The following is a 121189-nucleotide window of genomic DNA, read 5'->3' on the forward strand; positions in this document are numbered from 1 at the left end:
CTGCAAGAAGATGGGGTCCCTCGCCTTGACTTTGCCTTGGGGGCGCCCCCCACCCACTCTAGTCTGGCTGGTTCCCGCGCACATCTGGAGCGCTCGCTCTCTCTTTTCTCCCCCCCTCCCCCGTTCCCTTTTTTCCTTCCCCTTTCCCTTTCTCTCCTTCTTTCCCTCCCGCGCCGGCGCGCGCGCGCGCCTTCGCTCCCCCCCTCGCGCCTCTGGCCAGATGTGCAGGCAGGAGCCGGCGGAAGGGTCTGGGGGAGGAAGAGGAGGTGCGAAGGCAGGCGGGGGGCTGGATCTACTTTCTCCCAACCAGCAGCCGGGAGAGCCAGAGCGGGGCGAAGGGGGGGGGGAGGCTGGGGGGGGGGAGGAGGAGGGAAAGCGGGGGAGAGCGCCGGGCTGCGACTCATTGTGCGAGCGGGAGGGGAAAGGAGCTGGTGGTGGCGGCGGCGGCAAGAGGAGGAGGAAGAGGAGAAGAAGAGGAAGAGGGAGGAAGAAGGGGAGGAGAGAAGAAGAGAGAGGAAGAAGAGGAGGGAGGAGGAGGAGAGAGGCAGAGGAGGAGGAAGAAGAGGAGAAAGAAGAGAAGGAGGGAGGAAGAGGAGGAGGAGGGAGGAAGAAGGGGGCAGCGCTCGCAAGCAACCCTCGTCCGCAACTTTTTTTTCTTTTTGTTTGTTTGCGCTTCAAGGACCCCGCCCGCCTCGAAACGGGGGTGTGAGTGGGGGGCAGAACTCGGATTCCGCCCCCCGCCTCGGAGTGGCGACCTCCCCCTTTGCCCAAGTTCCTGCATCTCTGCAAAGGGCAAAGAGCGAGGCTGATTTAGGACTGGGGAGGGGAGCGCTTAAGCAGACTTCCAAAGGGAAGCCCCTTCCCCAGTTTTTAAGGTCTCTCTCTCTCTCTCTTCTCTCTTTTAAAAAGATCCCCCATTCTGTTTTTCCAGTCTTTTTAGAGAAAGCATCCGGGGTCCTTCTTGGCGACGCCCCCTCCTTCCCCCTCCCCTGATCTCCCCTCCCCCAGGGGAGCTCAGCGCCCCCCCCCCGAGGCTTCCCCCCCACCTCTTCTCGCTCCGCCTGCGCCCGGTCCGGGGAAGTTTACCGTAACTTTGGAAGGCGGCTGCGGCGGCGGGGAGGGTGGGTAGAGTGGGAATCCCACGCGAGAAGGGAGGGGGAAAGCGCTGCGCCGGGCGGAGGGGGGCAAGGAGCAGCTGAGCCTGGCCGGGCCTTCTGGGTTGGGGAGTCCGCCCAACTTCGCCTTAACCCCCTCCTTTCCGCCGAGCGATGGTCGAGCGGCTCTCGCGGCTTTGAATTGGGGGAAAGTCGGGGTGGGGGTGGGAGCGGCGGGCGAGCGGGCAGCCAGGCTCCGTCTCCCTCTCCCGGAGCGAAGATGCCTTCCGTCATGGAAAAATCGGGGATCCTCTCCAGGAGCCGGGCCAAGTCGGCCACCAATGGGACCCACCCCAATTCCGAGGATGAGAGCAGCGAGGAGGAGCAGTCGCACGGTGAGCCAAGGGCTGGGTGGGGGGCTTGGGGAGGGGGCTTAAGGGGGAGGGAGGGAAGGGGGAGCAGGATCGGGTCCCCCAGGGGCCCAGCCGTCCCGCCCCCCCCAAAGTCTCCCGGGGGTGATGGAGTGATGAAACTGGGAGCTGCCTAGAACCTCCTCGCCCTGCGCTGCGCTCTTTCCCCGCGAGGCCATCTGCCTTGGGGGGGGGGGACGGACACGGCGGGTGATGGGGGGGGCTGATCTGGGATCCCCCCCCCGGCGCTGGGAAGGGCCCCTGATGGCGAGAAAGAGCGTGCACACCTTCCCAAGCACAACAATAACAATAAGGCGGTGGAGATGGGCAGCGTGGGATTGGGGGGGGGGGGGAGGCAGAAGGGCCAGGAGTTTTTGTGTGGGGAGGGTTAGGGAGTAGGAGAAGGGGAGGCCAGAGGTCTGGGGTCGCGGGGGAGGGGTTAGCCTTGTAGCAGCCCCCACCAGCGTCCAGGGTTGGGGGCTGCCTCGGTGAGACAATGCACCGCCCCCCCTCCCGGGGGTTGCCCTTTAGGCGATCTCCTTGCCCCCCCCCCCAAAAAGAAGGATGCTTCAGGTGGCTGGCCACTTCATCTTCTTTCCCCCCTCCCCACCCACCTCCAAAAGCCTAAAATTGGGAAGTTCGCTTTGAGAGCGCTCCCTTGAGTGTGTCCCCCCCCCTCTCCCGTTCTCAGCTCTTGCTCCCCTTTAGGCATGGCGGGGGGAGGGGGGAGGGCTGAGCTTCCTGCACCGCCGCCTCCCCCCCCCCACTACGCTGGCTTTGTTTAGCATCTCTTGGGGAGAGGATGTGGAAGGAGCCTCCCCATGTGCCTGGGGGGGGGGGCGGTCAGCGGTCTGTTCCTCAAGCTTCTCGGATGGGGGGGGGAGAAAGACCCCCAACGAGCGCTGGGACGGGCCCCCAGGATGCAAGCAGCCTTGTTTTAATGGGTGAATGGAGCAACCCCTGCTATGGCTTAGTCTGGCCAGGGGACCTGTGCTTTCTCAAGGCCCCTTTGAGGGGGGGGGTGCTTCTGGCCAACCTTTGCTAATTCCAACCCCCCCCTCCCACCCAATTACTACTTCCATGTTGGAGGGGGTGGGGAAGCCCATCTCAAGCCATCTGTCTCTGCCCAGTCATCTTCGCCCCACTGAAATCAACCCTACCCTTGGGTTTCCCCCCCCCAGGAAGGTATTGTGTGTGTGTGGGGGAGGGGAACAGGTTGCGTGAGCCCCTCCCCCCCAGAAGTCACAAGGGAGCTCTACCTGTTTGGAAGTTGAAATCCCCCCCCCCTCATCCTGGAAAAAGAGGCTGGGGGTTAGAGGTTTGTTACCCTAATGGGAGCCTTCTCAGATGCGCAACCCCCCCCCCTCCGCCTCCCCATGTGTTCCTGAGACCTTGTGCTAGGAAGGGAAAGCTTGGGTGCTTCTTGGCAGGTCATTGGCTAAATGTTTCCAGATCTTTTAAGGAGAGGGAGGGAGGGAAGGAAGGGAGGAAGGAAAGAAGGGGCAGACGGAGTAATGAAGGAAAGGGAAGGAAGGACAAGGAAAAGAAGAAGAAGGAGGAAGGGGGACACAGAGTAATAAAGGAGAGGGAAAGGAAGGGGAAGGAGGGAAAGAGGGAGGGAAAGAGAGTAATGAAGGAGAGGGAAGGGAAGGAAGAAAGGCAGGCAGGAGTAACAAAGGGAAGGGGGGGGGAAGGAAGGGACAGAAGGGGAGGAAAGGAAGGAGGAAAGAAGGAGATGAAGGGGAGGGGAAGGGAAGGGGGAGGGAGGAAGGAAACAAGCAAGCAAGGAAGGGGGAGACAGAGTAATGAAGGGGAAGGAAAAGAAGAAGGAAGGGGGACACAGAGTAATTAAGGGGAGGGAAAGAGAAGGAAGAGGGAGGGAGAGGGAGTAATGAAGGAAAGGGAAGGAGAAGGGGAAAAAAGCAGGCAGGAGTAACAAAGGGAAGCGGGGCGGGGGGAAAGGAAGGGACAGAAGGGGAGGGAAGGAAGGAGGAAAGAAGGAGATGAAGGGGAGGGGGGAAGGGAAGGAAGGAAGGAAGGAGTAACAAAGGGGAGGAAAAGGGAAGGAAGGGACAGAAGGGGGAGGGAGGGAAGGAAGGAAGAGGGAGACAGAGTAATGCAGGGGAAGGGAAGAAAGGAAGGAAGGGAAAGGAAAAAGAAAGCAGGAGTAACAAAGGGGAGGGGAAGGGGAGGGAGGGAAGGAAGAGGGAGTAATGAAGGGGAAGGGAAGGGAAGAAAGGAAGGGAAAGAAAAGAAGAAGGAAGGAAGGAGTGACAAAGGAGAGGAAAGGGGAAGGAAGGGACAGAAGGGGAAGGGAGGGAGGAGGAAGGAAGGAAGGACAAATCAAAAGGACAGCAGATGGTGGGGGAGGCAGGAATAGGCAGCGGGGATTCAAACTTTAATCACAGAGGGAGCCTTGGCAAGTTTCTCTGTTATTCTCCTTTTGATCTTTTCTGGGGTGGGGGCTGGGGGGTGGGTGGGATCCCAAGGGGCCTTGATTCTCCAGTGACCCCAAAGTTTTGGCCTTCAGGGACGGTGTGTCCGGAATGCTAAGACAGCAAGCAAGGACTAAGAAGAAGGGGGGCTCCATCCTCAAGGGACCCTTCCCCAACTCACTCAGAGCTTCGATTGGGGGGGAGGGGAGGGGAGGCGAGAAGACTCCCTTGGGCCCCAAAGTGGCCTCTGCCCAGCCCTCTCCCCACTGCCCATCAGCAGCAGCTGGCCAAGGAAGCAAAAATGAGGAGGGGGGGGGCGGTATCTTCCTTTCTCCAAACAAGCCACCTTCCAGGGGGAAAAGTGGGGTGGGGGCTGCCCCTGCTGCCGGCCATTCAGGTGAGGGCTTTGGCCATGCTGCCGGCAGCGGGGGGGGGGTGGGTGGGAGGTGCCATTGTTTTAACACACCTGCAAATCTTCCCTCCCTCCCCCAGTCCCTTTTAGCCAAAGCTTTTATTTCCTGGGGGGGGGGGGTTTGCCTGAAGATGCCCGCAGATGTTGGGCAAAAGCCAACTGTTTTGGAGCGCACTGGGCAAATCAAAGTGGGCTTCTAGGCTCCCCCCTGGCCACTCAGCATTTTCAGGAAGCCAGCTGTCCCCCCCCCTCCCCACAACCCTTCCTCCTCCTCCTCGCGTTAATTTGAGAAGAAGCCCGAGTTTCGCCCCCCCCCCTCTCTTGTTCCTTTTGCAGATAGCATGATCCGAGTGGGAGCAGATTACCAGGCTGTCATTCCAGAGTGCAAACCAGGTAAAAAAAAAAGGAAGGAAGGAAAGAAAAAAGAAAGAAAGGAGGAGGGGGCTAACAGGGAAGGAATAACCCCCTCCCCCACATCCCCTTTGGCCAGACTGCAGGCAACTGGGAAAGCTGCTTTCCCCCCCCACACACACCCTCTCTTTTATTTAAACTAAATTTGTATATCAGGGATGACAAGAGACTGGCATTAGAGGTCAATATGCTAAATAAATAAATGCAATCCTTGGGGATTCGGGTGGGGTGGCCCTTGGCCGCCTTCCTGGCAGTTTCCCCCCACCCACTTTCCTCTCCCCCTCCCCCCCAGTCTGAAAGGGGGGGGGCTTCTCTTGAAACACCCCTTGGTCTCTTCTCCATCCTTGCAGTCCCGCCCCCCTCCCCCCTCTTTAATTAACCCCTTTCAAGCCGTTGGCTCTTAGTTAGGGGGTCTGCGGTGGAGGTCAAGACCCTTCTTTGCATGTGTGTGTGTGTGTGTGTGTGTTTGCATGTGTTGGGAGGAATGCCCCGTTTGTCTAATTAATAAATAAATAAATAAATAAAAAAGACCCAAGCAGAAGGATGGCCTTTTCAACGAAGCAGGAAAGGATGCTTGTGTGAGGGGGTCTCTCCCTTCCTGGCTTCTTTATATCCCCCTCCCCTCCGTTCTCCTCTTCCCCCTCCTTTGGGGGGGGGGAGAGGGATTTGGCTTGTGTGTGTGTGTGTGTGCTCTAATGGCCCCTTTCCTCTTTTGTCTGCCCAGAAAGTCCCGCTCGCTACAGCAATAAGGAGTTGAAAGGAATGCTGGTTTGGTCCCCCAACCACTGTGTTTCGGACGCTAAACGTGAGTGGGGGGGAAAAGAGCAGGAAGATCAATGGCCTTTGCCTTATTATGACCCCCCCCTTCTACGTCTCCGCCCCCCTTATTCTTCCAAGCTATTTTGATCTTTGCATGAATTATTGGGGGGGGGTTCTTCTTCTCTCTCTCTGTCTCTCTCTTCCCTCCCTCCCCACTTCCAGAAGCAACCTTGCCCTAGGTTTTCTAGTGGGGGGTGGGGGGGATTTCATCTATTCCACCCTCAGCTGGTAGCACAGACTTTGATTGGCAGGTCTGCCTCCCCTCCCTCTCTCCAAAAGCAATTATTATGCCGTTCATGTGCTCCCAGGTTTTTTTTTTCTTTTTTTCTTTTAATCTGGCTGATACAGGAAGCTGGGGGTGGAGGGCTTGGTAGCAGGGGAGGCCGTCCAGCCCTTTGCTGAATTGGGGGGGCTGGGGGGGGTCAGCGTTAGGGTTTGGTGGTCCCAAGGGGTGCTTTGGGGGAGCTCCTGTGAAACGCATTGGGCCTTGGAGAGCTAAGCAGAAAGAAGGGAGGAGCAGAAGGGCTGCAGCTCAAATATTTTGCAGCATTGTTCTGAGGTTTTTTTCCCAGGTGGGAATGAGGGAGGGGTCAAATGCAGCAGGTCCTCGACTTACAACCATTCGTTTAGTGACCACCGGGAGTTACGACAGCACGGAAAAACGTGACTTGCGGCTGTTTTTTCACACTTAAGGACCGTTGCGGTATCTCTCTGATCACAATTCACACACTCTGACGTATTGGTCGCAGTGTCCCAGGGTTACGTGATACCCTTTCTGACAATAGCTGTCGGACTTATAGAGGTAGCCCTCGGCTTATGGCCACGATGGAGCCCAACGTTTATGTCGCTAAGTGAGTTTTGCCCCGTTTTACGGCTTTTCTTGCCACAGTTGTTAAGGGAATCACTGCAGTTGATAAGTTAGTAACCCTGTTGTTAAGCGAATCTGGCTTCCCCCTTGGCTTGGCTTAAGGTCGCAAAAGGGGATCACGTGACCTTGGGACCCAGCAACGGTCGTAAGTATGAACCGGTGGCGAAGCATCTAAGTTTTGGTCACACGATCGTGGGGATGCTACTGCGAGAGATGGTCCTAAGTCGTTTTTTTCGGTGACGTCGTAACTTTGGACTGTCGCTAAAGGAACTGCTGTAAGTCGAGGACTAACTGGATACCGCTTTAAAATATTTTAACGCCCTCTCTGAGCAGCTTACAGAAGCAGCATATTGCCAAAAACCTGGGTCCCTTTACAAGGGCACTGAAAAAAAGTGACTAAAAAGTCACTAAACGAACCGTCGTAAATCAAGGACGACCTGTCTTATTTATTCTGGCTATTGCTCCGCCCCCTTTCTGGAGTATGACTGCTCTCTTTCTCCCCCTAGTGGACAAATACATCGCCATGGCCAAGGAAAAACACGGCTACAACATTGAACAGGTAAACAAAGAAATAGCATTATAAAAGCCCAGTCAAACTTCCCAGTTTCGGGGCCCATCTTATCCTTTTCAAGTTCAGCTTCCCCACAGAGACTAGAAACTTATTTTTAAAGGGACTCTCACCTCTTCAGGCTTTGGAGAAACAGATTTTTTTTTCTCAATCTTTTTCTTTCTTTCTTCCTATCACAAAATAGGCTTTGGGAATGCTACTGTGGCATAAACACGATGTGGAGAAGTCGCTGGCCGATTTAGCCAATTTTACGCCGTTCCCCGATGAATGGACGGTGGAGGACAAAGTTCTGTTCGAACAAGCCTTCAGCTTCCACGGCAAAAGTTTTGCTCGCATCCAGCAGATGGTAAATAAAGGCTCTGTTTGGCCTCACCCGGCGGTTTTGGTGCTGCTGTGGTGGGACGGGGTTTAAACAACGCTATTCTCTCTTTCTTATCCGCCAGCCAATGAAGTTGATTGACATAATGTGACATAACTGTAGCCAATGAAATTGATTGACATAACTTGACATAATGATAGCCAATGAAGTTGATTGGCATGATAGCCAATGAAGTTGATTGAAATAACGTGACCTAACTATAGTCAATGAAGTTGATTGGCATGATAGCCAATGAAGTTGATTGACATAATGTGACATAACGATAGCCAATGAAGTTGATTGAAATAACTTGACATAACTATAGTCAATGAAGTTGATTGACATGATAGCCAATGAAGTTGATTGACATGATAGCCAATGAAGTTGATTGGCATGATAGCCAATGAAGTTGATTGACATAATGTGACATAACGATAGCCAATGAAGTTGATTGAAATAACTTGACATAACTATAGTCAATGAAGTTGATTGACATGATAGCCAATGAAGTTGATTGACATGATAGCCAATGAAGTTGATTGGCATGATAGCCAATGAAGTTGATTAACATAATGTGACATAACTGTAGCCAATGAAGTTGATTGAAATAACTTGACATAACTAGTCAATGAAGTTGATTGACATGATAGCCAATGAAGTTGATTGACATAACGTGACATAACGATAGCCAATGAAGTTGACTGAAATAACTTGACATAACTATAGTCAATGAAGTTGATTGACATGATAGCCAATGAAGTTGATTGACATAACGTGACATAACGATAGCCAATGAAGTTGATTGAAATAACTTGACATAACTATAGTCAATGAAGTTGATTGGCATGATAGCCAATGAAGTTGATTGACATAATAGCCAATGAAGTTGATTGACATGATAGCCAAGGAAGTTGATTGACATAACTTGACATAATGATAGCCAATGAAGTCGATTGACATAACGCGATATGATAGCCAAGGAAGTTGATTGACATAACTTGACATAATGATAGCCAATGAAGTCGATTGACATAACGCGACATAATGATAGCCAAGGAAGTTGATTGACATAACGTGACATAATGATAGCCAATGAAGTCGATTGACATAACGCGACATGATAGCCAAGGAAGTTGATTGACATAACGTGACATAATGATAGCCAATGAAGTCGATTGACATAACGCGACATAATGATAGCCAAGGAAGTTGATTGACATAACTTGACATGATAGCCAATGAAGTCGATTGACATAACGCGACATAATGATAGCCAAGGAAGTTGATTGACATAACGCGACATAATGATAGCCAAGGAAGTTGATTGACATAACGTGACATAATGATAGCCAATGAAGTCGATTGACATAACGCGACATGATAGCCAAGGAAGTTGATTGACATAACTTGACATAATGATAGCCAATGAAGTTGATTGACATGATAGCCAATGAAGTTGATTGACATAACTTGACATAACTATAGCCAATGAAGTTGATTGACATAACTTGACATAACGATAGCCAATGAAGTTGATTGACGTGATAGCCAATGAAATTGATTGACATAACGTGACATAAATCTAGCCAATGAAGTTGATTTTACATAACTTGATTCTAAAAAGAAAAAAAGCAAAGGAAAAAAAATAGCGGCAAAAATGAACGAACGAACAAGATGTTTTCAATTGTAGATAGTCCTCGACTTACAAACAGTTCATTTAGTGACCGTTCAAAGTTACAACGGCACTGAAAAAAGGGACTTATGACCGTCTTTCACACTTAACGACCATGGTAGCATCCCTGGTGTCAATTGATCAAAATCCAGATGCTTGGCAACTGAAATAGTTTTAATAGGGTTTGTGTGAAGCCAAACCCACAAAGTTGGCACAGAGAGAGGATCCAGTCAGCCCTTTACTGAGGGTCAATCATTACACAAAAGCTTAGAAGCTGGATTCCTTGACCGTAAACACCCTCAGGATAAGGCTGACCGGATCATCGCGTTATGCCAACCGATGCACCAATTTCTCTCTCTCTTCTCTCTCCATCCATCCATCTGGTGCAGCTTCCTGACAAGTTAATCCCCAGCCTGGTGAAATATTACTACTCTTGGAAGAAGACCAGAAGTCGGACAAGTGTGATGGATCGGCAAGCCCGCAAGTTGCTCAGCAGGAAGGAAAAGGATGACAGGTGATCCAGTAAAGGGATCTGGTCTGACTCAGGGCACAGGAAGGCGCTCGTTTTGGGGCTTTGTAGAAGGTTATGCCAAACACCTCCCCACCCCCCACCAAAAAAAGGTCTCCGGAACCTGTTTGAGGCCAAATGCAGCTCTTCCTCTGTGTGTGTGTGTGTGTGTGTGTGTGTGTGTGTAAGAGAGAGAGAGAGAGAGAGAGAGAGAGAGAGAGAGAGAGAGAGAGAGAGAGAGGGAGAGAGGGAGGGAGGGAGAAAATGAAAGTGAGAAAGAAAAGGAGAGAGGGAGAGAAAGAGAGAGAGAAAGAAAGTGAGAGAGGGAGAGTAAGAGAGAAAGTGAGAAAAAAGAGTGAGAAAGGGAGTATGTGCATGTGTGACAGACAGAGAGAGGAGTAAGAGAGTGAGAGTAGGTGAGAGAGCAAAAGATTTTGTGTGTGTGTGTGAGAGAGAGAGAAAATGAAAGTGAGAAAGGAGAGGGAGAGAAAGAAAGTGAGAGAAAGAAAGTGAGAGAAAGAGAGAAAGAAGAGTGAGAAAGGGAGTATGTGCATGTGTGACAGACTGAGAGAGGAGTAAGAGAGTGAGCGAGAGTGAGAGTAGGTGAGAGAGCGAAAGATTTTGTGTGTGTGTGTGTGAGAGAGAGAGAGAGAGAGAAAGGGTCAAACAGAAAGAAAGGGAGAGAGTGTGTATTTGTGTGAGAGAAAGTGAAAGTGAGAGAGAAAGAATGAGGAGGAGAAAGAGAAAGAATGAGGGAGTGTGAGAGAAAAGTAAGAAAAGTGAGCGAAAAAAGTTGCATGTGTGAGAGAGGAGTGAGTTTGTGTGAGAGCGCGAAAGTGTGGGAGTGCACCTCTCCTCCCCATGCCCCCCCGTCCCCCTCGCATGTGTGCGTGCCCCCCTCCCCCCTGTGCATGCATCTCCCGCATGCTCCCCGCCCCAGCGGGAGGCGCACGCACAATCAGCGGTGGGGCTGAGCTGAGGCGATGGTTCGCTTGCCCACGGAGAGGGCTCCGGGTGCCGTAGGCTCTCGATCACGGAACTAGGATAAACTCCCAATTACATGGAAACGGGATTTAGGATAGGCAGGTTTGGGGTGGCTGGAGAAGACTCCCCTCAAACTGCCGCGTTTTCCCCACAGCAATGATGAATTAGAAGAGTCCCGCCACCCCAGCGAAGGAGAATTTGACGCCATGGATGCCAAGAAAGAGGTAAGGGACGGGGAAGTCTCGGCCATGCAGCCGGGGGTCCAGCAGGGTACCAATACAGGCAGTTCTCGACTTCACAACCTTCCGTTTTAACAACGGTAGGGAGTTACAATGGCACTGACGAAACTGACCCTCTTTCACAAACCTCGCAGCATCTCCCGCGGTCACCTGGTCAAAATTGGCAACCGACTGGTATTTATGATGGTCGGAGTGCCGGTTTCTCCCCCCTCCTGGGGGGGTGGGTGTCATGTCATCCCCTTTTGCGACCTTCCGACCAGCAAGTGGGAAGCCGGATTCACTTAACCAGCGGGTTGCCAACTTAACAAATGACCTAACCGTCGCGGCGAGAACGGTTGTAAAAATGGAGCAAAACTCGCTTCGCGGAGGACTTGCTTAGTGATGGAATTTTGGTCGTCAGTCGCAGACTACCTGTACTGGATCACGACCCAGGGGTGGTCCAGGAAAGAGAAGCTCTACCTGGCATCCTCACATGGGGGTGCATTGACCCGGGTTATATGAGCTGTTCAGAAGCGCATGGACGTCAATTCGTCACAGCCGGAATGGTTTGAGGGGGGATTCCCGGGGGGACCCCTACTCGGTTTCATCCCTCGCTCCTCTCTCTCCACCCCCCCAGCCTAGTTATCCGAAGCCCCCCAGCAGTAAACCTGGGCCGATGAAGAAGGAGGTGCAGCTGCCCCAATATCGGCACCACCCTCTCCGTGCTCGCCGGCGCCCTCCAAAGGGCATGTACCTGAGCCAAGAAGGTATCACCGGGCTGTCGACCAGCCCCGACATAGCCATGCTCACCTTGCGCCATCTGGACTCTCAGCTGGTTTCGCTCAAACGTCAGGTACCGAGTCCAATCCATCAAGTCCAATCCAAAATCTTGTGTTTTTTTTGTTTTATTTATTTATTTACGGTAATCTGAACAGGTAATCTTATTTGAAAGGTGTCTTTGGCGGCCAAGGACTGCTTAAATTCATAGTGGGGCAGGATAGAAGCCGTGTTTAAGTGTTGGGACTTCCTTCCACTTGTTTGAGAAGTGGGGAATGGAATGGAATGAGAATAAGTACTTTCAGTGTTGGGAGAATTCACAAATTCTGGAGCCAAGGAGGTTCCATGGATTAATTGACCTGTCGGGAAATCTCTTCTTAGTTCTAGGTTGTAGTAGTTTTCTCTCCAGCTCCTTTGGGGTCTCCTCCTCCATCCTTTTAAGCTTGTGGGGTGCTTCCCGCCCCAAACCTGGAAACCTCCGTTCTGAGACTCCCAATCCTTTCCGTGCTAGGTGCAGAGCATCAAACAGATCAACAGCAGTATGAAGCAGGCGCTAGGCGACGGGATACACAAACTGCGTCCAACTGAGGTGCGTTGGGAGGGGAGAACAACGGATTGTGCTCCCCCAAAATAGTGTCAGGTGGAATGTTACTTGTATTTATTTAAGAGTTAACGGAGCCGTTTTGGTCTAGCCTGGTTAAGGCTCCAGACAAGAAACTAGGTGGCGGGAGTTCTAGTCCCGCCTTAGGCATGAAAGTCGACTGGGAACTTTGGGCCAATCACCAGGAGGCAATGTGTTCTAGTCCCGCCTTAGGCATGAAAGCTGACTGGGAGACTTTGGGCCAATCACCAGGGGATGGTGAATTCTAGTCTCACTTTAGGCATGAAAGTCAACTGGGAACTTTGGGCCAATCACCAGGAGACAGTGAGTTCAAGTCCCGCCTTGGACGTGAAAGACAACTGGGAGACTTTGGGCCAATCACCAGGAGGCAACAAGCTCTAGTCCCGCCTTAGGCATGAAAGACTGGGAACTCTGGGCAATCACGAGAAGACTTTTAAGTTCTAGTCCCGCCTTAAGCATGACAGCCGACTGGGGGCAGCGCCTTCCTGGTTTTGGCGTTCCAAAGCACTCTGGGATTCAATGCAAACCTGTAATTTTGCAGACTAACATCAAGTTCAACTCCCGCTGGACGACCGATGAGCAGCTGCTGGCAGTGCAGGGTGAGTTTTCTCCATTTCCATCAGGAGGAAGGAAGATCGGGGGAGGGGGGACCTCTAGTCCAGCTGTCACCAACTGGTGGTCTGGGAGAAAAGTTCGGTGGTCCGCAGAAAAATCATTTGCCTTTTTTATATTGCACTCCATCAGGGGTCCTCAAACTACGGCCCCCGGGACGGATACGTGCAATGGACGCTTGTGTTGCTGCAGAGAGTCTCCCCCTTTCGGGGTCTTTTTGTGTGGGTCGGAGGAGGGCAGAAATTCCGACTTGGGGTCTGCTTCAGCCTCCTGGTGGGGGGCTTTGGGCGAAGGCTGGAGGGAAGCGCCGCTGGTGGGGAAGAGCCGGAGGGCCTCGTTCCAGTGGGACTGCATCATGGCCTGGAACTAGCTGACCATCTCAGCCCGCTGAGCCTCCAGGCGCTGGTAACTGGCCTTGCACTCCCGCAAGTCTTCCCTCTGCTTGGAAAGCCCATGCTCCTAGTCCTCAGTGAGGTGCCTCTGCTGAGCCTCCTTCTCGGTCAGATCCAATGTGAACTGAGCTTTTGCCAACTATTTCTCCCGGTGGATGCTTAGCTCCAGCAACTGCTTCCTATTGGGGCCCTAAGGACCCTGGGCAGGCAGGAGAGGAATGGTGGGGAGGGACGAGTAGAGGCCAGTCAATGTGAGTGACATTGACTTGGCCACACCCACCCAGTCACATGATCACCTAGCTACTCCCACCTAGCCGGTCATTAGGCAGATCGTATTAGTGGTCCGCGGGATTTAAAATGATGAATTTAGTGGTCCCTGAGGTCCGAAGCTTTGGTGACCGCTGCTCTAGGCTACCATGTAGTGGGAGACCCCCACCCAGTAGGATCAAAAGGCAGCACTTTGCCCCTGGGGGCATCAGGGGCACTGCCCTCTTCAACGCAAGAGACAGGAAGCCATGCTCTGCTGGCCAAATGCGTGTGTCGCATGGCGCCACACAGGGACTCCTGTTCAACCTTGGCTTTTCTCTTCGTCCCTCCCCCCCCGCCAGCCATCCGGAAATACGGCAAAGACTTCCAAGCCATCGCCGAGGTGATCAGCAATAAGACGGTGGCGCAGGTGAAAACCTTCTTTGTCAGCTACCGCCGGCGGTTCAACCTGGAGGAGGTGCTGCAGGAGTGGGAGGCCGAACAGGAGGGGCTGAGACCAGCTCCTGCCCAAAGCGGCTCGCCCCCCCAGGAGCAGAAGAGCAGCAGCGAGGAAGAGGACGAGGTGAGAGGAAAGGGGGAGGTTTCGGGGTGCCAGGCACTGTTGGGGTGCACGCCACGGCGCTGACGGCGTTCCTTTGATTCCTGCAGGTCCAGATCACTGCTGTATCGCGATCTGTGCAGCTGCCTCCAAGCCAGCCTCCCCAGCCTCCCCCTGCGCTTCCCCCGCTCCCGGCCTCCCCTCGCCCTCCCCCCGTGGCGCTCTCCCAGCCTCCCCCCTTGCTGAGGCCCACCCTGCCCACCGCACCCATGCTGCACCGCCAGCCGCCACCCCTACAGCAAGGGCGTTTCCTCCAGCCCAGACTTTCGGTCAACCAGCTGCCACCTCCGCTTATCCGGCCCGCGGGGTCCCGCCAAGCCCCGTCACGGGGAGCCCAGCACCCCCCATCGCTGCTCAGCGGGACAGGAGAACCGCCCCCTCTGCCCTCCTTGGGGTCCCTCTGAAGGCGGGGGCATCTCTGCGCCAGCCTTGCTGCGGCCCTGGTAGGTGGGGTTCGCCTGGGAATGGTACGAGCCCCTCTTCACCCACCGGTGTGGGTTGGGGGCAGCGGGGAGGGGACGATGTCAGGTTGGCAGGAGAAAGGGTGGGCGTCTTTCCACTCCTGCCTTCCCCTCCATCGCCCAGACGGGCTCAAGTAGTAGCATTTGGAAAGCTGGCAGACTTGGATGGGGGGGGGGGGGAATGCTGGAATTGGGGCAGGGGGCTTGATGGGTTAACGAGAAAACAGTAGAAGACGTAGCTTGGAATAGGACTGGACTGAGTACATTTCCACGGCTTGAAAAGAAGGGGAGGAGGATGATGAATTGAGGGGGAGGGGAGAAAAAAATGGGGGGGGGGGCCTGTCTGCCCAATTTTGGGGTGGGGAAGAGGCCGGCTGCTCCAGAACCAGAAATCCCTGTTCCGAAGACCGAAGAAGGATGACGGAAAAAAAAAGATTGAAGATGGATCTGCTCGGTTACTCACCATTCTCCTGCCGGAAGCAGTGCGCGAGCATCGGAGGACAGCTGTGGGTCGCCTTAAGAGGGTGAACGTGCCCCCCCCAACTTTCTGATAACCTAGTAGCCCCCCTTCCCTCTGTCCCTTCACTGGCAGCTCAGCGCCGCCGCCTTTTTAAGAGTCCGCGTGGCATTTTCAATAAAAGATATTTTGGTACAAGCTTCCGGATGGTACTTGACTGGAAGAGGGGCTAGGGGGAACGCCACCCCCAAAATCATTTTGGCCAATCCACAGCTTGGGGACATTTTCCAAGGAACACCCCCCCCCCCCCCCCCGGTTTCCCCAATATTTTGTAAAAACAGGCTTGGAGCATTTTTTTAAAATTTCTTTGGCTTTTAATAAGAAACCAGCTAGTGTCTCCTAGAGATGCGACAGGTTGTCTCGGCTTTGGATCGGGGCTGGAGCAGAAAGGAGTGTGCTGCCCCCCCCACCCCCACGTGAAAGGTTGCTGGTCCCAAGTCCTTGGGGGATGGGGATGGGACGACTGCCTAAGCTTCCGCCCCTCAGTGTCAGTGGGAGGGGAGCAAACGTGGAACCAAAAACAGGAATCTGAGGCCAGGTCGATGCTTTCTGGAAAGTTTTAATCTAGAACCTGTAAAACTACATCAAACGGCAGCATCCTTGAGAGAGAAAGAAAGAGAGAGAGAAAGAAAGAAAGGGGGGGAAGGATGGGAGGGGGAAGAGATGAAACCCCCTCCCCCTCCCCAAAAAGGACATGATCATCTTATTTTTTTTTAAAAAAAAAAAGGCAATGTTGTGATGAGAAATTAAAACGAAAAAAAAAATTATAACCACTCACAAAAAACCGAGGTATCAGTACAGTTATATACAAACCAGGCGTTGTGTATGTGTGTGTGTGTGTGTCAGAGAAGGCGAAAGGGGCTGCAGAGCCCCCTCCCCAGGACCAAAAATACATTCTCAAGAGGGAGGGGGGGCAATGTGACAACAAAAGAAACCCAGAGAGCGAGAGGCCGAAGAGAAGGCAAGGGGAGTGGGGGCTGCAACCAGTCTCTTTTTTTTTTCTTTTTTGCTCTTGTGCTTTGGAAAGGGAAATAAAAATTGGGGTGGGGGGAGGAACAGAAGCCTTGGGTCGTCCCGTCCCCCGTCCCCCCCCCCGTTTTCAGTAGAAGTCAACCCAAGCTCTCCAGAAAGCCGGGGGGCAGCGTACCTGTGACCGGGGATAAAACATCAGCAGGCCCAAAAGCACTTCAACCAACCCATCCTGAACATCCAAAGTGGAGAAGATTGGCCTCTGACGCACCCCACCTACCTCCCGCCATGTTTAGGGCCAACAGAGAGACATGCCAGGAAAGGGAAAGAGAAAGCTAACATCCCCCCCCCCCCGAATGCAGCATTCAAGACAGGAAACTGGACTCCACTGGACCGAGGGATGGTCCCGTTGGACGTTGTGTGTGTAAACAGGGCGCTGACCAGCCCAGAGAGTGGCCTTCTACCGCCATGCCTGCATAAAGGGGAGGGGACATGGGGAGGGGGGACAAAGGAGTGATGGATCAGGTGGCTGTGCCATCTCGGCGGCCCTTCCCGACCGACCCTCCCTTCCACTCAACCCCACCGGCGGCTCCCCCAATTAGCAAGGAAGAGCAAAAAAAAGAACCTCGGGAGGATGTCTGTCTGCGGTGTGTGTGTGTTTGGGGTAGGGGTCCAAGTCTGCAGGGACCAGGCAAGGGGTGGGGGAGGAGACACACACCTCGGAAGCAAGGAGGCACTTGGCTTCCATTGTTGGCTGGTGGGAACGCCAAAAAGAGCGAGATCCTTGGATCCCCGTTTCCCCGGCAAGGGGTCCCACTGGCTGCTTCCCCCCCCCCCCGCCATCCAAACCGCCTCCTGCCACAGCTGCTGCCTCCTCCTCTGCTGACCCGGATTTCGAACCTGGAGGCCAGGAGGGGGAGAGGGGGGAAAGGACTCCCCCTGCTCCCGAGGTGGGGAGGGGGGAAGAGAGTCCCTGCTTTTTCTGTTGCAGTTTGGTAACATGGCAAACCCTGTCTCATGTAGAAGAAGGAAAGGGGGGGGAAGAGGGAGGGGGAGAAGGAAAAAAAAAAGGAGGAAGAAAAAGTACCATGGTCGCCACGGAGACCAAAAGGGATGCTTCCTCATCCGACAGACAGCCCTTGGTACCCTCCCGTTCCTGTTGCCACGGAGACCAGCTAGGTGGCTTGCCAACCATAATCCCACGCACCCTGTCTCCATGGAGATCCATCAGTGGGAGAGGGGGGGCGTGGGGAGAGGGAGAGGCGTGAGGGGGGGAATAACCCCCCCACCTTCCCTCCTATGTTGCCCTACCCGCCCCTCCTTTGCCTGCATGGCCCGGCACCCGGGCCCCTCTCAAAAGTGAAGTTGCGGCTCTCTTCCTCCTGACAGCTCCCACTTCCCCCCTCCGTCGCGTGTGGAGGCCAGGCGCCTCCCCCACCCCTGCACCCCTCTTTCTCCCGTGAGGGTGGCCCGTTAAAGCTTGAGTTCGTTGGCGATTTTGGAGGCAATGTTCTTGAAGGCCATGGAAGTGCCGGATATCCGCTTGAAGCGGACGCCGTTGAGCGAGAGGCGGGGCAGTTTGCACACTTCCATCTCCCACTGCACGAAGGCTTCGTGGCCGGGCGCCCCGTGCATGCACAGGAGCATGTATTTCTCCTGCAACTCGCACTGGCAACTGTTCGCGTCCAGCACCTTCCGGATCTCTTTCATCATCTCGTTGGGCTCCATGGAGCTGGTGGTCTTCATGCTCCAGGTGAAGCGCAGCGATCGCGGCTTGGCGTCCCGGTTCTCGTCCCGGTCTTTCTCGCCGCCGCCACTACCCATCATGTGAGGCCTGCCAGGGGGGAGGAGAAAGGGAAAGGGTGAGGAGGGAGGAGGAATCCATCCCCCACTGCCCCTACGACGGGCACCAGCGTGCTGCCCAGTCCGATCCGTAACCCAGAAGAGCTGAGGGGGGGAGAGATGGAAAGAGAAAGAATTAGGAGGAGGAGACGGAAGACTGTGAGGTCCTTGGTGCTCTCTTGAGCGCGGCTGTTTTCTTTCAGACATTTAATTACCAGGCTAGGTAACATCATCAGTGTTAAACTAGAGGTGGGAGGAGGAGGTGTTGGTGGTGTTGGAGGAGGAGGAGGCAGAGGAGAACTGTGAGGTCCTTGGTGCTCTCTGAGCGTCGTTTTCTTGCAGCCGTTTCATTACCAGACTAAGTAACATCATCAGTGCTAAACTAGAGGTGAAAGGAGGTGGTGTGATGGTGGTAGTGATGATGGAGAAGGAGTAAGAGGAGACGGAGGGCTGTGGGATCCTTGGTGCTCTCTGAGCATCGTTGATTTCTTGCAGACATTTAATTACCAGACTAGGTAACATCATCAGTGTTAAACTAGAGGTGGGAGGAGGAGATGGTGGTGGAGGAGGAGGACTGTGAGGTCCTTGGTGCTCTCCAAGTGTGGTTGTTTTCTTGCAGACATTTAATTACCAGACTAGGTAATATCATCAGTGCTAGACAGGAGGACGAGGAGGAGGAAAAAAGAGAAGGAGGTCAGGGCAACGAAGAGGTGTAAGAATGGAGGTAGGTGCCAAGGAGCAGCCTGGCCCTGTGGGAGAAACAGTCCGAGTGGGCCCAGGGTGGGAAGCCCCTCCCAGCCCTGGCTGCGTCTCACCTGAGGGTCTCCACGCGGTCTTTGCTTTCGGGCTCATGCAGGTTCCTCAAAAAACAGAGCAGGAGACAAGCCATCAGCACCCTCCAGTTAGCATTTCCTGCCCCTGATTTTTGTTTTCTTTTTGCCCAAGCCGTGGGAATGGGGGGGGGGGGGGGGGCTTCAAGGCATTCGGAGGAGGGGGGAGGGGGGAGCTAAGGTGTGGTGGGGCACCCCAGGCAGAGCGGACAGCCCCTCTCAGTTGTTGTTCGGCATGCTGGGATCAGCCAAGGCAGCTTTTTGTGGGGAAAAGCTACAGGGGTCAGCCTTGGGTTCGTTTGTCTGGGTGCAAGCACCGTTTCTCTACTCCATTCCCAAACAGCAAAAGCCACAGACAAGCAAGGAACAAAGGAAGGAGGAGGAGGAGGAGGAGATGGAGCTCCTTGGAGTGGGGGAAAACAGGCTGAGCCACGGAATGAGGGAGCGGACTCCTGGTCTGGACACTAGGTCTGCCATGAACCCCACTGGGTGGTCTTCAAAAGAGCCAAGAGAACCCCCAGCCTCTCCTTAGAGGCCTCCGAAGGCGGCTGAATTATTTCTTTCGGGCACGACAGAAGTGGGAAACGGCAGCGTATGTGGGCAGCTCCCGTGTCAAACAAGTTTCATCTCTTTTCGCTTTTTGTTCGAACCCTCCCAGTTTTGGGGAATGCTCCTCCAAACCCAACATGACTCAGAGGCCTTCCTCCCTCTCTTTCTCTTTCATTTCTAACTCTTTCCTTTCTTCTCTTCCTTTTTCTTTTCCTTCTTTCCATTTCCCTTCCTTTCTCTTCCTTGTTACCTTCTTCCTTTTCTAACTCTTCTTTTTCTTTCTTTCTTTTCCTTCCTTCCTCTTCCTTTTGTTTCTCTTTTGTTTCCTCTCTTTTCTTCCCTTTTATTTTCCTTCTTTCCATTTCCCTTCCTTTCTCTTCCTTCCTTGTTTCCTTCTTCCTTCCTTTTCTTTCTTTATTTCTTTCTCTTTCCTTCCTCTTTCGTTTCCTTTCTTCTCTTCCTTTTTTCTTTTCCTTCTTTCCGTTTCCCTTCCTTCCATTTTACCTCCCCCTTGTTACTCCTTCCTTCCTTCTTCTCTCCCCTTTCCTTCCTTTCTTTCTCTCCATTCCTCCCTCCCTTTTCCTTCCTTTCTTTCTCTCCATTCCTCCCTCCCTCTTTTCTTCCTTCCTTTCTCTCTCCACTCCTCCCTTCCTTCTTCCCTCCTTTATTTCTTTCTCTCTTTCTCCATTCCTCCCTCCCTCTTTCCTTCCTTCTTCTCTCCCTTTTCCTTCCTTTCTCTCCATTCCTCCCTCCCTTTCCTTCCTTTTTCCCTCCCTTTTCCTTCCTTTCTCTCCATTCCTCCCTCCATCTTTCCTTCCTTTCTTCTTCCCTCCTTCCTTTTTCTCTCTCCACTCCTCCTTCCCTCTTTACTTCCTTCTTCCCTCCCCTTTTCCTTCTTTCTTTCCTTCTTTCTCTCACTCCTCCCTCCCTTTCCTTCCTTCTTCCCTCCCTTTTCCTTCCTTTCTCTTTCTCTCCACGCCTCCCTCCCTCTTTCCTTCTTCTCTCTTCTTTCTTTCTTTCTTTCTTTCTTTCTTTCTTTCTTTCTTTCTTTCTTTCTTTCTTTCTTTCTTTCTTTCTTTCTTTCTTTAAGTGCAAAGGGCTGTCAGGAAGCAGATATTGCTGAAGCAAAGGCTGGGTACTTGGAAACAAACCCCCCCCCCTTCCAATTCTGCTTATTTTCCGGAGTTTAAACCGGAGTTAATTCAAGGAGATGAAGCTGGCTCGATTCCATTTAGTTAAGACTGGCATCTCGCAGCTCACACGCGACTTTGTAGAAGTGACGGCTGAAAAGTGACAGCACGACGTCCTCCTGATTTGAGAGAGGAAGCATATGGCAACTGCAGCAGGAGACTTAGCTGATCGATAGCACCCTACACAGGCAGTTCTAGACTTACAAACAGTTCGTTTAGCGACCGTTCAAAGTTACAACGGCAGTGAAAAAAGTTAACTTTTTTCAAACTTATGACCGTTGCAGCATCCCCATAGTCACATGATCAAAATTCAGACACTTGACAGCTGACTCATGTTTACGACGGTTGTAATGTGCCCCCACCCGGTGTTTGTGTGTGTGTGTGTGTTGTCATGTGATCTGCTTTGGCGACCTTTTGACAAGCGAAGTCAATGGGCAAGCCAGAGTCACTTCACAGCCATGTGACTAACTTAACCACTGTGGCAAGCAAGGTCGCAAAACGGGGCAAAACTCACTGAACGAACACGTCTCAGGCTGTAGCCATCTCTTCTTTTGGATCTTTGGCCTGCCACACTTTCTATTATTGTACTATGCCTTTCCTATGGTGGGAAAATGGGAGGGGGGAATTGTACGGAGTTCGATGATATGTAGCCATAACAACATTCTTTCTAGGAAGCCAAGGTCATCCTTTGTCTCTGCACCTCTGCACCTGACCGGAACTGGATGGGCGGAAGCTGCCAGCATAGCAGTGGAAGATTGGACCATGGGATGGACTTGTGGGTGTGGGGGGAAAGATCTTGAACTTTCGACTGGGTGGGGAAAACCGGCAAGCTTTCAGATTCGGGTTTTCCCAGATGTGCCAACATGGCTCTCTTCATAAATTGGAACCTTGAGCAATACTTTGCCTCGGACTCTGATTTACTTTTGGATGCTATTTGGAACCCTGACACACTTAGCAACCGAAAGTTTGAGCTCAATTGCGGTCATATGACGCGGCCAGATTTCTCTCTTTATTTTGATCCCAGCTTTACTACTGTTTATTTTACTCAAGGTGGTGAACGTACCTATCCTTCCCCCGCTTATTTTCCCCACAACAATCACCCCGCGAGGTGGGTAGAGCGGAGAGAGGGAGAGAGAGACTGGCCCAAAGTCACCTGGCTGGTTCTTCACATCTAAGGCAGGACTAGGATTCTCAGGCACCTGGTTCCTAGCCCAGCACCTTAACCGCTAGGCCAAAGTGGCTCTCGTAAATTTACCATCTGTGATCTCTCCGTGTGTGTTTTTTTTTCTCCCTTGAAAAGAGATCATTGCAACCAGCACCACGAATAGCATCGTCCGCTTGGGGGGTGCAACCCCTCCCCAGGCCTCCATTTTTATCCCCGAGGAGGGCTGTGAAGTTCCCCTGGCCGGGCTCCCGTTTGCCACCTCCTGCAAGCTAAGCCTGAACCTTCAAGGCAGCGTCCCGCCGCAGAGCAAAGGAACAGCCCAGCTCCTCCTAACCATCACCATGCAGGGAGAGGAGGGGGATAAGCGTGGGGAAGGAGTGGGGAAGGAGGAAGGGGGTGGGAGGGAGGGGGAGATTCTGGTTAGAAAGAGCAGAGGCCCAGTCAAGGCAAAAACCACAAAGATGGAGAATCACCGTTAAAGAGACAGCTTTCTCGTACGCTAAACCAATTTATTTGGCAACCCAGATGGGACGGAACAGCCCCTCCCCACATCCCAGTGGGCTTCCCTTCCTGCAGGCCGAGAGCTAAAGAGACCCCTGCCCCAACTGTCCCTTTAAGGGTGCTCTCTGCGTTCACACACAGCCACCCTTGGCCACCACAGGTTGAGGGGACAGAGAGAGAGAGAGAGAGAGAGAGAGAGAGAGAGAAGCTGGCAGGGAGGAGGTGAGTGTTGCACGAGAGGAAGGAGAAGAGGAGGAGGAAAAAGAACAAATTCCAGAGTGACGAACGCCTACCTTCTGGCAAACCTGAAAGACAGATTTCTAGAAGGGGAGGGGGTAAAAAAAGGGAGGGGGGAGGAAAAAAACACGGTGGTGGGTGGATGAGCAAGCGTGAAAGTGTGAAATGAACAATCCACGGGTCCCTGGAATAGGCCGGGGACCCCATCTTCCCTCCCCAGATTGAGGGGGTGATCTTTAAGGAAAGGGAGGCTGATGCCAATGCTTCCCCCCTTCCCCCCCACCGGTGTCTTGTTCCTTCCATCCAATGCAGGAAGACAAGCAGCCTCCCCGTGTCTCAAACTGGGAGGGTGGGATTGAGGGGGGGGAGGGGGGGCTTCCCAAAAGCCCTGATCGCCTCTTTTTGGAAGACGAGAGGGAGTGGGGAATCCGGGCTCACGCCTCCTCTCTCTTCCGCCCCATAGCCCCCTTTGGCTGGAGGCTGCCCAGGGAAGGACCTACAGAAGGATGGGTTGGGTTGGGAGTGGGGGCAGGAAGGAAGGTAAAACATACAGCAAAAGAAAAGGGAGGGGGGGGCTGGAGACAGGAGGCGCTGGACTGCACAGAGGTGGGTCCCACCCCTCCCAATTCCCAAACTCCCTCCCCTCCTCTTGGGGTCTTGCGAAGAAGAAGAAGAAGAAAAAGAAGGAGGAAGGTTTACAAAACAGCCTCTCGGACAGACGGACGGACACACACACACACACACACACACACACACAGAGGTTTGTGGTTTGGGCTTGCAGACTTTCAATTGATTTCGGCCGTCCTTCTAATATTTAATAGGCCATCTTGGTTTTTTTTTTTTTTTTCAACCTTGAGGGGTTTTTTTTTTTTAAGATGGGCGGACTTCAACTCCCAGAATTCCCCCAGCCGGCAGAAGCAAAAGAGATGAGAACCGGCGGAGCAGAGCGACCCTGGCAAGGGAATTCTGGGAGTTGAAGTCCGCCCAGCTTAAAAGCGCCCCCAAGGTTGAGGAACGCTGGGCGGCCTTGGCTGAAAAAGTGGCAGGTGGGCAGTTAGGACTGGGGTAACCCCCCAACCCGGAAAATTTAAGGGGTGAGGTGGGGAGGCGGAGGACAATTTTGCCGCACACGGCTGAGATGGGGGAACTGGTGATTCCAAATTACAATCCCCCAGAACAGTGATGGCGAAAGTTTTCGGCACTGGGTGACCGAACCAGCTGGAAAGTTTTGGGGTGTTTTTTGGGCTGTTTTCAAGCCGTTTTTCGAGCCATTTTGAGCCCCCCCAAAACAGTGCAAAAACCGCCTTGAAAATGGCTCCCAAAAACGGTCTGTTTTTCGGGCCATTTTCCGGCACTCAGGCGCCCGCGAAGGCCAACTGGCCGCGCCGGAAACTGGAAGAGTAGCTGGCAACGGCACACGTGCCCAGAGAAAGGACCCTGCGTGCCACCTTCCTGCCGTAGGTTTACCATCACAGCCCCAGAAGAACCAAAGGCATCGAAGCCCCATTTGTCTGAAACGGTGTAAGCAGGGTGGGGGGATGGACTAGAAGACCTCCAAGGTCCCTTCCAACTCCTGTTATTCTTACTTCAGGGGTCCTGTTATCAGGAGCCATCATCCCACCCACCCCATCCCGGGCTTTGCAGTGACAATGATGGCTAAGCCATCCTGAACGATGGCTTGTTGCTCCCCAGCTGAGTTACTGCAAAGAAAGTCTCCTTTTTGGGTGGGTGGGTGGGAGGGAGAGGGATTTCTAGGCTGTTCTTTGCATCCCAGACCCACTTGGGTTGGTTGGCCTGCTGAGGGACCCCCTTCTGGACTTCGCCGTGCGTGGTTGGATTCTTGGGCACTGCCTGCAGAGCGTGTGATTCGAGCGTGGACAGATAGGGTGGACAGATAGCAAGAAGCACGAGCAGCGGGATAAAGCGGGATATAGACTTATATCCCACTTTACAGCCCTTTCTAAGCGTTTAAGAGTCAGCGTCTTGCAGGGGCCTCCCCCCCCTCAACAATCTGGGTCCTCATTTGACCGGCCTCGGAAGGACGGAAGGCTGAGTCAACCTCCAGCCTGGTGAGATTCGAACTGCCAAATTGCAGGCAGCCTGCAGTACCGCCCTCTCGCCACTGCGCCGCCACCAGCGGATGGCGGACAATGGGCTGTGACGTTGTGGCGGGGGACGTGGGAGGGAGGGGGGGAGAGGGTGGGCCAGCGAGGGATCCAACACACACAAAGAATCAGCCAACATGCGCCCCTCGGAGCCCCCGAGAACAGCTGGGACGTTTCCCATAGGGGAGCAGAAACGAAGGGGAGGGTCCCATCTCACTCCCACCCTGCCCCCCTCACCCCATCTCCATGCAGTCACGCCACCCAGGATGCACTGGGGGTCCCCTCCCCCACTTCGTTGCCTCCCCTCCCCGGCTCACCTGCGTACGAACTTGGAGGTGAACTTGCTGAAGAGGCTGCCCGACGCCCCTCTCCGCCCTTGGCTGTTGCCCGAAGGCGAGGCGGGCGTCAGGCCGTAGGAGAGGTTCTGTTGGTCCCGGACCGGCCGGAGCTGCCCAGCGTGGAAAGTGCTGCGGCTCTGGATGCCCCGCGGGAAGTTGGTGCGCTCGGGGAGGGCGCTGCTGATGTTGTGGGCGGAAGGGGAGGCCACGGGAGCCCGCTGGGGGGCCGTGCTGTGGGTAAGGAGAAGAAGGAGGTCAATCAGGGGAGGCCGGACCGGGAGACCCTCCACCCCTCTGCCTTGGGAGGTGTGGGCTGAGAAGAGAGAGAAGCCACGTTCTAACTACGAATGCTGGTTTGGGATCCCTGGGGAAGGAGTGAGCAGACAGCAGATCTGTTGGGTTGGACTTGGAGGCCATTTTTAGGTAGTATCTGGGGGCTCTTGGAGGAGGCTTCAACAGTGACGGTGGGGAAGCTGAATCACTTAACGACCGAGGCCGAAAAGATGGTGAAATCAGGGGTGGCCCGGTGCTGTTTCGCTTCACACCACCACCGCTTAGTGACTCGTGTTCACAAGTAGAGGACTACCTATCAAAACTTGATTTGCTTCGTCCTGGGCATGGAGTGGGGGGGAAGCACACCCAGTTGGAATCAGCAACACCGTCCTGGTTCCAAACAAGCCAGGATCGTAAGCTGACCCAGGGCTCTGAAGCGTTTGAGGGCACTTGAAGGATGCCATGAAACCATGTATCCCCCTTCCAGCCTGTAGGCCCAAGCGATCTTCGATGCTCTTAAGAAAAGCCCCCCGTTCATGATGAACTTCCACAAACCAAGATTCCTGGCTTGATGTGAGAAACCAGGGCTGCTGTTTTCCAAAGCCTGCTAGCAGGTAGAAATGAGCATCTAGGCAGAAGGGGAAGGCAGCCCTCGTTCTGCAGGGGGGGGGGGGGGCAGGCACCGAAGGAAAACCCCACGGCTGCCCCACAGGAGAAGGAGGGTTGCCCTCCACAGCTGCTGTGTTAAAGGAAGATCCCCTAAAATATAGGGGATGTCCCCCTCCCAGGTTTCTGGGCAGGACCCCCAAGCCTCTCCATTGTTCTGCCCCGATCCCCTCTAGGCAACCCCCGTGCGAGGGTCACAGCTCTGGGGCCAGGACAGGACGCAGAACAATGAAGCCGAGGGGGGCAGCTGGAGAGACCTGGAGGGAGAGAAGCAGGAGGGAGGGAGGGAGGGAAGGAAAGACTCCGGGGAGCACGCAGCTGCCCACTTGCCTAGGTCGCTGGGCCTCGCAGTGATTGTCGGTGGGGGGCAGCGTGGGCTTGGAGGGGTGCACCGAGGCGGACATGGATTTCTGGTGCTGTCGCGGGCGCGCGGAGCTCACGGCGGCGGAAGCGGAGGCGGTAGAGGCCCTGGAGCCCGGAGTGGTTAGGCTGGGGGGGAGGGGGAGAAAAAATAAAATCAAGCCAGGGAGAAGCCGAAGGTCCAAACCAAGGAGAGGAAATGGGGTGGGGGTGGGGAATTAGGGGGTGAAGCAGGTTGGCGGATGAAATCTGCAGGAGGCCCCCACCGACCGCCCCAGACTATCCGGTGATGTTGCCCCTCTGCAGCTGGTCATCGTGGAGGCTATGCCTTTCCTCTCCTCCCCTCCCTTCTTCTTTTACCCTCCTCTCCCCTCCTTATCTTTTCTTTCTCTTCCCTTACTCCTTCCCCTTTTCTTTTGTTTCCCTTCCCTGGTTTCAGCACATTTGTCTTCCTTTCCTTCTTTTTTTCTATCTCTCTTCTCTTCTTCTTTTACCTTCCTCTTCTCTCCTTTCCCCTTATCTTTTCTTTCTCTTCCCCTTTTCCTTAATGTTTCCCTTCCCTGATTTCTGCACATTTGTCTTCCTTCTTTCCTTTCTTCTATCGTCCTTCCTTTCTTCTTTTACCTTCCTCTCCTCTCCCCTTGTCCCTTACCTTTCCTTTCTCTTCCCGTTTTCCATTGTTTCCCTTCCCTGATTTCTGCACATTTCTCTTCCTTCCTCCCCTTTCCTTCTTTCCTTTCTTCTATCTTCCTTTCCTTTCCCTCCAATCTTTTCTTCCCTCCCCCTCCCTCCTTTTCATCCTGCCCATTCCTTCGTCCCATTCCATCACCAGCTAAAGGCGAGGGGGGGAGGTCCCCTCAACCAACCCTGCCACGCCAACAGACAAGAGCGCCAAAGGAATTCTGGGGAAAGCAAATATACAATACACAACCCAGTATATATGTATATGAAGTAAGCACATTCCACTCCCCCCCAGATGGAACGAGAGAAGGAGATGGAGGCGAATGGAGGCTCTCTGGAGTGGAGTGGGGTGGGTGTATGAATTGTTTGAAGCTTTGAAGGAACCAGGGGTTTGGGTCCGAAGAAAAACAGGCATGCAAGTTTGTGTGTGTGTGTGTGTGTGTGTGTGTGTGTGTGTGTGTGTGTGTGTGTGTGTGAATGTCACAGGAATGAAGGGATGAGGCTTGCTCCTTGCTAGCTAAGGGAAAAGTATCCCAAGAACGTGGGAAAGGACTTTCGGCCAGGAATTCAGGGGAGAGGGGCAGCCTGCAGGGGAAGTAAAGGAAGCCCCTCTCTCTCTCACCAAATGGAGATGAGAGGAGGTGTCCTCCATACACACACCCCCTTCCCCTTATCAGTCCAGGGGTAGCATCAATGGATACTTTAAAGCTAAGCGCCGGGGTGGGGAGGGGCATGGGGGCAAGGTGGGGGTCCTTTTAGCAACCCTTCTGCACCTCCAAGAGGTATCCCTTCCGCAGGGGTGGCTTGCAAGGCTGGGTCCAGGCCACACGTGGGACTTTTAAACGTGGGTCGATTTAGATCCAACTCGTTTTCAAAAAGGCGTTGAAGCGCTTTAGGGAAGGAGAGGGGAGGGGAAAATTATATGCCAATATCTACATCTATCTGTCCTCTATATCTGTCTGTCTGTCTATCTATTTTCTATCTATCATCTATCATCTATCTATCTATCTATCTATCTATCTATCATCTATCTATCATCTATCTATCTAACTATCTATCTATCATCTATCTATCTATCTATCTATCTATCTATCATCCGTCCGTCCGTCCGTCCGTCCGTCTATCTATCATCTATCTATCTATCTATCTATCTATCTATCTATCTATCTATCTATCATCTATCTATCTAACTATCTATCTATCATCTATCTATCTATCTATCATCCATCCGTCTGTCTGTCTATCTATCTATCTATCTATCATCTGTCTGTCTATTTATCTATCTATCTATCTATCTATCTATCTATCTATCTATTTATCTATCATCTGTCTAACTGTCTGTCTGTCTGTCTGTCTATCTATCTATCTATCTATCTATCTATCTATCTATCTATCTATCATCCATCCGTCTGTCTATCTATCATCTATCTATCTATCTATCTATCATCTATCTATCTAACTATCTATCATCTATCTATCTATCTATCTATCTATCTATCTATCTATCTATCTATCATCCGTCTGTCTGTCTATCTATCATCTGTCTGTCTGTCTATTTATCTATCTATCTATCTATCTATCTATCATCTGTCTATCTGTCTGTCTATCTATCTATCATCTATCTATCTATCTATCTATCTATCTATCTATCTATCTATCTATCTATCTATCTATCTATCTATCTATCATCTGTCTAACTGTCTGTCTATCTATCTATCTATCTATCTATCTATCTATCTATCTATCTATCTATCTATCTATCTATCTATCTATCCACACATATCAATACACTACATAGCACTGCAACTATATACCAATAAGAATAACAAAGAGTAAAAAAACTGTTATGTAAAAACTGTTAAAGGAACTGATGAAAGGCTATTTTTATATATAAAAGGTAAAGGTTCCCCTCGCAGAGATGTGCCGGTTGTTCCCGACTCTAGGGGGCGGTGATCATCTCCGTTTCAAAGCCGAAGAGCCAGCACTGTCCAAAGACGTCTCCGTGGTCATGTGGCCGGCATGACTCAACGCCGAAGGTGCACGGAATGCTGTTCCCTTCCCACCAAAGGTGGCTCCTATTTTTCTACTTGCATTTTTTATGCACTTTCGAACGGCTAGGTTGGCAGAAGCTGGGACAAGTCCCGGGAGCTCGCTCCATTACGCGGCACTAGGGGTTCGCACCGCCCGACTGCCGACCTTCCTGATAGACAAGCTCAGCGCCTTAGCCCCTGAGCCCTTCTATTTTTATGTATAAATAAGCATTATTATTACTACTACTATTATTATTATTGCTACTATTATTACCAGAACGATTATTATTCTTCTGTAAAAGTAAATGCACTCAGACCATACACCATTGACTAAGCAACTTGTGTTTATTAAAGGGGGGGAAAATGTGCAAATAAAAATTTAATAAAGAAAAATAATTTTTAAAACAAGTTTTAACTCAATACCCAGGTCTGCAAATCTTTAAAAAGTGGCGAAGGGAGGAGACCCCCTGCTTTAAATAGGAACTTTTGTTCCTGGGGTGGGGCAACCTCTGTGGTGGGCAGGCCGACTTCCCTCCTCCTCCTCCTCCTCCTCTTCTTCCTCCTTACCTATCTTTGCCGTTCTGTATCGAGTTCTGACCCAAGCTGGCGCGGTCCAGCATGGGTGAATTGCGGCTCCGGTTTGTGCTGGTTGAGAGGACGCTGTTCTGCAGAGGAAGAAAAATGCCCAGTGAGGGACGGGCACTGTGCCAGGGTGGGCACGCATGGCAGCAGCTTTCCAGCGCTTCTCATCGGGGAAAAAGGTAGTCCTCGACTTACAACACTTCGTTGAGTGGCGGTTCAACGTTCAAAAAGGGACTCGCGGCTGTTTTTCCGCACTTACGACCGCTGCAGCACTTGCGACCCGTGATCGTGGGATCAAAATTCAGATGCATGGTAAATCGGTTCGTATTTATGACGGGCGCAGCGTCCCTGGGGTCACTGATCCCTTTTTGCGACCTTCTCACTACGGGGAAGCCAGATTTGCTTCACGACCGCACGACTAACTTCACATTGAATGGTTCACTTAACAACAGCGGCAAGAAAAGTCGTAAAAGGAGGCACAACGCGCTCCGCCAATATTCCATTGAGCCACATAAACGTTGGGCTCAATTGTGGCCATTAAGTCGAGGACTACCTGTAGAACAGTACTTTATTCAGGTATAGCAATACAGGTAGTCCTCGACTTACGACCGGTTGCTTAGCAACCATTTGAAGCTACAACGAACACCCCCCAAAAAAGTATTTATAACTCAGTTCTGAAGTTCAACCCAAGTATATCCCCACTACTAATTAAATAACCATTTTTGGAGAACATGGCTGCTGATAGTTTGACTTGATTTATAGGAGGCTTTTTGATGGTTTCCGTACTTTTTAGCGAAAAACGTCCATGCGAATCAATAGACTTGCTTTACGACCAACGTGGGGTTCACATTGTGGCCGCCGGCGTTCGTTTTACAACCCCCGCAAAGCAGGGGCTAAGATCAGGTTGGCCTCGACTTAACGGCGGTCGTGTCTTACGAGGACAGAAATTGGGGACTCCATGAGGGTCGTAGGTCGAGGACTAGCTGGGAAGGAAACTCCCGAGCGGCCACGCTGGACAGGCAGTTACAGGTCAGCGATGGAGCCACTCTCTGCGCCCCCCCAAAGCCCGCGGTGTGTGTGTGTGTGTGTGTGTGTCTTAGGGCACTGACCGTAGAGGGCATAGGGGTGCTCTTTTTCCTCTCCAGGCTGGGCAGGGGGCTGGCGGGCACTTTGACGGTACTCCCAGCCTTGCCGCGCCCGGCCTCCCTCTCCTCTTCGGGCCTCTTGTTCTCAGCGTTGGCAGCCTGCGTTTTCTTGGAGTAAGAGGTGGACGTCGGGAGGTTGGGTACTGCGGGCAGAGGGCAAGAAGAGAGTGAGTGCCAGGGAGATGCAGGAAGGAGGGAGGGAGGGAGGGAGGGGAACCAGGGCTGTCCTTTAGGGGCAAAAGAAGACACACACGCACACGCACACATGCACACGAGACCCTCCCAAAGGTGAGACCTCGAGGACAACGAGGCACTTTTAAGGCGGCCAAACGGAAAAGATTCCAGGCGATTTACATCAAAGACTCAAAAAGTGCAAAGGAAAATGCTCTCATTATTATTATTATTATCGTTGTTATCTCATTTTTGTCCTGCCTATTCACTGATTTATACACGTGTGTGTGCACAAACACACGCACACACATCGCTTTGGTGATCCCAAGGTGGGGGCTAAATACTAACACCGCAACACACACACACACAATTTTCCGCACCACAACGACCCTGTGAGGTGGGTTGGGCTGAGAGAGAGGGACTGGCCCAAATCACTCAGCTGGCTTTCGTACCTAAGGTGGCACTAGAACTCACTGCCTCCTGGTGATTGGCCCAAAATTGCCCTGCCAGCTTTCAGGCCTAAGGCGGGATTAGAACTCACCATCTCCGAGTAATTGGCCCAAAGTCTCCAAACTGACTTTCAGGGCTGAGGCGGGACTAGAACTCACCGTCTCCTGTTGATTGGCTGAACTACCCAGCTGGCTTTTATGTCCAAAAACCCTAGAATTCACTGTCTCTGGTTCCTAGGCCACCCCTTTCACCACAACATGAAACTGGCTATCTATAATGCTGGGAGACGGTGAATTCTAGTCCTTTCCTTAGGCATGAAACAGCTGGGTGACTTTGGGCCAATCACAAGGAGACAGTGAGTTCTAGTTCTGTGTTAGCCATGAAACCTAGCTGGGTGACTTTGGGCCCATCACCAGGAGATGGTGAGTTCTAGTCTCATCTTAGGCCTGAAAACTGTTGGGTGACTTTGGGCCGGTCACTAGGAGGCAGTGAATTCTAGTCTCACCTTAGGCATGAAGCAGCTGGGTGACTTTGGGCCAATCACAAGGAGACGGTGAGTTCTAGTTCTGTGTTAGCCATGAAACCCGGCTGGGTGACTTTGGGCCAATCACCAGGAGATGGTGAGTTCTAGTCCCACCTCAGGCATGAAGCAGCTGGGTGACTTTGGGCCAATCACCAGGAGATGGTGAGTTCTAGTCCCACCTCAGGCATGAAGCAGCTGGGTGGGCCAATCACAAGGAGACAGTGAGTTCTAGTTCTGTGTTAGCCTCACCAGGAGATGGCGAGTTCTAGTCCCTTCCTTAAAGCTGGTTGGGTGATTTGGGGGCCAATCATTCTCTCTCTCAGCCCAACGCACCTCACAGGTTTGTTGTCGTAGGGGAAAATAAGATGTCTTTTGGCACCTTGGATTATTCATTAAAAAAACCGATACAAGGTGGGATCATAAATAAATCAAGGAACCCCCCTTGTGCAGGAGAGGCCCCCCTTCCCCCTCCCTGCATGTCCCAGAATGAAGGGGGACCCCGGAAGTGGAAGAAACTCACCCTGGTCACTTAAGCGGCGCTGCTTGGGGTTGGCGGAGACGCTGCGCTGTACCTTGTGCGAAGGGGAGGGGACCGTGCTGTTGGTGAGCTCAGGCTGGGTGCGAGGTTTGAGCGTGCTGCTGTCGTTGTCAAGCTGGAAGAGCCCGGGGGGGGGGGGGAGGGAAAGAGGGGAATCAGGAAAGGCTCCAGAGCTCCGAGGCGGCTTCTACCCGATCCGTCGCGCAAGTCCTCGGAGGCAGAGCTCCCCACCCCCCAAAAAAACCTTAGTTCTAAGTTGCTTCTCTCCCTGATTAATTTCCACCCATTGCTTCTTGTTCTGCCTTTAGGTGCTTTGGAGAATAGCTTGACTCCCTCTTCTTTGTGGCAACCCCTGAGATATTGGAAGACTGCTATCATGTCTCCCCTGGTCCTCCTCTTCATCAAACTAGACCTACCCAGTTCCTGCAACCGTTCTTCATATGTTTTAGCCTCCAGTCCCCTAATCCTCTTTGTTGCTCTTCTCTGCACTCTTTCCAGAGTCTCAACATAAATGCAACAGCTGATTTTAACAGGGCATCATCATATCTTCTTTTAACGACCCCATAATCCCTTGCAATGTGGAGTCTGGGACACTGAATGGAGCCAGCAGAGTGTTTACTGGCCGGATGCCCTTCCTGTCGCCAATGGAGAGTTTTGTCCAGCAGATATATTCCCCTTGTGCCCAGAGAGAGAAATATCTGCCTCTACCTAGGATTGAACTCACAGCCTCTTGATTATGAGGCGAGAGCTCCACCTCTTAGGCCACCCCACCCCTCCTTCCCTCTAAAAATCACCTTGCCTTATTTATGTACCCACACGTGACAACTAGAAGAAAGAAAGAATATGAAGAGCACCCAAAGCAACGTGACTAATCAGCCTGCCTGCTTCGGGATCGCAAACCACCCCTGCAGGTTGGCCTTCAGAAGCTCGACGCACCCGCCCACCGCTGCCTCGCACTCACCTCTGAGTTCTTGTAACCTAGCAGCAGGTACGTTGCCATCACTTCATTATACTTCTGGCTGACTAAGGACTCTTGGATTTCTTCCCTGGTGTACCCCATGGAAATCATGAGCTCTGGAGGGCGAAGGAGAAGAAGGGGGTGGGAGGGGGAGGAAGAGGAAGAGGAAAGTCAAGACCGTCTTGTAGGAAAGACCTCCCCCCCCCCTGCTCAGAAGATGGAACATCCCATCTAGCCAATCAAACGAGGATCGCCCAACCCAGGGGTGGGGGTGTGGGTGTCAAACTCGATTTCATTGAGGGCCGCATCAGCGCTCCGTTTTCAGCTGCGATGGCTTCCGGCAGCCCTCTGCCAGCCAAAATGGAGCTCAAGGGGCCTGCTTGCAGCCCCCCCCCCCCAGCTCCATTTGACTGGCAGAAGCGACACGGGACGGTCCCGGGGGCCAGATCTAAGCCCCCTTGTGGGCCGAATCTATCCCACGAGCCTTGGGTTGGACGTCCCTGGCCTAGTCCGTCACCCCTTCCTAACGTTGTACCTGTCCGCCGAGGGTCCTTGTAGTCTGGCAGAGGTTCCACGTAAGGCTTCAATTCATCGTCCTCGTGACCCACATTCATCCAGCGGTCTTTCATGATTTGCTGGGGGGGGGGGGAAGGAGAGGCAGGCATTAGAACGGCAGAGAGCGGGGATGGGACATCGGGGGTGATGGCTCCTTTGGATGACACGTGGACTTCAAGGGGGCTCTAGAATTCTGGGAGTTGAAGTTTTTCCCGTCAGGAAATTCCTCCTTATTTCCAGGTTGAATCTCTCCTTGTTCAGTTATCCATTATTATTCCTTGTCTGGTGCTTTTGGAGAATAGCTCGACCCCCTTCCTCCTCTCTGGGGAAGCCCCTCAAATATTGGAAGTCTCCTGTCTCCCCTGGTCCTTCTCTTCCCTAGACTAGCCAGGCCCAGTTCCTGCAACCGTTTAGCCTCCAGGCCTTTGATCATCTTAGACAGAGTCAGATTAACAGAGACGGAAGGGACCTTGTAGGTCATCTAGTCCAACCCCCCCTCCAAACAGGAGACCCTTCACCATTTCTGACAGAGGGCAGTCCGGTCTCTTCTTGAAAGCTTCCAGGGATGAAGCTCCCACAACTTCCGAAGGAAACTTCTGCTCCTTGGGTTGATTGTTCTCCCTGTCAGGAAATTTCTCCTTATTTCCAGGTTAAATCTCTCCTTGATTAGTTTCCATCCATTATTCCTTGTCTGGCCTTCGGGTGCCTTGGAGAATAGCTTGACCCCCTTCCTCCTCTCTGGGGAAGCCCCTCAAATACTGGAAGATGCTCTCCTGTCTCCCCTGGTCCTTCTCTTCCCTAGACTAGCCAGGCCCAGTTCCTGCATCCCTTCCAACTCTTGTCATAATGGTTCTGTTAAACCACAACTGGCTAAATTTGCCCAGGATTAACCATAAGCCATTGTTGGGTAATTGTTACAGCTGGGCCTCTATGTTATTCCCAAGCACCGTCTTGCTCTTTCAAAGGTAACAAAGAAAACATGACACAACCGAAGGGAGCCAGGATTCCTATTGCTTTCGCTGAAGACATATGTTGAATCACCTTCGTGTCCCCCCACCCACCCGTCCCCAATTTTTGGTCTTTTTGAAGTGTGAAGAGAGGCCTTTTCTGATCCTGAAATCAGCAGCTATTCACGGCCGCGATTGATGGCCCCGGTAACAAAAGGGAGAAACAGGCGTCCGTTTTGTTCCGTTTTCATCCTTCCAAACCGCTAATTACGAAATTAAATTTTGCAAGATCGTGACGGACTTGGGATTGAACCAGGCCTTGTGCAAAAAAGATCAATTGAGCAACGAATCCGGGGATGGGCGAGCTCTTGCCGTCTGGCCCACGACTCCGTAACCATTATAGGGAGTCCTCGACTTACGACCACAACTGGGCCCCAACATTTACACCGCAAAGTGAGACAGTTAAGTCTGTTTTTTCCCCCTTCTCTTTCTTGCCACCGTTGTTAAGTGAATCACCGCAGCTGTTAATTTACTAACACGGTTGTTAAGTGACTCGGGCTCTCCCGTTGACTTTGCTGGCCAGAAGGTCGCAAAAGGGGATCACGGGACACCCCCGCCCCGAGACACTGTGACCGTCGTAAATAGGAACCAGCACCTGCATTTGGATCACCTCACCATGGGGATGATGCAACTGGAGGGGAAGGGAGGACTAGGGGTTGATGAGAGACGTTGGCCCCTCGTGCCGTGCCACATGGCTGCCAAAAAAGGCCTGAGGTTGGTACTTAGCCTGGGAGCTGCTGGCTTCGGGGATTAAACAGGAAGTCCCAGAAAGGTTAGCCAGGATTAGCCACCCGCCCAAAGACCTCAGCCACTAAGTCTTTCGCTGACCGGGCCGAGTGTGTGTGTGTGTGTCTGTTCTGTGAACTCCACCTACTGGTTATGTTTGTGAAAGACACCAACCTAGTCAGGGGCTTTCCCCAAGCACAGGCAGTCCTCCACTTACGACCGTTCATTTAGTGTCGGTTCAACAATTAACACTGGAAAAACGTAGAAGCCAATTTTCACACATATAAACGTTGCAGCATCCCTGTGGTTAAGGTAAAGGCTCCCCTCGCACATCTGTGCTAGCCGTTCCCGACTCTAGGGGGCGCTGCTCATCTCCGTTTCAAAGCCGAAGAGCCAGCGCTGTCCGAAGACGTCTCCGTGGTCAGGTGGCCGGCATGACTCAACGACGAAGGCGCACGGAATGCTGTTCCCTTCCCACCGAAGGTGGCTCCTGTTTTCCTACTTGCGTTTTTTAAACGTGCTTTCGAACTGCTCGGTTGGCAGAAGCTGGGACAAGTCACGGGAGCTCGCTCCGTTATGCGGCGCTGGGGATTCGAACTGCCCAACTGCTGACCTTTCTCATCGACAAGCTTCAGGTTCTTAGCCCGAGCCACCGCGTCACTCGGTACCTGTGGTTACGTGATCCTAATTCAGACATTTGCCAACTGACTTGTATTTATGATGTTGGTCGGGAAGGTCCCCTTTTGCGACCTTTCCCGACAAGCAAAGTCGACGGGGAAGTCAGATTCGCTTAACAACCGTGTGACCCACTTGACAACCGAAGGGATTCGCTTAACACCGTAGCTGTTAAGGTCGTAGCACGGGGGCAAAACTCACTTCACAAATGTCTCGCTTAGCAACGTACATGTTGGGCTCCGCTGTGGTCGTTAAGTTGAGGGCTACCTGTATACCGTTATCCCTCTGCATCAACCACAAACCATCACAAGCAATCTTTAACCAAACAGGAAGCTGTTCTTTCTCATATCTTTAGAGCTGGTGGCAAATCTAGAGAGCATCCTAAAAAGCAGAGACATCACCCTGCCAATCATAAGGGTGTCTGGTCAAGGCTCTGGTTTTCCCATTTGCAATGGAGGGCTGTGAAGTTTCGACCATAAGGAAGGCTGAGCGCCAAAGAATGGAGGCCTTTGAACTCTGGTGCTGGAGAAGAAGACTCCTGCATTGAGTCCCTTGGACTGCAAGGCCATCCAACCGGTCAGTCCTAGAGGAGATCAACCCTGGCTGCACTTTAGAAGGCCGGATCCTGAAGAGGAAACTCAAAGACTTTGGCCACCTAATGAGAAGGAAGAAGGACTCCCTGGAGAAGAGCCTCATGCTGGGAACGATGGAGGGCAAAAGAAGGAGAAGGGGACGGCAGAGAATGTGGTGGCTGGATGGAGTCACTGAAGCAATAGGCCTGAGCTTCAATGGAATCCAGAGGATGGGAGAGGACAGGAAGGCCTGGAGAAACATGGTTCATGGGGTTGCGATGGGTCGGACACTGCTTTGCAACAACTACTCTATCTATCTATCTATCTATCTATCTATCTATCTATCTATCTATCTATCTATCATCTATCTATCTATCTATCTATCTATCTATCTATCATCTATCTATCTATCTATCTATCTATCTATCCATCCATCCATCCATCCATCCATCCATCTATCTATCATCTATCTATCATCTATCTATCTATCTATCTATCTATCTATCTATCTATCTATCTATCTATCTATCTATCTATCTATCTTCTATCTATCTATCTATCTATCTATCTATCTATCATCTATCTATCATCTATCTATCATCTATCTATCTATCATCTATCTATCTATCTATCTATCTATCTATCTATCTATCTATCTATCTATCTATCTATCTATCTATCTATCTATCTACCTACCTACCTACCTACCTACCTACCTACCTACCTACCTACCTACCTACCTACCTACCTACCTACCTACCTATCCTGCGAGTCCCTTGGACTGCAAGGCCATCCAAACGGTCAGTCCTAGAGGAGATCCACCCTGGCTGCTCTTTAGAAGGCCAGATCCTGAAGAGGAAACTCAAAGACTTTGGCCACCTAATGAGAAGGAAGAAGGACTCCCTGGAGAAGAGCCTCATGCTGGGAACGATGGAGGGCAAAAGAAGAAGAAGGGGACGGCAGAGAAGGAGGGGGCTGGATGGAGTCACCGAAGCTTTCATTTCATTTGAAACGCATTTCATTTGCGTTTCATCCAGGCCCACTTCCAGGTGCTCACCTCTAAAGTGCCTCTCTTGCTGGGGTTCAGGATGAGGAATTTCTTCAGCAGGTTCTCGCAGTCCGTGGACATGTAGAAGGGGATGCGGTACTTCCCCCTCAAAACCCGTTCTCGCAGCTCCTGCAAAAGGAGAAGAAGTGATGGGGGGGGGGGGAGGAGGGGAAGAGACAAACATTTATTTTAAGCAGGACAAGAAAAGTGCAGGCGTGCACTCTCTCCTTCAAGAGAGCTAGAAGCTTTATCTTAAGTGGGCTTTCTTTTTAAAAAAGATGTTAATTGCAATATACTGTGTTTCCCCGGCTCTTTTCCCCCCTTCCTCCTTGATTAAAAAGAGACAGCTGCTGCTCAGAGTATGGCAAAGCCCTTTCTCAAAGGTGCTTTTTTCAAAAGGCAACTGGAACATTTTATTTTTCTGGAGGAAAAAAAAAAGAAAGGGAAAAATAATAGTCTAACTGCCTTTGGCAAAAGCACTTTTGAGACAACTCTGACGTGGAGGATGACCGGGAATCTCCACCAACCACAAAAGGCCCTTCGTATTCACTTCACCAGACATTGCACAGGTAGTCCTCAACTTACGACCCCAATTGAGCCGAAACATTTCTGCCGCGAAGGGAAACATTGGTTACGTGAGTTTTGCCCCATTTTACAGCTTTTCTTGCCACGGTTGCTAAGTAAACCACTGCAGTTGTTAACTGAATAACCCCGGTCATTTAAGTGAATCTGGCTTCTCCACCAACTTTGCTTGCAGGAGGGTCGCAAAAAGGGAAATTGTGTGACCGCGGGCGACACAACGGCTGTCAAGCGTGTGAAAAACAGTTCCAACTCCTGTTTTTCAGTGCCGTTGTTAACTTTGAATGGTTGCTAAGCGATCCGTGTTACGTCGAGGACTACCTGTACCGTGTTTTCCCCCCAAATAAGACAGGGTCTTATTTTCTGCCCCCCCTTGAAATAAGCACTTGGAATTATTTTTGGGGAGGCCTTATTATTTTTGAGGCGCAGAAGGCAGCGAGCGTGCCCCCCCCCCTGGCTGCTGCTGTGTTGCAATATTTTTTGGGAAGGCTTATTTTTTGGGGGGAGGGCTTATTTTTTGGGGGGAGGGCTTGATAGTTTGCAAAATTGATGCTACATGGAACAAAACTGTGACCGAATGTAGAGGTTCTGCTTTGGGTAACACGATGTGCAGAGTCCCAGACAATCCTGGGGATCCTGCTCGAGCATCGCTTTATGCGCCATGCCCCGGATAGAAGGGAGTGAACTGCCAATCATCGTTCCTGATGTCCGTCCCCCGCCTCCCGCCTCTCTCTCCTGCACCGCCCCTTCCTGTCCAAAGCAGGAAGTGGAGGTACCTTGAGGTTCTGCCCATCAAAGGGCAGGGAGCCGCTGACCAGTGTGTAGAGGATAACCCCGAGGCTCCAGACGTCCACCTCGGGCCCGTCGTACTTCTTGCCCTGGAACAATTCGGGCGCGGCGTACGGGGGGCTCCCGCAGAACGTGTCAAGCTTGTTGCCGAACGTGAATTCGTTGCTGAAGCCAAAGTCTGCAATCTTGATGTTCATGTCGGCATCTAAGAGCAGATTTTCTGCCTGGGGGGAGAGGAAGAGAAGGGAGTGGGTGTGGAGGGGAGAAACTGAGAAGGGGCCGTGCAAGCCAGAGGATTAGGGGACTGGAGGCTCACAGTGGCTTTTCCCGCCAATGGGATTTTCCCATGTATTTCACCAGGAAATGCAGATAGGCCAAGACTCGGGAAGTAAGTGCCCTCCTAAACGTATAAGCATGCGCTCTGAATTCGTTGGCAATGTCCATTTTTCCGTCCAAATTCATGGTGGCCTAACTGTAACTCTAACCAAGTGGCTTTTCCTGCCAATGGGATTTCCCTGAGTATTTCCTACCAAGCAGGGGTTGGACTAGATGACCTCCAAGGTCCCTTCCAACTCTGTTATTCTATTCTATTACATTCCTATCCTACTCTATTTTCTATTCTATTCTATTGTATTCTGTCCTATTCTACTCTACTCTATTCTAATTCTCTATTCTATTCTATTCTATTCCTTCTATTCTATTGTATTCTGTTTTTGGGACAAAAACAGCCTGAAAGTGCCCCAAAAATGGCCTCCTTTGGGGACCCTTTCAGGCGAGTTTTCAATCCGTTCTCAGGTCATTTTTGGCCCCCAAAATGGATGAAAACTGCCCCAAAACTGCTTGAAAAATGTCCCAAAACCAGGTTTTGGGGGGCGTTTTTCAGCCCGAAAGAGCAGCTGGTGACAGCACATGTGCCCACAACTCTGGCACGCCTGCCATAGGTTTGCCATCGTGGCACTAGACATACCCAGTTCATGCAACCGTTCTTTGTATGTTTAATCCTCTTCGTTGCTCTTCTCTAGACTTTTTCTGGAGTCTCGACAACTCTAGAAATCTAGAAAGGGCCCTTCTCTTGGGCTCAACCTATTTTGCAGGAGTGCTGGCTGTGGGGCCATGCCTTTTCTTTGGCGATGCAGTTGACCGACTCTTCTGCCAGGGTGCTTCTGCAGCTTAGGGGGCACCCTTAAAGCCCCAAGCCCCTTTTGGAAGGAGAAGACAATGCTGGTGGGTCAGGAGCCCCCTTTGGGGGAGCGCTGGAGGGTCTCTTCAGTCTCCACCTGAGAGCCCTTCAAGTTCTACTCTGATCTTGAGGACTAGACCCTTGTTCCAATTTTTTTTCTTTTTTAGCGCTCCCCTGCTAAAAACAGAGCGGGACTCGGCAGACGGGATTCTGAGCTCCGCTTTGGCAAAGGGTGAACTACAGCAGGTGGGTAAACTGAGGCCTTCCCTCCCACTTACCTTCAAGTCTCTATGTACAATGAATTTTTGGTGACAGTACTGCACAGCAGAAACGATCTGGAAGAGAAAACGGAAGGAGGGGGGTGAAAAACAGCCATTTCTGCATCAGGGATACTTTTAGTTATTTGTACTATTGACTGTATGGTTTTAATTTGTACCTGTACACCACCCCGAGTCCCCTTGGGGAGAGGGGGCGGTCTAGAAGTCTAATAAATAATAATAATAATAATAATAATAATAATAATAATAATAATAATAATAATAATAATAATAATAATAATAATAATAATAATAATAATAATAATAATAATAATAATAATAATAATAATAATAATAATAATAATAATAATAATAAAGGGAAACCAGCCTCACTCAGGTATCGCCTCAACTCTGGGTTGTGCCCTCCTGTAACTCAGAGTAAAAGGTGAAGGATGGAGCAAAGAAGTGGGTGTGGGGTGGTAGTATCTTTTCCAAGAAAGCAAATCCTTAGATTTATATTGATACTGATTGTTTCCTGATTGCTTATTTGTATCCTATGACTCTCATTAAGTGTTGTACCTTAGGATTCTTGATGAATGTATCTTGTCTTTTTATGTCCACTGAGAGCATCTGCACCAAAGACAAATTCCTTGTGTGTCCAATCACACTTGGCCAATAAAGAATTCTATTCTATTCCATTCTATATTCTATTCTTTTCCTATCCTATCCCATCCTATTCCATTCCATTCCTCTTCTCTTCTACTCTGTATCTCTTCTCTTCCATCTCTCCTCTATTCCATTCCATTATCTATTATTGTCTGTTCTGCTCTATTCTATTCTATTCCATTCCAACTGTATCTCCTCTCTTCTCCTCTCTTCCATCTCTCCTCTATTCCATTCCATTATCTATTATTGTCTGTTCTATTCTATTCTATTCTATTCTATTCTATTCTATTCTATTCCATTCCGACTGTATCTCATCTCTTCTCCTCTCTTCCATCTCTCCTCTCTTCCATTCCATTATCTATTCTTGTATTGTATTATATTGTATTCCATTCTATTCTTTTCTATTTATATTGATACTGATTGTTTCCTGATTGCTTATTTGTATCCTATGATTATCATTAAGTGTTGTACCTTAGGATTCTTGATGAATGTATTTTATTCTCCTTATGTACACCCTTATCCATCAGAGACAAATTCCTTGTGTGTCCAATCACACTTGGCCAATAAAGAACTCAATTCTATTCCATTCTATATTCTATTGTTTTCCTATTTTCCTATCCCATCCTATTCCATTCCATTCCTCTTCTACTCTGTATCTCTTCTCTTCTCTTCCATCTCTCCTCTATTCCATTCCATTATCTATTATTGTCTGTTCTGCTCTATTCTATTCTATTCAATTCAATTCCATTCCGACTGTATCTCCTCTCTTCTCCTCTCTTCCATCTCTCCTCTCTTCCATTCCATTATCTATTCTTGTATTGTATTATATTGCATTCCATTCTATTCTATTTATATTGATACTGATTGTTTCCTGATTGCTTCTTTGTACCCTGTGACTATCATTAAGTGTTGTACCTTATGATTCTTGATGCATGTATTTTATTCTCCCTTATCCATCAGAGACAAATTCCTTGTGTGCCCAATCACACTTGGCCAATAAAGAATTCTATTCTATTCTGTTCTATTCAAAAAGAGCTGAATAAATTAGGACTCATTGTTGCATCATTTGCGCGCACACAGCATCCAGAAAAGCAGGTCTGTGCAGTGGGTGGGGGGTGTTGACTTTTCCTGGGGGATGGGCGCAAAGTTCTTGCAGCAATGCTCCAATGAGGCTCCCTCTTCCTCCCTTCCCTCCCGCCCACCGTTGTTCAGTTCCCAAGTCCTTTCCCCCCCGGTCTTCATTTCCAACTCGGTCTTGATGTATGACTAATGTTAAGGAACTGATTTTCAGATTTTCACGCATGGCACAGTGACATCAGCTGCTTTAAGGCGGCTTTGTAAGGAAAGGAGAAGGAGGCAGGGACCACCCCCAAGAGAGAGGGGATTCTCCGGCCTGGGGGCTGAGAACGGGCATTTCCGATAAGACGGCTGAATGAGAAACTTAACATCCTCTCCTTTAAACCAGGAATCCCGTAAGAAGGGAGATCAAAAGCAGTGGGGAAGCCCAGCTTCGATGCGAGTCCTGAGAAATGAGGGTCAGGAGCTTGCATCTTAACACAATGATCGTTGCAACTCACTTGCTGCTTTGTGAGAATTTTGCTTTCCAGTTTGAGAGGGGAGATAAAGGACATTAAAAAAAAGCTTCTAAAAAGCTGGTGCTGTTGACGTCTGGGTGAATGGTAGGACTGTGTTGTGGCTCGCCAGTACAGCTGGCAGCAGATTCGGACAGTGAGGAGGGTTGGGGAGGAACCTGGGCCAGTCCTGGAGTCTGGGGAAGGCTCTGTGTCGGAGGCAGAGAGGGGGACAGGGCCGTCCGGCAGTGATCAGCTGCCTTCGGAGTCAGACATCAGTGGGGCAGAAGAACAGCTGGAGCCTGTTCCCAGTGTGCGCATGCACACAGCTGCCAGAAGAAAAGAACAGCTCAGAAATCAGGGCCGACTTGGGAGTAAAGCCACAGGTGGACTGTGAATGGCCCCTCCCACAGGACATAAAAGAAGAGTGGGCTTTTGCCAGAGACAATTCATTTGTTCGGTCGTTAGTTTCAGGAGTGTGGAGATCTGTCCGTGAATCTCAGAGACCCTGTGCCCAGAGTCTTTCCTTGCACAACACCTCATTTGCAAAAATATTGACATGGCAGCTTTCCAAGGTAGATAAGGTCTGTGGTCATAAATACGCCTTTGAAAGACTGTTTGCCAGCCCTTGGCTGAAGGTGAAGGAGAGGAATTCACATTTGTTTAATAAAAGGGGTTTGGTTGGGACCAGGAATCGGCTTTGTGCTTTTTGGGGAAGCCTAGGTCAGAACAGACTGTGAGAAACACTTTTGCGTACTAGAGGAAGGAAAAACCATCACCCTACAAGTCCCATCGGCCAATGAATATTGGACTAAAAATGGTGCTTTGGGTGGGTCGAGAAGATGGGTTTTCTTGGTTGTCTCTTTCATTCACTGTTCTGTCCCCCACCCAACTGGGGAGGCCAGCAAAGGAGGATAACTTTTCCAGAATGAAGCTATAGCTATCTTGGAACAGTACCTTCCTTTTTCTCAACCTCCCAAGCTTTTAAAAATTCAAAAAGTTGCGCTTATCAACCTGAGGATCTTAAGGGGTGAGTTTTGGTCAAGAAGCCAAATTCCACCAGGAGCAAAATTTGGATGGATTTCCACCTCCCACTCACCCCCTGGCACCGTGATCATCAAATTCCGCTTTCCATTTTTGCCAGGCGGTTAAATGGGGGCAGAGGTCACATAGATCCCTTACTGGTTTCGGCTTTTCACAGGTTAATAAAAAGAGATGGCAGCACCAACCTGTCGGAATTTTGCCCGTGCTTCCTTCTCTTTCATTCTTCCATGAGCCACTAAGTAGTCAAAGACTTCACCTGGAGGGAGAAAGAGAAAGAAAGAGAGAGAGAGAGAGAGGGAGGGAGGGAGGGAGGCAGAGTGGGAGAGAGAGAAGAGAGGGAGGGAGAGAGTGAGAGGGAGGGAGATAGAGACAGAGAAAGAGAGAGATGAATGTGGAACAAAATGGCATATAAATCAGGGATATGCTGACTCTGTAAACCACTTTGAGAGGATTGTAAAAGCACTGTGAAGCGTATATAAGACTAAATGCTATTCCTTCCTTCCTTCCTTCCTTCCTTCCTTCCTTCCTTCCTTCCTTCCTTCCTCCCTCCCTCCCTCCCTCCCTCCCTTCCTTCGGATTACTACTGCAGGCTAATTCTGCCCACTGCCAACAGTTGAATCCTGACTGACTCAAGGTTGACTCAGCCTTCTGTCCTTCCGAGGTGGGTCAAATGAGGACCCAGATTGTTGGGGCCAAGAGGAGGACTCTGTAAACCGCTTAGAGAGGGCTGCAAAAGCACTATGAAGCGGGATATAAGTTTAAGCACTATTGCTATCAGGCGAACCCAGGAGGGGCTCATCCATTCTCTGCCTGGGTGGGCCTCGGTCCCCACCTGGCTTTCTTCAGGAAATGCAGTCATCCCTCCACCCCCCCATGCAACCAGCTGTCTTAATTTTTTGCCATCTCCAGGTACCCAGGGACCGGAACAGGGGGGCGGGGGGAGGATAGCTTTCGCCCATCTGTTGTGGCAAAGACTTTTGTTATCCCTAATGGACCATATGCCATCCTCAGGAAGACTGTCTGACGCCTCCAGGGGCCACTCAACGCAGCAGAAGCAAAGAGGGAAGGGGGGGGGGAGAAAAAACCCCTCCCCAATTTAGAAATCATTGGTCATAAGGACAAGGGGTGTTCCGCGCCCCCCCCCCCATCGCTCATTTTTTAAGTTCCAAAAAAGCAGATTTAAATTGTCTTTTTGTCTTTTTCTGGGAGGAATCACTTGCTTATGGCTTTGGTTGATACTCGACTTACGACTGCCCCAAACTTACGTTGCTGAGGGAGGCATTTGTTAAGGCGAGTTTCGCCCCCCCCCCCCCCATTTTACAACTTCGGTTGCCACCTTTGCTAAGCGATAATCACCGCAGCGGTTAAGTCAGTCACCCGGTCGTTAAGTGAATCTGGCTCCCCCCCCCACCGACTTTGCTTGTCAGGAGGTCGCAAAAGGGGATCGCGTGACCCATCGTAAGTATGAACCGGTGGCCAAGCATCGGAATGTAAATCACGTGACCATGGGAATGCCGCAACGGTCGTAAGTGCGAAAAATGGTTGTAAGACGCTTTTTTCCGGTGCCGTTGTAACTATGGTCACTAAACACACCGTTGTAAGTCGAGGGTTACCTGTATGTGCATTTACTTAATTTTGTTAAATATTAAGTAATTATAAAGAATCAGGCTAAGCGCAAAACCCTGCTAATTGCATTAGGGCTTAAACTGTATTACTTAAGACTGTGTTAATATCCTTCTTCCTATCCTTCTTATTACCCATCTCCTTCCCTACTTAGGACTATAACCTTGTTGCTTGTATCTTTATGATTTATATTGTTTTATTTAGTTTCCTAGTATGATTTGATTGCTTATTTAGTATCCTACGACAATTACTAAGCGTTGTATCTTATGATTCTTGACAAATGTATATTTTATGTATACTGAGAGAATCTGCACCAAAGACAAATTCCTTGAGTGTCCAATCACACTTGGCTAATAAAGAATTCTATTCTATTCTATTCTTTTCTACATTCTATTCTTTTCTACATTCTATTCTATTCTGAATCTATTCTATTCTATTCTACATTCTATTCTATTCTGAATCTATTCTATTCTCTTTTCCATTTTCTCTCCATTTTCCTTCCTTCTCTTTTCCATTCTCTCTCCAATTTTTCCTTCCTTCCTTCCTTCCTTCTCTTTTCCATTCTCTCTCCAATTTTCCTTCTTTCCTTCTCTTTTCCATTCTCTCTCCAATTTTCCTTCCTTCCTTCTCTTCTCCTTTCCATTCTCTCTTCAGTTTTCCTTCCTTCCTTCCTTCCTTCCTTCCTTCCTTCCTTCCTTCCTTCCTTCCTTCCTTCCTTCCTTCCCTGCCATCACTCTGCTAATCAACTAATTCTGTCCAACTATTTACTAAGGCTCTATTACTATTCTCATCCTTCCTATTACCCATCTCCTTCTCTACTTATGACCACAATCTTGTTGCTTGTATCTTTACGATTATATTATTTTATTTAGTTTCCAAGTATGGTTTTAATTGCTTATTTAGTAACCTGTGACTGTCACTCAGTGTTGTATCTTATGATTCTTGATGAATGTGTTTTTCTTTATGTACACGGAGAGCATCTGCACCAAGGACAAATTCCTTGTGTGTCCAATCACACTTGGCCAATAAAGAATTCTATTCTATTCTATTCTATTCTATTCTATTCTATTCTATTCTATTCTAAAGTGTGAACTTTGCAAATCCCATTAGATTCCTGGAATCTGGAGCTGGGGTGGGGACATGGGGAGTGTCACGCGCTCACCTCCACTGGCATACTCCATGACGAGGTACAGCGTCTTATCCGTCTCTATGACTTCAAATAATTTAACTGAAAGGCAAAAAGAGGGAGAATAGTCTGAGATTAGAAACACCTGGCCAAAGAAAGAAACCGACACATCTGGCTCAAGAAGAAAGAGGAAACGCAGCTGCAGGTTAAGAGGAAGCCATTACAGCCAGTCCTCGAATTACGACCACAACTGAGTCCCAAAATTTCCATCGCTAAGCGAGACATTAGTTCAGTTAAACATGTCCCATTTTACGACCTTCCTTGCCATGATTGTTAAGGGAATCACTGCTACGGTTGTTAAGCGAATCTGGTTTCCCCCTTGACAGAAGGTCGCAAATGAGGATCCTGTGACCCCTGGATGCGGTCGTATATAGGAGTCTGTTGCCAAGCGTCTGAATTTGGTGATCACGGGAATTCTCCATATATCTACTGAACAAAACTCCTCATCGGTGACAGGAAGGGCATCAGGCCAGTAAACACTCTACTAGCCCCATTCAGTTGCCCACACTCCACCCCGCAAGGGATTATGGGGTCGTTAATTCTCCAGTGTAAAAAATGGTGGTCAGCCACATTTTTTCAGTGCCGCTGAAACTTTGAATGGTCATTAAACGAACCGTTGTAAGTCGAGGATTACTGGTGCTCATCCCGTGGTGGGTTAGCCAGGTTGAGTTGTCCTAGAAGACCCTCCTGAATCCACCCAGCGCCTCTTTCTTGCCACAAGACCCCCCCCACCCAGGAAAAATAGCTTTCCCAGATGGCTTCCGAGAAGCAACATTGCTTGTGCCACTCCCGTTGTAACTTCGAACGGTCACTAAATGAACTGTCGTAAGGCGAGGACGACCTGCACTTGGTAAACGGCACTGCCAGAGGCACCAACTCTGGAGGAGCGTTTCTACGGCCATGTCATGGCAGAATTCAATGGTTTTCAGGATCGGGGATAGGATGCTGCCCAAGGGGGCAACGGAGCACACCTGCCATTCCCAGATGTGCTGGAGACGAGCTTTCTCAAGCTCCAGGCAGCAAAGCCAGATGTTTGAGAGCAAGGAAAGGCTGGGTGATGTTTAATAGGCCAGGCCCATCTGCCGCTTCCCACCACAACAGGCAGATAAGGAAGAGTCCACATCTGGAAGGGAGGAAGGGGAGGGGGAAACTCCCAGCTGGCGTTCTCACCTATATTCGGGTGATTCAGAACCTTCATTATTCGCACTTCCCGGAAGAGCTGGAAGGAGGAGGAGGAGAAAAAACAACAGGGAGAGTTACTTGCAGGCCTCGAATGGCTGTACTCCCCTATCTGGAAGCAACTTTCCCAATACACACACACACACACACCCCTACCTCTTACTAAGGGGCCTTCTGGGTATGCTGGAACTGCAATTCCCAAAATTCCCCTCTTGCCACCAAAACTCACGGGAAGGAGGTACTTTGCCAAATGCTGGATGGGGGATTCTGGGAGTGGAAGTCCACCCATCTTAAAGCAGGCTGGATGGGGGATCCTGGGAGTTGAAGTCCACCCATTTTAAAACAGGCTGGCTGGGGAATTCTGGGAGTTGAGGTCCACCCATCTTAAAGCACGCTGGATGGGGGATTCTGGGAGTTGATGTCCACCCATCTTAAAGCAGGCTGGCTGGGGGATTCTGGGAGTTGAAGTCCACCCATCTTAAAGCAGGCTGGCTGAGGAATTCTGGGAGCTGAAGTCCAGACACCTAAGTTGCTAAGTTTGAGAAACACTGAGCTAGACTGTTGTGCCGACTGGTTTAAGCCTTTTAAATCTGCGATTTAATCTGTGAGGGTCCCCAAAGGAAGGCAACTGTGCCTGCAAAGAAGGAAGGGAAGGGAAGATTGTCTGGATGTGGACCAACAAATCCCACCATCCTCCACTAGCTGAGGCTCATGGAAACTGGAGGAAGGTCTCAAGTTTTGCACAGTCCTATAACCTCTCATCAGGGGAGAGAGAGAGAGAGAGAGCAAGCCTTCAACTATATACAAAAACTCCCCCGTACATTTGGGATCCCTTTGTAGACAAAAGCATTTTTCTTCCAATTAGTCCAATCCAGGCCTGCCTTCTCAGCTTTCCCACCAATTGCAGCCGTCCTTCTCTGACATCAGGGACTCTCTCAGCCAATCGCTGCTAAAGGCTCCTCCCCCCCGCCCCGCCGTTAGAAACGAAAGCGAGATCAAAAAGCCAGCCATTTCGCACAGGGCCCCCATGCAGAAGGAAATAGGGCACTGCAAATTTGCAAAGCCGGAAAAACCCGTTTACCTTCTGTAAGCTGGAGGAATTCAACTGCGTCTTGTCGATTATTTTCACAGCCACCTGAAGGAGAAGACAGCACAAAAAAAGTCTGAACGGTAGCAAAAAAAAGATAAAAAAAAGATAACGGTGATTTGCCCCCTCGCACATCTGTGCTAGTTGTTCCCGACTCTAGGGGGCGGTGCTCATCTCCGTTTCACAGCCGAAGAGCCAGCGCTGTCCGAAGACGTCTCCGTGGTCATGTGGCCGGCATGACTCAACGCCGGAGGCGCACGGAACGCTGCTCCCTTCCCACCAAAGGCGGTTCCTATTTTCCTACTTGCATTTTTTACGTGCTTTCGAACTGCTAGATTGGCAGAAGCCGGACAAGTCACGGGAGCTCACTCTGTTACACGGCGCTAGGGATACGAACCGCCGAACTGCCGACCTTTCTGATCGACAAGCTCAGCGTCTTAGCCACTGAGCCACCACATCCCACAGGAAGATTATAGGGAAGCCCATAATCCTCTCAGCAAACCCTACTCTCGTCTAGCACTGATGATGTTACATAGTTGGGCCGTGAAATGTCTGTAGGAAAACCATCATGCTCAGGGAGTGCCAAGGACCCCCACGATTCTCCTCCTCTTTCCCCCTCTAGCACTGATGACGTTACCTAGTTGGGCATTTGAAATGGTTGCAAGAAAATAACCTAACTCAGAGAGCACCAACAGCCCCCCGTAGTCCTCCTCCTCTCTGCAAACCCTCCTCTCTTCTAGCACTGATGACGTTACCTAGTTGGGTCATGAAACGTCTGCAGGAAAGCCACCAAGCTCAGAGAGCGCCAAGATCAACCCTGAGCTACATATCATTTCCCTTTGTTGGTCCCTTCCGGCGCTGCCATTTCTACAAAGCTGAAAGGGCCCGTGAAAAAGAAAAGAAAATAAACCATCCAAGTTGCCGAGGAGCGGGCTGCGAAAGTGTGCTCGAATCTAGCCGAGATACTGGAGCAGAGTCCTCTGCTCGTCAAATCAACACTTTCTCATTGGAATGATGATGATGCAATGAATAATGGATATAAATATAGACTGAAATACTTAATGACCACATGGATTGACAAACAATAATGGAAAATTACATTCGGAGTTGTGGATGATTGGAAATTTCATGGTTAATGGAAAGTAGAAATGTCTTATATGAATTAATGAAAATTTTTCCTTTGACTTAATTTCTATCCTTATTTTTTCGAGATTGATGATATAACTTTATAAAGACTTATTGTTACCTAGCAGATAATTATGGAGGTAAAGAAACAAGGGTTGTCACAAATGAAAGAATATCAATGGTAACTTGAACACACAATGCTCAATGAAATATTTAACTATGTTTAATGGATAATCAGTGACTTTATTCCTAATTGTAAAAACCGTTGCACAAAAACTTGTAACCAAACGACATGCTTGATGAAATTGTGTTTTTTTTTTCTTTTTTCCCCTCCTTGCTCTTGTTCTGTATGTGTTGTTTTGTCTTTTTCAAAGAAAAAATAAAATAAAATTTATACCAAAAAAAAAAAAAACCACTTTCTCATTGGTGAAAGCCTAAACAAACACACGGGGTGGGGTGGGGGGTGAATACGTGAATACAGACTTCAAGTAAGCAACTTAGGTCTGTCGCTTCGTCTGGCTTCTCCAGTGACGCCCTCACCTCTTTCCCCGTCAAGACGTGGCGCGCCAGCTTGACTTTGGCAAAATTGCCCTTGCCGATGGTCTTCAGCAGGCGGTAGTTGCCGATGTGCGGCTGCTCGTCGGCGGAGGTTGTAGGGATGCGGCCTCGAATCATGTTGGACTTGGTGCTGGGCTTGGAATCGGGGTGTCCCAAGGCCGGCTGGAGAGACGGAAGGGGGAAGGAGAGGGGGGAGAAAGAGAAAGAATTGCGATGAGTTCGGTTTTTATACCACTCCAATCTGCCTGCAGCACACAATTAAAATAGAATAGCAGAGTGGGAAGGGACCTTGGAGGTCTTCTAGTCAACCCCCTGCCTAGGCAGGAAACCCTACACCACTTCAGACAAATGGATATCCAACATCGACTTAAAGACTTCCAGCGTTGGAGCATTCACAACTTCTGGAGGCAGGTAGTTCCACTGATTAATTGTTCTCACTGTCAGGAATTTCTTCTTAGTAATTAGTATTAGTATAGCCTTTATTGTCATTGTATAAAAAAAAAAAAATAGAAGGAAATTGGTTTTCGCCTCACTATTGCAATCACACGGCCACAAATACAAACAACATAAATAGCATAAAGCATAATCCCAATGCAAATAATTGGGGGGGAAAGGAAAAAAGAAAAAGATAGAAAAAGGAAAACTAGTGGTACGTGGGCGTGGAGTGATCCCTAGGTGGAGGCAGATATTTCTCTCTCTGGGCACAATGAAAATATATCTGCTGAAAAAAAAAAAACCTCCGTGCTGGTGACGGGGAGGGCATCTGGCCAGTAATCGCTCGGTCAGCCCCATTCAGTTGCCCAACCCTCCACCCTAATGCAAAGGATCATGGGGGTCGTTGAGATGCGGTGGCTGGAAGAAGAGATATTTATCCGCCAGGCAATTAGGAGCACCAGGCGCCTTTCGGAAAACGGTTCCCAAAAATGGGGCTTCGGATCCCCTTCCCCCCCCCCCCGGTGACCCCCCTCCCCAAACTGCTGTTCATGGAAGGAGCCTCGCCGCGTTTCTCAGGTTTAACGAGCTGATTGATTAAAGCCAACGTGAATCAGTTCTGCAAGATGAGCGGGCAAGCCCTGATAATTAGACGATGAATATAAATCATATTTTACGACTTGGGCTGCATTCTACCCCTGGCTGCGACGGATGGCCTGCTCTTTTCCAGAGGAGATGGTGCTTTGTCAACACCCCACCGAGCAGAGGTTTTTTTTTGGAGGGGGGGGTGTAGGAGATGATAACAGATGCAACCGCTAAAGGGGAGGATAAAGGCAGCAGATTTGACAGTCGGTATTTCAGGATAGCAACGGGTTGTTGTTGTTTTTAAAAAAATCACTATTATTATTTTTTTTTAAAAAAACAACCAAGCTATACAGTAGTTTTTGGACCAGTCCTGGTCATAACGGTGCCTGAAGATAATCGGCGCTGTGTGGATAGGCTTTTTTTCAATTGTTGTTAAACTAGGAAGAGCTAGGATGTTTTTATTTGGTGGTGGTGGGGGGATTATGCAGGGATGAATAGAGATTCGAACTGCTGGCAGTCGGCCGAATTAGCTTTCATTACTCCATTTTACCAATATGCCACCATGGGAATAGAATAAGCATAAATAAAATAAAATAAGAATAGATTAGAATAAGAATAAATAGAATAGAATAAGAATAGAACAGATCAGAATATAGAATAGAATGTAAAATATAGAATAGAATAGGAATAGAATAAAAATAAATAGATTAGATCAGAACATAGAATAGAATGTAAAATATAGAATAGATCAGAACATAGAATAGAATGTAAAATATAAAATAGAATAGAATAGAATAAAAATAGAACAGATCAGCACATAGAAAAGAATGTAAAATATAGAATTGAATAGAATAAGAATAGAACAGAACAGAATATAGAATAGAATGTAAAATATAGAATAGAATAGGAATAGAATAAGAATAAATAGATTAGATCAGAACAGAATAGAATGTAAAATATAGAATAGAATAGAATAAGAATAAATAGATTAGATCAGAATATAGAATAAAATGTAAAATATAGAATACATCAGAACATAGAATAGAATGTAAAATATAGAATAGAATAGAATAAGAATAGAACAGATCAGAACATAGAATAGAATTTAAAATATAGAATAGAATGTTATTTTATTATTGTGTAAAATAATAGAATAGAATAGAATGAGACTTTGGATGTCTTCCGTTCTATATCCGTTTATCCCACCACAAAGGGTCCCACCTGCCCCAATGTTTAGTCAAAATCCCCTTTTTGGAATATGCAAATTGCTTCTTAAAGGCCTTTTAATATCTAACAAAACCATCACACAATGTCCTAACCAGGTCAAAGGCCCACTGCATCCCAATTTTCCCCAACATCCTGAGTTGTCTGGGTGGTTAGCAGGATGGCATGAGGGCAACAGCCTTTCTTAACACATTCCATCCGCACATACTTCACAGATACAGGTAGTCCTCGACTTACAACAGTTCATTTAGCGACCGTTCAAAGTTACAGCGCCACTAAAAAAAAGAGAGAGAGACTTGTGACCCATTTTCACACTTAGGACCACTGTAGCATTCCCACCCGGTCACCGGATCACAATTCAGAAGGTTGCCGACCGACTCCTCATATTTATGATGGTTGAAGAGTCCCCGGGGTCAACGTAAATCCCTTTCGCGACCTTCCGACAAGCCAAGTCGATGGGGGGAGCCAGACTCACTTAACAACGGTGTTTACTAACTGAACAACTGCCGCGGCCGACTTAACAACGGGGGCAAGAAAACGGGGCGAAACTCACGTCACAAATGTCTCACTTAGCAACAGATCATTTGGGAGGGGGCTCTGTGGCAGTTGTAAGTCGAGGACTACCTGTACTCCATCTCTGAATTTGGGACGTGCTTCCTGAATAACCACCAAAGGCTAATAAAACAAGACTTGCTACTTTGAGAGAGACAGTACAACTTTTCCCCTAAGAGCTACAGGATAATACATTTAAAAAATGTCTCTGCCCTAGCACAAATGCTTTTATCAATGAATAAAAGATGACATCCATTATCTCTGGGAAAACCATGAGCCATCAAGTACCGTATTTTTCGGAGTATAAGACGCAGCAAGGTTTTGAAGAGGCAAATTAAAAAAAAAAAGGTTTTGCACTCTACAGACCTCCCAAAAATGACCCGTTTTTCACGAAAACAGGTGCATTTTTTCGTCAAGAAAAAGGGCATGCATAGCATTTAGGAGGCTTGTAGAATGCTCCTGGGGGGTGGGGGCCGAAAACGAGCCAAAAACGGCTGTAAGATGGGACCAACGTAGCTTGTTTCCAGATGTTCCTGCAACACGGCTTTTCTTTCTCTCCAGCTCTTCCGGAAACCAAGTTAGAGAAACAGAAGCTTAACAGAGCCACCGAGTTGGAAGGGACCTTGGAGGTCTTCTAGTCCAACCCCTTGCTCAAGCAGGAAACCCTATATACCGTATTTTTCAGAGTATAAGACGCACCTTTTCCCCCTCAGAAAAGAGGCTGAAAATTTGGGTGCGTCTTATACACTGACTACATCATATACAATACAATATACAATACAATAGCAGAGTTGGAAGGGACCTTGGAGGTCTTCTAGTCCAACCCCCTGCCTAGGCAGGAAACAAATGGCTATCCAACATCTTCGAGATTTCCAGTGTTGGGGCATTCACAACTTCTGGAGGCAATTTCTGTTCCACTGATTAATTGTTCTAACTGTCAGGAAGTTTCTCCTCACTTCTAAGTTGCTTCTCTCCTTGATTAGTTTCCACCCATTGCTTCTTGTTCTACCCTCAGGTGCCTTGGAGAATAGTTTGACTCCCTCTTCTTTGGGGCAACCCCTGAGATATTGGAACACTGCTACCATGTCTCCCCTAGTCCTTCTTTCTCTTAAGCTAATATTACAATCAATATATATATATATATATATATATATATATATATATATATATATATATATATATATATATATATATATATATATATATATATATATATATATATATATATATATATATATATATATATATATATATATATATATATATATATATATATATAGCCTCCGAAGCCCCGCCCCCTTCACCAAAATGGCTGTGCATAGCCTTTAGGAAGCTTCCGGAGTGTTCCTGGGGGCTGGGAAAGGCAGAAATTAGCAAAGAACTGGCCGTTTTTTGCTCAATTTCCCCCCCCCCCAGCCCCCAGGAGCACTCTACAAGCCTCCTAAAGACTATTCATGCCCTTTTAAAAAAAAAAATGGGCCCGTTTTTGCGAAAACCCTTAGGGTCTGCAGAGTGCAAAAACTTTTTTTTTTTTAAATTTGCCTCTTCAAAACCTTGGTGTATCTTTATACTCCGAAAAATATGGTAAGTGATAGCACTTAGCAATAGCAACAGCACTTAAGACTTATGTAGGGCTTTAACGGTGCTTTTACAGCCCTCTCTAAGCGGTTTACAGGGTCGGCCTCTTGCCCCCAACAATCTGGGTCCTCATTATACCGACCTCGGAAAGACGGAAGGCTGAGTCAACCTGGAGCCTGGCGGGATTTGAGCGGCCAAATTGCCGGCAGCCGGCAGTCAGCAGAAGTCGCCCTGCAGTACTGCGCTCTTAACCACTGCGCCACCGTAGCTCTTACAATCACAACTGAGGCCACAATTTATGTTACTAAGTGAGAAACTTGTTAAGTGGAGTTCTGTCCCATTTTAACGACTTTTCTCGCCGCGTTTCTTCAGTGAATCGCTCCGGTCGTTAGCGACTCAGTTGTTGGGACATGTCAACCGTCATAAATGCAAGTCGGTTGCGGCAAAAAAAGCCGTAGAATGGGGCAAAACTCACTGAACCGAATTTCTATTCTATTCTATTCCTCTAGTTCAATTCAATTCCACTATATTCTATTCTATTCTATTCTTTCTCTTTGCAGAGGTTGGTCAAACGTCACTATTTTGCTAACATGCACTGTGCATAATCTACCCTGAAACAAACTCTTCAGGCTTGTTGCTGTTGTTGCTTGTACAAGTTTAAAGAAAAAAAAGGATTATTTTATGGCAAGGCAGCTAACGTTGGAATAAATGAAGAGGTAAATAAACCAAAGTTTAAAAGATCACTTAAAAAAGAGAGAGAGAGAGAGAGAACAAAGCCACAGGTCTTAAGTCAGTGAAATACACCAGGGGTTACACCCACAGCAAGCGCAACGCCAAAATGGCTGGAAAAAGCCGGCCCGTTTCATTGCAAAGCAAAAGGCTGGGACATGTCGCTCAGCCGCAGCTGCGAGAACACGGGGCGGAAATTGTGTTAGTGCGATTAGCGTTAATGTCATTTCTTGCCTGTGGGCTCATCCAAGCAAAGGGGAACAGTGAAACCGAGAAGGGGTCAGCGATGGTCAGGGACCACTGACTGATCTCCCTGGCCACTTACAGGTCGCCCTCGATTTACGACCACAATCGAGGCCGACATTTCCGCGGCTTAAGCGAGACGTGCGTTAAAATGGATTCTGCCCCGTTTTCTCGTGAATCCCAGCGGTCGTTAACTTAGTAACGCGGCTGGTTGAGTGGGTCTGGCTTCCTCGCTGACTCCGCTTGCCAGTGTCTCCGGGACGCTGCGACCGTCATAAATCTGAGTCAGTTGCCAAGCCTCCAAACTTTTGATTGCGTGACCCTGGGGATGCTGCTATGTGAAAAGCAGCCTTAAGTGATGGTTGTTAAGTGGCTTCTTCACTGACTTGGCTTGTCAAGGTCATAAAAGGGGGACCATGCGACCCCGGGGACACTGCAACCGTCATAAAGGTGAGTCGGTTGTCAAGCATCCAAATGCAAATCATGTGACCACGGGGGGAATGCGGCGATGGTCATTAAGTGTGAAAAATCATGGCATTAAGTCCCTTTGTTCAGTGCCGTCGTAACTTCGAGCGGTCACTACAACGCAAACTGTTGTAAGTCGAGGACTGCTTGTGTGTGTGCTTGTTAAAGGCCTGAGATTGCATGCCGAATTATAGCACTATAAAATCTGTTTATTACACTATAAATTCCTCTCCAACTCCATTTCGTGACTCACAAAATGGAAAAGGCCAGGCAACTCCTTCCAGAGTTGCTAAAAACACTTGCTGTCCTCCATTTAACAACCGTTCGAAGTTACGACGGCACTGATAAACATGAACTTAGGACCATTTTGCCACACTTACAACCGCCGTGCGAAATCCCCGCGGACGCGTGATCAAAATTTGAATGCTTTTGGCAACCGACTCATATTTAAGACGGTCTCGGGTCGGTGGCAGTGTCCTGGGGGGGTCAGGTAACTGGTCCACTGGCCAGTTACAGGTCGTCCTCGGCTTACGACCACAATCAAGGCCAACATTTCTCCTGCTAAGTGAGACATGCGTTAAGTGGAGTCTGCCACCCTTGTGAATCACTTAAGTTAGTAACACGGTTGTTAAGTGAACAACGCTGACTTTGCTTGTCAGTGACTCTGGGACACTGCGACCGAAACCAAGTCAGCGGGGAAACCAAATTCACTTAACAACCGGGTTACGAGCTGAACAATTGCAGCGATTCACTCCACAACGGCGGCCAGGAACAGTGCGTAAAATCGGGCAAAACTCCCTTGGCAAATGTCTCGCTTAGCAGCGGGAATTTCAGGCTCAAATCACGATGGCTGTTAAGTTGAGGACTGCCTAGTGTTTTTTACGAGGATTATCTTTATCCTGTTATGGCCGGTTTCCGGCTGGGAGGAGAAACGATTCCTTTTGTATCCGAAGTGTTTGGCTTTTCAAAGCCGCCACTCCTTTGGATGATGCCGAAAGGCGTCCTCCTTTTTTCGAACGGTGATTCAGACGAACTCCCCCCCCAAAAAAATAATAAAATAAATCACGTCTCTTAAGGAATGACCACTCCTTTCCCGCCCGCCTTCCACCTAAAAGATTACAAGCCAGCTTGAGTCTTTGAGCAGGAAACGTATCCGCGAGAAGCCCACGGATCTTCGGTTTCACCGTTTTGAAAAGCCCCGAGATCAGCTTACACCTGCGAGAACGGGCCGAGGCCTTGAGCCAAAGGTTTCCAACTTTTCCAACGGCGGAGGGCCTCGCGCCAGATCTGTTGGGGGTCCTCCCCATGGGCTACGGGGGCCTTGAGGTTCAGCAACATGGGGGACAGTCTTGTGGGTTTTAGGGCGTTTTAGGAGGTGCCAATCATGGGTTTGCGACGAGCGACGGGTTGCTTTTTAAAGCAGCCGCCTCTCTCAACGTTTCAAGGACTTTTTTGTTTTTGGAAAACTTTTTTTAAAAGGGTTTTGAAAAACCCCCTTTTTTGAGGGGGGTACCGGCGACACTTTAATGGCGTCTCTTTCTCGTAGTAAAGGGAAAAAACCGAGGCCCTCGTTACATATAATAAAGAGATCTTCCTTTCTGCCCACAAAGGGTGAATTTCGGTCTCTAATTCCACTGCTGAAAGATAATTCTTCCAAATTCTTTTTTTTAAATCTAATCTAATTGGGGATTTGCTCATAGAAAAACATCCATCCAGTGATTAGTTCACAAATTAATCCACGGGAATGCATTTTTTTAAATAAAAGAAAAAAATGCTCACATAGTCCTATGCTAAATTACCGAAAGGTGATTTTCATGAGAAACATTTCATTTTCACCAGAGAGCTCCGTTTAAAAAACCGAACAGATCTTGCCGTGGCCCCTTCCCGAATCACAATCCCCTGGAGGGGGACACAGGCTGTGGATCATATATAAAGTTCCTCAAATTAATAAGACTTTTTTATTTAGCCTCTTCCTCACTCTGTTCTCCTACTGCGGAAAAAGAGAAGGAACCAGAAGAAAAAGAGAAGTAACAAACTTTCCCAGGCTCAAAACTCCCCAAATCATTCCAGATTCCTCCTCTAACAAGTTTTAAAATCTTTTCAAGATTGTGGGGGGGGGGGGGGAATCTTTTAAATCCTCCAAAGAGAGCAAGGTTCGGAGATGGGATGAACGCCGGTGAGCTGGAGACCCCCCCACCCCAAGCCAACCAGGCTGAGCTATTTAAGAAACGAAACTCTTGATGGCAAGAATCGGCTCCAAAGATATGGAATTATATCAAATTTTAGAATTCTGAAACATATTTAGCAGCTACTATCAGCAGATTCGTATGAAAGCTTGAGACCCTACCCCAAATTCCAGAACAGGCACCCCAGAAGCCGCCCGCAAGCGTTGCGAATAACTTGAGACTTACTACTCCCATTGTCGCTCGGTATCCGTTTTCTCCGCTCATTAAAAACCGTCTGCCTCTGCCCTTCGCACGGCGGCCTCTCGGCCTGCCACTGCCTCTTTTACTCCGTGGCGCCCCGTTGCCAGCCGGGTGGGAAAGTTGGGGGGGGGGTGTCTGTCCCTCACTGATCCATGCAGGCCTTAGACCAAGACAAGTCAGATGCCAGATCCCTTCGGGCCTCGGTGTGTCCCCGACGACGACGGTGAAGCGAGGATCAAAAGGGGCTCAAAAGGCCAGGCTGCCCCGTGGGAACGGCCTCTGCCGACGCATGACGGCTTCTTCTTTGTGGGCTGCTGGCCCCCAAGCACCACCTTCCTTCCCAAGGAGCAAAGTACAACCGCAGCACAGCCCGGAGGGAGGAAGTGTTGGCCTTCCTTATCCAACCGGTGAGGAGTCTCCACCTCCGATACCTGAGCTGCGGCTCGACACCCTTTCGCAAGCGGGCGAATTACACCTGGGCTGCTTGTCAAGTCCGTGGGAGTTTTCCAATGGAGTTGGAGAGGAAGGAGGGAAGAAGTAGAGAAGCAATAGAAGGAGACAAACGAGAGCCGTCCTCGGTAAAGGTTAAAACAATCCTTCCCCTCCAAGCCTGCTAGAAAGAGGACCAAGCAGGACTCCCGGAGGAGAGGCGCATCCAGGAGAAACCGGACGGGCAACGGGTTCTTCCGCGCCCTGCAGGAGAAAGGGAAATGGAGGCCAAACCTGCTTTTCAGGGGGTGGGAGGAGAAAGATGGAACTTGGGAGGGTGTCGGGTTCTCCCCCACAGGAAGGAGCCTGCCCCACCCAGGCAAAACTGCAGGCAGGCAGGCCTTTGCAGAGTGTGGGACAGGAGGAAGGGGGGGGAAGAGAGAGAGAGGAACAATGACGTTACCCCATTGACCTGCCGTCAGGTGATCTGGAGCGCTGACGACTGACGGAGCCAGTCGCTTGGCTGCTGCTGAGCTCCGGCAGCAACCTGCTGAATGGGAGATTTGGGTTTGTTTTTTTGAGATAGCAGCCAAGTGGGAAGGAGGGGAGGAAGGGGGAGAAAGAGAGAGGGAGGAAGAGAAAGGGACAGAGAGGGAGGGAGAGAGGGAGGGGAAGAGAAAGAGAGAAGGAGGAGGAGAAAGGGACTGAAAGAGAGTGAGAGAGAGGGAGGAAAAGGGACAGAAAGAGTGAGAAAGGGAGAGAGAGGGAAAGGGAGAGAAAGGGACAGAGTGAGAGAGGGAAAGAGATAGAAAGAGAGTGAGAGAGAGAAAGGGAAAGAGAGAGAGAGAGAGAAAGAGAGAGGAGAGAGGGAGGGAGAGGCAGACTTTTACCGATAAAGGAGAATATTTGTAGCTAAGAGTTGAATTGTGGGGGGTCATTTGGGCTCTTGAGCTTGGCTATTTTTTGCAGATATTTCACTATCCAACTAGGTAACGTCATCAGTGCTAGTCGGAAATAGAGTTTGTGACGGTGGTGATGGAGGAGGAGGACTGTAGAGTCCTTGGCGCTCTTGAGCTTTGTGGTTTTCTTGCAGACATTTCACTATCCAACTAGGTAACGTCATCAGTGCCAGAAGGGAATGGGGTTTGCAGAGAGGAGGAGGAGGAGGAGGAGGAGCAAAAGAGGAAGAGGACTGTGGGTGTTCTCTGAGCTTGGTAGTTCTCTCACAAACTCACTTTACAAATGTTTCACGTAGCCACAAAAACTTTGGGCTCAATTGGGGTCGTAAGTCGAGGACTACCTGCAGTGATGTTTCGACAAGTTTATGAAATGCCAAGGAGCCCCAGAGAAGGAACAACAGAGAAGGAACAACATCCTTTCCTTAATCCACATCGCCTTCGTCTCCACGAAAAGGGGATACAGGCTGGCCAAGCTTTAAGTTGGTAAACGAATGGCCGTAAAACGAGGACTACCTGTACTTCCAATTTTTCTTCCTTTTAAAAAAGTTTTACTAGCCAATAACCCGGGGTTGTCTGGGTATTTATTTGTAGGGGGGAAAATGTCCAGACCAAACATAATTTCTAATATTGGATTTACCAGAGGGAGCCCCCTTGTGGAGTACTGTGAAGCCGTTACCATGGCAACTCCACCGCGCTGTACAGTAGAAGCCATTTTATGGCAGTACAGTAGAAGCCATTTCAAGGCAAAACAGGCTGTATTGTAACAGGACAACCCCCCACCCCGAGGGGCGTTGGGGATGTCTTACCCCCACAGTATTTTTCTCCAGAGAGTAAGTCATCTGTGTAGCAGGTTTGGTTGAAATTGCTCAAGGCGTTCCAGAGTTATGCTACATACATACATACATACATACATACATACATACATACATACATACATACATACATACTCATCCTTCTGGCTTCAGAGACTTCATTAAGCATTGCAACCACCTCTCCACGGGAACAAGAGACACAAAAAGGCAACACACACACACACACACACACACACACACACACACACACACACACTGCTTCCCGATCTTTCAGCCAAAGCTTCCTGTCCTGCAGCGAGTATCGCATTCGGCCAAGTCCTGGCGCTTGTTCAAAAATTCTCGCAGATGAACTAACTTGCTGTGGATCATCTCTTTCCATGGTGAAGAGGTTCCTGGAGACCCAAATCTGATGAATAATAAATATCTGGTATTCTGAAACACGGGTTTTTTTTTTTGGGGGGGGGGGAAGCGGGTGGCTTATGAGCATCTCACATATGTGGTGAAGCAGAAACGACCGTGGGTACCTACGGCGCATGAGTTTACAGGAGGTCTGTGGCAGGCTGAACTTTGCTTGTCAAGGGGAAATTCAGACTAATATAATGTAAAATATAAATATAAAGCCTTAGTAAGACCATGCCTGGAGTACTGCATCAATGTTTGGGTAAAACACACTGTAAAAAAGATTTATTTATTTATTTATATTTAATGCTTCTAGACCGCCCCCTCTCCCAAAAGGGACTCGGGGCGGTGTACAGTCCGTGCAGAATATAACAAAATACAATAAAAAGTTAAATATGTACAGTTGGCATGGAGGAGGTTAAAATGTAATTAAAAGAACTGTACAAAGCTAATATAAATATAAGTTTTAAACCCCTAAAATAGACACAATATTAAAAACAATACCCCTAAAAATAACCAGTTGATAAAACATTTGCCAGGAGGGACAGTTGTGATTATGCCAGGCCTGTTAATCGGAACAGGTGGGTCTTCAATTTTTGCCGGAAGGAGCGGAGGTCAGAAGTGGTTCTAATGTCGGGGGGGAGGTCATTCCAGAAGGTTGGGCCCATCACAGAGAAGGCCCTACTCCTTGGTGTCGCCCGTTGGCATTGCCTAGTGGACGGCACCAGGAGAAGTCCCTCCCTGTGTGAGCGAATTGGCCGCAGGGATGTATATGGGAGGATGCGATCCCGATGTTGAGACTCTAGAAAAAGTGCAGAGAAGAGCAACCAAGATGATGATGGGACTGGAAGCTAAAACCTACGATGAACAGTTGCAGGAACTGGGCATGGCTAGTCTAGGGAAGAGAATAACCAGGGGAGACAGGAGAGCATCATCCAATATTTGAGGGGCTCCCACAGAGAGGAGGAAGGGGGTCAAGCTATTCTCTAAAGCACCCAAAGGCCACACAAGGAACAATGGATGCGACTTGAGGTCCCATGGAAGCTTCTTAGAGGCGCATTCCTTCTTTAGAAGAAGCTCCTGTTTTGTTTGAAAAGGTCCATTTTTAGAATCATTATTTTCACGTGGTTTTCCACTCCCCCCCACTCTAAAGAAGTTCCCTGAAGGAAAATATTAGGATCGTCTTTCTACCTTCTGCAAATTCCATTTTTAAAATGCCCATCGTATGCCTTTGCTCTTTTCCAACGTTTGCATTCCCCGATTTGAAATATTTCTACCTGCCTTTTCAACCATTCAGATTCCCAGAGCAATGGACTGATGAATAATAATTTTTTTAAAAAAGGACAGACCTTATTCTGAAATCCAGAGAGACCTTGCATTAAAACAAAGGAAATCAACAAACTCAAGGCACCAAAGAAAGTGACCCAAACTGTATTATATATATATGTACGTAAAAATGAATATAAAGACTATGATGAACAGACATATGTTAAACAGCAATTATAAAAATGTATATCTAAGAATGAGTTTGAAAGGGAAAAATAAAATAAAAACTTTTTACTATGTAAGGCACCGACTTAAAGTCCCCAAATTCATAACTTTGACCGGGGTGGGGGATTGGTGACGGAAAGCATTACCGGCTATTTCCAGGCAGAAATGTTTAGTCCATCAGTCTCCCCCCCCTTTTGAAATTAATATCTCCAGCTACTTAAAAAGACAAAAATCAATCGGAAACAGAGACAATGAATAATTAAGGCGTTTCGTATTTAACCGGGATCAATAGAAAGTTAAAAATAAATAAATCAAGATTGCGATGGTAGCCACAATATTAAGACAAAAATATATATATATAAGGGGAAACGGAAAAAAAAAACCACTAAAAGCTTTAGCAAACCATTTCTGGAAAATTCAAAAGTTTGGAAGTCAAATCACCTTGCCTGCCCCAATGAGCACAGGTACATCATGTAAGTTGTAAGTTGACAATGGAAATAGCTGAGCTGTAGATATTTCTGTCTTTTACTATCAGTTAGAGAGGCAGTCCTCGACTTACGAACAACATTCGTTTAGCGACCATTCAAAGCTACAACGGCACTGAATAACAGTGACTTACAAAGCCAATCCTCGCGCTTACAACCACTGAAGTATGATTGCAGTCCACGGGATCAAAATCCAGGGACTTAGTAACCGGCGTGCAAATATGACAGTGTCCTGGAGCCACGTTTGCGACCTTCCTAGCTGGCTTCTAAGTCTAACGAGCAAAGGCAGGTTCGCATAATGACCGGATGATTCGCTTAACAACTGCTGAGAAACAAAATTGCAAAAATCAGGCACGGCTGATTTAACCATTGCCTTGTGTAGCAAGGGAGAATAACAGAATAGCAGAGTTGGAAGGGACCTTGGAGGTCTTCTAGTCCAACCTCCTGCTTGAGCAGGAAACCCTAGGTATTTCAGACGAATGGCTGCCCCAATCTGTTCTTGAAAACCTCCAGAGGGAAGGGGAGGAGGAAGGAAGGATAGTAGAATAACAATACAATGTTGGAAGGGTCTTCTAGTCCAACCCCCTCCCTCCCTCCTGTTCTATAATCACCTTTTCCTTCCTTCCCTCGCTTCTCATTTCCTTCCTTCCTTTCTCCCTCCCTTCTCTTTTCCTTCCTTCCCTCCCTCCCTCATTTCTTCCTCCCTCCCTTCCTTCTCTTTTCCTTCCTTCCTTCCTTCCTCCATCACTCCTCCTCCCTCCTTCCCTTAAAAGGAGGTTTTTAAGAAGAGATCGGACAACAACCCTTTGTCTGAAATGATGAGGGTCTCCTGCTTGCGCGGGGGGGGGGTTGGGCTAGAAGACCCCTGAGATCCCTCCAATTCTTTCCTTCTTAAATAATTACAAGGGGAAATCAGAACTCCCGTTTTGAGAACGCTATCCTTGGTGAGGTCCTGTTGAAGGAGGAGCAAACCGCAGTTATAAAGTTGATTTTCTTCTTCTTGCAATTTAAGTGTGTGGTTAGCTTCTTCGTATGGGGCACACATTCATTTGCATGAAAAAAAAAAGAGGGGATGCACCTGGGGTAAAAACAAAACTCACGTGTTTGGGAGTCTCCCTTCCACCTCTGAGAACACGTGAGAAGTTCTTACTTTTCTACTGAGAGACACCCCAAAAATTAAAGTAGGCATTGGGTACGCCTAGCCTAGTGGAAAGAAGGACCAGGGGGTGACATGATAGCAGAGTCCCCTATATTTGAGGGGCTGCGACAAAGAAGAGGGAGGGTGGCAAACTGCTTCCCCCCCCCAAAAAAAGACAAGAAGCAACGGATGGAAAATTAAGGAGAAAATTCCTAACAGCGGGAGCAATTAACCACTGGGACAAATTGCCTTCCGAAATTGTGGATGCCCCAATCCTGGAAGTTTTTAAAGAAAGGACTGGGCAGCCATTTATCAGAAATAGTATAGGATTCCTGCGAGGGCAGGGGGTTGGGCTAGATGACCTTCAAGGTCCCTTCCAACTCTGTTATTCTAAATTCTTCCTCCCTCCCTTCCATCCACTGATCAAGGGGAGATCTGAGCTACAACTAAGGAGACAATTTCCTGACGACGAGAACAATTAATCAGTGGAACGACTTGCCTCCAGAAGTTGTGAATGCTCCAACGCTGGGAGTTTTCAAGAAGAGATTGCACAATTTGTCTGGAAGGGTACATGGTCTTCTTCTCCTTGAGCAAGGGGCTGGGCTAGATGACCTCCAAGGTCCCTTCCAATTCCGTTATTCTAAATTCTTCCACCCACCCACCCACCCACCCTCCCTTCCTTCTTCCTTTCTATCTTCCTTCCCTCCCTCTATTGATCAAGGAGAGAAGCAACCTAGAACCAAGGAGAAATTTCCTGGCAGTGAGAACAATTAACCTCCAGAAGGAACGGCTTGTCTTCAGAAGTTGTGAGTGCCCCAACATCGGAGGTTTTAAGAAGAGATTGTCCTGAATGGTATAAGGAGGCTGTCCTGCTGGAGCAGAGGGTTGGATTAGAAGACCTCCAAGGTCCCTTCCAACTCTAGTATTCTGCAATAGTCCACAAACACTTGCCCCTTCCTTAAGGTCTGTGGTTTGTTTTCCGGCACAGAAACAAAGGGGAAGGAGAAAAAGACCAACCGACCCCTATTGGTGGCATTATTCTAGCCGGACCATTTTTGGAGCGCCGAGCTTCGAACTGGCTGGGAAGGTCTAATTTTGTGGCAGTGACCCGACATATGTCTGGCTCCACCGCTGAGCTACGGCTGCAGACAGCTGGATATCGTTCTTGTCCCTAGCACTCAGTTGCACTTATTGTTCTAAAAGTCAATAATCTGCATTTGTGTGTATTTGCTCCCTGCGCCGAACACTCCCTCCCGATGCTATATTGTTCTCATTGCCTAGGAGTGCCTGTGCTTACTGGTTTCTGGATTGTGTCACACGACAGCTTTCTCGCCCGTGCTTTAATTTCGGAGTTAGAACCGGCGGAGTCCACGCAGTAAGCGGTAAACAGTGGCTTGCCGACAACTGTGGCTTTGCTGCACAGAAACAAACCACGTTTTGGCTTGGTTGTGAACCATCTTTCTTCTTATCCTGCTTATGTACTCGTTCACTGACCGTCGCATAGCTTTTCACGCAAGGGGAAGGAAGCGCAGGAGAACGTGAAAATCAAAACATAGCCAGTTAGAGAGAATTCAAGCACCGTGATTGAAGTTGACTCCGGGCATGCGAGTGGTCCTCGACTTATGACCACAATCGAGCCCAAACTAAGCGTGACGGTTGTTAAGTGACTTTTGTCCCATTTTACGATCTTGATTGGCCCAGTTGTTCAGTGAGTCGCTGCGGTTGTTAAGCGAATTTGTCTTCCCCCCCCTTGACTTTGCTCGTCCTAAGGATTGCAAAAGGACTTCAGGACACTGCAACCGTCATAAATGTGAAGCAGTTGCCAAGCGCCTGAATTTTGATCGTGTGACCTTGGGGATGATGCAACGGTTGTTAAGTGTGAAAAATGGACATAAATCACATTTTTCCCCCTCCGATGCCTTTGTAACTTTGAATGATCATTAAACTATTCCTCATTTATTTTTGAGGTTGTATCCCTATTTGGGAAGCTACTGGAGCCGAATTCCTTATTCCGAGTGCTTTTCCCATTAAAAAAAAAAGTTAAATTCTTTCCCCGTTCCTGTTCCAAACACACTTCCTCGTATCGTACATTGATATGGTGCATCTCGAGGGCAGTACATAAAAGTCACTGCTCCATTTCACATTCCATCGCGACAGAGAAATGCAGAACTCATGCATTCAATAAATATCAGCAAAAGCACAAAAACGGACTGTAAGACTTTCTTTTTCTTGGGAAAGACCTAGATTATTTCCTCACCTAATTTTATTCCTCTCTCCCCCCCCCTCCTCTCTCTGTAACTAAAGTTTGACTGAGGGATGCTATTTTCAGACCCACACACCTCTATCTATCTATCATCTATCTATCTATCTATCTATCTATCTATCTATCTATCTATCATCTATCTATCTATCTATCTATCTATCCATCTATCCATCTATCCATCTATCCATCTATCCATCTATCATCTATCTATCTATCTATCTATCTATCTATCTATCTATCTATCTATCTATCTATCTATCATCTATCTCCCTACCTACCCTGTCTGTCTACCTACCTACCTACCCTCTGTCTGTATGCCTGCCTATCTATCATCTATCTACCTACCTACCTATCTTGTCTACCTACCTACCCTCTGCCTGCCTATCATCTATCTATCATCTATCTATCTATCATCTATCTATCTATCATCTATCAATCTATCTATCTATCTATCTATCTATCTATCTATCTATCTATCTATCATCTACCTACCTACCTATCCTGTCTACCTACCTACCTACCCATCCTCTGCCTGCCTGCCTGCCTGCCTGCCTGCCTGCCTGCCTGCCTGCCTGCCTGCCTGCCTGCCTGCCTATCTATCTATCTATCTATCTATCTATCTATCTATCTATCTATCTATCATCTATCTACCTATCTACCTATCTATCCTGTCTACCTACCGACCTACCGACCCTCTGCCTGCCTGCCTGCCTATCTATCCCCTGTCTGTGTTCCTCCAAACATCACAGTAACTTGGAAGGAGAGAATCCAGAAAGCGAAAAAGACGATAATAATAATAATAATGTTTACTTTTCACTAATATAGGTTTTACTTATAAATGTGGCCATACCAGACGACAGCCGAGTAGTTCAAAAACAAAAGGAACTGGAAAAACCTGTAAAGTTTCAGGATTTAACAGCTGAAAAACAGAAGCTGTGGAATAAACTAACCAGAGTTAACTCAGGAATTAATTATTTGAGTTCTTACAACCCTGCTTATATTGTGTGGGGGTGGGGTGGGAGGATATATTTGAGGGTATTTTTTAGGTAGCCCTCAACTTAAAACCACTCATTTAGCTCCCAATTCCGGTCATCAGCCGAGGATTACCCGTTGGCTTGGGCTAAAAGCTCAAACATCAGAGAAAGTTCCACCTAAGCTGGACTAGAATTGGCATTACAAGGGGTACAGCTAGAGTGGTGGTCTTAAGTAGAGATACAAACCAGATATTCACAGGATAGGAAACATGGAAGGCACTGCCAAAGAATACACAATATTAGACAAGCTCTTGATAACGAGGCAGAAGATAGGTTGATTAAAGTGTTGTACAGATGATATCTGCTTGAATATAAACTTGAGGAAGAACATGTTAAGGAAACTACTGTTGCCTGGGTGAAAAAACTTGGTTACAGTTTGGAATTGGCTAAATGGGAAAGACTTTGGACACTCAATTGGAAATTAACAATGGCCAGGGCCTCTAAGGAAAATCTGAGCAAGATGTTTTATAGATGGCACCTTCCCCCAGCACGGCTCTCTAAAATGCTTAAAAATTTGCCTCCAAATTGTTGGAAATGCCAAAACAAAAAAAGACCACCAGGCCCCTTTTTTCCCATATGTGGTAGACATGCAACGATGCAAAAAAGATATTGGAGGATGCTACAATTATGGCTGGAGCAAATGGTGGGAGATCAAATTCTGTTTAAACCAGAAACGTTCCTCCTAGGTATAATACCAGAGGGGTATAAGAAGGATGTGCTTTATTTAGTTATCCATGTATTGACAGCGGCGCAAATAACCTACGCGCGGTATTGGGAAAAAGAAAGGATCCCATCAGTTAGACATAATTAGAAAAATCTTGGCGTTGCGCGGAAGCAGATAGGCTCACTCTCGAATTAAAAAAATAAAGGGGAGTCGGAATGTTATGAAGTTTGGAACAGATTTTATTATTGGTATAAGACGAGGTGACAAGACCAGAACAAATTGTAAATAATGGGATTGCATAGAAGGATAGATAATGTACTAAGCAGACTGACAGTTAACGGATGAGGTTATGTGCATATATACTGTGAATGTGTGGCCATAACTAATGTTAATAACTAACACACACTCTCTCTCACTTAGTGTAAATCTTCCGGTCTCCTGCCACAACAACTCGTTTGTCCGGTTACTCCAAACCGTGATTCCAGTTATGTTTGTTTCCCTCTCTCTCTCTCTCTCTCAGCAGTTATGTTTGTTCTGATCTGAATAAATACCCGTTGAAGAATTAACCGAAGGAGATAAGGCTATTTGACTCAAAGGAGGCCAGAGAGGAGGAAATTCTGCTTTCCTTCCAGCCCCTCTTGTAAAAGAGGAGGGGGCGAGAATAACAAGAGCTGGAAGGGACCTTGGAGGTCATCCAGATGGCACGCAGTGGGGCGGCGGCGGCGGGGGGGAGTTCAGATGGCTTGGAGTTGATTACTTGCTTAAAAGAGGGAAGGGCATCCGTGCTTCTCTAGTAGAGAAAAGATAGGATGAAAATGACTTCAATAAAATCCCTGAATTGCACTTTGAAAGATCGAGGTTTTGATGCAACAAACAGAGACACAGGTTTATTTCACGCCTCCCCTAAGCAGCTCATCGACTCCTCCCTGTGAGCGAGTAAACCACGGTTTCTCCCCCCCCCCCCACTCCGGAACATCTGAATCAGGAAATCATAGTCAACCGGAGCCCAGCGGTTAGTTAGATATATAGTCTGTTAAGAGATTTTTGTAGATTGTTCTGTTTGGGGTTACCCTCAGCGACCGTGGTTAGGTTTTTAAAAACTCTTTGTTGGTCTTTGAGCTGGCGATTTCTCCCCAGAAATCGATTCAACCAACCGAGCGAAGCACGTATTAAGAAAGGTTTAAAACGGACAAGAGGGTTTGGATCCAGATTCCGGTTATTGTTTTTTGGGAGGTGATGGGAAAGTTGTGATTAATTAGAGTTCGGGGTTTGCTTTGCGGCGGTCAAAGGAGAAAATGGATGGGATTCGTGCACTGAAGGATCTTGATTGTGGGAATGCGTAAAAGTGTTCCCCGCGAGACAACACGGAGGAGGGGTGTTTGCCCCAAGAAACAAATCTTGGGGTCCTTGGTGGTTGTCTTGCAGACGTTTCATTACCCAACTAGCTAACCTCATCAAGCGATAGAAGGGAGTGGGGGGGTTTGCTCGCTTCCATTCCTTTTTTAGCACTGATGATGTTACCCGGTTGGGTAATAAAACGTCTGCGAGAAAACCACCAAGTTCAGAGAAACCCCAACGATCTCACAGTTCAATCCAGAGCTACAAATATATTCTCTTCGGTTTGTACACTCCAGAGTTTTTTTTCAATCTGGGCCACTTTTAAGAGATGTGGACTTCCACTCCCAGAATAGTCCACATCTCTTAAAAGTGGCCCAGATTTTTTTGGGGGGGGGGGGGGTGGAAACCTGCTTTACACCAACGAAACAGGAAAACGAGTTTCACCATACACACTGTGGCTTTGGGTAGTTCTGGATTTTGGGGGGTTTTTTTTGGCTAGTCTGTCGAAATCTCCCATGAAACAGTTCCTCATCTGGAGGAGGAGAAGAAATGAAGAGAAAAGAGGGGTGGGGGTGGAGGAAGATCCTTAAGAGCTGGCTCAGTCTTGCAGTCCTCTCACTGCTGATCCCCAAACCCTAATTGAAGAAGTTTGAGCTATTGTTTTCCCCAGTTGCAATGGATGGCTGTGAAGGTTGGACCATAAGGAAGGCTGAGCGCCAAAGAATGGAGGCCTTTGAACTCTGGTGCTGGAGAAGACTCCTGCATTGAGTCCCTTGGACTGCAAGGCCATCCAACCGGTCAGTCCTAGAGGAGATCAACCCTGGCTGCTCTTTAGAAGGCCGGATCCTGAAGAGGAAACTCAAATACTTTGGCCACCTAATGAGAAGGAAGAAGGACTCCCTGGAGAAGAGCCTCATGCTGGGAACGATGGAGGGCAAAAGAAGAAGAAGGGGACAACAGAGAAGGAGGGGGCTGGATGGAGTCACCGAAGCAGTCAGCCTGAGCTTCAATGGACTCCAGAGGATGGAAGAGAACAGGAAGGCCTGGAGGAACGTCATCCATGGGGTCGCAATGGGTTGGACACGACTTCGCCACTAACAACAAGCATCTGAATATTTCTATGGAACGATGAACGATTCCAGGATCCTTTCAATTCCTTGCAGTCTGTACCTGGGAGGCCAAGAAGGAACTAGGTAATACTGTTGGCTCAGATTTTATCCACTGAGAGAAACTTCGGTTACACCTTGCAGAGAAAGCCTCCAGTCTATTACAACTGGCTTCCAAGAATTGTGCAGTGGCACAAAACACACACACACACACACACACCCATAAATAAGTCCCTGGCTCTTTTCTAAGACAATTCCTGCCTTCTCAAATAAACAATGGCTTGCTAAGAGAAAAGCCCAAGAATGGAATTTAAAGTTGGATTCCCCCCCCCCTCTCAAAGCACATCAAGTAGAGTCGATATTAATCGTTTTATCGATGGCTAGAGAATGAATAAATATAAGAAGTGAAAGTAGGTGTGCAAAATACAGAATAGAGTCGACACAATTAATAGAGCTAAATAAATCAAGAAGAGAATTGTTATAGCAATTCGATTTAAGGTGTTGGTAATTAAGCAAGGAAAAGACTAAATAATGAATATGATTGCAAATCCTAATTGTTATAGATATTTGTACCCAAACGACACAATGTTTAATGGGAGACGGATTGTTTATATTAAACTAAAGTAAACATTTTTTTTTTTTAAAAAGGATATTTCATGTGCCGTCCATCACTTTCCTAGCCACTAAGCTGTTTTTCCAAAAGGGGAAAAATAAGACAGAGAAACAGGCGGACTAAGTAAGCACTTGGCCTTGGATTCAAATCCAGCTTCCAGGCCCGATTTGTTGAGGAAAGGTTTGCTTAGAATTTAGCTCCCTCTGCTGATAACTGCCAAGCCCAATGCCAACGCAAGGCTTTGCCAGCAGATGGTCTGCAAGAGATAAGGCCATGCCTACTTCCAGACAACAGTGGAACCATAGGGCTCTGGTCAGGGGATCGCATGACCTGTGGGGACGCAGCAACCGTCATAAATGTGAACCGGTTGCCGAAGCATCCGAATGTAAATCACTAGGACAGGGGGAAGCTGCCACGGTCGTAAGTGTGAAAAATGGTCCGAAGTCACTTGTTGTAACTTCCAACGGTCACTAAATGAACAAAGCAAAGTCTTTCCAGGGGGGATTTACAGTCACAGACCTTATCTGGCTTGGAGAGCTGCCAGGCCGATCTCTGCAAAACTTGGCCAGGAGTTTCGGAGAGTCACCAACCAATTAAGCGAACTAATGGTCTCCTGCAAACTCCACTCCCCTGTCGCTCCTCTTTAATTTCCTCTGGGAGGGGCCATTCACCGTCCACCTGTGGCCTTACTCCCAAGTCGACCCCTGTTCTTTAGCTCTTCCCTTCATGTCTGGCAACTCTGCACATGCGCACACTGGGAACAGGCTCCAGCTGTTCTTCTGCCTCACTAATGTCTGACTCCGAAGGCAGCTGATAACTGGCATGCGGCTCTTTCCACCTCTCTGCCTCCGACACAGAACCCTCATCAAAGTCTTCCCCAGACGCCAGGGCTGGCCCAGGTTCCTCCCCAACCTCCTCACTGTCCGAATCTGCTGCCAGCTCTGCTGGTGGGGTACAACACTGTCCTGGAAAATATAAGGGGCCAGCCTTTGCCGCTTTGGCCTGGTCTACCCAAAGCGAAGAGGAAATATGCCAGCAGTTTGGGGAGTGGCCTCAAGGTGGCCACGCCCTCTCAGCTGCCCCTGCCCCACCCAAGGTCAACCACACCCGTGATGTGGCCCTGAATGAAACTGGGTTCGACACCCCTGCTTTCAAACCTCCGCCAGGGAGAATGGAGGTGCTTAGTCTTTGGGAGTCTTAGGTCCAGGCATTGAATGCCTCTTTCTCCAAACCCAGCACCTGCCCGGTGGGTTCCCATCATCCCCTGCCAGCCCAGGCCCGAGGCTGGGAAAAGCAGCTCTGGTGCAGGCTTGTCTGGAACCCTTATGGTTTTGGCTCCGGCTTCAGCTGTACGGGGCCTTTGTTTTGATAATTGCAGGGTTAGGAAAGAGCACCAGTGACTCATTGGGCAATGCCCGTTTTATTCTGCTTTGGAAATGATATTGAAGAGAAAAAAAAGTGGGGAGGGAGGGGGAGAAACACATTTGGCTCGTAGCCCTGGAAATCCTCCCCATTTTGGACCGTCGTGAAGGCTGTGACGTTTGCACAAATTCCCCCCCCTCTCCCCTCCCCAATTGTCTCACGTTGAATTCCTCCCTCCCCACTCCCCTCTCTAAATTTCCTGTTTATCTTTTCGCTGAGGTTGGCAACGGGATTGGAAAGGGCCGTGGGCTCTCTCGCCCTCCCAAATCCGAAATCAGGAGGGCTTCTGGATCCTCTGCGGACGGAAACCCCGGGTCACAGTTCTCGGTTCAGGTGTCGAAGCCAAAACTCGGGCAGAAAGGCGGAAAACAAGAGAGGAATGCGGTCCGCGTGTGGGAAAGAGGAAGACGGGTTAGAATAGAGGTGTAGTCCTCAACGTACAATCGTATATTAAAGCAAGAAAATAGATGTCGCAACCTTGGCTTCATGTTCGACAAAAATGCCAGCAGATGCCCCTAGAGTCGGGAACGGCTAGCACATATGTACAAGGGGGGCCTTTACCTCTACTTTTACTGTGGCCGTAAGCTGAGGACTACCTACAATTTATGGGGTTGGTAAATCCTTCCTTCCTTCCTGGGTTATCTGAGGAGCCGATTCTCTCTGATTAGATCAACCCACTCTATTAGCGCCGGCAGAGAAGGCAGTCTGCGGGTGCCATCTGTCAGGGAATTGCATTTGGTGGGTCCCAGGTGCTAGGCCTTCTCTTGTGAAAACCTCTCCCCCCACAAATTCGTTTAACCCCCGTCCTTCTTCACGTCCCCGAATTCTCTCAAGGCTCTCACAAACCATGTTTAGATGACTCCACTATCTATTAAACGGCTGGCCGGGGAATTCTGGGAGTTGAAGTCCACAAAGTCTTAAAAGTCGCCAGGTTTGGAGAGCCCCGGTCCAAAATGACCATAGAGCTGTCTCTTAATGCTGGCTGGGGAATTCTGGGAGTTGAAGTCCACAAAGTCTTACAGTTGCCAAGGTTACAGAGCCCCTAACATAGAGAATAGGAAGCTACACTGGTTCAGTTATTATAATGGCCTGATCTGGTTTAAGGCAACTTATACAATAGCAGAGTTGGAAGGGACCTTGGAGGTCTTCTAGTCCAACCCCCTGCCTAGGCAGGAAACCCTATACAGTTTCAAACAAATGGCTGCCCAACATCTTCTTGCTGTGGACCTTCCCACACCTGATCAATATCCCCAATCTTACTTCTATTAATGTTCCTAATTAAGTGCTTTATCCGTGGTGGCGTGGAGTGTGGTCCTGCAGGCAACTTCTGCTGACTGCAATTTGGCAGTTCGATCCTGACCAGCTCCAGGTTGACTCAGCCTTCCGTCCTTCCGAGGTGGGTCAAAGGAGGACCCAGATTGTTGGGGGCAAGAGGCTGATGCTGTAAAATGCTTAGAGGGGGGGTGTAAAGCGGTATATAAGTCTACGTGCCATTGCTATTGAGTGCTATCCTCTTCTAAGTTGGGGGGAAAAAATCCCATCAAAAGCCTTTTTCTTTTGGGTGACAATTTCTTTTGGTACACAAATATTTCTTAATTATCTTGCTCACTGTCTGTCATCTGGGTGGAAAATCATATATCTTTCCTTGCTCCTTACGTCTAGCAATCCTGAAGTCTTTTCATTTTATAGAACCCCCAAAAAAACAACCCAACCCATTTTTTTTATGTCAATCAAAACATCATATGTTCAAGCCTGAAAGGAAATTGGGCATCAACAATTACATAGGGACAACTAAAACGCAGCTGTTTAATTGTTTAAAATGACTTTATTTACTACAAATTACGGCAATTAAAACTTGGTCTAGGGCTGTTATCGTAACTTATTCCTCCTCTCCAGTAGCACAGTGAAGAAGTATTTACAGCAAGGTTTATTCTATCCAGGTAATCCTTGACTTACGGCCACAATGGTGCCCGAGCTTTTCGTTAGTAAGCAAGAGAGCTGTTGTTAAGTGAGTTTTGCACCCTTTACAAACTTTTCTTGCCACCGTTGCTAAGCGAATCGCTGCAGCTGTTAACTGAGTAACACGGCTACGAAGCACATCCGGCTTCCACCATTGACGCCGCTGGTCTGAGGGTCGCAAAAGGGGATCGCGTGGCCCTGGGACGCTTCGACCGTCATAAGTACATGCCAGTTGCCAAGCGTCTGAATTCTGACCGCTGCAATGGTTGTAAGTGTGAAAAACGGTTGTTGTAAGTCACTTTTTTCAGCGCCAGTGTGACGTCGAACGTTCACTAAATGAATGGTTATTAAGTCGAGGACTGCGTGCACCATGGTAGGACAATATATTACAATTATTATTAAGTAAGGAGAGCATTTATATCTTACGACGCCGAGAACTGATTGGGAAAAGAGTGAAAACTGACTCAGTAGTTTTTCCCGTGGCTTTTTTCACCCCTCTGAGTTTACTTTATTGTCACTGCACATCGTACAACAAAATTAAATGCCGTCTTCGGTGTACATTGTAACTAGACAAATGAAAACACAAACACACCTCCTTCACATTCAATATATAATTGAAACTGAAAACTTCTGATATTGCATTAATATTGCACTATATCATAGAATTCAATGTGGTTACTGCCCTGGGAGAGAAGCTCTTTTTTAGCCTATTTGTCCTGGTTTTTATTGTCCTGTACCGGCTGCTAGATGGTAATAGTTCCAAAAAAAATTGCCCAGGATGAGATGGATCTTTAAGGAAGTTTTGAACTCTCTTAAGGCAGCGGGACCCTCTGGAGGGCTGTCCTATCTGCCACTGTGCAATTGGCAAACCAGAGACAGGTGCAGTAAGTTAAAATACTCTCTAGGGTGCAGGTAGGAGGTCACCAGCATCAGATTAACCATCAAACTTATACAAAAAAGCAAGTTTCCCACTCCCTTCCCTTTCCAACCCCTGGTAAAAAGCCAGCCCACTCCTGCAGTGGCCCAACCGAAATACAATTAACCATGGTTTTGTTTTTTCTTTTTGCCCGACAAAATTAGCTACTTAACATTTGCAAGTCAGCGACGTGACAAATATTCTGCATCTCTCTCTCTCTCTCTCTCGTCTCTCTCTCTATCAGTGGAGGAAGGTAAAAAGGAAATACATGACTTTCTGCCACAATGCAAGACGAGAAAAAGACGGCAAGAGGATGCGGGTAAAAGTCCTTGTCTCGCAATCGTTCGTTTAGTAGCTGTTCGCAGTTACAACGGGGTTGGGGGGGGGGGGAAAAGTGACTTAGGATCGTTTTTTCACACTTACGATCATGGCGGTATCCTCCCGGTAACAAGACCAAGATATGGGCAACTGGTTCATATTTATGACAGGTGCGGTGATTCCCTTTTGTGACCTAGGGATGATAATTTGGGGTAGCCTGAATTCGTAAGACTGAGGACTGTACAATGATAATTGTTCAATTGTTCCCATCTAGGATTTCCCGCGAGGTCCCTCCTAAAACAACCCTGGTTTTCCTTAAGTCATATATTCATGCTGTGGTCTCGACCAGTAGCCAGAGGGTCTAGATTTATTGCAAAATTAATGCCCCCCCCCCCCCCGTCCTCTGGAAATGGACAGTGACGAGGAGATGCTAAGGTGGACTAGAATTCACTGTCTCCTGGTAATTGGCCCAAAGTCTCCAAGACAGCTTTTATGCCTAAGGCAGTACTAGAACTCACCATTTTCTGATGATTGGATCAAAGTCACCCAGCTAGCTTTCATGCCTAAGGCAGAACTAGAACTCACCGTCACCTGGTGATGGGCTTAGTCTCCCAGCCAGCTTTCATGCTTAAGACAGAACTAGAACTCACCGTCTCCTGGTGATTGGCTCAAAGCCAACCCAGCTAGCTTCTATCCATTACTCATCCACCCCAAACTCGTAGCTGTTTCTTGCAATACAGGCCACGACACAACTTAAGGGGATCCACCTAAATCCACCACCTAAAACAGGACTGTCTGCTTCCACTTCCTGATCTTGGGAGGTGTGCTTTGTCTTTTTTTAAAAAACAAAATTGGCAAGTCTGCCTCTTTAGCGAATCTGAGCCATTCCTGGCAGGCAGGAATCGTGGGGACGAAAATACGGAAGATCGGGACATCTCCAAATATCCTTTTTCTCAGAAACCGAAAATGCGACGGGGAGGAAAAAAAAATAAGTCCAGTTTTGGTTTCGGTACTATTAATAAGGAGAAATCCCGGGGTTTTCCTCCAAGCAAAAACCCTGGCCTGCTAAATCTACCCTGCGCGCCAATGCTGCTCTATTTCGATCGCCCTTAAATCGCCTGGCACGAGGCTTCCCTTGCCTAGCGACTTTGAAAGGCTCGCGGCTAATTACGGGAACGCATCAGGCAACGTAGCCCAGAAAGCATCCCACAATGAAATCCGGGAGAAGTAATTAGGGAGATCAATTAATAGCAATAATCATCCGGCAACACGAGAAATCCATTTAAAGCTTGCAAAGGAGACTTCCCCCGGAGAAAGGATATTGAGAAAGCGGCTTGAACGGAGGACGAATGGGGAAATCACGCTGTTAGCGGTGATGATATTATAAATCTATTCGAATGAGCAACCCTGTGGCTGGCGATGACTCAGTCTTCCGGAGGAAACCCATCTCCATCTCACCTTTCTTTAGCGTTTTGGTCTCTTGGAAAGCAACCACTGATATTGCCTCAGTCCAGGTTTGACTGTTTGATGAATACGAAAAATGAGTCTTGGGTCCCCCTTGTTGGTTCATAAGTTTTTTTTTTAAAAAAAACCTCACCATTATTATTATTCTTTATTCTATATATCTAAAAACGGCTGTGTGTTGTGTACCAGCATAACTCTGGAACGCCTGGAGCAATTTCAACCAAACTTGGAACACAGGTGACTTGCCCTCTGGAAACAAATACTATGGGGTGGGGTGGGGTGTATGGCACCCCTAACACCCCTCGGGGGTGGTGGTGTTCTGTTAAGATACATCCTGTTGTGCCGTAAAATGGTTTCTACTGTACTGCTGTAAAATGGCTTCCCAGTACTCCACAAGGGGGCTCCCTCTGGTAAGGAGGAAAATCCAACATTAGAAATTACGCTTGGTCCGGATATTTCCCCCCTATAAATAAATACCCAGGCAACGCCGGCTTATCGGCTAGTTTTTATAAATAAGTCAAGGTGGCAAACATATCCAATCTTCCTCCTCTGATGTTTCTCACAACTATGAAGTGGGTTGGGCTGAGAGAGAAGGGCTGACTCAAAGTCACCCAAATGGCTTTCATGCAGAAGGCAGGACTAGAATTCACCACCTGGCCCAAGTCACCGAGTCAGCTTTCGCACCTAAGGCGGGACTAGAATTCCCTGTGTCATGGGGATTGGCCCAAAGTCACCTAAGGCAGGACTAGAACTCCCCGTGCCCTGGAGATTGGCCCAAAGTCGACTAAGGCGGGACTAGAACACCCCGTGTCCTTGGGATTGGCCCAAAGTCACCCAAGGCAGGACTAGAACTCCCTGTGTTCTAGAGATTGGACCAAAGTCAGCCAGCCCGATTTGATGCCTAAAGCAGGGCTAGAACTCACAGCCTCCCAAAGTCACCCAGACAGCTTTTATGGTTAAGATGATGCTAGAAATCACAATCTCCAGGTTTCCTGCCTGGTGCCTTCACCCCTAAGCAAAAGAAAGAGATTTGGGGAATTGTGATATACACAGCAGTTCAAAAGGCCCAAAAATGTCTCTTTTCCAAATGCTCGGTACGTTCCCCCCCACTCTCCCAAACAGAGAGAATTCAGGTTGGGTTGCAGACAGCCCATGGGTGAGGCAAGTCAGTTGCCTGGTTTCTGTTTGCAGGGTCACACACACACACACACACACAGCCTGCACAACTGCAAGCCTGTTGAGAGCTGCAGCTTTCTCTCACACCTCCACCTCTCTAACCCCCATCGGGAGTTGTATTTCTAGCCAAACTTGTTCTAACAAAACCCTCTTCTTCTTTTTTTCCCCTCTAGGACCACGGAGGACCCAGCTCTGTCTACTCTCCATCATCTCATTTTTCGAGGGCCACGCAAGACGCTCGGAGATGCCCATCCTCCCATAGGCGGAAGACAAGAGAAGGATCCCACCCACCCCCACCCCCCATATCAGAACATTTTCCTGGGAAACTCCCGTGGCAGACATTCCCTAGATGTAGGAAATCTAACTCTCAGAATCCCTCCGCTGGCCTGGCTTCAAGATATGTGGGTCTTGTGCAAGTTGGACACCATGTTCCTTCCTTTGCTTCGGGTGCCGTATAATCTCTGGAACGCCTCTAGCAATTTCAACAAATATGACTTACTCTCTGGAAACAAATACTATGGGGGTAAGAGACCCCCAACACCCCTCGGGGGGTGTTTTCTGTTAAGATACAGCCTGTTGTGCCTTAAAATGGCTTCTACCATACTGCCGCAAAATGGCTTCTACTGTTCAGTGCAGTGGAGTTGCCATGGTAACGGCCTCACAGTACACCACAAGGGGGCTCCCTCTGGTAAGGGGGGAAAATCCAACATTAGAAATTACGTTTGGTCTGATATATGTGATACCACGAAGGTTTAGTATTGTTAAATAGACTAACACGAGGCAACGGAATGATGTTGTATGTATGATTTTAATATCTAGAATGTTTTGTTTCAAATGATGGAATAACAATTGGAGCTAAACAACTGATGTATAATGATGCTATATGTATGAATCCAATACCTAGAATATTTTGTTTCAAATGAAGGAAGAACAATTACAGTGGTACAACTGATATACCACGCTAATAATGTATTTATGTTTACCTAACGGACAATTTGTGATTTGATATGTAATTGCAAGTGGCGATAATGGAAAGGATGCACAAAAATTTGTAACCAAACGACACGCTATATGAAACAGTTGAAGGTTATGTTTTTATGTTGTTGTTTTTAAAAAAAAGAAATTACGTTTGGTCTGGACTTATAAATAAATAATTTTATTTATTTATTTATAAATAAAAAAATTTATTTATAAATAAATACCACCAGGTTATCGGCTAGTAAATTAATAAATATGTTTTAGCTGATTTTTCTGATTTCGGAAGACACGAAAGGCTTTTTTTCTTTGAAAGTCAGGCAACACTTGGGAAATTCCGGTCGATGAAAAGCTAAATGAGGACGCGTCTTTTTATTCCCCTCCTCCTTGATTAAAAAGAGACAGCTGCTGCTCAGAGTATGGCAAAGCCCTTTCTCAAAGGTGCTTTTTTCAAAAGGCAACTGGAACATTTTATTTTTCTGGAGGAAAAAAAAAAGAAAGGGAAAAATAATAGTCTAACTGCCTTTGGCAAAAGCACTTTTGAGACAACTCTGACGTGGAGGACGACCGGGAATCTCCACCAACCACAAAAGGCCCTTCGTATTCACTTCACCAGACATTGCACAGGTAGTCCTCAACTTACGACCACAATTGAGCCGAAACATTTCTGCCGCGAAGGGAAACATTGGTTACGTGAGTTTTGCCCCATTTTACAGCTTTTCTTGCCACGGTTGCTAAGTAAACCACTGCAGTTGTTAAGTGAGTAACCCGGGTCGTTAAATAAATCCAGCTTCTCCACCAACTTTACTTGCAAGAGGGTCGCAAAAAGAGAAATTGTGTGACTGCGGGTGACACAACGGCTGTCAAGTGTGTGAAAACGGTCCCAAGTCCTGTTTTTCAGTGCCGTTTTTAACTTTGAATGGTCGCTAAACGAATTGTCTTATGTCAAGGACTACCTGTACCGTTTTCCCCCCAAAATAAGACAGGGTCTTACTTTCTTTTGAACCCCAAAATAAGTGCTTGGCCTCATTTTCGGGGAGGCCTTATTATTTTTGAGGCGCAGGAGATGGCGAGCGTGGTCACCTCGTGGCTGCTGCTGTGGGAGGGCTTATTTTAGCGCATGCACCCAAAAGCCCGATTGGGCTTATTATCCAGGGAGGGCTTATTTTTAGGAAAAACATGGTAATAAATCCCCGGGAATGAAACCCTGCATTTTGCTCAGTGGCTAAGAGCAATAACTCCACAGGCCCAGTAAGGGAAAAGAAGATTCTTTATCCCCAGATTGAGTTCTTAAAACCAGAGAATGCCCTTTATAAAAAGTAGCCGTGACTAGCTTTCGATCTTCTGCTCTTCCTGCCCAAAACGGGCATAATTTGGGCACAGCTGCTCCTCGGGCAGGGCTAAACCGACAACAACAAATAGGGATTCTGCCCCCAGGGCTTTACACTCTAAATTTCACTTTAAAAAAATAATAATAATAATGGATGCCGCGTGGGTGGATGGAGCGAAAAGAGATAATCTCCTCTTAAGCAACAGGAAAGAACCTGCCTTTAGTTCGGTTACATGGCTGGACTGATTTTTCCCTTTTTTAAAATTTTTTATTTTTCCAGGCTGCGTGCGTGCGTTGTATGCAATTTAAAAGGAAAAAAAAAAAGTTCAGGCAATACTGTTAGGAACAAAAGCGGCACACCACACCACTCAGGTATTCAAGGAGACAGAAGGCTGCGGGCACAAAAAAGAAAAAAGAAAAAGGCATTTAAAGTACTCGAGAGAATTTTTGAGTGCTGGGGGGCATGCAATCTAATTCTTGCCCTACCTCCATCGTGTTCTGTGCGTGTCTATTCAAGACCGGCTTTTATGGATTAGTTATTTATTAGTTTTAACACACTTTAAGCACCTTACTGAACCGGCAATCACAGCAGGGACAAAGGCGCAGCTTCCTTGACCAACTCTCTCCAGGTTGGCGGACTTCAACTCCCAGAATTCCCTTAGCCAGCAAGCTTTGGATCTTGAATTTGGGTCTAGCAATAGCAATGCCACTTGGACTTATATACCGCTTTGCAGTGTTGGGCAGTCCTCTCTACGTGGTTTAGAGAGCCAGCCTCTTGCCCCCCCCCCCAACAATCTGGGTCCTCATTTGACCCACCTCGGAAGGACGGAAGGCTGAGTCAACCTTGAGCCGGTCGGGATCGAACTGCTGACAGTGGGCAGCTTGCAATACTGCATTCTAATCACTGGGAGGGAGGGAGGGAAGGAAGGGCAATAGCATTTATATACTGCTTCACAGTGCCTTACAGCCTTCTCTAAGAGGTTTACAGAGTCAACTTTTTGCCCCCAACAATCTGGGTCCTCATTTTACCCACCTTGGAAGGACAGAAGGCTGAGTCAACCTTGAGCCGGTCAGGATCAAACTACTGACAATGGGCAGCCTGCAATACTGCATTCTAACCACTAGGAGGGAGGGAGGGAGGGAGGGAGGGAGGGAAGGAAGGAAGGAAGGAAGGAAGGAAGGAAGGAAGGACAATAGCATTTATACTTATATACTGCTTCATAATGCTTTTACAGCCCTCTCTAAGCGGTTTACAGAGTCAGCCTCTTGCCCCCAACAATTTGGGTCCTCATTTTATCTACCTCGGAAGGACAGAAGGCTGAGTCAACCTTGAGCTGGTCAGGATCGAACTGCTGGCATGCGGGCAGAGTTTTAACCTGCAATGCTGCCTTCTAACCCTTGCACGTGGCTGGCTCAGGCACTCTGGGAGTTGAAGTCCACAAGTTCTCCTTCCCTGCCCTTGTTCAATGCATGGAACGCATGCATTTAAGATGCACACCCTGCTAGGGGTGAGGAAGGGGGCTGCCAGGTAAACAACATTTTAAGAAGAAAGACGGGCACCAAGCCACCTTGGGCCACCGGTGGAAGACGGCTGCAAGACACACAAAAACCCATCAGCTGTTTTTTTTTTCCAGGAGAGGAATTAAGCAGAGACAACCGTCTGCAATCCCGGTTGTGACTCATCCTGTGGAATCAGCACCTCTTCGCCCGAGGCCCCGCCAGGACAGGAGGTATCAAAAGCTCCCCGTTTGTGCAAAATTCTCTTGCCCTCCTTCTTGTGCGCTCAAGTGAATAAGTGTCTCCAGCACCATAAACATCGCACACAGGCACGCATACAAACACGCTGGGAAGAGTTCGGCTAAGCGAGGGCCATTTCCACAGCAACAGAAAATCCCAGACCTTTCTTTCGAGGATGGAGCACTGACAAGGAGAGCTTCCCAGCTTTGGAAAAAACGCGGACAAGTATTGGTAGCCTAGAAATATGCATCAATAGCCATAGTCCTTAGACTTAGATACAGCTTTTTGCAATGTTTTTCCAGCCCTCTCTCAGCGGTTTACGGAGTCAGCCTATTGCTCCCAACAATCTGAGTCCTCGTTTTAACGACCTCGGAAGGACGGAAGGCTGAGACAACCTGGAGCTGGTCAGGATTGAACTGCTGGCGGTGGGCAGAGCTAGCCTGCGGTATTAATCACTGGGAAGGAAAGAAGGAAGATAATAGCAATAGCTCTTAGACTTATATACCGCTTTCACAGTGCTTTTACAGCCCTCTCTAAGTGGTTTACAGAGTCAGCCTCTTGCCCCTAACAATCTGGGTCCTCCTTTTACCGTCCTCAGAAGGACGGAAGGCTGAGTCAACTTTGAGCTGGTCAGGATTGAACTGCTGGCAGTGGGCAGAGCTAGCCTGCGGTATTAAACACTGGGAGGGGGAGAGGGAGGGAGGGGAGGAAGGAATAGCACTTATGCATCGTTTCACAGTGCTTTTACAGCCCTCTCTAAGCGTTTACAGAGTTAGCCTCTTACGTCCAAGTATCTGGATCCTCTTTTTACCGTCGTCAGAAGGACGGAAGGCTGAGTCACCCTTGAGCCAGTCAGAATCAAACTGCTGGCAGTCGGCAGCATTAGCCTGCAATACTTCATTCTAACCACTGCGCCACCAGGGTTCCATACAGGCAAGTCCTCATTCATTTAGCGACCACTCCAAGTTCCAACGGTACTGAAAAAAAGCGAGTATACGATTGGTCCCCACACTTATAACCATTTCCGCTACCCCCAGATGAATTGTGGCCCTCTTGGAAGTCCGGCTCCTGCTAAATCCACTGCTTTAAAAAGTTTGCCAAGGAAACGCGATGATGGATAAAATTGCGATGGGCTATGCGAAAATTAAAAGGGGCGCGGTGGCTCAGCGGCTAAGACGCTGAGCTTGTCGATCAGAAAGGTCGGCAGTTGGGCGGTTCAAATCCCTACTGCTGCGTAACAGAGTGAGCTCCCGTGACTTGTCCCAGCTTCTGCCAACCTAGCCGTTTGAAAGCACGTTAAAAAAATGCAAGTAGAAAAATGGGAACCATCTTTGGCGGGAAGAGAAGAGCGTTCTGTGCACCTCCGGTGTTGAGTCATGCCGGTCACATGACCCCGGAGACGTCTTCGGACAGCGCTGGCTCTTCCGCTTTGAAACAGCGATGAGCACCGCCCCCTAGAGTTGGGAACGGCCAACACATATGTGCGAGGGGAACCTTTATGCGAAAACTTCCTTCCGGGAGGCGGTGGATGGGCCCCACAGTCCTTCCTGGACTCTGTTCTCTGCTCTCCTTCAGGACTCCCCCCCCCCCCGTCCTCTGCCATTCAAAAGCCACTGCCCTTGTGACTCCCTGCTCCTGCCAACAACCTGGACGGTGGCCAGGAAGGCCCAACCCGTTTGGAAAGCAGCCCAGAGGCCTCTGCTTGTTTGCACCCAAGCTGGAAGTAGCATTTGAAAGCCTTTTTTTTTTGGGGGGGGGGGGTTGGTTTTGAGTCAGAAACTCCGACCCGGCACGGGCTGAAAACCGTCACAGTGCTTATCCTTGTTTACAAGCACCGTTCTGGAGTTGAGCAATCCTGCTTCTACCCTGGCAGGACGTCAATCATATAGAAACGGCCAAGGGAGAAGGAGGGGAAAAAAGGAGGAGGAGGAGTGGGGGGGAAGAGGACGGCTTTGTATGCGCCACAAGATCCACTGCACACCAGGAAGTGTGCCAACTCTGCGGAGACGTCGGCCGGAGAAGGAACAGCAGCCCGAAGCTGGCGAGGCCTGTCTGGAGTGGCGGCTTCCAAATTCACCCACCGCATCCAGCTGGTGGGTAAAATGCCTCCGATGAGGTCTTTTAAAAAGCCCGGCCATGGCTAAATCTTTCGTGGCCGCTGACGGGTCATTTACGGCGCTGAAGAAAGGACCCTTTTCATCGTTTCCCCCCCTCCTCCTCAAAAAGAAGGGTGTTTTGTTGTTTTTTTGCTAGAACACATCTGAATGAGGCGAGGAATCCAAAAATGCAACTGGAAATTCGAGCTTATTTTTTTTTTAATCTTTTGCTTCCCCCCCCCCCAAAAAAAGACTTTGGGGTCAGAGTTCAGCTGGGATGAGGAAGACAGCTATACGTTCACTTGTTATGAGTACCAAAAGTGCACATATGAAAAAAGTATCCGAAGTACACATATACACTGGGTGAAACCGGGCTGAACAGCAGTGACTGGGAGAGGGATCTTGGAGTCTTAGTGGACAACCAGCTAAATAGGAGACAGCAGTCAAAAAAGCCAATGCAATCCTAAATTGCATGAACAGAGGGATACCATCAAGATCAAGGGAGGTCCTAATAACACTCTATAAAGCTCTATTAAGACCACACCTAGAATCCTTCATCCAGTTTTGGTCACCGTGTTATAAAAAAGAGGTCGAGACTCTAGAAAGAATGCAGAGAAGAGCAACCAGGATGATGAGGGGACTGGAGGCTAAAACCTACGATGAACGGTTGCAGGAACTGGGCATGGCTGGTCTAGCGAAGAGAAGGACCAGGAGAGACAGGAGAGCATCTTCCAATATGCCACAGAGAGGAAGGGGTCAAGCTATTTTTGAAAGCCCCCGAAGGCCAGACAAGGAAGAATGGATGGAAAATGAACAAGGAGAGATTCAACCTAGAAATAAGGAGACATTTTTTAACAGTGAGAACAATCAACCCATGGAGCAGAAGTTGCATTCGGAAGTTGTGGGAGCTTCATCCCTGGAAGCTTTTAAGAAGAGACTGGACTGCCATTTGTCAGAAATGGTGTAGGATCTCCTGCTTGAGCGGTGTGTGTGTGTGTGTGTGTGTGTGTGTGTGTGTGTGTATGTGTGTTGGACTAGATGACCTATAAGGTCCCTTCCAACTCTGTTAATCTGTAATCGGATGTCCCTGCACACACACACAGACATCCACACTCAGGTTTAAAGCTTTATTGCGGAAAACGTCCACAGATCTGTAAAGGGGAGCTTCCACTAATATCAACTTTTGGGCAAAGGGGTTCGATTGGATGGTCTTCAGGGAACCCTTCCAGTGCCACAGTCCTATACAAGAGGAAACAGGGCTGGGGGGGGGAGGGTGATCCGAGACTTGAACTAAAGAAAGGGCACGGAGAGTTGTCCACAGCAACGCAATAGTCACACAGTACACTGAGCCACACATCACACTAAGTCACAGCACGGTTTAGCTTTTGTGGTGAAAACACAGCCAATTAGGGTTGGTTAAACCAGCTACACTTAAAACAAAATGTGGTTTGCAGGGCAGGGAGAAACCCTACGCCCGGAGCACGCTCCTTTTCTACGGGCTCCCCTCTGACCTGTGAAAATGGAGACATCCCCTTCCTTAAATAAAGGGAGCTGGGATTCCCTAGACTTTTTTTCTTTTTTAAAGCATGGAAAAAGTCAGAGTTGAATTAGAATTAATACAGTTGCGGAAGCAGAGGCTTTCATGAAAAAAAATAAAGCTCTATTAGGTGATGTAGGGGATCCAACACAACATACAAAGCAGGGAGGGGCTGAAGCTCTGCCAGTGGACGGGGGTGGGGGGGGGAGACAACAAGAAGACTCAGATCACAAAAGTGAATTGAAGCACTATTCTAAATATTGTTACAATGTATTTTTAAGGAAGTGACAAAAGTAAAATCATTGAAACATACTGACGATTTGGTGTTAAACTTAAAACTGCGAATATCTATGTAAATGTTTATAGTTTTCTATTTTTCCTTTTTGTAAAAGTTGTGAGACCCGGAGGGGGAGGGGCTTCTCCCCCCCCCCCGCCGCACGATGTAGCTGTCAAAATGTTCCATAACCTTTTACCCTTTTTCCTTTGTAAAAATTTTTTAAAACCAATGAAAAATTTAAGAACGAAAAAGTCAGAGTTGGCCACTCCAGAGGTGGGGGGAGACAGAGAGACCGAGAGAAAGACAGAATAGTAGATGAGAGAGCAGAGAGGGTGGGATAAATAGATGATGAGACAGACAGATAGAAGGAAGAGAGGGAGGGAGGAAGGGGAGGAAGGAAGAGAGGGAGGGAGGGAGATAGAAGGAAGAGAGGGAGGGAGGGAGGGAGGGGAGGAAGGAAGAGAGGGAGGGAGACAGATAGAAGGAAGAGAGGGAGGGAGGAAGGGGAGGAAGGAAGGAAATTTGTGAGATAAAGAGGAAGGTGGGAGGAAGGAAGGAAAGGACTGAGGAAGGAAAAGTTTGAGGAAGGAAGGAAGGAAGGAAGGAAGGAAGGGACTGAAGAAGGAAGGAAAGAAAGAAAGAACTAAGGAAGGAATGAAAGAAAGAACTAAGGAAGGGAGGGAGGAAGAATAGATGGGTAAGATGTTTCATGACCCAGCTAGGGAACATCATCAGTGCTAGAAGGGGGTGGGGGGAGGAGGAGGAGGAGAGCAACTGTGGGGTCCTTGGTGCTCTCTGAGCTCGGTGGTTTTCCTGCATCGTTTCATGATCCAACTAGTTAACCTTATCAGAGTTAGAAGGGAGGAGGAGGAGGAAGGCTGGAACTGTGGGGCCCTTGGTGTTCTCTGAGCTTGATGGCTTCCCTGCAGACGTTTCATGACCCAACTAGGGAACGTCACCAGTGCTTTCTCCCGAGTGTTTTCCCAGGGTTACAGACGCAGCCAGCTTGATTTCGGCAAAAGGAGGCTGCTGCCCCTATAATCCAGACTGAACCTGTAGCTGGGCACAGAGCGGGCAAAGCACTCCCACGCCCTGCTGCTCCCTCCCGAACAGATCCTGCAGACAGAGGCCTCTTGGAGAGATTTGCAGCAAGGAGATCCAGGGAAGCGATCCAGTTGATCACAAAAACTCATAAAAAGTATGTCGTTATTTCCTCCCAGGCCTGGAATTTGCAATCATCCTCATTCGATTTCAGGAAAAGCACCTTGTGATATCAGTGGCTAAGAAGCTGAGCTGGTCGATCAGAAAGGTCGGCAGTTGGCCGGTTCGAATCCCCAGCGCCGCGTAATGGAGCGAGCTCATGTTTACGACCGTTGCTGTGTCCCGTGAATCCTTTTTGCGATCGTCTGATAAAACGGGGGGAACCAGAGTCGCTTAAGAACTGGCTTACTAACTTAACAGCTGCAGTGGTCCACGTAGTAACGGTGGCAAGAAATGCCGTAAAATGGGGCACTTATCGTCTCACTTAATCGCAGAAATTTTGGGCTCAGCTGTGGCCATACACGGTGGCTAAGATGCTGAGCTTGTCGATCAGAAAGGTCGGCAGTTTGGCGGTTCGAATCCCTAGCGCCGCGTCATGGAGTGAGCTCCTGCTACTTCTCCCAGCTTCTGCCAACCTAGCAGTTCGAAAGCAGGTAAAAAACGCAAGTAGAAAAACAGGAACCACCTTTGGTGGGAAGGGAACAGCGTTCCGTGCTCCTTTGGCATTGAGTCATGCCGGCCACATGACCACAGAGACGTCTTCGGACAGCGCTGGCTCTTCGGCTTTGAAATGGAGATGAGCAGCGCCCCCTAGAGTCAGGAACGACTAGCACCTATGTGCGAGGGGAACCTTTACCTTTAATATCAGGGGTCAAAACAATCAGATTCCTTCCTGCAAGGCGTCTAAAAGGCAATCACAGGTGGTCCTTGATTTGCAAGTGTTTGTTTAGTGACCAAAATTACAGCGCCACCGAGAAAGTGACTTTGGAAAGCCAAATTCCCTTCACAGCCGAGTTACTAACTTAATAACTGCAGTGACTCCCTTAACAAGGGTCCTGACAAACTCAATCGCTTTGTCTTGCTCATTGAGGGAAATTTGGGGCTCAATTGTGGTCGTAAGTCGAGGACTACCTGCAGAGGGGTGTAGGGACTCAAAAGAAGCAAGCCAGGTTGTAAAACACGGTGGCTGTCAAAATGGCTTACCTCTAGTACTCCCACGAGGACGAGGCAGAAGCTGTTAAGGAAATCTCCCCGTACCGTTTCTGAATTTTTCTAGCAACGATTTTTGGATTAAAGGGGGAGGATCGATTAAGATTCCGCTTCAGAGAATTTTGATCCTCGCCTAATTTTTTTTCCAACCACACTCCCAGAAGTCTCTCCTGTTACAACGTAGGAAGTCCTCCGCTTACAACAGTTCGTTCAGTGATCGTTCGAAATTTGGATGCTTAACAACTGGTTCACATTTAGGACGGTCGCAGAAGATCCCGGGAGGAGGGGGTCAACGCGATCCCCTTTCTGCGATCTTCTGACAAAGTCAATGGAGAAACCTGATTCACTTAACAACTGTGTTACTCATTTAACGCACAAGCGGTACTGCAGGCTATCTCTCCTGACCGCCGGCTGCCTGCAAATTTGGCAGTTCAAATCCCACCAGGCTCAAGGTTGACTCAGCCTTCCCTCCTTCCGAGGTCAGTAAAATGAGGACTCAAGATTGTTGGGGGCAAGAGGCTGACCCTGTAAGCCCCTTGGAGAGGGCTGTAAAGCACTGTAAAGCGATATATAAGTCTAAATGCTACTGCTATTAGCACCTGGACTCAACAAATATAGCAAGAAAGGTTGCACAATGGGACAAATGTCTTAAACTTAACAGATGTCTCACTTAGCCACGTAAACCCTGGGCTCGATCGTGCTCATAAGTCGAGAACTACCTGTGCCCAGTAACTCATTGGGAAAAGAGAAAAAAAAATCAGAATTATTCATTCCAAACCAGAATTAAGCTATTGAGAATGCAGCCTCCCCCCAACTCTTAACCTTCAATGCTTTGCAATGCTGGCTTTCCACGTTTTGCAACCGAGACCCGGGATAGGTGGAACTTTTTTGCACTGCTGTATAGATGCGATATATATACACACACACACACACATACATACATACATGCATACATACATACATATATATGTATTTGTGTTACAACTGATAAGGAGACGAGCCTGTGGCTGAGTGGCTAAGACTTCTGCCTAAGATATAATACAGTCCAGGTTCAAATCCCAGTAAGGGTATGGCTAGCTGATGAGAGCTAATTAGCTCGAAATAGATCTATACTAGTCTCCCTTTATTTATTTATCAGTACAAATACAACACAAATATATATATATATTATTAGAAGCTTGATTATGTTATAATCAAGGAGCAACTACACCTTCTGCAGCAGGCACAGCGCCATCTGTCCTGAGGATTGGTTAATCACATGTCCATCACAATCTTCAGTCTTGTGCCAGTAACTCTTGAGTTGGCCAACGGGTTTCCTTTATCTCAAGTCCTTCACATCCAGATAAAAGAGCCACTTACGAGCCAGAATATATGGGGGGAACTTGTTTACAAGGCAGGAGGACTGGGGGGGGGGGGGAGAGGGAAGTGATACAACCCCTACAACCAACCACATTTGGGAAAATGTCCAATTTTGCCCCCTTGGAAATCATCTCCGTGTCCGTCCCCCCCAAAGCGGTACAAGCTTTCGAATCCAGGATGAACCTGAAAGAGAATGACGGCAACAGCAAAAAAAATAAAATAAAAGAAGCTGCTGAAAAATAAAACATATTCATAATTTAGTCAGCGGAAAGGAAGACGAGTCTAGGTGGGAAGAGAGAAAAATCAAAGGGGATTTTCTGTTAGCCCGTTTGTAATCCCGATTCTTAAGGACGTGCTCTCAGTCCTCAAGGAAATGCCTGAAGTGTGTTGCCAAAGACTTAGGAAGCTTCAGAAATTAATCCTGCTATCGCAGAAATCTTCCATGTTTCCTGCTGGAATAATTTTCTCGCAGGTGTGCCCACGCAATTGTGTTTGTGGAACGGTTTTGATTTCACACCTGCTTCTTTCTCTAACCTATTGTTTCAGTTCTGTTTATGGCAACCTTAGCAACCACAAGATGCCTGGACTTCAACTCCCAGAATTCCCCAGCCAATAAAATGCCTGGACGTCAACTCCCAGAATTCCCCAGCCAATAAAATGCCTGGACTTCAACTCCCAGAATTCCCCAGCCAATAAAATGCCTGGACTTCAACTCCCAGAATTCCCCAGCCAATAAAATGCCTGGACTTCAACTCCCAGAATTCCCCAGCCAATAAAATGTTTGCAGGAGACCATTAGTTCACTTCATTGGTTCGTGACTCTCCGAGACTCCTGGCCAAATTCTGCAGATATCGGCCTGGCAGCTCTCCAAGCCAGATGAGGTCTGTGAGTGTAAATCCTCCCTTGAAAGACTTTGCTGGATGTGAAGGAGCAGAATTCACAGCAAATTAATAAAAGGTTTTTTGTCGGGACTTCATGCTCTTGGGAAGCCTCGGTCTGAACAATCACGAGACCGCTGGGATGCTGCAACAGTTGTAAGTGTGAAAAACGGTCATCGTTTTCCTCCCCCAGTGCTGTCGTAACTTCCAACGGTCACTAAAAACAGACCGTGGTTAAGTGGCATGCTGAATTAAGGCGAACTGCTTAAAACGTTCAAAACAGAATTTTATTTTATTTTTTTAATTTGCCTTCCGGCACGGCGAGGAAGGAGACGAAGAAGAGGAAAAGGAAGGTACAAGCGACAACACGCTTGGACATGATTCAAGGACACCAAAATAAATTCAAGGCACCTCTTGTGTTTTTCTGGCCGGTCCGAGTAGGCATGCCATCTGTAAAAATAGCCGAGGTATAAAAGGAAGCTCTTAATAGCAGGACTGGCCATAGAAGACAACTGCCGTTTCTTCCTTCCGAAAGGGAGAATCTCAAGAGTTCATTCAAACTTTTCCCAGGTTGCATCCGCAGAATAAAAATTGGGAACTTCTCAATCCGGACCGTTTCGTCGCATTTCATTCAAGCAGCCCTCACTCAGGGCTACAAGCTTAGTGCAGTGTTTCTCAACCTTGGCGACTTTAAAGTCCTGTGGACTTCAACTCCCAGAATTCCCCAGCCAGCTGTGCTGGATTCTGGGAGTTGAAGTCCACAGGACTTTAAAGTCGCCACGGTTGAGAAACACTGAGCTAGTGGGATATTCCCGGCAATGGTGCCTTCGCTTCGACACGGCTGCCTCAACTGTCCTCGACTTACAGCCGTCTGATTAGCGACCGCTCAAAGTTGCGACGGCACTGGGAAAAGGGACTCAACAGCCGGTCTTTGCACTTACGACCGTGGCAGCATCCTCACTGTTGGGTGGGGGTAAAAGGTCGTAAAACTGGACACCACTCACTTAACAACTGTCTTGGTTAAGGGCAGGAATTCTGGGCCCAGCTGAGGCTGCAAGTTGAGGACTGTCGGTGGCGTAGAGCTAGGCCTGAGACATGTTGTGTTTCCCCCCTCCCCACCAGGAAATATGTCTGCGCAGTCCTCACAGCTGCTCTGCTTTCCTAAGGCACGCTACTACACCTTCAGACCGCACAACTGACCGCTCCGAAGATTAGGTACTGAAGGGCAGCACGCTTAGGGCCAAAGGCGAGATGACAGCCAAGCCAGATAGATATTTGCGACTGCTACATCACAGAAGAAGAAGGAGGGATGATTTTACAGAAAACGATCGCCTTTCTGACTCCCTGTGCCTCATGGCAAGATTTGATTCCCTTCTCAAGGAAGAGAGAAGAGGTGGAGAGGGGAGGAAAGAAGAGGAGGGGAGGGGTGGTAGGGAGGAGGGAAGAGGAGAGGGTGGGGGTGGTGGGGAGGAGAGGGGGAGGAGGGGAGGGGGGAAGAGAAGGGGGTAGGGAGTGGAAAACAGGAGAGGGTGGGGAGGGGAGGAGGAGAGAAGAAAGAGGAGGGGGGAAGAGTAGAGGATGGGGAGGAGAGAAGAAGAGAGGGGGGGAGGGGATGGGGAGGAGAGGGGGGGAGGAAAGAGGAGAGGGAGGGGGAAGAGAAGGGGAGAGGTTGAGAGGAGGGGAGAAGAAGAAAGGGGGGGAGGGGAGAACAGGAGAGGGGGAAGAGGGAAAAGGAGAGGGAGGGGGAAGAGAAGGGAAGAGGAAAGGTTGAGGAGGGGAGGGGAAGGGAGAAGAGGAGAGGGTGAGAAGGGGAGGGGAAGGGAGAAGAGGAGAGGGTGAGGAAGGGAGGGGGAAAGAGGAGGGGAGGGGGGAGAGAGAGAGATTTACTGGATTGCTAACTACAAACTCCAAATTCGACTCCTGCCAATGTAATGGATTACAACTCCAGCCCTATTCCTTCCTGTCAGCATACCGGCTGGGGATGCTGGGAATTGTTGTCCGAGGCCTCCCTGTTTACAAGGGACCAAAAGCCATCCTCCAGGAGAGGACCAGACAAATGACCGGAGAAACCAACAACATTGGGGGGGGGGGGAAGGTGGAGAAGGAAGCAGCAGCAGGGGTGACCTAGCCTGCCCCCCCCCCATCCTCTCTCTCTCCACCAAGCAACAGGAAAAAAGTCACCAACCGCGGCCTCTCCAAGCCCTGCGCGGAGGACGGAAGCCCCCCCCCCCCTCCCGGAGGTCTCCCCGGGACTCACCAACCCATTAAGTCGTCTCCATATTGCCGCTGTCATGGGGGCAGCCGTAAGCGGAGGTGGGCTTGCTGCCGCGGCTTCTAAGCAGGCTGCTGTTTCCTTGCGAAGGAAGCAAAAGGTTACTTCCCTGTATACGGTGCTAGCACCGCCTCTTCCTGCCAGCCTTCCCCCCCACCACCACAGAGAGATACAGAGAGAGAGACAGAGAGAGAGAGAGAGAGAGAGAGAGAGAGAGAGAGAGAGAGAGACAGAGAGGGAGAGGCAGACACACACACACAGAGACAGAGAGAGAGAGAGAGAAAGATACAAAGACAGAGAGATACAGAGATACAGAGAGGGAGGGAGTGAAAGAGACAGAGAGAGACAGAGAAAGATAGAGATACACAGAGAGAGAGAGAGAGAGAGAGAGAAAGATAGAGATACAGAGAAAGATAGAGATACAGAGAGAGAGAGAGAGAGAGAGAGGGAGACAGACAGACAGACAGACAGAGACAGAGATACAGAGAGGGAGGGAGGGAAAGAGACAGAGACAGAGAGACAGAGAGACAGAGAGGGAGACACACACACACACACACACACACACACACACAGAAAGATACAAAGACAGAGAGAGAGATACAGAGATACAGAGAGGGAGGGAGGGAAAGAGACAGAGAGAGACAGAGAAAGATAGAGATACAGAGAGAGAGAGAGAGAGAGAGAGAGAGAGAGACAGAGACAGAGAAAGATAGAGATACAGAGAGAGAGAGGGGGGGAGACAGACAGACAGACAGAGACAGAGATACAGAGAGGGAGGGAGGGAAAGAGACAGAGACAGACAGAGACAGAGAGACAGAGAGAGAGAGGCAGACACACAGACAGACAGAGACAGAGAGAAAGATACAAAGACAGAGAGACAGGGAAGGAGGGAAAGAGACAGACACAAAGACAGACAGAGAGAAAGACAGAGATACAGAGAGGAGGAGAGGGAGGGAGAGACAGACACACACAGAGAGAGATACAGAGACAGAGAGACAGAGAGACAGAGAGAGAGAGAGAGAGAGAGAGAGAGAGAGAGAGAGAGAGAGAGAGAGAGAGAGAAGGTGTCCCGCTGCTGTTTTGGCAGCCGCCCTGGATCCACTCGGAGGCTACAAGGGAGGGGGGAGGGAGGGGGGGGCTTTCCCCTGTCCATCTCTTCTTCTTCTCCCCAGCTCATTTCAGCAGACGAAGGAGGAAGCTGGCCAGGTTCCAGAAACTTAACATACCTTGTGGGCAAACAATGCAGTGAGACACAGCCGCAGCTGGGAAAGGAGCAGCGAGGAGCTGGCACCTCTGCAGCCGTGGAGAGACCTCTCGAGCGAGCGGGGCGGAGGGGGACACGGAAAGGAGGAGACTGGGCGATTAAAAAAAAAAAAATTCTCTCCAAAAAGGGGAGAATGGTTTCAAAGAGGAAGAGGAAGGAGAGAGAAGAGGAGGAAGAAGAAGAAGAGGAAGAAGAAGAGGTGGAAGAGGAATGAGAAGAGGAGCAGGAGCAGAAGGAAGAAGAGAAGGAGGAGGAGAGGTGGAGGACAGAGAAGGAGAAGGAGAAGAGGTGGAGGAAGGAGAAGAGGAGGACAACGAAGGAGAAGAAGAGGAGGAGAAGAGCAGAAGGAAGGAGAAGAAGAGGAGGAGGAGGAAGGAAAACAGGAGGAAGAAGAGGAGGAGGAGGAGAGGTGGAGGACAGAGAAGGAGAAGGAGAAGAGGTGGAGGAAGGAGAAGAGGAGGAGGACAACGAAGGAGAAGAAGAGGAGGAGAAGAGCAGAAGGAAGGAGAAGAAGAGGAGGAGGAGGAGGAGGAAGGAAAAGAGGAGGAAGAAGAGGAGGAGGAGACAGACTGACTTAGGACCGTTTTTCACACTTACGACTGCTACAGCATCCCCATGGTCAGATGATCAAAATTCAGGCGCTTGTCAACTGGCTCATATTTACGACGGCCGCAGTGTCCTGGGGGGTGGGGGGATCTCTTTTTGCAGTCCAAAAAAAGTCAACGGGGAAGCCAGATTCACTTAACAACCGTGTCACTAACTTAAGAAACGCGACGATCCACTTAACAACCACGGTGACAAAAGTCGTAAAATGGGGGCAAAGCTCCCTTAGCAAACATCTCCCTTAGCAACGTGACGCAAATGTTGGGCTCAATTGTGGTCGTAACCTATCGTGTCCTCCTTCTGCGTCATCTCTATTAAAAAAGACACACCGATTACAACCCCTGCGGGAGGCGTCTCCCTTCCCTGCACCGACATGGCGTGGAACCTTGGATGGTGGTTAAACCAATGGCCGTAAGTCGAGGACTCCCTGTGGAAGAAGCCCGTTTCTTCCACGCCCACACACAATTTCAGAAGGGCTAGAAAGTGGTGGGTTGTTTTTTTCAAATCCCCCTTCGGGCTCCAGGCGATTCCTTTGGGGTCAACCCAACAGCAGCCAAAGCCATCCTAAAACAGGGGATGCTCAAGAAAACTCCATTCCCACCATTAGGAGAGAAACGACGGGACGTTTGACCAGCCACCTTTTAAAATAACTATTTATTTACTAAACTTGCTTCACTATATAAATTTGCTTTCATATATATATATATATATATATATTTAGATAGACAATCAGACAGATGATAGATAGATAGATAGATAGATAGATAGATAGATAGATGATAGATAGATAGATAGATAGATAATAGGTAGGTAGATATAGATAGAGAGATGATAGAGATAGAGATAGTCAGATAGATAGATGATAGATAGATAGATAGATAGATAGATATAGTCAGATAGATAGATAGATAGATAGATAGATAGATAGAGAGAGAGAGAGAGAGAGAGAGAGAGAGAGAGAGAGAGAGAGAGAAAGAAAATAAGATTGGTAGGTAGGTAGGTAGATAGGTAGGTAGATAGATAGATATAGATAGACAGACAGAGATACAGATAGATATAATCAGATAGATAGATAGATACATAGGTATATACAGACAGATGATAGATATAATCAGATAGATGATAGATGATAGCTATAGATAGATACATAGAGATAGATGATAGATAGATATAGACACAGACAGAATGAGTCAGAGTTTGTCTGTCTATTTATCTATCGTCTCTCCTATCTATCCATAATCTCTCTCGTCTATCATCTCTATCATCCATCTCTATCTATATACATGTACACACATATATAGCTCTCTCTATATATATATATATACACACACACACATCATTGTGTTACTGTATAATTAACCGTTTAATTAATTACTTATGCGCCTGACCGAATTTCAAGCAGCTCGATTCCCCCTTTGAGATCAGCCAAAGAAGCAGACTCCAATTCCCCAAACGGCAGCTTTGTAAATACCCGCTCAACTCACTCTGAACCCAAAACTCTTTCAACCATGAGTAGCCAGCCCTGTTTGTTGTTGTTGTTGCTCAAATTAGTTCCACTACAATGTCCCACTGTCCTGGCGCACAATGGAGTCGTCCCAAGCTGCTTCACTTGATGTGGGCTCTGCTTTCTGTGTACTGTGGAGCTCGGGAGGGGGGGGGATATAAGCTGTTGAGCCACAGAAAGCAGAAGCAGCAGCAGAGAAAAAGGAGGAGACCCTGGACTGGGAGGAAAGGGGGCATCCTGTCTACCACCCCTTGGCATTCTCTTTTGAGCCTAAGCAATCTTTGCTTCTCCACGGAAGTTGAAGATGGGTATGTGTCAGGAGCCAACAGAATAACAGAGTTGGAAGGGACCTTGGAGGTCTTCTAGTCCAACCCCCTGCTCAGGCAGGAAACCCTATATACCAAATCAGACAAATGCTTGCCCAATGTTTTCATTAAACCATCCAGTGATGGAGGGAGGGAAGGATAACTGAGTCGGAAGGGACCTTGGAGGTCTTCTAGTCTAACCCCCTGCTCAGGCAGGAGACCCTCTACCGTTTCAGACAAATGGTTATTCAATCTCTTCTTTAAAACCTTCTTTTTGGGAAGGAAAAGGAATGATGGATGGATGGATGGATGGAAGAAAGGAAGGAATAACAGAGTTGGAAGGGACCTTGGAGGTCTTCTAGTCCAACCCCCTGCTCAGGCAGGAATGTCATTCCACAATTGGTGTCCAGTTTCTTCTTAAAAGCCTCCCGTGATGGAGCACTCACAACGTCTGGTGGCAAGCCATTCCACTGGTTAATTCCTCTAACTCTTGGGGTTGTATAGGAACTGTTTACCAGTCAATCATTTCAATACAGGTAGCTCCCACCTTACAACAGTTTTCTTTAGCGACTGTTGACAGTAAAGTTGCAACAGCACTAAAATAAGCAACGTATGACTGTTTTTCACACTTACGGCGGTTGCAGCATAACCCACAGTTACGAGATCAAAATTCAGGCGCTTGGCAACTGGCTCATATTTACGACGGCTGCGGCATCATGCGACTTTCAGTGGGGGAAGCCAGTTTTGCTTAACAACTGAGTAACTAACAACTGCAGGGGATCCCTTAAGAATTCTCTCAGGGTGAGCAAAGTTCACTTAACAAGAGGAATTCTTGGGCTCCCTTATGGTTAAGTTGAGGACTAGTTGTACAGGGCCCTACCCTCAATGCGTCCTTCCTAGCTCTTTCCAATAGATACCTGCACCTGGATTGCCCACAAACAGAGCAAAGGTAAGATAAAGGTTCTTCTCGCACGTATATGCTAGTCGTTCCCGACTCTAGGGGGCGGTGCTCATCTCCGTTTCAAAGCCGGAGAGCCAGTGCTGTCCGAAGATGTCTCCGTGGTCATGTGGCCGGCATGACTCAACGCCGAAGGCGCACGGAACGCTGTTCCCTTCCCACCAAAGGTGGTCCCTGTTTTTCTATCAGCATTTTTTACGTGCTTTCGAACGGCTAAGTTGGCAAGACGCTGGGAGAAGGAACGGGAGCTCACTCCGTTACGCAGCGCTAGGGATTCGAACCGCCGACCTTTCTGATGGACAAGCTCAGCATCTTAGCCCCTGAGCCACCGCGTCTCTAAACAGCTTTCCGTGTGCCTTCGGCGTTGAGTCATGCCAGCCACATGACCACAGAGACGTCTTCGGACAGCGCTGGCTCTTTGGCTTTGAAACGGAGATGAGCAACACCCCCTAGAGTCGGGAACGACTAGCACAGACATGCAAGGCTTTACCTTTAAAGATAAGATAGAAAATCCATTATCCCTCCACTCTTATTTATTTAGCGCATTTATAGCTCACTTTTCCAGAATTATTGAGGCCAGAGGCTAAATCCTAGACAAATACCCTGTAATGACAATTTTGCACTCCCTTTTCCAGGAACGGCAATTCCGGGGACTCATCGACTTCCGCTCTGTAAAGTTTTCCGGATCAGAAAAATCCTTTTCCCAACTCTAAAGCATCGGCCCAACCTTTCACCTGGAGACAAGGCTGAAAACCACCGATTTCCAGTTAGTTCCTCTGAGCCATGCTGCGAGGAATCCGACTGCAGGCGGTCCACTTAGCGACCGTCCGAATTTGTGCTGGCAGTGAAAAAAAGGGATGCCACCAGCAGTGGTGAAGCGAATCACCGAAGATGGTGGCTACGTGGAGTTTGCTCACCTTGACCGAATTTTGCCACTTTTCTTGCTTTCCAGTTCTTCAGCGATTCGTTGCCGTTGTTAAGTTAGTAACCTGGTTGTTTCAGTGAGTCCGACTTCTCCATCGACTTTGCTTGTCAGGAGGTCGCAAAGGGGGATTGCGTGACGCACACCACGGGACACTGTGACGGTCATAAGTAAGAACCAGTGGCCAAACATCCATGGGGCTGCGGCAATGATCGTTAAGTGTCGAAAAACAGTTGTAAATCCCTTTTTTTAAAGTGACGTTTTAACTTTGAACAGCCCCTAAAAATAAACTGTTGTTTTACCTGTGCTGTTCCTCACCTGCCTTAACGCTAGTGGAGAGAACACTTTGAGGAAGGCAAGAGGAGAAAATGACATTAACCGAGCAAAGGGACCACGAGAGATTTATTTAATTTATTTGCAAAGGCAGGACTGGATCCAGCCTCAAATCAATTAGCATTCTGGGCTGCATAAGGGAGCAATCAGAGTAATTAAGGTAAAGACTTTATCTCTCTCCCTCTCTCCCCCACCTCTTCCTCCCTCTGGGGGATTCGTGCTGTTACTGGAGAGTTAAAAGGCAGAGCGGTTTAAAAGAAGACTTAGCAGAAAAAGATTTTTCTTTCTTTCAAAAAACAGTCTCAACCACATCTTCTGTTTTCGCAGATCATCTGGTAGATCCACAAATAGCAAAGATGCACAAGCAGAATCTACTTAAAACGCCTCGCATCGTTTTAATGCGACAGAAAGGAAAATATGCCAGGAAAGAAGGGGCAGGCAGGCCTCAATTTGCAGCAGCTCGTTTAGCGACCGTTCAAAGTTACAATCATCATCCTTTGCAGGGTGGAGCGTGGGCAACTGAATGGTGAAAAAATGAGTGTTTACTGGCCAGATGCCCTTCCTGTCACCATGGCGGAGTCCACCCCCCCCCCCAGCAGGCATATTCTCATTGGCAATGAAAAAAGTGACTTTATGGCTACTTTCCACACTTAAGGGCGGTTGCATTGTAGCATCCCCCTGGTCAAAGGATCAAAATCCAGACTTTTGTGAAATGGACTCATATTTATGACTGTCGCAGTGTGGGTGATGGGATTCCCCCTTTGGCGACCTTCTGATGAGCAAAGCCGAGGCGGGAAGACAGATTGACTGTCTTCCCCCCTCGACTTTGGCAAGAAAGGTCGTTAAAATGGGACAAAATTCACGCCTCACTTATTGACAGAAATCTCCCCCCCCCCAACCTCAATTGTGATCGTAACCCTGTAATTAAGATGTACCTGTTCAAAGGTAGGGGTGGGTTTATTTCTGGCACCCACAAAGCCGTTTGCGGGGAGAACCCTGCAAAGTTTGACGGCCAGAGTGTTTCATTTTTACTGCTTTGTGTGATTGTGTGAATTCTGAAGTTCGAGTAAAATTATCCCTCTTCTCTGAACACGGACTGTGAAGCTGAAATCAGCCAAACTTTGCCATTCGGTTCCATTGCGCCGTCGTTGCACGGACTCCCCGAGAGAGCTTTGAACAGGCGATCAGGCGGGCTTAACGAATCAATTAATTAAAGAGCTTATAAAGGCCTGGACAATTATCTTCTAATAGTCTGGCCAGCAGGGTGGGGCACAGATTGTAGGAAAAGAGGCTGCCTTATCCTAAGCTTGCTTGAAAAGCAATTTTGCAATAAGGCAGGAAGCAGAATGTCGAAAGAGGAAGTGGCTTTCCTTTTTGCATTTCTTGGGTGTCAACCCTGTGTATAGACATTTCTTCACACCTCTAGGATCTTTTGAACTTGGAAACCACTTCTTAGAAGCAGCTGGCTGTACAGGCCCTGGAAGAAAGGGTTTTTTTTTCCCTCTCCGCTCCCCCTTTCCTCTTTTACAGGACTTGCGTGAAGAAATATTAAAACTGCCCCCCCCCCGATGAAATCAAAACCCTGGAAAGATAACTAGTTTATTTCAAAAGAAGAAGAAGAAGAAGCAGCTCAGATCTAACACAAAGGAGAACCAAGCTGTGAAATAAATCTTCAGCGTTAGAAATGATGGTGATTTATGAAATGTAGATGTCACTTATCCCAAAACCTCCGCTGCTAAGCAAGACAATTGTTTGGCATCCTTTTAAACACCTTTCTTGCCACAGTTAAGTGAATCACTGCAACATTAATTAAGTTAGTAACAGGACTCCGGCTTCCCCGAATGGACTTTGCACGTCAGGAGGTCGCAACGCCGGGACACTGCGAACCGTCGTAAATATGAGTCAAGCTACCAAGCATCTGAATTTTGATCACGGTCGTAAGTGTGGAAAATGGTCCTATATCACTTTTTTTTGTTTGTGTGCCGTTGTTAACTTCCAATGGTGACTGAGCCAATGGCTGGAAGTTGAGAACTGCCTTGCAATAACCAAGCCTCACATTTTTGTAATCATTATTTTTTATTATTATTTTTTAAAAAAACATACATCCATGTTGTGTGTGGATAAATTTGGTTCTGGGTATCATTCATATTAATCCAATTAGGAGTAACAATTAGTCATCTCTATCACACTTAGCAAATTTAAGTAATCCTCATTATATTGTTTAAACACACACAAACAAAAAATGCTCAACTCATCTTTATTTATATCTTCCTTGCTCAATCTAAATATTTCTATATTATATATAGTCAAAGTTGTTTCTGGGCATCATTCCTATTAATCCAATTCACGCTAGTAATCTCTATCACATTTATCAAATTTAAGTGCTCCTCATTATATTATTTGGACATACATTAAAGAAAATGCCTAGCGTGTAAACTTCGAATCTTTCTACTATTATTATTATTATTATTATTATTATTATTATTATTATTATTATTATTATTATTATTATTATTATTATTATTATTATTATTATTCCTTCTATAAAAATTTATATTCTAACATCTCCCCTATCTAAATTTATTTCTGCCTCTTTCAGCTTACAATCAGGCTACCTTAATATCTAAAGGGCGATTCTTTCTATCCATCATCTCTTCTCTTCTTTAGCGCTTCAATTCTTATCCATTTTTTAATTGGCCTCCCACCCTCCTCTCCTTTGCCGCTATCTTCATCTCTATCTTTCTTGTTCAATCTAAATTCAATGCAGGGAGACTCTGCATGAAACGGGACCACAATATCTCACACCACAGGTTAGGTAGAATAACAGAGTTGGAAGGGACCTTGGAGGTCTTCTAGTCCAACCCCCTGCTTAGGCAGGAAACCTTACACCAACCACTTCAGACAAATGGATAATCCAACATCTTCTTAAAGACTTCCAGTGTTGGAGCATTCACAACTTCTGGAGGGAAGCTGTTCCACTGATTAATTGTTCTAACGGTCAGGAAATTTCTCCTCAGTTCTAAGTTGCTTCTCTCCTTGATTAGTTTCCACCCATTGCTTCTTGTCCTGCCTTCAGGTGCTTTGGAGAATAGCTTGACTCCCTCTTCTTTGGGGCAGCCCCTGAGATATTGGAAGACTGCTATCATGTCTCCCCTAGTACTTCTTTTCATTAAAATAGACATACCCAATTCCTGCATCCGTTCTTCATATGTTTTAGTCTCCAGCCCCCTAATCCTCTTTCTTGCTCTTCTCTGGACTCTTTCTAGAGTCTCAACATCTTTTTTACAACGCGGCGACCAAAACTGGACGCCGTATTTCCAAGTGTGGCCTTCCCAAGGTTCGTAAGCTACTTTTTGCGTGTTGCTTCGGGGAACCTGCAGCCAAACTATACGGCCTTGAATTTGGCCATTCTGGTATCTATCGGCGGAAAGGACAATCTGCTTTACAAATCTACCATTTTATTTAAAAAAGCCAACAACAGTCGAATGGCTTCTTAGAAGAGAACGTGCTTTATTTTTATTTTAAGAGTGGAAGATGCTTTTGTGCCCGGGGGGGGGGCTGTGTCCAAGCACAATGAAACATGGTTCTGTTCCTCTGAAAAACGCATTAAATCTTTACACTGTCAGCTTTATTTAAGGCTCTGGCCCTTTTAATGCTTTTCCATGTAGACCACTGTTCTTTCAGGAAGGGGTAATGACAATGCTAACCTTTTATTGACAAGGAGCACTTCCCAAAGAAGTAGTAGGCAGATTTATGGGGAGGGAGAATTATTAGTATAAGGGGGAAAAAAAACACACACAGCCTCTCATTTATCTGGATTAGGGGCTAATTTACGACCACAATTCAGCCCAACATTTTTTGGTCTTAGCACGAGACGTTTGTTAAGTGTGTTTCCCTCACTTCCCATTTTATGACCTTTCTTGCCACGCTTGTTAAGGTGAATCACTGCAGGTGATACATGAGAAACACGGTTGCTAAGTGAATCGGACTTCCCCATTTGCTGGTTGATAGGTCGCAAAAGGGGATCACTGCAGCCGTCGTAAGTATGGACCGGTTGCCAAGCACCTGAATTGTATTCACATGATCATGGGGCTGCTAAGCAGTGGTACAGTGGCCTAGAGGTGGAGCGTTCGCCTCACGATCCAGAGGCTGTGAGTTCGATCCTAGGTAGAGGCAGATATTTCTCTCTCTGGGCACATTGAGAATAGACCTGCTGAACAAAACTCCGCACTGGTGACAAGAAGGGCATCTGGCCAGTAAAATCCTCTGCTAGCTGCATTCAGCTGCCCAGACTCCACCCCGCAAGGGATTATGGGGTCATTAAAAGATGGGGCTGCTACAAAGGTCGTAAGTGTGAAAAATGGTCATAAGTCACTCCCCCCCCCAGTGCCGTTGTAACTTTGGTCACTAAATGAACTCTTGCAAGTCAACAGCTACATGTATTCAGGAATAGGCTGGAGAACAGGGAGCCCCACACGCCTACAGGGGAAGTTTGAAAACTATTAAAATGAACAGAAATTCCTCATTTCAGACTCAGAAACGCCTATTCCTTCCCTGGGAGCGTTCCCACACTGAAATGGACTATTTTGTCCATGAAACTGACATTGGAGCAGCTCTTCTCTGGGTCCTGGGCGGGCAGGAATGCTTTCGATAAACTAGAATGGCGTCGAGAAAATGGTGAATGAGAATTTGGAGCAAACGGAATGAGATGTTTTGCGAAGTTTTACCATCTCAAAAATGTTTTTTATTTATTTGACTTCTATATTCGCCCCTCCGCTGCCAGCCACTCCTCTCCCCCTGCCCGCCCGGGCTCCTTAGGGCCCCAACAGGAAGCCGTTGCTGGAGCTAAGCAGCCCCCAGGAGAAAGAGTTGGCAAAAGAGCTCAGTTCAAATTGGATCTGACCGCACCTCACTAAGGACTAGGAGCGTAGGCTTTTCAAGCAGAGGGAAGACTCGTCACGTCTGGAGGCTCAGCGGGCTGAGATGGTCAGCCAGTTCCAGGCCATGATGCAGTCTGTAAGGAGCTAGCCGTTTGCAAACCCGGTTTGACGTCACTAAGTCAATAATCCTAAATCACCCGGTAAAGCTGTGAATATCCCTCTGGTTCCTGGCTTTATTTTAATTTAAAGTTCTTCCTTGTAGAAGAGGCATGTAGCGTGGACTTATATAAAAGGAGAAAAAAATGGGCTCACCTCCCTCTAGGACAGTGGTTCTCAACCTTCCCAATGCCGCGACCCTTTAATACAGTTCCTCATGTTGTGGTGACCCCCAACCATAAAATTGGTGTCTCGGTTCCTAAGACCATCGAAAATACGTGTTTTCCGATGGACTTAGGCGACCCCTGTGAAAGGGTCGTTCGACCCCCCCAAAGGGGTCCCGACCCACAGGTTGAGAACCACTGCTCTAGGAGACGGATCAGACCGAATCAGATCAGACTATCTCGTGTTCTCCAACGCCAGCTGGCAAGGCAGGGTCTACCCTCCTTCCTAGGCACAGATCTGGAGACGAGACCACCCCAACCTTACCCAAGAGTTTTTTTTTTCGTGTCCAGCATTGACCTGTCGTTTTGTGTGCAGCTGTCTTTGGGAAGGCTTTTCTGCTGGGAATCGCCTTCGGCCGCTGGCAGCCGGGGGTCAAGAAAAGTTAACTCTTACTAAGTAAGGGCTTTTTCCGCCCCATCAAAAAAACACTCCCAAATTTATAGTCTAGGGTTTTTCCTGCCTTAATTACAGAGTCTTTGCACAGCCCTTTCTCCCTCTGACTCATACCGAGAGCTTAAAAGCACCACAATTTCGTTTTTTTTTGGGGGGGGGGGAAGTAAATGAAATTCAGGCTAGCTAGCTCAGTTCACAGGTAGCCCTGGGTTCAATCCCCAAGACCAAGGATGGGATTCAGCCGGTTAGGGCGAACTGGTGGCTCCGACGATTGGGTAGATCCAACCACCTGCCCCTGAGCTTTACTTACCTATATCTGTTGCGGCCCGCCAGCGGCCAGCAGAGCTGGCAGCGGATTCGGACAGTAAGGAAGCTGGGGAGGAACAGGGGCCAGTCCTGGAGTTTGGGGAAGGCTCGGAGGAGGGCTCCGAGGGGGCCAGGGCCGTCTGCCAGCTATCAGCTGCCTTCAGAGTCAGACATCAGTGAGGCAGAAGAACAGCTGGAGCCTGTTCCCAGTGTGTGCATGCGCAGAGCTTCCAGACGAAGGGAAGAGCTAAAGAACAGAGGTCAACTTGGGAGGAAGGCCACAGGTGGACGATGAATGGCCCCTCCCAGAGGAAATAAAAGAGGAGCAAAAGGGGAGTGGAGTTTGCAGGAGACCATTAGTTCGCTTAATTCGTTCGTGACTCTCCGAGACTCCTTGCAAAGGTTTTGCTGATCTTGGCCTGGCAGCTCTCCAAGTCAGAGAAGGTCTGTGACTGTAAATCCTCCCTTGAAAGACTTTGCTGGATGTGAAGGAGCAGAATTCACGGGGAATTAATAAAAGGGATTTTTGTCAGGACAAGGAGTTTGCTTCGTGCTCTCAGGTCAGATCACGGATCACTTTGATTAAAGAAAGGACTTTATCTGGCTTTGTATCTAATTGGAAACCACCCTTTAGTTCTTGTTTGAAACTGAAATTTTAACCTTGGATTTTCATGATTAGCCTCGTTTATGATAGAACGGCTGTTTGTTTTGCTTTATTCCAGTTCAAAGGGTCACTGGTTTTGATCCCTATCGAAGTTATATCTCCCGATAGCTTTTTCTGTTTGCACTCTTTGCAATATTGTTTCTTTCCTTACTCCTTCCTCTTTCTTTTGCGTTCTTTTCTTCTGCCACTTTGTGACTTTAAAAAAAACAAAACACATTTTAATAAAAAATTTTTTTGGGGGGGGGGAGGAAGTGCTCTAGAAGAGTGCCTTTCTAGCAGAAAGTTTCATTTTAAATTAAAGATGTTGCTCTATCTTTCGGGCAGGAGTACACTTTAAAAAAGAAGAAGATCCGAGCCCGGCTTTGCTCGTCTTTTAAAAAGGGACATTACTTAATTCCGCAAAAACGATGTACGGAGATAAAATAAAAGGTCAATCCAAACATCTGGAAAATATTGCAGATATTGAAACAACTCTGTGTAGTTTCAGAAATGGGTCCTGGGGTGTAAAGTAAAGAAAACGATCAAACTATGGAAACTTGACAATGTTGGATAACCATTTGTCTGAAGTGGTGTAGGGTTTCCTGCTTAAGCAGGGGGTTGGACTAGAAGACCTCCAAGGTCCCTTCCAACTCTCCGTTCTACAAACTATTTCATGGTGGAATAAACACCGTTGTGCAAATACATACTGAGGATTCAGCTGTAGGAATGTACAGGTAGTCCTCGACTTACAACAGTTCACTTAGTGGCTGTTCGAAGTCCCAAGGCCACTGGGAAAAAAGTGACTTACGACCATTTTTTCACACATGCAAGCATTGGTTAAGATTTGGACTGGCTTGGTAACTGACTCATATTTACGACGGTGGAAGTGTCCCAGGGTCATGTGATTCCCCCTTTGGTGACCTTCTGACAAGCAAAGTCAATGGAGAAGCCGGATTCACTTAATGACCAATTTTGCTAATTTAGCAACCGCAGGGATTTACAGAACAACTGAGGCAGGAAAGGTCATAAAATGAGGCAAAGCTGGCTTAACGACTGCCTTGCTTCACAATGGAAATTTTGGGCTCAATTGTGGGTCGTTAAGTTGAGGACTCCCTGTAAAACCTAGCTAGCCATCCTCGATCACAATCCAGAGTACAGGCAATCCTCGACTTACGACCACAATTAAGCCCAAAAATGTATGCCACTAAGAGAGACATCCGTTAAATGAGTTTTGTCTCATTTTACCACCTTCCTTGCCACGTTTGTTCAAAGGACTCACTGCAGCTGTTAAAATTAGTAACACGGTCGTTAAGCGGGTCTGGCTTCTCCCTTGAGGTCGCAAAAGGGGGATCACGGGACCCTGGGATGCTGCAACCGTCGTAAATGCGAGTCAGTCCTCAAGCATCCGAATGTAAACCATCTGACCAAGGGGAAGCTGCCATGGTTATAAGTGTGGCAAAACGATCCTAAGTCACTTTTCTTAGCGTCATTGTAACTCAGCACCGTTGTAACTTAAGAATGGCCACGAAATGTTATAAAGCCGAGGACAGCCGGCCTAGTGCTAAAAGAACCGCAAAAGTCCGGTTTGGTCTCTTTCTTTTATCCCAAGTCACCTGCAATTCTTACTCCGGTTCTATTGTGGAGCTGTAAAAAACGATTACGTCAAACAAGTCTGCAATTCTGGATAATTTATTTATGACAATTCCAGCCCGAACCCAGCAATTTAGCTCCTCGGGCGTGGCCGACCTGGCGATCCCTCACACACACACACCTGTAAAGGGAAGCGAAGCCAAAGCGAAGCAGGCAGCTTTTATTTTCCATTTCAAAATATTAAACTTAAAAACACCAGCGGGGCCTGCAGACGTCCCATTATACGACCATGTGAAGAAGCCCGACGGGTGCAGCCAGGTAGATGGGGAGGGAGAAAATGGATTTTCTTTAACAGAACATGGTGTGCTGCAACGGAACTTTAAGGAGGATTATGTCCGAGAGAGATTGAAAGAAACAAAGACCAAAATAACAGAAAAAATAATAATAAAGTACCAGGAAAAAATCCTATAGCTAGACTATTCCGGTAGTTTTAATTAAAACTAGATTTATACCCAGAGGGGGGGCTTTGCTTTGTGAGCTATAATCCTAGAAAAATGTTTTTTTTCTGTTTCTGAAGTTTTTCTTTTGCAAATAAAAATCTTGTCTGCATGTAGTCCTCGAATTATAATAATGTACTCAGTGACCGTTCAAAAGTTACTACAAGCGCTGAAAAATGTGACCTGGGAGTTTTTCACGCTTACAACCACCGCAGCATCTTCTACAGAGGTGTAAACTCGTTTTTATGACGGTTGCAACGTCCCGGGGCTGTGTGATCCCGTTTGCGACACAGCAAAGTCGAACCGGGCTCGTTTTAACAACCTAACAAATGCAGCGATTCACTCAACAACGGTGGCAAGAAAGGTCGTAAAAGAGAACAAAACTCACTGAGCTGTCTTGCTTAGCAACAAATGTGTTGCACTCAATTGCTGTCATAAGTCAAGTACTACCTGTATATCGAACTGGATTTTTTTAATGGTTTTTTTTTTTTACTGGTCCATGGCTTTTATTGCTTTTTAAACTTTTAATCGTGATTCGCCACGAGACGATCGTTGACCCGCAAACATCTAAACTTTTAATCGTAACTTATTCCCTGAATTGTAAGCTGCCCAAGAGTCACTGGCTGGAGATGGATGGCCACCGAAATTAAACAAACAAAATATATAAATAAAACGGAATATAGGGGGTGGGTGGCCGGCTCTACATATACACATTTAGTTTATAAAAATAAAAATGATTTATTAATCAATTTACCAAACAAGATGGTAAAACTGGGGTGTGTCACTCCGTGAACCTTGCTCGGCAACCAGAAATTCCAGCCCCAATTGTGGTTGTTAAGTTAAGGACAGCCTGTGGGTCCCAACGACAAACCCCATGTGTCAATCACTGGTGGAGTAGGTCAGCCACTTAAGGGACAAATACAAAATAAAAAAACCACCAAAACGGTTAGAAAACGGAAGCGATAGAAGTGATTCTTGGCCTAGCAAATAAGAGCCAGGAGGCTTCTAATGTTACCTGCACTTTTAAGATTGTTTTCCCCCCTGCTCTCTGTCTCTCCCTTCCGAGTACTAAAGAAAGAAGGAAAATAAAAGAATACCAACCATTAAGAGAACTGGTCGGACCAGTTTGGCATGGATAGAAACATTACCTCCCGTCTCCACCCTCCTGGAGAAAAGTTAAGTGCAGGAACTTCCTTGTTTTAAAGGTAAAGGTTCCCCTCGCATATGTCTGCTAGCCCTTCCCTACTCTAGGGGGCGGTGCTCATCTCCGTTTCAAAGCCGAAGAGCCAGCGCTGTCCGAAGACGTCTCCGTGGTCATGTGGCCGGCATGACTCAACGCCAAAGGCCCATGGAACGCTATTCCCTTCCCACCAAAGGGGGTTCCTATTTTTCTACTTGCATTTTGTTACGTGCTTTCGAACGGCTAGGTTGGCAGAAGCTGAGACAAGTCACGGGAGCTCACTCCGTTACGCGGCGCTGGGGATTCAAACCGCTGAACTGCCGACCTTTCTGATCGACAAGCTCAACATCTTAGCCACTGAGCCACTGCGTCTCTTGCTTTATCAAAGGGGGAAAAAAGACCTTCCCATACCTTCATTTCCTTCCTTCCTCTCCCCCCATACCTTCATTTCTTTCCTTCCTTCCTTCGTCCCTCCCTCCCTCAAAATGAATCGGTCATTTTGTTTAAATCAGGGATTGGCCATATCAGCAATGAATATCCATACATCACCCAGTATTGTACCAAAACATATGCATCCCTCCCTCCCTCCCTCTCTCTCTCTCTCTTTCTCCCTCTCTCTGTAATTAGCAGATGATTCAAAGATCCTGCAGGGAAAAAAGGAAGGGTTTCTCAAGAGAATATTTCATTCCCCCCCCCCTCTTTCTTCCTCCCACTCCCCCATTTTCAAGGAAAACTGTCGATCAAACTGAAAAGGGATCAAAGGCTTTGGGCCCACCCTGAAAGGCTTTGCGGAGCAAGAAATAGCAGTAGGAGCACAGATGCCATCAAAAGCATCGGAAAAAACAGAGTTTCCAGTCAAAAAAGAGAATTTTGTATGGCTGCATTATATAACAGGACTAAAATGTCTAATTCCTTAGCATCAGAGCATTTTTCAGATGGTGAGGGGGGGGGGGAGTAAAATGTGTAAACTCCCAGCCGGCAGCTGGCCAAGCCCATGCCCAAGTGGCAGTTGGAACAGAGTTCTTTTCAGGTGGGGAGGGGGAGTAGAATGTCTTAACTCCTTATCACCAGAGTGTGTTAATAATAAGAAATACTAATGATCTGATGGTCATTTCAAAAAATCCTTTCTTAGCGAGCACCTAGAAGGCAAGAGGAACATAGGTGCCAAATTTCAAGTTAGTAGGCTTTACGGTTCTGGAGATTTCGTGATGATGCATGAGTGATATTTCACTTTTATATATATAGATTTAAGCAGCATGTATCTATAAGTATTCAATCCGGACGGAAGGAAAGGGTAAATGTCCTCCTTCCTTCTCATTTTAAAAGCAGCTTGAATCAACAGGTGTGAAACTAACACAGAAAAAGGAAGAATTTACTGGAAAAGAAAGTGAGAATTAACCGATATTCTACATGTACAGAGAGTCCTCAACTTACAAGTATTCATTTAGTGACCAAAGCTACAGCAGCACTGAAAAAAAGGAACTTATGATCGTTTTTCGCTCTTATGACAGTTGCACATCTCTCTGGCCACATGGTCACAATTCAGCTGCTCGGCAGAACTGGCTCATACTTATGACCGTTGCAGTGTCCCAAGGTCACACGATCCCCTTTGGCGACCTTCCGACAAGCAAGGTCAACGGGGAAGCCAGATTCACTTAACGACCGTGTTCCTAGCTTAACAACCGCAGTGATTCCCTTAGCAACGGTGGCAAGAAAGGTTGTAAAACGGAGCAGAGCTCCCTTAACAACTGTGTTCCTTAGCAACAGAAATATTGGACTCCATGATGGTCATAAGTCGAGGACTAGCTCTGTGTGTGTGTGGGGGGGGAAATGGAACCCCCACAGGTAAAGCTGTAGGGGAGTGGAGGGGGGGGTTCCCATCCTCAAACAGGAAACACAAATACATTAAAATCCCAGTTGTTAAAGTCAGGCAAGTTACCTATGATAGCTTCACCTGATTGCGTGTCCTTTTTTCCTACCCTGTTTCCCTGAAAATAAGCCCTCCCCGGATAATAAGCCCAATCGGGCTTTGAGCGCAGGCGCTAAAATAAGCCCCCCCAAAATTAAGCCCTCCCTCAAAATACTGCAACACAGCAGCAGCCAGGAGGTGACCACGCTTCCTGCCTCCTGCACCCCAAAAACAATTAACACCTCCCCGAAAATAAGGCCAAGCGCTTATTTGGGGGAGGAGTGGGTGTCAAAAGAAAATAAGACCTTGCCTTATTTTCGGGGAAACACGACAGTCCTCGACAAATGTCGCTTGAAGCAAGCAAAAGGAAAACGGTTCGGGGTGGAGAGACCCGTTTCGTAGCAGTCACGACTAAAATGCCAGCCAAATTTAGTCGTTTTCCAAGGAGCCAATGAGAATTGCAAATGAGACAAGGGTGAAACCTTGCTTTTAAAGAGACGGGGAGGGGGCTTCAAACCTGCAATTCGGCTTCAAACCAAGAAGGCCAGGAAGTCTGGGACACCCACCCACCCCCGATTAATAAGGGGGGAAAAAAAGCAGAAGTGGAGATTTGAGGGTTTGGTCTCTTTTTTTTTTGCTTCCCTCCCCTTGTTCATTTTCGCGTGTGTGACTCGCCTAACATAAGGGATGCTAGGGATAAATTTAGGATGCTGTTGTACATGTTGCACTTGCACGTTAGCCATTCTTTTTAGGCCTGGTTGCTAAGACACATGCTATAAGGGAGAGGAGAATCCAGGCCTTAAGTTAAGTGCGTGTTGAGACTTGAGAAAAATAAAGAGGGCGAAGCTGGAAGCGAGAACTTACGAAGGACGGGTGGCAGGAACTGGGCACGTCTTGTCTGGGAAAAGGAGGACCAGGGGAGGCACGATGGCGCTCTTCCAATATTGGAGGGGCTGCCCCAAAGAAGAGGGGGTCCACCTGCTCCCCAAAGCACCCGAAGGCAGGACAAGAAGCAACGGATGGAAATTAACCAAGGAGAGAAGCAACGGAGAAATTTCCTAACGGTGAGAAGAATTAAGCAGTGGAACAAATGGCCTCCAGAAGCTGTGAACGCTCCAACAATGGATTTTTTTTTCCCAAGAAGAGACAGGATAGCCATTTTTTTTTTTGGTCAGAAAGGGTCTCCTGCTTGAGCAGGGGGTTGGACTAGAAGACCTCCAAGGTCCCTTCCAACTGTATTATTCGGTTAATCATCGAGAGATTCAACCTAGAACTAAGGAGACATTTCCTAACAGTGAGAACAATTAACCAGTGGAACTCCTTGCCTTCAGACATTGTGGCCGCTCCATCACTGAAGAGTTTTAAGAAGAGACTGGGCAGCTACCTTTATAGGGTCTCCTGCTTGAGCAGGGGCTGGACTAGAAGACCCTCCAAAATCCCTTCCAACTCTGTTATTCTGATGAAGCCAAAGGAACGGGGTGTGTGACTTGATAGCAGACTTTCAATATTGGAGCAGCTGCCCCAGAGAGGATGGGGTCAACCTATCCTCCAAAGACACCTGAAGGCAGGGCAAGGAACAACGGATGGAAACTAAGCAAGGAGAGAAGCAACCTCTGGAACTAAGGAGGAACTTCCTAACAGTGAGGACAATTAATCAGTGGGACAGCTTGCCTCCAGAAGATGTGAATGCCCCAACACTGGGAGTTTTTAAGAAGAGATTGGACAACCATTTGTCTGAAGTGGTGTAGGGTCTCCTGCTTGAGCAGGGGGCTGGACTGGAAGACCTCCAAGGTCCCTTCCAACGCTCGTTATTCTATGTTCTATGAAGCGAGGGGCTTTGGAGAGCAGCTCTGCTCTTAAGCCAGCAAAGGGCTGAGTTGAGTCACCCATGGAGAGTAGGAAAAGATATAAAGCAGAGGCCATTGAATGGTGACCATTCAAAGTGAAAACGACACTAAAAAAAGGACTTATGACCGGCCCAATGTCTCAGCATTTCTACCTTATGTCAGCAATCATACAGGCGCTTGAAAAACCAGAAAATGGACTTTGCACAGCGATGGCATCCTGGGATCGTGTGATTTCCGACTTCCCCAGCCAGCATCTGACAAGTAGAGTCGAGAGGGGGGGGCAAGCGGGGGTCTGCTTAACGACCGTACGATTCACTTAATAACTGCAGCGATTTGCGGAAACATGGGGAAGAGGTCATAAAACCCCTGTCTGGCTTATCTCCCCACCCACCCACCCTCTCATTTAAAATCTCCCAACCACTGAGAATCCAGCAGGGGTAAATAGAGCAGAGACATATTATGGGCTGCCACTTGTGAGTTCTTCGGGGCAAACCTTAATCTATTGCAGGCAATGACCATTGGGGTGTGTGTGTGTGTGTGTGTGTGAGAGAGAGAGAGAGAGAGAGAGAGAGAGAATTTAATACCCCCAATAAAATATTGATTGTGGTGCACTTGCTGTCTTTTTTCCAAGTGGGATCCCAAAAGCCAGCGCATAAATCCAAATCTTACTAACGTCTACAAAATAAACCTGCATTAGTAGAGCAGACTGAGAGGACCTTGTGATAGAAGAAATGGGGATGGAGAAAATACAAGAAGGAGCATTCATGGTCTTCATGGAAAACCCCAGCTTCATATCTCAAAATAAAAATAAAAATCAGAGAAATTAAATTTCGAACAGCGGGGGGGCAAGCAGGGAGTCAAAATAGGAGATCAAATCTTTCTTCCCTTAAAGCAAAACGGATCAAATACTTTTAGAACATTTGGAGGGGGGGGTGAGGGGTTTCCATCCCTCCCCAACATCTGGGTGAAACACCACCACGAAAAGATCACCTAATTGTGGGACTTGGATAAAGCTACATAACACAAACCATTGATACCTGCACAAAACCAGTGTTATTTTTAAAAAGCACCGTCTACAAACCTAATATTATTGTAAGGTGGGGTTTGTGGCTTAGGGCGCAATAAGGTAAAGATTCCCCTCGCACAGATGTGCTGGTCTTTCTCGACTCTAGGGGGCGGTGCTCTTCTCCGTTTCAAAGCCGAAGAGCCAGCGCTGTCCGAAGACGTCTCCGGGGTCATGTGGCCGGCATGACTCAACCCCGAAGGCGCACGGAACGCTGTTACCCCCCCACCAAAGGTGGCTCCTATTAACAAATGGTGGGAGACCAAATTTTGTGTAAATGTACTCTGTCTAATTATACACGTACTAACTGTGGCACGCATAACTTTTGCACAGTATTGGAAAAAAGAAAATACACCATCAGGGATAGATATAATCAGGAAAGTGTTGGCCTCTGCGGAAGCAGATAGGCTCACTCTCGAACTTAAAAACTAAGGGGAATCAGAATATTTTGAAGTCTGGAACAGATTTTATGATTGGTATAAGACAAGGTGACAAGACTGGAATAAACTGTATATATTGTGATTGGACTGAAGGATAGATAATGCACTAAGTAGGCTAATAGTTAATGGTTGAGACTAATTGTGTATAATGTGAACGTATGGTCACTTCGACTCTGCGGTACTGCATTGTTTTAAAGGTAAAAATAATGAAAATATATTTCAAAGGTGGTTCCTATTTTTCTACTTGCCTTTTTTAATGGGCTTTCGAACTGAAGCTGGGACAAGTCATGGGAGCTCACTCCGTTATGCGGCGCTAGAGATTCGAACCGGTGAACGGCCGACTTTTCTGATCGACAAGCTCAGCATCTTAGCCCCTGAGCCACCGTGTGGTATAAGAAAACACAAAACCACACCTAAAGCAGCTTCAATAAAGAATAAAAGACTGGAGTACCACACCATCGGGATTGACAAATCCACCATCGGTCAATTGCAAAAGAAGGCAGCTCGATTCGGAACAGTTTACATCCTGAAAAGAAACCTTTAACACCATCCACATCAGCCTCTCCCAGGGCCTTGGAAAGGACTCGATTGGTGGATAAAAATGCCAAATCCAGTTTGAACATCTGGCTGACTGCATGACGAACGATTAAATATAGCAACCAAACACCACTGGCGTTGACACACATACCACTGGTCAATGGCAAAAGGCCGCTCAACTCGGAACGGCTTACACCCTTTCAAACCTCCACATCTGTCTATCCCAGGTTCCTTAGGAAGGACTCAACAGGCAGACCAAAATGCCAAATCCAGCTGTGCAACAAACTAAGACTTAAAACCTTTTGATGGTTCAATGATATCAAGCAACGGGGACCAACCTGAATTTCCTGGTTTAAGAAGTGTTTTTTTGGATAGCGGAGCGTGATGGAGACTTCCTTTTAACTAGGGTGCGAAGTTCGAAACCGGGAGACTATTTCAATTCGGTAAAAATCCCACAAATTTCAGTTTAGGGGGAGAGAAGTACCTTGAAAGATGGGCGGTCAGGATGGCTTGCTTGACAGGATCAAGGTCTGAGTATATGCCTCACAGGAACAGGACTGTTTGATGGTTGAACAACAATCAGCGGGGGGTGGGGGTCACTGGCAGGATGAAGAAGGAACCAAATGAAGTTAGGAACCTGGTTTTCTAAATGGGGGGGACGACAATTTTCACCTACAACCACAACTCACTTTGTCTCCAAAGAACAGGTCCCCCCCCCCCGCTGACCCACTTGGGACAATCCAGAAATCAACTGCCCCTCTAACGCAATTCGAGAGAGAGATTGCGGAAGCTGTGAAGAACAACCACAAAAACAGGAAGCCGACGTGGGGGGGGGGGAGAATGAGAGAGAAAGAGCGAATGAGTGAATGAGGGAGAGAGAGAGAGCATTAGTGAGAGAGAGAATGAGAGAGAGAAAGAGTGAGAGACTGAGACTGAGAAAGAGCGAATGAGAGAGAAAATGAGAATGAGTGAGAGAATGAGAGAAAGAGCGTATGAGAGAGAGAGAGGATGAGAGAGAATGAGTGAGAGAATGAGAGAAAGAAGAGAGAATGAGAGAGAGCATGAGAGTGAAAGAGAGAATGAGAGAAAGAATGAGTGAGAGAAAGAGGGAGAGAGAGCATTAGAGAGAGAGAATGAGAGAGAGAAAGAGAGAATGAGACAGAGAGAGAAAGAGCAAATGAGAGAGAAAATGAGAGAATGAGTGAGAGAATGAGAGAAAGAGCATATGAGAGAGAGAGAATGAGTGAGAGAGAGAGAGAAGAGAGAATGAGAGAGCATGAGAGTGAAAGAGAGAATGAGAGAAAGAATGAGTGAGAGAAAGAGAGAGGGAGAGAAAGAATGAGTGAGAGAATGAGAGAATAAGAGAGAGAGAGAGAATGATTTTCCTGCAGAGAATGAACGAGGAAAGAAAAAAGGGTGGGAAGGCAGCTTTTCAGCCCGGCTCTCAGCTAACACTGGGTCTGTGGGCAGCCAAGAAACATGTGTAGGAGGGAAGGCGCAATGGATCCATATGACTTCTCCATGCAAGCGGTACATATCCCGAGGGTCTTAAGTAACTCCAACAATTTACTCTGCTCCCTTAGGAGAAAAGAAACCTGTGATGGGAGTAGATCAGCTCTTCTCAGAACCATCTGGAGACTCCTAGTACCTACCAGGACTCGCCAACTGACTCCCTTCTCCTGGTTGAAGTATAATTTTTATAAATACGCAGCCTTTTATCACGCTTGCTTAAAAAGGAAGTTGGTCACCTAATAAACTTGAGGAGTCTCTCATTGGGGGGGGGGGGGAAGCATGTTTCGCGTGCATTCGTCCTCCGCAGAAATTCAGACTGCCGTCCATCATTCCCTCGCCAATTCCGCCTTGAAACGATCACAGCGAAAGTGGCGAGAAACGAAGCTTTTGGTTCCTTCTCATCCTGGGTTATCGGTGTTCTTCTCACGCGTGTGTGGACTTCAGCTCCCAGAATTCCCCGGTCAAATGTTCCCACGCTTGAACTGTGCTATGCCATTTTAGGCCGTACCATTATTTCTATCTCCTTGCATTTGATCCTTTCATTCTTTCTTTCTTTCTTTTTTTTTTTTTTGCATGTGTTCCACATCTCCTTGTCTGCATTCTTTCTTTAAAAGGCTTCATTTGAAAACAATGGTAAGGAAAGTTGCCATTGAAAGAACAAATTAACAATTAAGAACAATTAATCAGCGGAACAGAAAATGCCTCCAGAGGTTGTGAATGCTGCAACGCTGGAAGTTTTTAAGAAGAGGTTGGATAGCCATTTTTTTCTGAAATGGTAGAAGGTTTCCTGCCAGGGAAGGGGGTTGGACTAGAATAATATAAAATAACAGAGTTGGAGGGACCTTGGAGGTCTTCTAGTCCAACCTCCTGCCTAGACAGGAAACCTTCTACCATTTCAGACAAATGGTTATCCAACATCTTCTTAAAAACGTCCAGTGTTGGAACATTCACAACTTCTGGAGGCAACTTCTGTTCCATTGATCAATTCTTCTCACTGTCATGAAATTCCTCTTCAGTTTTAAGTTGCTTTTCTCCTTGATTAGTTTCCACCCATTACTTCTTGTTCTACCCTCAGGTGCCTTGGAGAATAGCTTGACTCCCTCTTCTTTGGGGCAACCCCTGAGATATTGGAACACTGCTATCATGTCTCCCTTAGTCCTTCTTTCTCTTAAGCTAGACATACCTAGTTCCTGCAACCGTTTCTCATATGTTTTAGTCTCCAGTCCCCTAATCCTCTTGGTTGATCTTCTCTGCACTGTTTCTAGACTCTCAACATCTTTTTTACAACTGGATGCTGTATTCCAAGTGTGGCCTTCCCAAGGTCCCTTCCAACTCTGTTATTCTATTCTATTCTATTGTTAGCCAGAAACAATTCATACATGCATTTACGTGGGTGATTTATATGCTGGCTTTTTAATCCAAAGGATTTGTGAAAACAGCCGAGAAGCAACAAGCGGTAACTCCATGCAAGGCCTCCCTGGGATGACCTGACCCATTCAAACGTCAATGGGTTAACTCTGGCCTTTGGGACATCATATAAAGCCAGACACTGTGGTTTGCAAACCATGGTTTATGGCTCAACGCAAGGCATGAATTCAGACACACCGGTTCGTCTGACCCACCCTGGCCAAACAAACTCATCAGCTTAAATTTGGAAACCTGGCTACCATTACAATCCCTGTCCTGCAACTGAGGGGAGAATAAGGGACGCCGTTTTGTCTAACACCGTAAGAGGGACGGGTTCTGCGTGGAGTAGTACTTTTGTAGTGTGCTATTCACAAAGGGTTATTTTGCCATTAAAGCAGACTAAAGCAGCAGCAAACCAGCATCGCCAAGGACACCATGCCCTGCCCTTCGTAAAAAGGTACGACAGTTGTATATTAAAAAGGTACCTGCACAGGTGTTGCTTCCGTCCTACTCCATAGTTTTTAGAGGGGTGGGTGGGTTTCCAGCCTTGGATTCAAGAGTCCATTTGCCTGGTTTCACAGACAGACTTCGGCTGAATGTTGACGCCACCTCGATGGGGAATCAACTCAGCTCTAAGAGTGGTTTCGCCACCTCACCTTCTTTTAACTTCCTGCGCTCTTTATATGGAAGTAGACTCGACACAGCCGGCCACGGCGTCCACCCCGTGCCACATGAAAGTAAAATGAACCGATTGCTCAATCTAACCCCGTACACCAGATGCAAGATTACAGACATGCACAAAAAGAACCAAGTTCCGGGTTAGGGATCCTTTTAATAGTTCATGCAATCCTTCAGCTGTCTTTCCCCTTTGAACGAGCCAAATAATCCACTAAATATTTACCTTGAGGAGGCGAAGGAATCTTCTAACACAGAGGTGAGTCCAACCGTGGCAGCTTTTTCAAGGACCTGTGGATTTTCAGTTCCCAGAATTCCCCAGCCAGCAAGATGCTCTCCACCATGGTGTCTGGCTGGGGATTCTGGGAACTAAAGTCCACAAGTCTTTGAAAAGTCAGAAGGTTACTTTGGGATTTATTTTTATTTTCTTTTATTTTAGGTTTTATTTTCCTGGGCTCCAAGGTCACCGCAGATGGGGGTTGCAGTCAAGGAATTAAAAGAGGCTTCTTCCTGGGGAGGAAAGCGATGGCGAATCTAGAGAGCATCCTAAAAAGTAGAGACATCACCCTGCCAAGAAAAATGTGCCTAGTCAAGGCTCTGGTTTTCCCAGTTGCAATGGAGGGCTGTGAAGGTTGGAGCATAAGAAAGGCTGAGCGCCAAAGAATGGAGGCCTTTGAACTCTGGTGCTGGAGAAGACTCCTGCATTGAGTCCCTTGGACTGCAAGGCCATCCAACCGGTCAGTCCTAGAGGAGATCCACCCTGACTGCTGTTTAGAAGGCCGGATCCTGAAGAGGAAACTCAAATGCTTTGGCCAAATAATGAGAAGGAAGGAGGACTCCCTAGAGAAGAGCCTCAGGCTGGGAACGATGGAGGGCAGAAGAAGAAGAAGGGGACGACAGAGAAGGAGGTGGCTGGATGGAGCCCCCAAAGCAGTCGGCGTGAGCTTAAATGGACTCCAGAGGATGGTAGAGGGCAGGAAGGCCTGGAGGAACGTTGTCCGTGGGGTCGCGATGGGTTAGACACAACTTTGCAACTAACAACCACAAAAGTTTGGGCACCCTGTTCAAACACAGTACAACCTCTGTGACAGACTCAAGAACTAAGCATCTTTCTAATGCTTTAATGTTTAGATCGCATCTCCCACAATCGCTTGCAACCGGCCATTGCTAGCTTGCACCCACAGTTGAAATGCAAAACGCGGAGAAGGGGGTTACTTGCTTTGGGTTCGAGAAACGCAGCTTCCCAGCCTGCTTATTCCCAATCTACAGAGAGAATAAATGAGAGAGGAAGATCTCTGCCAATTATCTTCCACGGCATCTTCCTTGGATTCAAGAATCTCTTATTCTCACACCTGCTGCCTTGCTGGACCAAGGCACCCTTGTAAAGCCCGTTTGCTACACCACACATCCCAAGCAGGTGTGAGGGCAAAGAAATGCACCTACACAGGCTGCCTTCCCTCACCCCGGAGGCCTTCTCCCAGGCAAGTCGCTTTATTTACAACCAGTTTCACGCCTAAGCAAGGGGTTGGACTAGAAGACCTCCAAGGTCCCTTCCAACTCTGTTATCCCTTCCTTCCTTTCCCATCACTGGACGCTTTTATGAAGAGACGGGACAACCACTTGTCTGAAGTGGTGTAGGGTTTCCTGCCTGAGCAGGGGGTTGGACTAGAAGGCCTCCAAGGTCCCTTCCAACTCTCTTATTCTATTCTATTCCACCCAAATCCACCCATTGGGAAAAGGACCCTTCCGCCTCCTCCGAAACCTTGGCACAAATCCATTCCTCGGGAGGGGGGGGGGAGGCCAATCCAGCCCTCCAGATGTTTCACCAGCCTTGCTCTCCGTGCCTCCTCCGAAGATTTTTTTTTTTAAACACAGGCAGACATTTTGGAGGGGAAAGACACACTCTTCCACCCAAAAGCAGCAGAACCAGTTTCAAGAGGAAAAAAGAGAAGCCACTACCTTCCTTCCTCTTTCCTGGGCACCCTGCTCGCAAAGAGGGGGGGGGGGGGGTTCTTATTTGTGTGTGTGTGTGTGGCACAGAGGGACAAAGCAAAGGGAAACCCCCCCAACCCCTCAAATTCCCTGATTCAGAAGCATAGATTCAAAAAGCCAGTGGATGTGAGGTTGGGGAAGGGGGGGGGAGTTATACCCCTTGCCCGTTTTCCCTCTGGCTCCCCCACCACACACACAATCGCAGCAAAGCCCCTGTTTTCTCTGCCCCAATTGCAAACAAGCCAGGCAGGTCCTTCCTCTCTCAACCAGCCCTCTGCCAGCTGGGGGGGGAGGGGGGAGAGGGGCAAACTATGGGGAGGGGGCAGAATCCCATCTTGATCCCCCTTTCTCCCCTCCTCAAACCTCAGACCAGTGGTTCCCAACGTTGGGGGGGGGGGGGGGGGGAAGAGCCCAGCCCAGGGGTGGTTGTGGTAGAATTTGATTTTTTTTAATATATGGGGGGGGGGCGCAATTTGAACCTGGTTTAAACCCGTTGTTAAGTCGCTAAGTGATATTTGCTTATTTAATAAGTAAATAAGAAAAGTGAGAATTCTATGTCACAGGGAGGCAATCAGGATTATTAG

General features: G+C 48.0%; 2 protein-coding genes across 10 annotated transcripts; one reads left to right on the forward strand and one right to left on the reverse strand.

Annotated features, from left to right (window-relative positions):
• The first annotated feature begins 514 nt into the window (after window positions 1-514).
• On the forward strand, window positions 515-17010 carry RCOR2 (REST corepressor 2). Its single transcript, XM_081968201.1, has 12 exons — window positions 515-1489; window positions 4688-4744; window positions 5487-5567; window positions 6956-7008; window positions 7202-7363; window positions 9437-9561; window positions 10694-10763; window positions 11395-11610; window positions 12046-12123; window positions 12698-12755; window positions 13769-13989; window positions 14076-17010. The coding sequence occupies exons 1-12, from the start codon at window positions 1375-1377 to the stop codon at window positions 14427-14429; spliced, it is 1590 nt and encodes a 529-aa protein (XP_081824327.1). The 5' UTR covers window positions 515-1374; the 3' UTR covers window positions 14430-17010.
• Window positions 15723-93581, reverse strand: MARK2 (microtubule affinity regulating kinase 2). Of its 9 annotated transcripts, XM_081968161.1 has the most exons (20): window positions 58753-59636; window positions 50516-50695; window positions 48845-48898; window positions 47755-47803; window positions 46561-46626; window positions 43961-44031; window positions 40516-40572; window positions 39045-39281; window positions 37699-37818; window positions 33642-33741; window positions 33110-33222; window positions 32131-32263; window positions 30431-30609; window positions 29307-29404; window positions 25999-26157; window positions 24709-24960; window positions 22343-22369; window positions 18630-18674; window positions 17665-17806; window positions 15723-16444 (listed from the first exon to the last, which is right to left on the reverse strand). In XM_081968161.1, exons 1-20 carry the CDS (start codon window positions 58789-58791, stop codon window positions 16433-16435), a joined length of 2133 nt encoding a protein of 710 aa, XP_081824287.1. In that variant the 5' UTR covers window positions 58792-59636; the 3' UTR covers window positions 15723-16432. The 9 variants fall into 9 exon arrangements, with proteins under 9 accessions (XP_081824287.1, XP_081824281.1, XP_081824283.1 ...); XM_081968155.1 differs by lacking the exon at window positions 58753-59636 and adding an exon at window positions 93450-93581 and having other exon boundaries at window positions 15723-17806; XM_081968157.1 differs by having other exon boundaries at window positions 15723-17806; window positions 24709-24906; window positions 58753-59638.
• Between the last annotated feature and the right edge of the window lie 27608 nt (window positions 93582-121189).

Source organism: Natrix helvetica (genome assembly GCF_964273705.1).
Source record: "Natrix helvetica genome assembly, chromosome: 16".
Lineage (NCBI taxonomy): Eukaryota > Metazoa > Chordata > Lepidosauria > Squamata > Natricidae > Natrix > Natrix helvetica.

Excerpts from the sequence above, each read along its gene's own strand:
- RCOR2 (XM_081968201.1), top strand. The coding sequence starts at position 1,375 with ATGCCTTCCGTCATGGAAAAATCGGGGATCCTCTCCAGGAGCCGGGCC. Across the intron at positions 4,745-5,486 it reads CATTCCAGAGTGCAAACCAG|AAAGTCCCGCTCGCTACAGC; the intron begins GTAAAAAAAAAA and ends TTGTCTGCCCAG. Across the intron at positions 13,990-14,075 it reads GCAGCGAGGAAGAGGACGAG|GTCCAGATCACTGCTGTATC; the intron begins GTGAGAGGAAAG and ends TGATTCCTGCAG.
- MARK2 (XM_081968154.1), bottom strand. The coding sequence starts at position 58,791 with ATGAGCGGAGAAAACGGATACCGAGCGACAATGGGAGTA. Across the intron at positions 44,032-46,560 it reads CATGGAGTATGCCAGTGGAG|GTGAAGTCTTTGACTACTTA; the intron begins GTGAGCGCGTGA and ends TTCTCCCTCCAG. Across the intron at positions 33,742-37,698 it reads GCAAGAGAGGCACTTTAGAG|CAAATCATGAAAGACCGCTG; the intron begins GTGAGCACCTGG and ends CCCCCCCCCCAG.